Genomic DNA, 135,278 nt, shown 5'->3' on the forward strand with positions numbered 1-135,278 from the left:
AAAATATATGAGAAAACTTAAAGTAAATAATTAATAAAACAGTTCGAAATAAATAACATTATACATAAAAATAATGATAATAAATGCAAACAGTTTTGAAAGGTATGTACATATATATATATATATTTAAAAAGAAAGAAAATTTTGAACGATATGCATATATATATATATATATATATATATATATATATAGTAATTTACAATGAATATATATAAAGGAAACTTTAAAATAAGTTATATGTAACTGTTTAAAGTAAATAATATACATAAAAACTTAAAATTAATAAGGATAAAAAAAAATTTAATATAACAATAAATAAATGAAATGGACTAGGGATGATATTGAAAGCTAACAAGAATTTGGGGTTTTAATTGCAAAAACCATAAACGGGTCACAAGGGATTAGAAAGGCGCGCGTGCGAAGAATGGAGGACTAATCGGGCAATATACCCCAGTCTTAGAGTGCAACGTTTCAGCGCAAGGGACTGTACATGGTCAAAGGACCCGATTGAATTCGACACAGAATTTTTGGCCCAAATAATAAAAAATAAAAGGGTCAGATTGTGCTTCAATAGCGAAAGGGAGGGTCGAATCATAAATTACCCATTAGGGCAAAGAGGTGCAGTCACTCTCCTTCAAACTACACGCATTAGCTTACATAAATAACAAAAAAAACAAAAGAAATCCTTCCTTCATTTTTAGAAAGAAAACAGAGAGCCAAAGGTCTCTCCCTCTCAGCCTTTCCAAATCCAACCAACAAGGCCATTGCTAAGCACCGCCGTGACCACCTTGGACGGTGGCCGTCGCTGCGCGTAGGGGCTACTTTAAGCCCCACTTCAGATCTTGTTCGAAGGCCACGTTTTTTGGTTCGATGGCTGCGAAGAAAAGAAAAAAAAAAGAAACTTCCATCCCGCCCTTATGAGTCGATTTCAGCGACGGAGAGGCCTCCGACGACATGACCGACGGGCGTTCCAGGTATTTCTTTTTGCTTCTCTCTTTATTCTATATTATTTGTAAAAACGGGTTTTTGTAAAAGAAATGAACAAATGATTCAAAATAAAAATAAATGAAAAGAACAGAAAATAAAGAAACGAAAAGAGGAAAAACGATTGGATTTTTCAACCTTTTTTCAGTCTGTATTCTGTTTTTGATTTTACTTATGTGCGTTCGTAAAAAACGAAGAAGAAGATTACAAGGGAGAGATTTTCGGCTTTTATAGCCGATCTACACAACTTTTAATTTCTATTTCTTTGTCTTTTTGCTATTTGTTTCTTCTGTTGTTGCGTGCCTTTTGCATTCAATTTTGCAGTGTCGAGCATGCGAGGAAAGGCGCTAAGAGCGGTGGTAGCCAGGCATGGCAGAGGAGGCGAAACGGCGTTGGGGCTGGAGCCTGGGCATGCGGCGCATGGAGGCTTGGGGGCTAGGGTTTTGTACTGTTGAATGGGGTTAATTTTTGGGCTAGGGTTTCTTAGTTTGGGCCTGTTGGGTATTTTGGGCCACTGTTTATTTTGGACTGTGTGTTTTTTTTGCTGGTATTGGGCTTTAGTGTTTTGGGCCCCGGGCAAAATAGCTCTTACATTTCATGTTAAGAAGTTAGCTTAAGAGGATAAATTTGATAATTTTTTTGTAAGATCTTTTTAAGTTAAAGATATTTGGTTGTCTTCTTTTATTATAAAAAAGAAAAAGAAAACATAAACCGTCGGCAAGAAAAATGAAAATCAACATGAAACTCGTAAATGATACATAATGCTGTGAATAGTGAAATTAGGTCATATGGAGAGAAAAACACAGTGGCATCCGAAGTGGGTTAGAGTAAAAACAATTCAAAAAAGGGTATTAATGTTTGTAGGGTTATGATACCATGAATCCCGAGGAGATTCGATATTCTTTTAACATGATGTTTTTATCATTTCTCCCAAACAAGTACAAGTAGACGCATAGAGAGGTTGTTTCTTAATATTTTTGGGTCCTAGTTAATGTTTTAGGTTATTAAAAGTTGGAGAAATTTTTTTTAAAATCCCTTAAAAGTTGGTAAAAATTTGTTTTTAACCTTTAAAAGAAAACACTTTTTTGGACCCCTTAAAAGTTGGAAAACAATATTTTAAACTACTTTCAACATTAGAACATGGGTGGCCACCCTAGGGCAGAGACATATTTTAATCGGTTCTTCCATTGTTTTTTTCAGTTTTTAAAATTTTAAAACTGAATTAACTGAATATGATTTTAATGATTGCTTCCACTACATAGGTTGGATGAGTAGAAATACCAAAATGGTCCCAAATTGACATTAATTCCTATTTTGGATGGAAGCTTTTAAGATTAAAAATAAAAAGAAAGATAAACTAGTCTTCATCCAAATCTTCCCTTGTTTTCTTTTTGAAAATATCCGTTTCCATTTGGATTCACATTAATTACTATAGAAATAATAATGTAAAAGTAATTAAGTCGTCTAGAAAACTGGGTATTACCAACCAAATTAAAAGACTCGATGCACTTAAAGCATGCCGGTTTTAGTTTGCAGGACTTGTAAGTTTTCTTACAATATAAAACTGGGTCAGGTTTGTTTAGTTATGGACTAAGACGTGCATGGATTCTTCACTGACAAGTGTTAGTTAGAGACGTGGATCTCAATTTTCTGCTGTTATTTTGTGTCTTTTTTTTTTTTTTTATGAAAGCATTTACCATGTTTGTAATTTCGATAAACACGATGTAAGGATTGTAATTCAGAATAGACAATTCTGGACTGATTAACCCCAGATGGCTAAATTTCCAGACATTTGTATATCCTGAAAACATACAGAGCTGGCTCTCTGTTAGTCAAGGAAAAAAAATGGCATAATAAATTTACAACTACCTACTTGCAAGAAAAACTGTAAACAGTGAACACTATACAAATTGAACAATCAATCTACAGTGGGATTCAATATTTACAACAATCAAATTTGCTAATACAAAGGAACTGGAAAACGAGGTGATTTGGGTGTCTTCTGCACTTCTATTACAACCTTAGCTTCTCGTGGAGGTTCACATGGACATGGCAATGCTATGAACTTTGGAATCTCATCTCCAGGCATTAAAACAGGCAAGCTTTCGCTCTGGTTTCTCTTTAAATCCTGAAAAACAAGAAAACCCAAATCCATGTTTAATTGATTGTTGAAAGTCAAAAACTATGAAAGACCCTTTTTTATCTAACAAGGTTAATCGAGTACTTGAAAATTTGTCATGTTGTTGAGGGAAAAGTTTTACCATGCAGTTAGGCTTAGGTTTGGAGGGGGATGCTTCGATATCGTCATCGGGAACTGCGGCGGCGTCGGTGAAAGATCGACGGAGGGATCTAAATTTGCCCCAGTGGTAGCAGCAAGAGAAGAAGCCACTCAAGCTGAAAATGATGATTAAGAGGAGAGCAGTGCCGAGAGGGAAACCGAGGGAGGGTCGAGATGCATCCATGTGTGATGGTGGGGAAAGATCCTGACTGTCCATTATCGCATAGTACTTATTGTCCTTCCTGCGGCGGCGGTTGCGGCTGATGCTGGTGGTTGTGGCGTTTGTTTGTCCCTACTCTCTCTCGTATGAATGGAAGGGGCGGAATTAGGTAAGCTGACAGCTGAGTATGGACAATGAATATTTTTGGGATTTGGGTTTTGGAGAGGATATACAATATTTATAAAATGAAAGGGTTAAGGTGTACGTGGAAAGGTGCATGGAAAAATGTCCTAATTGTCCCGGCCATGGTACGGTATAGGATGGGGTCCAATTGTTGGAGTACAATCACAAACAATGAACCCATGGAAAAAATGCTACACCAGAAAAAAAGAGCAATTCACGGATAAAATTGATCATGTATGTTTGGTTTTTTCCTCTGGAGACATGCATGTATGTTGGAATGTTTAGGGTCTGTTTGATTGTCAGTATAATATTTTCCGTAAAATAATTTACTTGAAAATATTTTCTGGTGTTTGATTGAATCTGTGTAAAATATTTTCTGCTATTTGGCAGATTCCCTGAAAATATTTTCTGAAAAAGTTGTTTTTACATATATTAATATATATTAATAAATTTTTATATTTTAAATTATTTTTACATATATTGCAATGATTTATTTATAATAATACTCAATTATTAAGCTACAATATTAATCGTTATAAATTGAAAAAAACTAATATCAAATAAATTATTTGTAATTGTGTTAAAAAAGTATTGAATAATTAAAAAAATTAGTTACTGGAAAATCGATAAACAGAAGCAATTTTCTACCGGAAATGAAGGAAGGAATGAAGGATGCGATAGAGAGGAGAGCACGGAAAATGTCTTACGGAAATTGAAAGGGTAAGACATTTTCCCTAAAATGTAACCCATTTTCCCTTGTTTTGGAGTTCATTTTCCAAATGGAAAATGTTTTCCGCCAATCAAACGCTGGAAAAGTTGGAAATGATTTTCCGGAAAATCAATTCCGTCAATCAAATAGACCCTTAATTTAATGTTCAAGTACGTTTCAATAAAAAATACTAGTTTTAAAAAATAATTTGAATAAAAATAAACTAACAAACTTTGATTTTGGTTCATTTTAAATTTTATAGATTGTATCGTTTTTATATTAGTGTAATTTATATTTTATACTAGTAAACATAAATTTAATTTTTTTTACAATCAATTCTTATGGTTATTCATAAGTCAGCCTTAAGTTCAAATGTCCTAATCAATTTTGTCGTTTCAAATCCCGTAACATTCAAGTACAGTAAAATACATTTGTTGATCAGTTGTAGCTTGGAGCGTGGACACGTGCTCTCAAAATGCGGGACTCACCCTGTCCATAACTAATTACCATATTAACTAAATATGACAATTAAAATATTAATGATATGCAAATTTATAAAATAATCGTGAATAGCAAGTAGCAATTATTTTTACCAACACATTAATCATCATGGCAATGTGATTGATTAATCTAATCAACGAAGCCATTTCAATATATTTGCACAAACAAAATTGAAGAAACATATTATATTAAAACAATAACGTTTTCACATAATAATATTTAGCACAGCTAATTTTCAGAATAATTTTATTTTTATTTTATTTAAATAAAATATCCACATAAAAATATTAGTCATCAACTACACGAAAAAATACTAAAATAAATTACCTTAACCCGAATGTTTGCAATTGAAAATTTCTATTCTATCCAAATTAATAATTTATATATATAAACGTAAATAATCAATTAAAATATAAATTTCAAACATAAAAACAAAAACAAAAAAAAATTCAATCACACACACTTACCTCTCGGTTTCACAGGCTAATCTCTAAAGTACAAATACTATGAATTGGTTGCTTCGATGAGAAATCTTCCTTACGGTTCTATAATATTCTAGGAGACCCTAAATCTATTGATGGAGAAGTTAAGCATATAATATTGTAGATATTCCGTAGTTAATTTGCTTTTTATCTAAAAACCACATGTAAATAAAATATGAACATAATTAATTAATATATAAATTATAAACATAAAAATTTAAAAAAAAGTCAAAACTATAAACATACACTATTAGAAACAGATTCACAAACTATCCCAAAATATAAATATAAAGATATAAATATAACCTCAAACCCTAAAATCTAAACATTTAATAATAGAATATAAATATATAATATACAATTTATTATAAGTAAATTCCTTTTTTACCTTTGCTTTAGCTGAAGTATGTGTGGAGGAGGAAGGGGCCATTGTTTATATTGGTATGAAGAAAAGGTCTAATATATCTAAATCTTCTTCTTTTTCAAACTTTAAATCTATCATGCTTGATACATTAGTATCATTGATATGTATATTTATTCATTATATATATATATATATATATTATTTTAACATTCATATTATCCGTATTTTTATAGTATAATTTAAATCTCATTTGATAAGGTAACAACATCACTTAAAAATAATTTTTCATCGATAAGAGTACTTTTAAAGTTGATATCGCTTAATACGTTAATGACGCTTAAAAACACTATTTAAATATTTCATTCTTGTAAATAATTTATAACCGAACTATTTTCATAAATATTTTTAACTATCATAAACATATATAAAATTGATATTGAAGCAAGTTTGTGTAAAGATGGGAAAGTGGGAAAAATAGAACCAAAAATTAGTAGGAGACAAGTTGAGTTGCCCTTTATTGCTTTATTGCTTTTAAAGTGTGTAAGAAAAACAGCTTTAATCAGTTATAATACAATGGACGGCACCAAGTTATAATTTGTCTGTAAGCGCTGTGTTGTGATTTAAATTTGGTGTCAAAGCTTAGTTTAGTTTATCCATTGTTTTGTACTTCTGAATCTGCTCAACTATATTTTGTCTTGAAGGTATAGTTTAAGAATAGATTAGAGTTACAAGTGTTGAATTTTGTATAATATCATTGCTAAAATTTGGACTACTACCCCATGCTGTCTTTCATCTTTACACATATATATCTATTCAGATTTGAAAATATATAATGCTAAATTTAGTTCCCAATATTTATATTTATATATTTTATTAATCTTGACTTTTAACTTTTGTAAAAGAGTCAAATTTGATCATCAATCATTCAGATAAAAGTCAATTTTTAACAAATTTTTAACATGAAAATCTACATATACTTCATGCTAATTTTTATGAACTCTTTTATATACATTTTGATTTTTTATAATTTTAAATTATTTTTGACGTAGTATATAAGACAATTAATATCATATCAAGATCGAGTATACGTGAACTTCTACACCAACATTGTTAAAAATTAATGTTTTAATCAACATTTTCATTAAAAACAAGTTGACTCTTTTAAAAAGGTTAATGGCCAAATTAAATTCAAAAAAGAATAAGCGTCAAAGTAATAAAAATGTAAACATTAAGAACTAAATTTCACATTACATTGTTGGCAAATGAAAGTCATGTGAATCTATTTAGCACTTTCAATTAATTTCATAATCATAATTTTTATTTATGCATCCAAATATGTGTTAAAGTAAGAATGTTAGATGTAAGAATTTTTTTACAATATTAGATTGTGTGGTTGGGGGTTTGAACCCCGCTCACGAAAAAGAAACACATTTTATAGCCAATCATTTATCTCTTTGGAGAATATTTATGAGGAGAGGATTAATTACTATTGCCGATGATGACTAGCTTGATTTTGATAATAAAAAAATATTAGATTATGCGAGTGAAAATATTATATAAAAATGTAATTATTAAAGAATTATGAAAATAAGTAAACCAGATTTTGGTTAAAATGGTTATGTTAAAATTTTCAAATTTATAATGTTGTAGGCTTAAATTCTATTATAGTAATATTTTATATAAGAAGATATAAATATAAGAATATCATTGTAGTAATATTTGTTATTTTGTAAAAACAATATAATTTTAATTATTTGAATTGAATTAGTATATGATTAAAATATTATAAATAGTTGGGTATAATGATAAAATATATTACACTCTCAAAAGAAAGATGTAGGTTCGAATTTTAAAGATAATATTGTTGAAAGTGTAACCACAAACTCGCATAGAGGGAGGCAGGCATAGGCAAGTGGCTCTTGAAGTTGTTAAAGGGCAAAATTAGGAACCAAACAAGGAGCGGAAGCAATAAATAGACAGAAACTTGGAATTGAACGTAGTGTTGAAATAATAAAAAATTGAAGTAGGTAAGAAATATCCTGAGTCGATTCGCCCATCCTATGATAGCAACATGATTTAGGGAAGAAGAAATGCCGTCAACAATTCAAGTTTGAAACGTTTTGTCTTCACGAGGGGACCAGTTTTATTTATCATGGTTGAAACTGACTTGTTTCTCTAGTATAAAGCAAAATCACATCTCTTGCTACAGAAAATTTTGGAATGTTTAGTAGATAGAAATTAGAAAATTGTTTAACCTGGGGTTTGGTACAGATAACAGATAAAAGCCCATTTTCCTTGAGTTGATAAGCGATGATGAATCAGCCCCCAGGATCATGCACAAACATACAAAGATCCTTTCTATCCACACCAGCTTTTGCAAGCCTTGAAATGGCTTTGACACCCCAATTTTTCCTACCAAATATCAGCTTCACAATAGATTTGCAAATACAAGAATATTGCCATGGAACATCTACCAATATCATTGGTACAAAAAGCGCATACAGCTCTGTCCGATGAAACCAAGCTCCTCCTTGGTTGGAATTCGACCTCGAATGAGTTGCCATACAAACACTTCCATTTTTGGAGGGGCAAGGTCGACCCATATATATTCACATAGCTGACCTTAGGACATGATGGCAGTGCAATAAGATTTAGGGGAATCATTTCCACAGCTGGGAGCTTTCCATAATAACTGGTCGTTTTTTGAGGGACTCCACGTTACCATCTTGAAGAGATTCACAAAATTCCCTCCACTATCATTTTCCCAATCAAACAAACTCCTCCTTAACTCAATTTTCCATTTCCAATGGTCATTAGCAAACTGAATCGTTTCATTTATTTGAAAATAGAACCAAGTATGTCCCATGTGTTCACCATCCCATGTGGGCATGGATTTGAGTCATGCTAATCATGTTGTTGTTTAGGGCTTTACCTTACTAGTGTAGTTCACCAAAAAAAATATTGTAAAAGGTAAATGTATTGTAATTCTTTTATTAAAAAATAGAAAAAATGTTCTTTGTACATTAGATAAAGGAGTAAAATAATCTTATTAAAAATTATTTCAGTGTTTTATATATAAGACATAACAATAAATTTAGAACTAAATCTTTACATCTTTATTCGATTTTACTCTTACTATTTTATTTGTACCAAATTAATGTTTAATCATCCACCATCAAAGTGATATTATTTTATCTTATATTAGGTTAACAAATAATTAAAAATATAAATAAAAACATGATTTTAGAACTTATGAAGAATCTCTTCAAAATTAAAAAAAACACCTAATTTTTTAAAACAAATTATTATTTTTCAACCTTTCAATAAAAGATTGTAAAATTTTAAAGAAATACAATTCTTTTTCCTTTTAAATTCAAACAAGTTTAAAATAGATGAGATTGTTGGTGGGTGCACTATAAATAAATATTTTAGGTGGCATACATAACTGCAGAATACATACATTTATATAATTAGTGACATAATTATCAAAAATACCCTCAATATTTATAGGTTTTTAGGTTTTTAGGTTTGAGCTTTTTTGTTTTAGATTGATACCTTTAACATTACAATTTTTTTAGAAGTCAGTCTAATTTTAATAGAAAACATGAGTTAATCATCATCAAACCACATGTCAGCAAAATAACCTTTATGCCACATAAACACGATGTCATAGATCACATCATCTATTTAACAATTATTTTTCATTTTGATTCATCTTCTTCCTTCTGCTCTCTTTCTGTGTCCCCTTTAGTTGTTGACTTGTTGTTCCAGTAAAATCAAAGAAAAACACAAGTCACAACACATGTTTCTTTTAGTTTCAGTTTTTGTAGCCTTATGTTTCCAACCATGGCGGATTTACTGACAAGGAACTGTCGTACATAAAGCAACAAGGCTTTATTACAAATTCCTCAACCATGGGGTTAAGCTTAAATAAAATCTCAACCAAATCTCTCATCTCGTTCTTGAAAATCTCACCATTACTCCCATTTTCCAAATTGCTAAATCCATTAAGCCCTCCAGTCCTTTTCACCGTCTATTGTTGGTTCTTTTCATTAAACCCATTCTATGTCAGTATGTTGCTATCGCCATTGCTATTAGTGATTGCTACAGGATTTTCTTAATAAAAAATGTCTTCTTTAGTAGTCTTAGCACCATTTGATACCAGCAACTCAGTCCAATTTAAAGGCCATAATAAAAATGAGCTTAATTTCCCTCAAAGCCCAATTACTAGATCTAAATTTAAGCAACTAAGGATAAAACTCAACTTATTCATTCAGGCTTTATCACAAAAAAAAAAAAAAAAATCGAGAAGAAAAATTGAAGCTTCAAGAAGATGAATTTTAGAGCAATGATGAATTAGAATGGACTAATTTTGTGCGTGGGTCTAAACTTTCAATCTATGATAACAAGCCCATGTGAAAAATGTTAGCAAGCTTAGACACTTCACTTCAAGGACCCCAGTCGATCCCACAAGCCTAGACGTATCATATTAGGTTTGGGTTTTAGGCTTAATTTTTTATTAATATGAACTCAATATTGTATTTATCAGCTCTTATTATATTATTATTATTATATTCTAAATTTTTTATAATTATTTAGTATTTTAAGTTATTTAGGAGTTTTACGTTAACAATAAAGTTTTGTTTAAAACTACTTTTGTTTAGATTAAATTAGAGTTCTAGTATACTTAAGAGCTTTATTTAGATTTATTTAGCTAGCCTATATATAAGCATTTGCATTGTACACAAATCACACAATTCATTATTCAACTTCTCTTTTGAGTTAATAAATTCTCTTTGAGTTTTTCTTTCAAGAATTTCTATTGAGTTTTTCTTTAGAAGACTTTTAACAATCTTTTTAGATTGCGGGAATAATCTTTAAACTTTTTCTTGCCAATGTTTCTTTCTTGGAGGGAAAATTAAAGTCACTTGAAGAGGGTTGTGGATTCTTCGTATTTCCAATGCTTCTTAGGACTTCTACATACCATGTTCTATCTTCTTTAATTTCTTCCTTCTTATTATAATCGTAGATTTATTATTCTATTTTAATTATCTTATTTATTTATTTTAATTGTTTTATCTAACTTGGATTTGATTGTGTTTTAGGTTGTATAAAAAATCCAAGTTTCTTTCCGAACGTCTAGAGCCCTAAGTCAAATTTGCGACTATGACAAACTTTACGATCCGCTTCCGCATTCATCCGTCTCATTCTGTATCACCATTCGTGGAATCAGTCTTGGTCTTTGATTTATTTGGATGGTTTACCAAATTGAAGTCAAACGATTTTTGCCCTGACACTCTCGGCAACCGCCATGATCAAATCGAAACTCCCTCTAAAAAGAACTGTTTTCTTTTTCCATATTCCTTTGTAAACAAACAACAAAAACTATCTAATGATTTGGAAAACCAATACCTAGAAAAAAGGAGAAAAGAAATAAGTTGTATATATATAATTGTTATTGTTGTTGTTGTCCGGGGAGCAACATACCTCCCTTATCTAAATGGTTTCTGTGAAAGCCCAATTCCATCTGGCCCAAGACCCAATAATAAAACAAGACCAAATAATAAAGTCTAATTACAAACAACCCAAAATGAAAAAACAAACCCCTAATGGCCCTGTGGCCCACAACCTAAACTAAGTTTTCAAAAAAAAAAAAAAACAACAACAACAAAAAAACCCTAGCCGTCGTTCCTCTCTCGTCGCCCGAGGTCTGCCACCGCCAACTGCCCCCATCTTGTCATTGACTCCAAAGACGCCTGCAAATACAGAAGAGCAAGAACAGTAGAAAAAAATAAAAAATAATATTGTAATTTGGCTATAAAAAAGCCTGAAAATAGATTGTAAAAGGGGTTTTTTTTTTAAAAAAAAGAGAAAACAAACGAAAAGCAATAAAAAAAAGAACTGAAAAGAAAAAGTTCAAAGGTGACTTTCTTGTTTATTTTTTTATTTTTTTAACTCAATTATTTAAAAAAAGAAGCATAAAGTATAAAAAAAAGGGAAAACTCACCTGTCGGTTCATCTTCTGCCACCGTCGGAAACCATCGCCGCCGTTTCTTCGCGCTATTTTCCCCTTTCTTTGATTTTCAAAAACTATTGGGCTAGATTCGAGTTTTTTTATGAAAGAGGTTTTTTTAAAAAAAAAAGGTTAAAAGGCATTTTTCGGCCACCGGAGGCAACAGCCTCCATCGCTGGTGACCGGTGGCCACAGTGGCCCACGGCAGCACCGATGGCCAGATCTAGGGGGTTGAGAGAAAGAAACAAGGCTTTTAGGTTTTTTTTTAAATGAAAGGCAAAATGATTTTTTTGAAACTTTTTTAACTTAAATAGGCATGCTGAAATGACGTCGTTTCACTCAGGCCCCAAACACCCTAAAACGGCGTCGTTTTGACACGAAATCCAATCCAACCTGACCCAGCAGGATTCGCATGTTTTTTAAAGGGGGTCTAATTACCGCTTTGGCCCTTCCGCTTTTCTTTTTTTTCAATTTGGTCCTAATTCTTTTTTTCCTTTAAAACTTCACCATTTAATTTTGTTTTATTTTCAATTTAGTCCCCCGATTTGCCAAAGAAACGATGCGTTTAATAGGGTATGAGATATTTTCTCATTTAGTCCTTATTTCTTTTCGTGCAATTCATTTTGGTCCTTTATTATGTTTTATTTTTTTACAATTTAGGCCCTAAATTCCATTTAAATTTCAATTTAGTCCTTTTATATTTGTTCATTTATTTTATTATAATTTAGGCTCTAAATTTCATTTTAATTTCAATTTAATCCTTTATTCATTTAATTTCAACCTTTTATAGATTTTTATATGTATTGTTATGTATTGTTTTATTTATTTATTTATATATTTATTCATTTATTATTTCTTTACTTTTTTGTATTTAAAATTTGTATTGTCATTTATTCATTTATTTGCACATTTTATTATTATTTATTATCATTATTATTACTATATTGTTTATTTTTCCTTTATTATTTAATTAGTATTAAAATAGTAATTAAAAGGATTATTGCCATTGTTATTATTTGGTGAATTATTATTATTATTATAATTTTATTATTATATCATTCATTTATTTATTATTTTAATATTCTACCCACATAGCGACTTTATATGATTTCACTATCATTGTATTATACACTATGTTTAAACACATTTGTCCGTTTTTCATACGATGCCCGAATAAACTAAATATATGTACCATTTTAAGTGTTACATATTTTTTTTTACTTGATGCATAAAAAGGAAAATTTTAAAATTAAGGCAATGTTTCATATTTGGAGATTCGAAAAGTTGTGCCCTAACTTACGGGGTTCGACTTTCTCTTTGAACCTAGATAACCCAACATTCCTTTTAAAATTAAAACACATGAGATTTAAATAGTAATTAAAATAAAGAGCAAGCTTATTTTCGAGGAATCGAGATGTCGTGTCCTAACTTACGGGATGTGACCTTTTGTTACCTCGAGATAAGAGAGCCTTTTACATATGTTTTGATTTATTCAAGTGATTTTAATTTAAAATAGCATTATGCAAAGGGAGATCGTGTTTTAAATTCTCTTCAAATTTTTAATTTTCGATACTAAGACATCGAGTAATAAATTAGGTATCAAATTTGGGCGTAGCGAGGGCGTTAATCCTTCCTCGTGCGTAACCGAATCTCGAACCCATTTTCTGGATTTTGTAGACCAAAAATCATTGTTTTAGTAAATCAAGCCTTTTTATTAAAACAATTAAATTACAAAGTGATCTGATCACACCTCATAAAAAAAGATTAATGATGATAGAATTTTCAAAATATAACTCAATCTTAAAAAGGGGGGGGGGGGGTTCAACAGTTTCCATGGATGAAAGCCCAACCCAGCTCAAAGATCATCGCCACTTTATGAATTGAGAATTAAAAAAGAAAAAAGAAAAAGGAGACAGACTTTGCAAATTGATGGAGGAAATAGGTAAAACATAGGAAAATAAGTAATAATATTTTGTCTGCAGCTTTATATTAAAAGAAAGAAAGAAATAAGAAAGACATTTTTGACACGTGATCTACATGTGGTTAATTAACAGTCAATTGACATTTTTCATTAAAATTGAGTTAATTTTTAGAAAAATCATAATGTTTAGGATCTCAATCCCCCAAAAAAAGGTTAAGGGTTCAAATCCCAAAACTCATAAACTTTTGAGGGTATTTTCGATAATTATGTCATAATTATTAAAATGGTTTGTTGAGTTGGTGTTACCTTCAATTGGGTCACCAAGGCAGTTGTTAAAGTATAAAAATATTTTTTTTGTAATTAAAATAAGTTCTATTATTCGATGGTACTTTAATCTTTTCCATTTAAAAAATATGCATATCGTGATATTTAAATTCAAACCAATTGCATTAGTAAAACATTTAATTTATCACTCAATTAAAACTTTATTTTATATTTTTATACATTTTAATTTTAATTATGTACACTTTATTATTTCTATCAATTTTATATATTCACACTTACTATTTATTAAGTGTTTTATTGAGGTGGTGCCACCTCAACCGAGTCACCAATTCGGTTAAAAATTACGAAATATCCTTCGTAATTTAAATAAATGATACTATTTGAGGATATTTAGTCTTTTTATTTTAATAAAACCAATTAATATAGGTATTGATAGGATTTAAACTTGTGCCAATTAGATTAATAAAACATTAAATTACCACTCAACCAAAGCTTAATTTTGATATATTTTATACATTTTATTTTAACATGCATAAGTTATTATCTCCATTAATTGTTTGTTTTACTCACAAATTAGTCTATCTTTTAATTTTAATATCGTACATATTTCATGTGTTATTATGATTAATTAGTTTAAAACTATACGTTTCATTATTTATTGTATGCTACTTTTAAACACACATTTGTATTCTAAATTTATAGTTTCCACACGCATACATGTGTGATAGGATTTCTAGTATGAAATTTAAAGATGGACTTTCACTTTACATATTCACTCACAATTGCACCTCAACTATAAGATTTTTCTCGTGTCTTACTTATATGTGGAATTAGAAAATCCTAAACACATGCTCCTAATGAAAAAATCCAAGTATGAATTTTGGAGATAATTTGGGTAGCCATAAACTTCGGATATGAATAGTACAAAGGTAAATATTATTACATGTTAATTAGGTAAAATATGCTATTAATCCCGTACTTTGACAAATTTGAGGTTTAACCTATACTTAAAATGTTAGAAATTAAGTTCTCCAACTATTTTGATTTAAAATTTCAATACAATAATTAAAATCGTAAGTATTTTCTGTCAAAATTTATCGATTTAGCATGTTCATTAAGTCGCCTCATATGACATTTCATACGATTAACAAAAAATAAAAATGTTGGTTAACAATTTGAAAAAAAACTAAAATTGACGATAATGATTGAACTAGAATTTTAAATATAAAAGGTACGAAGAATGAATTTTAAAATTTTAAAATACAAAGACTAAATATCAAATTCTATAAAATATATGAAGTAATAGGTGAAGATTTTAAGATTGAAAAATCTGAAAAATAAAATAAAAGAGAAGAAAGATAAAAGACAATGTGAAGTGTGATAATTTTTACCTTATTTTAGAGTTGCCAAATAGTAAATAATTCCATCACCAAACTTAAAGCTGAAATGTTGATCTTTGATGACATAAAGTAAAAGCTGAATAAATAAACTCAATTTCTTAGTGGGCTTGACACTTAACAAGATAGCAGTCGACCTTCATGGGTTTGCCCGTTAGAAGTGTTGGCCAGCTCTGAATTTTCACGTCTCTTCAAATTTTCATTTTACTAATATTTACGTCTTTTCTTTTTTCTATGATGTTTGTATCATATGATTTTATTTTTACTAAAATTGATTGTAAGTGTTTTAATTTTTGGAAAATCCAAAAAAACCTCTAACTTTTAATTATTCTAAGGAGTCACAGGTAATGTGGATCCCTGCATAATCTTTTACATTTGTATATTCAACTTGTAAGTGAAAATTCACTAATCTCAATTATATTATGATAATTTTACTTTTCCTTTCTGATAATATTGGTCAACTTTACCCTTTAAGTGATTGGAGTTTGAAATCAACAAAATAAATTTTAGTAAAAATTATAAAATTTGTATGTAACAATGAGCGAATCCACAAAATTTGATTAGTAAAAATAAGTAAAATAAAAATAAAAGGGATTTTAAAATTGAAAAGTTAAATTAAAACTAAAACTATTGAAATAAAGACCATATATAAAATTTTAAAAATCAATAAAATAAGTAAAATAAAAATAAAAGGGATTTGAAAATTAAAATTTAAATTAGAACTAAAACTATTGAAAGAAATATCGTAAATAAAAATCTAACAAATCAATAAGATAAAAGTTAGTGAAAAGTTTAATCTCGACTTTGATTCATAGATTTAATCAATAATACAAAGATATATGTCAACATTGTTGTGAAACAAAGAATAAAGAGAAAATAAATAACAAGAAAATAGGAGAGCAAAAGAGAATACGCATTTTTATTAATCAATAGGAGTGTTTACGTATTTTTATTAATCAATAGGGTGTTCACAATGCTTCTCCAATATATATATATTTATAAATATATTTTATTAATCACTTGACATTACCAAAACAAATTATCTTAATTGCATAATCTGGAAATTGTGCTATTAATTTAATTACTTGTGCAAGTAATCTCGCAAACGCTAGGTTGCGAGTTGATAATAAATACACATATGACCATCTTCTAGATATATCTATCAAAATCATGAAATACTTAAATGGCCTACATATATCTCCTTGTATGTGTTTCAAAAATGCAGGTGATTCTAACCCAGTTTTAACTAATGATGGTCTAATAATTAATTTACCTTGAGAATTCTCTAAATTGAAGATTCTTTTGGTTTTTCAATGGATGGCCTAATTGGTCTTGCCAAATAGTAAATGAACTTGGATCTATAAACTTCTGGTTTATTGTAACATGTGTTTTAATTGTACTACCAAACCAGAAGACAAGACAAGTAATTTTTCCAAGATATATTTCTTTCAAAATATAACTGTAATGATTTGTAGATACTCCATGTTTTTCTCCCTTGTAGTCTCAAAATAATATTCATTTCGACGAATATCTTTACAGCTTAATAAATTTCTTCAAAACTCAAACAAAAATAGTGCATCATCTATAATAAACTTTATCCCTCGAGGTGATAATATTGTAGCTCTTTCGGAGCTTTCGATTAAATTAGCAATATCATAAATGATATTAACATTTGTGTCACTTGCATTTAATTGAGAAAATATTTCTTATATTTAAGTGTTGTATGCATTGTAGCAGGATCTGTGAGACATATTTTCATTCTTGATCTTGGGACCAACTAAAACTTGAGAAAATTAATTTTCTTCATTAAAAAAATACAGCATAAGTGATGTTTGGAAAAAAAACACTTTATTTAAAAGAAAATATTTAAAATTGAATAACATAAAAATATAACCTTTTTCCTAAAAAATCAAATATTGAAATGGAAAATAGTAATCAAATGTTCTTTTCATCCCCAACTTTTCCACCGTCATTTCCAAAAAAAAAAAATTTCACAGCCAAGTTTGAATTCACAAAGTCAAATTTGTTTCAACATTCTTTCCCTTCTTTTTGAAGAAGGCTTGTTATTAGGGGTGAGCATTCGATCGAATCGAATCGAAAATTTTCGAGTTAATCGAGTTTTCGAATCTCATTTTATCATCCTAACTTTATTTGAAGTTTTCTCGAATCGAGTCGAGTGAGATGGAATTCGAATCGAATCGAATCGAATATATTTGTTCGAGTTAAATTTTAAAAAATAATTTTAGGTCATTGTAACCATTGTCACCCATCATAATAAAATTTGTCCACCTTAATCAAATTTTTTATTAACTTTCATCACCTCATAATTTATTTATTAATTTTTTATATACTGGTTAGCTTATTTGTTTGCTTAGTTGTTTCAATTATCTTCGGATTCTTGTCACTATGTATTTTGGAATTAAAAATATATTAAATATAAAAATATGATTTTTAATAAAATTTATTTTAAAATAAAATTTGAAATTGATACCAATATAAAATTTTAACACGAATATTTTATGGCATAATTAAGAATTCAATTTTAATATAAATATTCAATATGACTAAACAATTCAATAATATAAATAATATAAAATGTGAAATTTAATTTAATAATATAAATAGTATATATAAATAAAATTATTACTATTTATGTTTAGTGATTTTTTGGATAATGTTGATTTTTATTTGAGAGTAAAGGGTGAGAAGTAAAAGTTTAGGGGGAAAATAAAAAGTTTTGGGGAATAAAAGTTTGAGGGAAAGTAAATAGGGGGAGTAAAATTTTGGAGGGAAAATATTAAAAAAAAATTGGAGGGGGAGGGTTTGGGGTAGATGGGAGGTGGGATGGGAAGAGAATAAAAGTTTTAGGGAAAAGTGGGAGGAGTAAAATTTTGGGGAAAATAAAAATTTTGAGGGTTTTGAGAGTAAAGTTTTGAAAAAAATGAATGGAAGAGTAAAATTTTGGTGGAAATGTATTTTGAGTAGATTGGGGTTGGGAGGAGGAGTAAAAGTTTTGGGGGAAAAGTGGGAAGGAGTAAAAGTTTTGAGGAAAAGTAAAAAGTTTGAGAGTTTAGGTAAAACTGTAAAATATTATAGTTTGATATTCGAATTATTCGAATTATTCGAGTTATTCGAATTCGAAAACTCAACTCGATTCGAACTCGAAATTCGAAAAAAAAATTCGAGTTGATTCGAATAACTCGATTAACTCGAATAACTCGATTCGTTTAACTCGAAATTCGAATTTTTTTTCGATTTTTTCGAGTCGAATCGAATTTTGCTCACCCCTACTTGGTATAGCTTTGTAAGATGTTCAAGTGTATTACAAGTACGCAACTAATATCCTTTCATATCATATCGATAGCACAAATTTTTTGTACTTTTCGAAAGATTGATTAGACCATCTTTCTCTTTCTTTTCAATGTTATTCTTCTTTTGTTGGTCAATATTACAACCATAATAGCGGTAATTATTACATCCTTGACCACATCCATAATTATGATCACAACTGCAACCACGACCATAATTTCTTTCACTTTTAGAATTACTGTGTACCGCCACATTTACTTTCGGGGATGGAGCAAAACTAGTGGGATGACTTTTGTGGTTTTTCATCAAGAGCTCGTTATTTTGCTTAACTACTAAAAGGCATGAGATTAATTCAAAGTATTTCTTAAAACTATTTTCAAAATATTGCTACTGTGGAAGCACATTAGAAGCACGAAAGGTTGAGAAAATTTTCTCTAATAAGTTTGCGTCTGTAATTATCTCTCCATACAATTTTAATTGAGAGTTTATTTTGAATAATGCAGAGTTATACTCACTTTCTGATTTGAAATCTAGCAATCTGATGTGCATTCAATCATAACGAGCTTTAGAAATTATTATCGTTTATTTATGGTCGTATCTTTCTTTCAAATTAGTCCACAATTCAAGTTGATCTTTTAAGGCCAAATATTCTACCTTTAACCCTTGATGAAGATTATGAAGGAGAAAAATCATAGCTTTAGCTTTGCCTTGATTAGATTCCTGATTGGCTTGCACAATTATATTTCTTAGACTTTTGGCATGTAGATAAATTTCTAGCGTAAAAAAATAGTTAGAATCTCTAAAGAAGTACGAAATAAAACTCTACTTTTAATGACTACTAGAGTCTTGAACTATATTAAATTTATCTTGATTTTGATAAACATTCACTTAATGGTAAGATATTTATAACAAACCAACATTAATAAATTAATTATAATTATCGAGGATAGAGATTTATGTGAGGTGATAAACATGGAGTGTTTAAGGAAGTAGCATTGGCGAAGAAAAGATGCAACTGTTTGAAGTATTTAGATACCCCAACTAGGTATTACATAAGTTAGATTGCTGCAAATTGGCTTACAACTTCAACACAATGAAGTAAATAAGATTGAAAACTGTTAAATTATTCAAAGGCAGTATTTTAGTTCATATCTGACTTCTATTACATCAGTCTCCAGGAAAAGGAGATTTTCAATTAGCTAATAAACTAATTTTGCTGCCATTTCCAATCATTCAAGTAGAATTCCTTTAATAAATATACAAGCAATACCATCAATCAAATAGGGTATGTGTGTGAATGAATTTGTCATTTTTCATATTTAATCATTTTTGGTGGTCCTTATATACAAAAACATATGAGAAAAAAAAAATGAGTTGGTGACGTAATGCCAAACATCTCTATCGTAATAATATTTTGGCCTCATTGAATTCGATTTCTAAACATTTTATACCCCTTTCCCTTATAAAAAAATATATGAGTTTGAGTATGCTGAAACGTATTTTTCTCTTATTCAAGAATAGGGGAGGGGGCTATTAGTAGTTCTAAGCATTATATAAAAAAAGAAGAAAGAAAAAGAAAAAAGAGTTATCATATTTGGTTATACGTTTTATAATATCAATGTTTTAATCACTAGATCGGGTGTCGATCATATTATCGATTTTTAATTCCATCATCGGTCTAATAATAATTAAATAATGAATTAAAACTTATTTAACCGGTTCAACCACTAACTTTTTTGTTTTGGCTTTTGATTTTTCACGAGTTTCAAGTGATATTGATTAGTCTAGTTCAAATCACACTACATGATATTATGTGCGCTTAAATGAAAAATTGGTAGTCAAATTATACGCTTCTTTGAATTAGGTACCCAAACTGTACTTTTTTTTTTTTCAAATTGATACCTAAATTTTTTGAGTTAAAAGTGGTATCAAAACTATATTTTCGTTACCCAAATCACCTGAACTTGAATGTTACATTGGTTAAAAATTCAATCTTAGAAAGTTTATTATATTTTCTCTTACTTGCTTAAGTATCCAAATAGATTATGACACACTTATGATGCGAGTGAAAATAAATTTATGTAATAAATATATTCATAAAAATTATATAAAAAATGAGGCTTTAGTTGAAATGATACACTAAAATGGTTGAAAACCATAGTGTTATAAGTTCAAATTGTACATTTTTTATTTTTATTTAAAAGATAAAAGATAAAATACTCTCAAAATAATATAATTATTTAATAAAATGATAATATTTAAATTACTATCCAATTAAATTAATATCTAATTAACTCATGATACTAACTTAATTAAAGGATTAACAACCATTATACTTCCACCTCACATTTGCTTGCGTGTATGCCCCTACCATATTTTATTATATATTATATATAAGATTAGATTGAAAACTTTTACAAGATTAAGGGTAGACTAATAATAAATATAAAAGAAATGTCATGTATTTATTTGTTCTCTCGAAGAAAGTCTAATCACGTTTGGCATGTGATTGTGGGTCTCTGTCTTCTTTGTTGTTAAGTGGCAATAAATAAATAAAAATGTCGGATTTGAAGCTACTTGGAAACTACGACATCATGATGTAACGAATATTATATCAAATAAGCCCCAATAACATTAAACAAAACCAATTAAATTTATTAAATTTTAGATAACAACCATCCATAATAATTAACATTTTATTATTTATTTAATGATATTTTAATTACAATAATAACTTTAAATACGATCTAATCACAATATGTTTAAACACTCATAAAATAATATAATAAATATAAAAACAATACGTTTAATACATATATTTCTTAGTAAAAAATATATATATATTTCATAGATGTTTACTGATTTTCATTGTGGTTGAAATTTTCTATAATGGGTGAAGTAAGGAATTTTTCTTAGAGGAAGTGGTGTAGGTTTGCAGGGATTTCGGTCCTCTTTAAAACAAAAAATTATCTATTTAGGTCATTTAAAAAATTAAAATTTAAAATTAGTAAAAGTAGAATTGTACTTTGGTATTCCCTAAAAAGAATTTATTGACTTCGCCTCTATTTAGAGGAGTCAAAACTAAAATATAAGTGTTTGAGAGGCCAAAATAAAAATTTATCATTATGCTATTTTTTTATAATTTTTAAAAGTACTCTAAAGCAATTGTACCAATTTTGGGATGTCAAGGATGCTTCTAGCCCCTCCAGCTTCCCACTGTATAAAATACCCATAAATAAAAATATTGAGTGAATAACAAAAAAATAAGGATTAAATTAAAATAATAATCTAATTGTGATTTGTTTTTCTTTTTCTTTTTGTTGAAATTGATGGTTAAAAAGGACAAAAGTTTTGTCGTAGTTGAAGTGGCATTAAAGAAATAATAAATGCCGAACTTCAAACATCCCAAAATTAATCATTTTTTGCTGTAAGAAAATGAAATTCAGCTGAAAGAGCCAAAGTGGGATACATGCAAAGTAAAAAGCTATGTGTGACGACTCACCTACAATATTTCTCTTTTTAATTAATTTGTAAATACATATTTATTGTTTTTAGTATGTTTTACAATAAATTTTCATAGAAAAACTTATTCCTAGTATTAAGAATGATATTTTTCAGGAATATTTCCTTTTATATCAACTTGATAGTTTTAAATGCAATATAAAAACTACGATATCTAAAAAGGTAAATAAATTATATATATTGAATTAAAATTAAAAATATAAATGATAGATATTCGAATAATTATCACCAACATTAATCATAATAATAAAAAATTGAATAAAATCCATAAATGATCCAACATGGATTATAATAAATAATAAAATCCATTAACCAAGATTTTATTAGGAGAATATTTTATGTTGAATTAGTATAAAATATAAATCCATCCCTGTTCTAGCTAACACCTAACAGAATATAAATCTTTCATTGCCATTTTGACCACACACACACACACACACACACTACAATCCAAATCCTAAAAACAAATTAGAAAGATGTTTTAAGTTTGGATAATCAAATAAACAAGTTTAGATTGTTTTAAAAGTAGCTATTAATTGATAAAATAACCTGAAATAAACCATCTTATGTTTTTAAATTTATTAAATTTCAGAAATGAATGCGGGGTGTGGAAGGTGGAACCAGTTTTGATCACCCCATATATTTTTGTCTTTTGATGTTAGGTCCCTATAATGTTGCATCTACTTTATGACCCAGACTTAACCTGTAGGGACATGTCTCTTCACTTGCTTACGCGTTCGTCAACCATACACAGAAATAGGCTTGTTCAAGTTTCAACATTAACTCAATTAATTCATATAAATCAAATATCAAATTACGATTATAAAAAGGAGATGAGACATTCAATTCGAAAGACAAAGTCAAAAGATACGAATTTTCACACTTGCGAGAACGCCATATACTTGGAAGCGCGTACGTAACCTTTATATGTATATATATTTATACACACCACATATCCAACACTTTCATTGTTTACGTTCAAGGTAATCTTTTATTTGTCAACTTCCATGCTGACTTTTTTTTCCCTATAGCCATATTTTCGGAAATTAAACTTCATATTCATCCATTTTATACTGTTTTAGCCTGGGTTTTTTTTTTCTCCTTTGTAATATGTTGTGATTTTCTATCATATTTTCAGTCAAATCAAATATAATTATGGGGTGCCAAGCTTTTTATTAATTGTGGTGCCTTAATTTCTAAGAATTTATTGTTTTCATGGCGCTCTTTGTAGGAGCTTCTTTGATGGAAATCACTGTTATGTATGTTTGATTTACACGAAATGGAGGATCCCACTTTTTTCACACAATATGAAACGACCAACCCTATTGAGTATCCATTTGATGATTTCAATTTCCAATCTGAAAGCTATTCATCCTATCCAAGAATCAATGGTTCATCCATTAATGAAGCTTCTCATCATCAGCTCGACGTCTTTGAAAAGCCGCCATTAAAGCAACTCAAGACCAACAATTGGAGTTCTTGCATCTCACCTCAAAAAGCTTCTTTTTCTTCTTCATCTTCCCATATAATCTCCTTCAACAACTCCAGTTCATCTCTGCTATATTATGGTGTAGACTGTGATTTGAAACCCAAAAATGAGGTTGGCATGTATTTACACTAGCTCAATTATAAAGTGTCGGACAAGAGTATCTACCCGACACAATTATGTAAAACTTTAGAAAATTATCTCAATACCAACGTTCATATATGAATCTATTACTAGTGTCGTGCCATTTTATTTTAATTTTCTAAGAAGCAAAATTATTGATGAACTAAATTTGGGGGCAGGTCTCAAAGATGGTGGGTTCATTGACTAGGGTTCCATTACTGGCACAAGAACATGTAATTGCTGAAAGAAAACGTCGTGAAAGGATCAGCCAGAGCTTCTTATCTCTTGCAGCACTAATTCCTGGCCTGAAAAAGGTACAAGTTCAAAAACTTTTCCCATGTAATCTATAATCTATATATTCAAAGATTACTGTTTTAATCGTTGTAGAGAACAAGTACTGTCGGTAGTTGTAGCTTTGAAATTTTCTTCAAAACTATTACAAATTCTGTTTTGTTATAATTACCGTAACTAAAAATTCCATGATTTCACTGGAAGAATTGTCATAAAATGGAGTTTCTTCGGAAAAAAGAGAGAGCGCGCGCGCTAAGAATAGGTTTTTAAAAGTAATTTTATGCGTTTGGAGGATTCTTAAAGAACTATTTCTGAAAATGTAATGGACACGGATTTTAGAAGCAAGAAAATTACCCTAAAAGTAGTTAATTTTATAGTTCATACAATCTAAATATTTCATGCAATAACTTGCGGAATTCATGAAAAGCAAGGTATAGTTTCAAAAGAAAGAAAAGCATTTGGGCTTATGTTGAGAGCTTATATATGTATATATGTGTGTGTGTGCATTGCAGAAAGACAAGAATTCAGTTCTTGGAGACGCTATCGAATACTTGAAGCAACTTCAAGAGAGAAAGGCAAGGCTGGAGGAACAAGTTGCTAAGAGAACAGTGGAATCAGTAAAATTTGTGAAGAAGACCACCCAATTTTACGCGCAAGATGATCAAACATCTTCCTATGATGAGAGCTTCGATACCCAATCTAAAAACCCATTCCCCGACATCGAAGCAAGAGTTTCAAACAAAGATGTGCTGATTAGAATCCACTGCGAGACCAACAAAGGGTGCATATCAAACATCATAAACGAAGTCGAAAAGCTTCATCTCTCCGTGCTTAATAGCAATGCCTTGCCCTTTGGACAAGCTACTCTTTATATAACCATTGTTGCTCAGGTAATCTTACAGCACTGCCGGAGTTTATAACTCTTCAAATTTAGCGTATATAAACTAGTGTAAAAATAGTATTAACAAGCCCTTCACTTAAGGCCATAATGTTTTCATGGTTATTGCAGATGGAAGATGAGTTTTCGATGACATTGAGGGATCTTGTGAAAACCCTACGAGAGGGTTTGCTCAGCTTCATGTGATAATTAACTTTGTAAAACCATGTGATCTTAGGGAAAATAAACTCTATAGAGATTTTTTCCCCTCTTCCTTTCATTTTTATTTTTGCATCTCGTGATTTTCTGTAGCTAATAATGGAATAATGGAATCTGGGTTTTCGATTTGCTGCTAAAGTTTTTTATTTACTTCTTTTCCATTGAAGTTAAAAAGATTAGTGAGAGAAAATGGTATAAAACTTTCTTTTTCCAATAATTTAGGATGAAAATATTGAAATGACATTAAATTATTAAAATGGATAGAAAAACATGATGTTTCAATTTAATATAATCCTTTCTCTAATTAGTGATCGAACAAAGTAAAAACGTAAAATCCAAAAAAATTACAAACAATATTCCTTTCTTAGGTTTAAATAAAATTTAAGGAGACAAATAAAACAATAAATTTTGTATTTAATATAATAATATTATAAATAAATATTACAAAATATCGTAATAAATACAATCTTACAGCCCTTGTGAAAACATAGATGGTAGGAACAATGCAAAAGGTATTCATTGTTTAGTAGACTTAAAATATGAAAAAAATTTAAAATTGGATAAATTTAAATTAATATATACCTTTCTCACATTTGAAAGAAATGATTTTTTGTATCAGGATAAAAATAACCATTCATTCTATTTTCTTGTCTCACTTTTATCTGTTGTCAAATATACTCAAAATCTATTTTCTCTCTATCCTTTCACTTTTTCATCCAACTGAGCATACTCACTATGTCATTTACAAATAAATCTTGTCAAGAATACCCTTCATAACAATTTGCATATAGAATTATCGACGGGTTTTAGTTTAGGTCACAAAATTAATTTTACTATAAATGCAATTTTAAATAAACATATTAAAATAAAATATAAGTTGGTAAAAGAAATTAAATTATAATGTGAAGTTAAAACCTTTTTTTTGGGATAAGTAAGGTTTGTATTTATGCAAAAGAAACGGTTAACTGCTACAATGAGACAACCACTTCTTTTATGCAATAGAACACAAAAGGAAAACAATGACATCTCAATACAAACCTACGAAAACTTTCAACATTTAGCTTCTAATTTTCAAGCAATTGCACATTTATAGGGTGTAGTGTAATGCTTTTCTTTTTTCCCAACTAACCTCAATCTGATGAACTCCTTAGTACCACTAATGGAGTATGGGACTAAGCAAAGCACCTGCCATTCCTCTCCCTTCACGTTAGCTAGATACTAGCACAACAATGGCAATAAGAGATTTCCCTATTGAATTTCACAAGTCCAACTGATTGTTGTCTTTGGAACATTCATAAGCCAAAGCATATGTTGCCATATAGCTTCACAGAAGCTGCATTGTTAGAAGAGATGGTCCCTACTATCAATCCAAATAACATGGATCAATTACATTATATTTACGTCGACGAATTAGATTGATTTTAGTGAGCTAAAATCAACTTAAGTTCACCCTTAGTAGCCTTCGTAATTTGCCTTAATCTATCATCCGTAGCTTGATCCTTTATTTCTACCCAAAAAATAAAAAAGCATGCATGCCAAAAAAAGTTTTGGGATTTATCTAGAAGGGTTTATAATCGAATGACATCGTGACTTTATTTTAAAATAAATTTTTAGGCCGAGCTTACTTGTTATTTAAAAATAAAAATTTATATTTTATAAATAAAACATTTTAAATTTATTAACATCTATATTTATTTATAATTTTAATTTACTAAATCAAACTATCTCCAAAAAAAATAAAAAAATAAATTAAATCAAACCGAACCGATTATCAGATGGTCTAAATTTATCATAGAATATTCAAGGTAAAGTATGGGCGGCTAACTTTATTTATCGAAAAGAAGTCCAAAGATTTTTAATTTTATGATTAGCCACAGTTTTAGAAGAATGAACATCAATTCCACTAAGCCATTAAAGCACCAAAAATTGACTAAAATTCGGGAGTTTTGATGTATAGTAAGACTTTAATTATTTCCATACTGAATATTTAAGAAAAACATATATCAAACTAATTAATAAAAATGAGAAAGGAACAAATATACTGAAAATATATTTATTTAATAATTGAATATAACGTTTTTAAGTAGTGTTTATAGTTGTTTTATTTAAGTAATTTATATAAAAGGAAAAAGAAGAACATCATTCTAATAATATTTATCAATTTTTCAAAAATCATTTTTAATAAGTTAATAACACAATATCAAACCCAACAAAAATTTCATTATAATATAACCTAAAAAAACAATTGAATTATCAAGAAAATCAATTGAGAAAGGAAACATATGGCAAAATTTGAACATCCAAGAATTTTCACTATTAGTGCATTGAAAATGAGTTGAAAAAATTGGAAAGAAATGATTTGTTAAAGAAAGTGAAGTTGAGTTAATTGCGCTTTAAATCTCCTTTGTTAGAAAATCCATACGTAATTAAGAATTAAGATGTGATCACATTGCTGTTTCAACCACTCTCTTTCCAACTTTTATGTAAATTAAGTTGGAGACTAAAATTGAACTAAGAAATACAAAGCAGAAACTTTCTTTTAACATTTTCCTTTCCATGTATGATTATAAAATACAAATTCTGATTAAAAAAGTTATGCTAATTTCAAAATGAAATTAATTATTATTTGAATAGACCTTTAAATATAAAATATAGGGGAAAAGTTGTGATAATTATAATTATTAATTAACAATTTTTATGCAAAAAAAGTGTTGTGTTAATTTTATTGATGTAAAATAGAGTTATTACTTGAATAAAATTTTAAGCATATTAGAGTTAATTGTGTTAATCGGCTATTGTTTTGAATAATATTACTCTACATAAAGTAAAATTATATTGTATTGTATGTTAAAAGTGCTTTAATTTTGATTTGAAAATTTTCTATCATAAAATTTGAATTGATAAGTTAATATATTTTAGTTGTATTCAATAATTTAAATAGAAAATATTTGACATTAATTATTTCAATTAAAATATAATATTAAATGCATAAAATCGTATGTAACATTGTAACATTATAAAAGTGGAATTTGAAAAACTTTTAAATTGAAAAAAGACATTATATTGTTAAGTGAAGATCAAATCTGGGGTTAAATTTCTGGATGAAATAACTTAGAAAGTAATTTTTCCAACTCCATTGAATGAGAACAGTACACAAGGAAAGCAAAAAATTAAAAATAACAAGACTCCTTTTATAACTAAATATTTTAATTAAATTAATATAATTTTATCTATAAATCTGATTTTATTTTAAATATTAAAATCGATTTTTCTTCTTTTATAATTCTTAGAAACTGAAAGCGTAAGATCATCATTATCATATTATATATAAGATAAATAAGTTTGTGAAAGAGATTTTGACCTTTAGAATTACATGATGGGCAAAATTTTTCTGCACTTTGGTCTTTTCTTATGTTTTCCACCCTCTATTTTTAAATTTTAGTTAAATTATTTTTTGTTGGATAGAAATGTTGCTTAAATTGTTAAAATTTTAACGACCTTACTTGACAGTCTACTAAAAAAACACATTAAGAATGAATCTAGACGAAATTGACATAGCCAACCAGGTACAACCGACCAATTTAAAAGGCAAATTATATAATTCTTAGGTAAAAAGACCTCTTCAGTCCTTTTTAATTTCGAAAGTGAGCAACTAAGGACAATTAATCATGAAGTTAATGTTTTTCATCAATTGTATATGATTTTGGTTGGTATAATTAAAAATTTAGTCCTTAAAGTTTACACATTCTATCAATTCGGTCATAATTTAACAAATTTATCTTGTAACATTTGTGTGAATGTTGAGGTTGAATTTGTTGATCTTTTTAAAATTAAGGCCAAAATGATAAAATCTATAAACATTGAAGGTTGAATTTGTTATTATACTAATCAAAATTGTATACAATTGACTAAAGACTTTAATTTCGTGATTAATTATTTTAGTTACTCACTTTTAAAATTGACAAAATCAAATCTTTGTACTTAATTCTTACTTGAGGTAATCTCAATATAAAAAAAGCACTATGCTATATATATAATTGTTAGAGAAGTTGCGTCTCTATCTCGTTAGTGAGCTTAACTCCGACCACCCCTTAAGAATACAAGGCAAGAATAGAATAGAATAGAATAGGAGCCAATAATAGAGTGCACATCAGAGACTACTCCCCTTTTACTTAATAGTAAGGCAGGATTTCCCAAACCCGTTCCTTAAGATATAGAGCAATCCTCACTCGACAGCTCAAAGCTGACCAGTACAAAACCATGTGATCCGTCCTCATTTACATACCCTACTGGTTTTGCCGTACCCTCACTACTCCTTGTTCTCTGGCTTATTTGTACCCAGCTACATACGGAACTGCCCTTGGCCAATCGTCACTCGCCAGCTCTGTCCTAGCTCAGAAAAATTGTTTGGCTGAACCCCATCTCTTGATTGATCTGATTAAACGCTTGATTTTTTTACGTGGTTGTTCTCTTAATATTATTTCCACAACTATAAATTTAGAGCCAACTAAGTATCACTGTTAAACTGTGTCAAGTGGGAGACACAAGAAATATTCCCCTGAGTACTTCGTGTGTACTTCTAAATCTTCATTAATTATAAAGGCCCGTCATAAAGTGGATTTATCCAAATTTTTGTAGTATGAAACATATAAATTTGGTCTTGTCGGTATAATGAGTAGATTCATAATTTCCTTTTTTATTTTTGGGTATGAAATGCGGGACAAAATCGATTCAAATAAGTACAAGGAGTGAGTGTTTCGACTGTTCTACCCTCCTTATCATCCTCTAACACTTTCAACAATGCTGCTGGAGGACTATAAAAACATCTGGAGCCCTCTTTCATGATCAGCTGCCAGTCGAGTCAAGATATCTGCTACCTGATTCCCTTTCCGATACACATGTTCCACCTTCACCTTCCACGGCCGATCCATCAAAGCACGAGTTGCTCTCCCAAGCCCAGTACATAACCTGTCAGCTTTCCCTCCTGTTAACGCTTAGACAGCAGGTAAGCAATCTGTTTCCAGAATAGCTTCGCGAACTCCTAATGACCAGGACAGCAACAAGCCATCATGTATGCCCCACATTTCAGCTTCCTCCACCGTCGTACATCCGATATTGCGAGAGCAGCCCGCCAACCAGTCCTCATGATAGTCACGAACCACAGCCCCTCCCCTGCATATCCATTTGTCATTTTGACAGCCCCGTCGGTGTTGATCTTCACCCAACCTTGTGGAGGTGGCAACCATTTGATCTCCCTAACTTCAACCCCTACCATTGAAGCATTCCCTGCTGCAGCCCTCAACTGAGCATTCCTCCATCCAATCATCCATCGTTGACTGGCTCTCCCTAGCTCTCCCATTTGTACTTGGTTCGCAACACTTTAGCCCACAATTGTTCTTTAAGGAGTAGGAGGTTGAACGCAATTCTCATTAGGAATGCTCTATTCTGCTTCTTCAATTTCCTTTTTTATATAGAAAAGATTTGACATTTTAAGATAGATAAGAGTTGAATTCCGACATGGATAATAATTTTGTAAATTTAAATACATTTATTCAAATAATTATTTTTTATTGAAATATTGATATGAAAGAACTAATATTTTTTTGAACAATAATTCAAACCTATCACTGGGCATACATACAGCTAATAAAATCTTTGCACTTGAAGTGGTTCCAGCCTTTATAACCCTTTGTTGAAGACAATGACAATGGACCTGGAATCCTAGATTCATTTAAAAAGTAGAAACTAAGAAGAGGCCCAGTGTGAGCGGTGTATAATCAGTGATGGCTCATAACTGCAAAACTATGGGGTTGGAATCCTAGACTTTAAGATGCATAATACTCGTTCTTCTCCACTGAATTCATGGATTTTCTGTTATTTACCTTAACAACTTTGAGATAAAACGTAAAAGAAAAAAAAAACGAAATTTTAATTAGAAACTATAAAGAAAAGGGCAAGTATAGAGGTAAACAAATCAAAGCGAAAGATGAAGCAACAAGTAGCGCTTGCAGCAGTGACCACGACGGCTGCAACAGTTATGGCGGTGGTAGCTCTTGTGAGACAATATAGGAAAGCTAAACAGGATCGACAATGGGGGAAATGTCAACGCATATTGCGTAAATTTTCCAGGGATTGCTCAACTCCCGTCCCCAAGTTATGGCAAGTTGCTAATGCCATGGTTTCCGATATGGGAGCCTCCCTTTCTTCGTCTGATGAAGCTACTAGTAGCCTCAACATGTTTGTTTCCTACGCCTCTCCTCTTCCCACCGGGTAAAATCTTACACCTCATTTGCTTCCTCTCTTCCCTTTTTTTTTCTTAATGTATGTGTGTTAATGTTGTTCGGGAGCTGTTGCAATGGTGGCAGGATTAATGAGAAGGGAATGTATTATGGGGTGAACCTGAGACAAACAAAGATTTTAGTGGTGTGTGGGAGGCTGCAAGGTAAAAACCAGCCTATATCTGATTTATACGTGGACGAAGTCCCTATTCCTTCCAGTGTCATGATTGGCACTTCCCAGGTACACTTTTTATCTTACATTAATCCAACTAGGATATAATCCCTTAAGAGGTCTCCTAATATATGAAAAATATAATCTGATTTGATATGCATGTGTTTTAGACATTTTGGAATACATTGAAGATGACATTAAACATAGTTTTCGTCGTATTACGATCTCAACTTTATTAACTATCACTGATCTTCAGGAATTATACGACTACATAGCAGCGGAGCTAGTAAAATTTGTGTCGGCACATCCCGAGAAAGATGATGAAGCCCCAGCAAATGCTAAGAAACTGGGGTTCACCGTCTCATCTGGAGATGATCAATCTACAGCCATATCAGGTTCCAACATTAAATTGAAGAATTTCGCTGCAGATACCACAGTTGAGTAGATCCCAACTCTCAACTTTGGATTCTGAACCTAACCTTTCATACCTGCCCTAATTTTTTATCACTGTGTCAATCAGGGGGTAAAAGATCTGATCACTGGAATGAATCGAGCTCTGGAGAAACATGGTCTGAAATTGCGAGTTCATGCGCTAGTAAGCATCTTCACTTGCTTGCATTACTCCATTAACATTGTTTATAAGAGACATTTTCGAGTTGATTCAGACTCAAGGATTGAGCAGGTCGATGATATCGTTGGAAATTTAGCTGGTGGCAGATACTATGATAAAGACTGCGTGGCTGCAATCACCTTAGGAGTGGGTACCAATGCTGCTTATGTCGATACTACTCAGTCGGCTCCTAGATGGCATGATTCTTTGCCAAAGAAAGGCGAGATAGTGAGTGACTTCCTACCTCTCTTTATATGCTTTGCTTTTTTGCTTGGTTTTTCCAACATAATATTTGTGGTTTGTTTCATAGGTTGTTTGCATGGAATGGGGAAACTTCAATACATGCCATCTTCCAATAACTCAGTATGATACTTCTTTGGATGCTGCAAGTTCGAACCCCGGCCATCGGGTAACACAAGCTTTATATTTAGAATAATAGTTTCTCAAATTGAAACCATAAGTCTTCTGTAATTGTTTCTAAACCCTTTCTTTTGTTCTAGATTTTCGAAAAGATGATTTCTGGAATGTATTTGGGAGAAATTGTAAGAAGAGTTTTAGTTAGGATGGCCCAAGAAGCAGCCCTCTTTGGTCAAAGCGTTCCTCCAAAACTTCTAATTCCTTACCTGCTAAGGTAAACAAGGATAAAAAGTTAAATGAACATGGCTATCACGAAAACTCCCCTAATAATCATTGTATGTGATGTAATTTTGGCTTCTTATTAGGTCACCTGATATGGCTGCAATGCATCAAGATACATCAGAAGATCGTGAAGTTGTGCATGAAAAACTCAAGGAAATATTTGGGGTAAACTTTCTTGCTTAAACTACACATACATACGTACATACATATAGATAAAGATTTTAAAACAAATTTGATTATCTCTGACAATTAATCAACCTCTCTCAGATCACGAATTTGACAACAATGGCGAGAGAACTTGTTGCAGAGGTATGTGATATAGTAACGGAACGGGGAGCTCGTCTGGCAGGGGCAGGCACAGTGGCGATTGTAAAGAAGCTTGGGAGAATAGCCAACAGAAGAAGTGTGATTATAATGGAAGGTGGACTATATGAGCACTATAGGATCTTCAGGAACTATCTCCATAGTGGTGTTTGGGAAATGCTCGGCAACGAGCTTTCCGATAACATTGTCGTTGAACATTCTCACGGCGGCGCCGGCACCGGTCCTCTTTTTCTCGCCGCTTCTCCCACCCCTGACTCTTGATTCATTATTTTTTTTAATGTTTTGGTTGCGTTACTCTATAATTTTTTTTAAGAAAAGATTGTTTTGGTCATTTGGTAGAGATTTAAAATACCATAAATTGCGTTTATGGTACGTAGTTATAGAGGTAGAAATGTTAAGCATGGGTTTCTAATGAAATAGATTAGCAGTGGCATGTCTGATTATATATGATTAGATTCAATTTGATTGTGATGATATAAGCTTGATTTTAAAGCAATCAGATATAAAAATGGTCCTGGTCCCTTGATAATATGTTGACAGAGAAAGGTCAGAATCCATGAAATTAGGGCAGTCGTGTGCCTCAGCCTTTTACTATATTTTAATTTAGTTAAGTTTTCTGGGTTTCTGACTTGTCTGTCTTCAACTTCGCAACAAAACATTCTCTTTTAAGCTTTGGAGTTTGGACTCTTTCTTATTTCTAGACTGTAGAACATGGGGGTGATGGTGCCCCATCTTCCCCACGTGACTCTTGCCTTTTATGCATTTTCTTGATTGAAGTTGTAGTAGTTTTTATAAAATTTGAATTTCTACCTTAATTTTCCAATTGGTTTATTATATAAAACTTATTGGAGTGAAAATTAGAAATTCTGCAGTCAAAGATTAAAAAATTGTGTTAAAATTTTAAATTAAATTATTATTATTTTATAAGCTAAAATGTAAACTTTGCACTTAATTAAAGTCGGTTAAATTTAATGTTTTAATTTGTTCCACTTAGCCATTAGATATCAAAGGGTAAAAATCTGTATTTAGTATTTTTTAAAAATGAAAAATAAGATTAATATGTAGTTTAGCTTTTAAATTAATATTTAAACTCATATTCGGTCATTTAAATTGTTTCTTTTGCGTTCACATCGTTATATAAAATTAAAAAACTTTAAAATATATAAATTAATTTAAAAAATATAATTTTTCACATAAAAATCAACCTCAGAAAAAAATTATACATTTATTATTAATTTATTTAAAAAATAAATGTTGCAAAGATGAACAAGATAGGGTCACTGCAGAAACAAAAAAGTTATGGAACAAACATGAATCATTAGATATGGTTATTTTCGCTTTAATTGACACTAATCCTAAATTTGATCCTTTCATGAAAGCATTAAGCAGAAAAATTTGTACCTGCAAACGTATGGTAGCAGGCCTTGTCAAGTCATGTCTAATCATAAAGGACGACGAGATAACATGCCAATGAAATATCCCATCAACTTTCGTTTTCTTATTCATTTTAAAAACACAATTTTATTTTAGGATTATTGTACAATTCTTTTAATTCTATAAGCCAATAAATCAATACATATCTTTACTTTGCTTTTTTCATTTAGAAAACACACAAACATGGTTCAAATATAGACATATTTTTTTAATTGAGCTTGTGTGCCATGAGAATTCACTGATTGAGGCTTATTATTCAGAATCCAATGCGGCCATTGAACTTGCTATTGCATCAGTGTTCTTCAGACCAGACACATATTTTGGCTTGTCGATAAGACCACTTTTGAGATTCCTGGGGTGCTGTTAAAGGTTGTTATAATATTTTCTTACACGCCAAGAAATATTCACTTCTTTATTATATATAATATATTGGTTGGAATCAACAACGATTCTTGATGAGACGACAGACGTTATGACGTATGGTGAAAACTGTTGGAAAGCCAAATCATTGTCTACTTTTTAAAGCATGCAAATATATATATATATATATACTCAGACGAGTTCGTGACGATTTGCCCAAGAAATCTTATCAATAAAGGTATATACAAACCTTGTTCTAATATACGGTCCAGGGAGCATCTAATATGTCAAATAACAGTGAAAAAAAAATGAGACAAGAAAACTAACTGAACCGATGAAATATGTAATTCTCTTATGCAGATTTACAAGGTTGAAAGATGGATAATTTATGTTCAGGGGTTGAAGATGAAGTTGCCACACTTGCATTTCCAACTTAAGGGTTTGTAATTAGAGCTGTCATCTCTTCTTGCATAAGCAACATCAGAGACTGAAGTTGAAGAAGGCTTGTTTTGAATTCTGAGTTGGGGATTTGTAGGCACTTGAATGGCTTCACAGTGACCGCATGTACTGCATCTTCTCTCACATCTTGGCGGCCTTGAACCTATCTGACCACTCAACACCATCGCCTTTTCTTCATTTACTACTCTCTATATTCAAATTAACAACACCAAGTCAGAACAAAACAAGTATATATAGTTTTGGTTTTCAAATTGTCTGCAAAGCTCACCTTATCAGATATGGGATTTGGTTTACCTGCAGTGAAAATAAGTGGGAATCAAAGGAAATTCACTTCAAAATCGTACCAAATATATGAAATGAAATGAAATAAACGAGTAATGAATTACCTTCAGCTTTGTATCTAGCTTGGGTCGTGGTTAAGATCAAGAGAAAACAAAGGAGAATATGGCAAGCTCTCTGGGGAACTATGAAACTGTGGCTGCAAACCATTTTGTTTTGATGAGAACAATAGAAAGGCTCTAAGCTACATAAAGTCAGTGCAAAACTTTACAGAACAGACCATGAGAGGGTGCAAAATGAGATCAAAGAGATTGCAGTAAGTTGATATATAAACAAAGAAGTGGGTGGTTTGAGTAAATGAATGGAGAGCAGAATATAAACAAAAAGTTGGTGTCTGATAAAATGATGGAGCATGGAAGGGCAAATAAGCTTTGCAGAATGAAAGAAAAAGAAAGAAAGGGAAAGAAGGCAGAATAGATTAGCCTCGTGTGTTGAGCCAACTCCCCGACCACCTAAAAGCTACAAGACGAACAAAGTTTTTCAAACAGTTGACAGTAAAAACAGAGAAAGGCTTTGAGAGAGGAAAGAAGAAGACAACTAGGAACCAAAACAACAAAGAGAGCTACCACCCAATTTACACAAAAGGACGTGAAATAACAGCTGTGGGAAATTGGAGTTTCGCTTCTTCAAATTTACATTTGTTTTGTGTGTTGGTGGTGAGTGCGGGCAGTTCCACCGTATCTTCTTTTTCTGTTCATTCACGGACAAAAGGACGGTCAACACAATTATCTAAATAATAATAGCAGTAAATATTGTAGTTTCTCACTTTCTCCTCTCTTATCTCTCTTACGTCTTTAATCATTACTTTATAATTAGTAATTTATATTTATGTTTTTTTAATAATCAATATGGTGGCCAAATGATTACTTTATAATAATTTTTTTGTTATACTAAAATTTAAAATATATATTCTCTTTCCTTTTTTTTAAGATATTATATTTTTTTAAAGAAAATAAGGAAAAAAATCAGAGAAAGAAAAAGTAGCAGGCTTACATAATACACTCAAACCGAACAATCCATTTTCAAAGGAATAAAATAAAGATAAATCAAAACAATGAACATCCCTAATACAATTTGGAGGCCTTTCCCAGACTGAGTAGTTAATAAATAATAAGGTCACCCTAGCAAGCTTATGAACCACCCTATTAGACTTCCTACTAATCCATTCTCTTATGTTTTATTATTATTATTAATTTACGTCATATAAGCATTGAGATATATTTTTATTTGGTTAAAATTTAGTCCTATACTTTAAGTGTTAAAATGAATTTTTTTTACCTTTTCAATTTAAAAATCCTAGTCAATTACAATGAAAGTGAAAAAAAATAGAGTGGGGGGGCATGAGTCAATGACAAAATTGGAGTGTGGTGCAATTAAAAGAACTTCAAATTCTCTGGTGTTGTTTCCCAAACACCATTTCTGTCTAATGCAAGGCTCAGTGCTAACAACACTTGAGTAGAGTTAACAAGGCAAAACCAAAAGCTTTGAAGAAACTAGGTAGACCGGAAACAACAAGAAACCTGCATGCCAAGCCCGCATAGCTAGATAGTCATCTGCCGCGGATCCATAGAGGCAATGGTTAAAGTTAGCTAGTAGCAAATATGAGCATCCAACGAATCAAGCCCATAACCACCAAACTAGAACTAGTGTGTTGATTCCAAGTTTCCAACTAACAATGCCATGCTCACAAGTGAGTATCATGGTTTGTCAAAAATAGTGGTCTTCTTGTGGGGTCACCATGTCGTAAGAGAGAATGGAGAGGAAAAATATCAAAGAAAGACTGAAACTGAGACTCGAGACAAAAGTAAGTGTGAGGAAAGAAGGGAGAAATATGATGAGATGATTGAATTCATATAAACGGAAGTCATTTATCCTCAATTAGCATGGTTGTTGTTGCAACATCTAAGAAGATGTGAGTTTAAATACGCTTAAACACATGTTATCTTTCGATTTAAGAGTTTAGATAAAATTTGTTAGTAATAATAGAAATTGTACAAAAAAATACAAGGTGAAATTTTTCCTTATCCATTAATATGTCGTGTCCAAGGTTGAAATTAGAAGGGTAGGCAAGGGCTATGCCTTCCTAAAATAAAAATTTGTTCCTTTTTAGTCCCTTGAATATTTATAAAGTTTTAAGTTAATTTAATGATAAAATTATATTTTGACTCTTTCAATTATGCTCTCTTCAAAATTAAAAAATTATAATTTAATCTTTTAAAATTATAAAATTTTATATTAATACACTGACAAAATTATATTTTTAACTGTTTTAAAATTTTATAATTTGAATTTCACCCTCCAAAACCATTTTTCATGTAAATATTTTAATTGGAGAATAAAATAAAGGAATAGGGACGAAGAAGGTATGAGGATGAAAAGAAATTGGTGGTGGATTTGTTGATAGAATTAAAAAAATTATCATAGTGTAAACCTAATTTAATACAAGTTCAACTGGTGGACTGGAGTGGGATGAATACTTGGATGTTTGCATCGAAGAATGTAAAGCGGACTTAGCCCGTGGACGTTGACATCATACCTTTCATCTAAATTGATCAAGTCAACAATATTTCGCAAAGTGGGCTTCCGCTCGTGCAATTGTTCTCAGCCTGGACCCTCGTCTATCCAATGGCATCCTTTATGAAAACTACGGTGAAACCACCATTAACTAATTAGCAACTTGTCCCTCGTCAATTTATATCCATGCAATTAGATTCTAGAGCAACTCTTATATTTGGTATGACGATTACTCTAACGTCTTTATGGACACCCACATCAAACTCATGGAATTTTTGCCTATTAGAAACCATAGTAATTTATTGAAGTCCTGGATAAGATGTAAATTTTATGATTAATCTATACTTGTAATAATTTTAAAGTAATATCCAAATTTGAGCTGAATTTTTAATTATGTGTAATCATTGTCAGAAAGATTGAAATTAAAGTAAGCGATAAGGAAAAGGGATAGATGAGAATCTTAATTAATAGCGCCTACTTGCCTCTAAGATAACCTCTTATTGTTGTTGCTTTGTCAAATCCAGCAGCTTCAATTACCGGCAAAATACACATACATTAAACCTTATGTCGAGCCAAGCTTTTGTTGCCACATAATTCAACCACTGTTCGCAAAATCATGTTATACTTGCACATCCATTGCATTATTATTGGGAAGCTTTCAACTCGTAAATGTTACTTTCTTAAAAGGAAAAATATAAGAATTAATAAGTGAATGTAATGACAAAGTACATTATTTTTAAAGAAGAGAATTAAAATTTGAATCTAAAAAATGATATTGTCGAGAGAAATACTCACGCATTATAACATGGACATAAAAATACTTTTAATTATAAAAAAAATTAAAATATGGAAAGTATGAGATATTGCAATAGCTCCCTTTATCCTAGATTGCTATTACACTCGTTTATGGCTGGGTATCCCATCAAGTCCAACAACCCCGACAAATATATGGTTAAGGATTTTGTTGAGATAAAATATGTCGAGAGTTGCTAAGCGGCACTCGATAGGGTCGATTACAATATGTTAATGAAGTTATTAAATACTTGTCTTATTTGGTTTGACAATTTAATGAGAAAATCGTTGGACTTGATTATATGCTTTTTAATTGACTCTTTTTTTTTTTGTCCATCCAAGGAAATCAATTATTGGCTTTTGGAGATTAGATTGCATTCAAGTGAATCAAATCAACCTTTGAAATGTACAAGATCAATTAAGGTTATGTTATTGTTTTGGAAGTCATATATTCAATTGATTGTTATTTGATTAGTGTGATTGTATTAGCTATTTTAAAGAATTATTTTGTATTCACTTAGATTTTGAGAGCTTATTAAGTGCATTCAAATCTATTAATTAAGGGTGCGAGCATCTTAATCTTTAGATATAAATGTGAGATCTATATACTAGGGAAGTTATTTTAATTTGGTTTACACTATGTTGGACAACAAATAAGGTATGTGGGGCATAACTTAGGTTTTCTATCAATATATTCCATAAAAACTAATATGTACAAAGAAGTAATCTATCAAAAACTTTTAGGGACTTTTGTTTTTCTAATTTTGTAAACGAAACCTATGTTTAAACTTATCTATGTGATTTTATTTTTCTGATATGTTATTGAGATAGGATATAGAGTTTTATAAATTTAGGCATTGAATTTATTTAACCAAAAGATAAATTTTAATTATAAAAAAGATTTCTAATTTAATTTTAAAAAAGATCTCTCTGCCCCATGAGAAGCTCTTTATGGGGCAGCAAAACGCGGTATTTTGTTTCAATTGCAAAATAGGAAGGATCCAAAACAATAAATTGTTTTAACCATAAAACCCTGTGACAGGTGCAACTGATTAGCGAGCAGATGATTGGGCACAATTAGGAGTCTTATAATCCTATAGATTATGACACCATGTTCTTTCTTAATTGCAATTTATGTGGAGGGAGAAAAAAGCTAGAAAATGAAACCTATGCAAATATTCTCCAGCCTGCTGGAAAATAAATAATCTGAAAATTTCACTCTTTCAAAACAATATTTATGATGTCGATTTAAAAATCAAGTGAATAATAATATTTATTATTATATTAGTCATTTTAAAATAAATTTGACATTCTAGCGGTAAATAGATTTTTTATTCATTTAACTTTTTTAAAAATTCATAAATTATTGACACGCGTTGGTACGGCATTGCTAATTAAGTTCCACCACCTTTCCAACTTGTAAGTCAAGGCAGAGGTCCCCAACTCTTTTCTACCTCCCTGCCAACGTTTGGTATTCTTGTAAGAATCACGACTTTGGCCTGACTGTCATGTCATTACCATTTACGAAAACCATAGGTTTTCCAAGGGAGAGTATCTTTTTCAGGTTTAAGGTATTTTCTTTTAAGATTTTATAAAAGAAATATTTCTGTAATAATAATTTTTATATTAATTTATAATAATAATAATTAATACAATCTATAAGACTACGGAAATCTTAAATACGAGTACCATATATATAAGTTAATTAGGTTTAGGAAAGAAAACATAAAGGATGAAAATGTTGAATGAAAATTTAGATGGGTGAGTTAAAGAGTTGGGTCAATCAGGGCCTAATGAGGGTTTGGCATTTGCTGGATGGAAAGCTAAGCAGGTTGATGGCACTTCCCATGCAGCAATCTACATAGAACCCACCTATACTATATATATACACACCACTACGGCTCTCATCTCATCTCTAAATCAAACATTATAATAATAACAATAATTCTCTTTCTGTTTCTCTGGTTTAAACATGGGTATGGGTTTAAGGAATGGATTTCTTTTGATTTTATCTTGTGTTGTTACACTTTCCCTCTCAGTTTTGGGGCGACCTGCCACTTTCCTTGAAGATTTTAGAATCACTTGGTCTGATTCTCATATTAGGCAAATCGATGGAGGGAGAGCCATCCAACTTGTTCTCGACCAAAATTCAGGTTTAACTTTGAATGCTTTTAATATAAATCTTAAACATGAACAACTAATTATATTTTTTGTTCCCCGCAATGATATGGTTGTATTAGGCTGTGGATTTGCTTCTAAAAGGCAGTATTTGTTCGGACGTGTCAGCATGAAAATCAAGCTCATCCCCGGCGACTCCGCCGGAACAGTCACCGCCTTTTATGTACGCTAACATATATAATCCTTCAATACTTCACTTACTCTATTTTCAATATTCAAATTGGTTTTCACTTTTAATTTGGAACATTGCAGATGAATTCTGATACAGATGCTGTGCGAGATGAGCTAGACTTCGAGTTCTTGGGAAACCGTACCGGGCAGCCATATACGGTTCAAACCAATATCTATGCCCATGGAAAGGGTGACAGGGAACAAAGGGTTAACCTTTGGTTCGATCCTGCTGCAGATTTCCATACTTACTCAATCATGTGGAACCATCATCAGATTGTGTATGTTTAACAGCTATCAGATCATTAATCTACTTTTCGTACGACGTTATTTAATCAATGATGCCTGTTCTTGCAGGTTCTATATTGATGAAGTGCCAATTAGGGTTTATAAGAACAATGAAGCTAGAAATATCCCATACCCAAAACTCCAGCCAATGGGAGTTTATTCAACGCTGTGGGAGGCTGATGATTGGGCAACAAGGGGAGGTTTAGAGAAAATTGATTGGACCAAAGCTCCGTTCTTAGCTTATTACAAGGACTTCGACATTGAAGGATGTCCGGTTCCAGGGCCAGTAAACTGTGCCACAAACAGTAGGAACTGGTGGGAGGGCACTGCTTATCAAGCCCTTAATGCCATGGAAGCTAAAAGATATAGGTGGGTTCGTATGAACCACGTGATATACGATTACTGCACCGACAAGTCCCGTTACCCCGTTACCCCACCGGAGTGCATGTCCATCATCTGAAAATCCAAACCCAAGTGACGTTTCGTGTCCTATTTTACGTACATATGTACCTCCCTTTATACAAATAATAGAGCCATGCAAAAATTGGGTTTTAATTGTAAAGGGAAAAATAAGTGTGCATTGCATATAATTGTGAAGTAAAAAGTCAATTCCTATTTGTCTGTATTTGGTGCATTCTGTTTTGTGCCAATAAAAGCTTTCTTCAAAAGATGTAATTTATTAATTTTTAACTTTTAGTTCTCAATTTTCAGCCTTCTTCATAACTCTTGCTGGCTTTTTGAAAAAAATGGTTGGTTTATGGGTCTTCATAAATCATAATGATGCAAACCAACAAAATAGATTTATTGGAAATGAAACGACAGATGAAGCCTGCAAAATATTCAAGAGTGTTTGAAAATACATTTGCTTTGAATTCATTAGTGAATGGTCCCCTCTTCTTTGGCCGCTATATTCATTTACCCGGTCCCCAATATTGCATCAAAACAGATCAATTTTATGTTATCCGGATTCAACACATTTTAAGCATATAGGGGTGAGCATTCGATCGAATCGAATCGAATCAAAAATATTCGAGTTAATCGAGTTTTCGAATCTCATTTTATCATCCTAACTTTATTTGAAGTTTTCTCAAATCGAGTCGTTTGAGATGGAATTCGAATCGAATATATTTGTTCGAGTTAAATTTTAAAAAATAATTTTGGGTCCTTGTAACCACTGTCACCCATCGTAATAAAATTTGTCCACCTTAATCAAAATTTTATTAACTTTCACCACCTCATAATTTATTTATTAATTTTTATATCTTTGGTTAGCTTTTTTGCTTGCTTAGTTGTTTCAATTATCTTGATTCTTGTCACTATGTATTTTGGAATTAAAAATATATTAAATGTAAAAATATGATTTTTAATAAAAGTTATTTTAAAAATAAAATGTGAAATTGATACCAATATAAAATTTTAACACGAATATTTTATGGCATAATTAATAATTCAATTTTAATATAAATATTCAATATGACTAAACAATTCAATAATATAAATAATATAAAATGTGAAATTTAATTTAATAATATAAATAGTAGATATAAATAAAATTATTACTATTTATGTTTAGTGATTTTTTGGATAATTTTGATTTTTTATTTGAGAGTAAAGGGTGAGAAGTAAAAGTTTAGGGGGAAAATAAAAAGTTTTGAGGAATAAAAGTTTGAGGGAAAGTAAATAGGGGGAGTAAAATTTTGGAGGGAAAATATTAAAAAAAAATTGGAGGGGGGAGGGTTTGGGGTAGATGAGAGGTGGGATGGGAAATGAATAAAAGTTTTAGGGGAAAGGTGGGAGGGAGTAAAAATTTTGGGGGAAAATAAAAGGTTTTGAGGGTTTTTTAGAGTAAAAATTTGAGAAAAAGTAAATGAGAGAGTACAATTTTGGTGGGAAATGAATTTTGGGTAGATTGTGGGGTTGGGAGGGGAGGAGAGTAAAAGTTTTGGGGGGAAAGTGGGAAAGAGTGAAAGTTTTGAGGGAAAAGTAAAAAGGTTTGGGAGTTTGGGGTAAAAATGTATAATATTATAGTTTGATGTTTGAATTATTCGAGTTTTTCGAATTCGAAAACTTAACTCGATTCGAACTCGAAATTTTTAAAAAAATTCGAGTTGATTCGAATAACTCGATTCGTTTAACTCGAAATTTAATTTTTTTTTCGATTTTTTCGAGTCGAATCGAGTTTTTCTCACCCCTATACATATACTAAAATTGTTTATACAATTTATTATTAACTTAGTTCTTTATAATAGTATATTGTTTAAAATTTTAAATAAAATTATTACTATTTCATATAAATAAACCTATTAATTATAATTTTTAAATGAAAATAATTTTAATTAAAATATTATCTCAATACCATATTTAAATTTCACACGAAAAAAATCTATTAATCATTTTTACTAAATGAAAATAATCTTTGATGAGTGAAATTAAAGATATCGATTCAATAAATTAATAAGCTCCCTAATTAAATATTCTACTATCAATTGGAACCTCATTAACTTATAAATTGATTACTTGAATTTAATCACTAATGATAAATTAATTAATTTAATTTAATTTGATAACTCATACTTATTAATTGAACTTGTTAAATTTCTGAACTTCATAATTAATCATGTGAAAGAATGTAAAATAAAATATGGATAAAAGCAATAATACATGCACCTGTTGTAACACCCCGATATCTGACCCGATTGCTAGGTCCGAGTTACAGGATGCCACATTCATTGTCGGAGCAATTACGATCAATTACATTCAATTTATACCATTAAATATAAATTTGCGAGTATTATGATTACATGATGTGATACACAATTATTTTTGGGTCTTATACGAGCTTACGAAAGTTCTAATGCTAACTCGAAGTTGAATTAGGACCAAATTATAAAGATTTCAAAGTATCGACTTGACGTCATGACTTTAGGGGTTCCTCGTCGCAACACATCTCGCTGACTAGGCTCATTGCGACATTAAGTAGAAGTCGTCGCGGTGTTGAAAGTACACTGTCTCGACATGTCTCATTGTTTCAAAAAAGGACCAACGTGGTACAAGTTTGGGATACCTCACTACACCAAAATAGGCTTTTAGCGGCGTTTTTAGTGGCGTTTGTATAAAAAACGCCGCTAAAAATCAAGCATTAGCGGCGCTTTTAAAATACCGCCACTAAAGATCGGGTATTAGCGGCGCTTTTTAGAAAACGCAGCTAAAAATGAGAATTAGCGGCGTTTTCCAAAAAGCGCCACTAAAGATCTGGTCTTTAGCGGCGTTTTTGGAAAAGCGCCACTAATGCTCTGGTCTTTAGCGGCGTTTTTGGAAAAGCGCCGCTAATGCTCTGGTCTTTAGCGGCGTTTTTGAGAAAGCGTCGTTAATGCTCTGGTCTTTAGCGGCGTTTTTGGAAAAGCGCCGCTAATGGTCTGGTATTTAGCGGCGTTTTTGGGAAAGCGCCGCTAATGCTCTATTCTTTAGCGGCGCTTTTGTGAAAACACCGCTAATGCTCTGGTCTTTAGCGGCGTTTTTGTAGAAGTGCCGCTATTACTCTGTCTTTAGCGGCGTTTTTGGGAAAGCGCCGCAAAATGTATTTTATCTTAATTGGTTTATTTCTAATTGAATATTTAAAATCTTAAAAAAATAGTGACACGTAGAAATAATTTGAAATAAAATACATGGAAAAATAAAAATACTATTATTTAAAATATTTTTAAAGTTTTTTGGGTGCATAATTACTGATTCTGTTTTAATGTATATATTAAAAAATTTCTTATATAATCGTAAAAGAGATAGTATTAATTTTAAAATATTAAATTAATTATCATTATAGTTTAGGGTTTTTTGTTTAGGGTATATGATTAATTTAAGATTTAAGGCCGGTTTAGGAGTTACTATTTTAAGGTTAATTTAGGGATCAATATGGATTTAGGGATTATGATTTAAGGGCTGAGATTTAAGATTTAGGGGTTTAGGTGTTAGATGTTAGGGGTTAATAGTTAGGGATTTAGGTTTTAGGGGTTTGATTGTTAGGGTTTGATGGTTTAGGGGTTTGTGATTTAGGGTTTAGGGAATAGGGATTAGGGGTTTAAGGTTTAGATTAATTAGTATTTTTTAATTTATATATTAAATAATTGTAAAAGAGATAATATTAATTTTATTATATTAACATTATGATTATAGTTAAGATTTAAGGCCAGTTTAGGATTTACTATTTTAAGGTTTGGGGATTATATATGGATTTAGGGATTATAGATTAGGGATTATGATTTAAGTGTTGGGATTTAAGGTTTAGGGGTTAGGAGTTAGGGGTTAGGGATTAAGAGTTAGGGATTTAGGGTTTTAAGGGTCAGGTTAAGGTTTAGGGTTTAGATTAATTATTTTTTAATTTATATATTAAATATATTCTTATATAATTGTAAAAGTGATAATAATAAATTTAATATATTGAAATTATGAGTATAGTTTATATTATTTAAGAGATATATAATAGATAGACTTTATGTATATTGAATGATTAATTTGGGGTTTAAGACTTATTTGAGATTTGTTAAATGATACAATTTTATACAATTAATTAATGCTTTTATATTTAAAATACTTAATCTAAACCATTTGATAGATTTGATATGGATATATAGGTAATTATTTAATTTGGATAAGACCAAATTATAAGAAAAAAAATACAAAAATAAAAATGAAATAAAAAAACTAAAATTTATAATATTATCTAATTCTTTTAAATATTACTTAAAATTTTAATTATTCTTTATGTAAAATTTATATGAAAGATACAATAATTGAATATAAAAAATATGAGAGCTTTAGCGGCGTTTTCAGCAAAAAGCGCCGTTACTATGTATTAAAATTTCTCAAAACGACACCGTTTCAATTGAAGAATTTAATTTTTTTAGTACCGGCGTTTTTATTAAAAACGCCGCAAAAAATGATTTCACTTGGCTCCCAAAATTCCCCCTGAAACCCCTAATTTCACTTTTAAAATTTCTCCGCCTAGTTGTCTTGCTCCTTCTCTCGTATAAATTTCACTCTTCCCTGTTTAATTTATTTCCATTTTGTTTTGAATAAATTTCAATTTCCTTTTTACATTCGCCGCTGCAAGTGCAAATCCAAGGGCTGCCATCTTTCAATTCCAAAAATTTTATTTTTTCTCCTCGTAGATCCTTCTCCAGTTCATTGTTCTTTTTTCATTTTTCATTTCATTTCAGATTTTTTTTTTAAAAAAAATTGTTTTTGAATACTATTTTGGTTCAGTGAGGAAAGTGCCGAGCTTTGTGGTAGTCAGATCTAATGGAACCATGAACTTAGATTTTCATTCTTGGAATTTTTGTGAGTGTTTCTGTATTAGGTTTTAAGAAGCCGAACTAATAGCCTTGCTTAACAGCAAGCACTACATACCAACGCCAGCTGAAGATGGAGACGGAGAACCAAAACCCTTTTCAACTTGATGTGATAAATCTCCTCGCTTTTAACCCTTTTCACAACTTTCCTTCCCTCCCCACTTCCAGGTTTGCCCCTTTTGTTCCTTCCCTCCCCATTTTAGGGAGGTCTTTTATTTCATCTTTAGTGCTGATATATTTTCTCCTTAGTCTGGACTATGTCTTCTTGTCTATTATACCTATTGAACACTTCTATTTTGAAGTAAAATTGTTATAAACAACATGGAGGTTTTATTAAGCAACGAGGGTTATTTCTTCCGTTGGCTTGGAGGGCATGAAATTTGTTTGAACTCTTTGAAGTGAATTGTGGTTGCATTTAGCTTTTTTTTTTTTAACAAGTATTTCTTTGATTTATGTTTTCCTGAAACTTTGGTACTCTTGTTCGAAGCTAGGATTATAATTTGTTCTTCTTGCTTAGTACTCTTGTTACTCTTTGTTAGTTCGTCACATGATATGTTCTTTTGTCTCGGTTTACTTACGATGGTAGATTAACAGATGATTCCAAGTCAGTCCTCAATATTCAACCCAATTGTTTCATTTTACGTAATTATTACATTTGAAATGTATCTTGATTTATTGTTGATTTATTGTGTTTTTTCCTTTTGATTTTGGTGACTTAATAATAAGGCTTCACAGGTTTAATATTGGTAGATCTTTACATTTATGACTAAAGTTAGATATGTTTCAAAGCTAGAAAGTAGAGTTGCGACAATGGATGAATCTATTGTAAGTTAGATATAGCTCTTATTGTGTTTATTGAAGAAAAGAATCGCTTAATTCCCATTATTGAGTTTAGAGCCATGGTATTAGTCTAAGTAGAATGCGAATTCGAATTGAATTATGCAATGGAAAAGCTTTACATATTGTATTATCTAATAATATCTTATTAGAAGAAAATTGGAAAATTCATGTATCTGAATCTAATATCGCAAGAGTTAAGATTTTAATTTGGTTCGTTAACTTGTTCTCCTTGTTGATGTCAAAATTTGTCTTCATGAGTTTTGAGCTTCCACATTTCATTGTTAATCGCTCACATTTTCTATTATTTACAGTTGTTGATAATAAGTCGTATCTCCATGTTTTTTTTAACTTCCTTATTGCAGACTCTACGTAAGAGGAACTATCTTGGGTTACAAGAGGTAATAAGAATTTAACTTTTTTTATTGCCTTTATTGTATTTTTGTTCTGTCGGTTTTAAGTTGTTCCTTTTTTGTGGAATTAGTGAATTTTCTTAAGGAACTTGAATGTTTAGTTATATGTATGAGAAATTTTAGCTGAGTTAATGTGCCAAAAATGGAGTTGAAGGTTTATTATTATTCATTTTTATTAAAAAAAAACTAAGTCTGGATATAGGAAGAATTGTAGACTTCTGGATTCAAATTTCGGGCTTTCTCGGTGCCACCTTGAAAGGATAATTACATGAATTATTTGAGCTAAGCATTGGGTTTTGGAGTTTTCATTTCAGATTTAATTGGTACGAAATTGAGTAAACGAAATTTATTTGCAGAAGTAAGGTTTTTATTGGCTATGCTCTATATTGATCCATAAATATCTTGGAGTTGCTATTATCAGTTGTCTTTAGTAAAATTCTTAGTTTCGGTTTGGGATGGTTTCCTGTGAGTTTTGGGTACCAAACACTTGAATGTACTAACTAAATACAGTGTCATGTTTGCTGTTTAGCATTCTCTTGTAAGCACGCTTTATGATTGTTCCTTTCATCTGTTAAGTAATGAAGGATTAAGAAATTCTTGGTGCGACACTTTGGAGGTCTTATCCTTTATGTTTGGATTTTGGACATGTTATGGTCTTTCTTTAGAATGTCCTGTGCTCCTCTCTTCACCTACATCAATTTCCCCATGTGTTACGTGTGTCAATGGAGTTTAGATACTTCTCAAAGAATAGCTTTTGTATTATCTCTCTGTATTTATTTTCTTTAACAATTACCTTAACTCTATCTTGCCACACAAAAGCGTCGCACATCGGGATCTGGAAGATAGTAAGACAGTGGAGCCCCTACCCACTTAGCTTCTTTTATTGCCACGCTTTTGTTTCCATCTATCATTGGAACTCTTTAAGTATTTCATGCTATTTCTCTCAAAGAATCTTCCTAAAACATATAGAAAAATATAACCTATTTTCCAATTCCATTCATATAATATAATATGCCTATCGAAACAAGCTAAGAAGAGTTTCTTAATTGGTTAAAGAGCGAATCGACTTGGTTAGGCATCTAGAGGAAACTTGTTGGGTGATTGTGTAGCTTGAATTATTGCAATCATCTACAGTCTTTGCAATATTTTGCATATATTGCAAAAATAATCATGAATTACTTGCAATTACCTATATTCTTCGTTGGATCAAAATTGTTTTGTTTATTTGCAAAGTTTTGCAGGGGGGATGCGAGTTTATATTTGTGAGCACAATACTTCTCCTCCGTAACTGTAAACTTCAACTTATCTTAGACTTTCAATATGTCTTGAGGAAACATATTCTTTACTTTTGTCTTGAATTGATAATGCACTTTTTAATGTATCGGTGTTTAATAGTGATTAAATTGCTATTATAATTTGATTTTAATGTTATATGTTATTGATTTTTGGTTTATACATAAATGCAAGAAAGTAAACATCCAATAGCTTTGTTTATAGCCTCTTATTTTATAATTTGTACATGCATGCAATTATTCGCTTGTTATCTTGTGGATTCCCAAGATAATAAGAAGAGTGCAAGAAAACTGCTTCGAGATTTGTTCTTATTCACAAGCTAGACAATTTTACTCTTCCATGTATATCCGAGAGCCAGACACATAAAGACAGACCAACAAAACATACTCATTAGGTCGCTCATGCTTAATAACAATAAGGGTGGTTCCAGTTCAAAGGATGTGAAAGCTGCAGCTGAGGGTCCTAGAAAGAGGCATTGATTTTGTATTATATTTAACTTACCTAGAAAGAGTTAATTGTCTTATCACTCTCTTTAATCCTCATTTCAGGATAGGGATCTGAGCATCCTTTTGTAGCTTCATTCATGGATCAGTACGAAATTGAGTAAAGGAAATTCATCATGCTATATTTTTCTTATTTCATCTTGAAGGCAGGCTTTGTAATTTATGATTTGAGATGAACAGTGCCCAGCATGAAGTTAGTCATAGGTTCTGCACGATCAATGAATGAAAAATATGCCAAGGCTGGAGCTGGAGAAAGCAATTGTAGCTATCAATGGTATTATCAGAATGTGTTATATTTCCTCAACAATGTCTAATTTGAGTTTATAGAAGCAATAAACTCATGTAGTAAACAGTGGATGTAGTAAACCCATTTCAGTCTAATTTCAGAGGGTTTTTGAATTTCCATTTTAGTCTATAAATTTTCAAGTTTATTCTTGTACATTTTGAACTTGTGCTTTTTTTTTGCAATCAATTAGTTGCACTATTTGAACTTGAAATTTTGAACTTGTAATTTAACATGATTTTCAATATTTTGACTAAAAAATAATTTATTATATGATTAAATACTATCTTTTGACTAAAAGTATATATTTAATACTAATTAATTTTGATATTAATAAGGTTGATTTTAATATTTAATATTTTTAAATGTTTTTAAAAGAATGGTACTTTTAGCGGCGTTTGTAATCAAAGCGTCGCTAAATGTCTTGAGCTATAGCGACATTTGTGCAAAAAGCGCCGCTAAAGGTCTTGAGCTATAGCGGCGTTTGTGAAAGATGCGTCGCTAAAGGTCCTGATCTATAGCGGCGTTTCTGTAAAAAGCGCCGCTAAAGGTCCTGATCTATAGCGGCGTTTTTGTAAAAAGCGCCGCTAAAGGTCCTGACCTATAGCGGCGTCTTTATAAAAAGCGCCGCTAAAGGTCCTGATCTATAGCGGCGTTTTTGGAAAAGCGCCGCTAAAGGTCCTGATCTATAGCGGCATTGACAATAGCGGCGTTTTTTGCGACACTTTCAAAAACGCCGCTAAAGGCATAAAAAAACGCCGCTAAAAACCTGTTTTGGTGTAGTGCCTCAAACAACACCTAAACTATAACACCCTTAACTCGAATTTGTCGCTAAAACAGGGTTACGGAGCATTATCGGTATTTACAAAATTAATTATCAGACATTTCATTTCATCTAGCCTTCATATTAGAAACCAATCAAAGTTATACATGCATATTCTCCTTTAAACGAGCCTTGGAGGCCCAAATTACGCATTAGAAACAAATAGGGACTAAGTCGAAAACTCAGAAAATTTTTCGAAAACATTTAAAATTTTTAACATTGCTGGGGTCATACGGCCGTGTGGCCAGCCCGTGTGAATCACACGGTTTGGAGACACGCCCATGTCTAAGGCCGTATGGGCATACGAAATAGGGACACACGGTCATGTCTCAGCCCGTGTCCGTGCCCGTGTGAGTATACTGACTTGGGTCATACGACCAAGTCACACGCTTATGTGAGCATTCTATTTTGTGCAAATTTAAGATACAGTGGACATACGCCCGTGTCTCTGCCCGTGTGGACGAAAATAGACCATTTTACAAGTCATATTTCTCACCCAATTTGTTACTAACCTATCCCTACCAATTCACAAGTCTACAAACTATAACATGGCATTCAAAACAAAGCTAAAATAAGTGGCTAATCTCAACAATTTACATATAGACCAACATTAAACAAAATACCTATACATGCCATTATGACTAAAATTAAAACATTCAAAAATACCGATAGAACCGATGGATAGTGTGATATATCTCTGACAAGCTGCCAACCTAATCGAGCTTCTGATGATCTAAAAAGTAAAGGAAAACAATTACGTAAGCAATGAATGCTTAGTAGGGTCGTATAAACTTTAATCATATCAATTCATTTTAAATAAGAAATTTATACATATCAAGAATTATCCAATATTGATACCCCAATATTCATAAAGTATATTCAACAACTTTAACTATTCCAAATTTCTAAATTTTCATTTGCATTTCTTTACTTTCCTTGCTCATTCCATATGCATAACTCACCAGTCATAAAATTAATCACATGATAAGCCATTTCATAAGAAATTGCATAACTTAAATCTTACTATTCTTTCATGAGCACATGTAATAACCCAATTTTCAGTAGTGTCAGAATAGTGATTTGAGATCACTAAATCTGATGAAAACGTTATAAAAATTTATTAATTAATAATTATAAGTTCAGCGTGATTTTAGAAATATTTTTGAATTAGCGAATTTTGTGATTTAAAAGAAATTACTAGGAAAATTGGGTCGAAAACGAGGTATCGAGACCTCGATATTATAAACTGAGGCGTAAATATTTTTATAAATATTTACGGAGTGTCATTAGGGTAGTATTAAAGTTTCGTTAAGAAATTTTAATGTTCCGATGGTTAATTGATTAAAAAGGACTAAATTGCAACAAGGGTAAAAGTTGAATTATAGATTAAAGAAAAGTTAAAATGACTAAATAGGTAAATATGCCAAGTCCCATAAATGAGGCGGCATATGCATGATAAAATCTGAGATTTTTTTGAAGTATATTATTATTTTATTATATTGTAAATTATATTATATTATATTATTATTATATTATTATATTTTAAATAAACAAAATTGTTGACAAATGTATGGTGTATATGATGACATGTGGAAAAATAAAATACATATATTAGTAATTATTACACATTTACTTATTATTTAAGTAAATAATTTTATATTATTATTTTATTGTTATTATATTAAACTAATGAAATAAAAGATAGAAAAGAGAATAGAAACAGAATAGCATGGACGAAACAGAGAAGGAAAGAAGGAAAGAAAGAATAGAAAGAAAGAAAAGAGAAAATTGAGGTTTTGAGGTTCTAAGCTCATTTGGTAAGTCAATTTAATCCATTTTCTCTCGCTTTGATGTTTTGGAATCCTAGAGATAAATACTACTTGATTTATGTTGATATTTTGAAAGTTAGTAGATTATTAGATGATGTTCATGTTGAATAAATTGAAGTGTTAGGGTTAAATTGATTTAATTTCAAGTTAGAAGTTAGTAAATGATTTAATTGTAAAATAAAGTGTAAGTTTTGAATAGTAGGGACTAAATTGAGAGAATTTCGAAATTAGGGATTTATGGTGAAATTGAAGAGTTAAAATGAGTTTATAGTGAGAATTAAGAGAGAATATGGAGTTAGATTAGGAAAAATAAAATTAGTATTGATAAGTGATTAAATTAGAGTTTATGTAAAGTTTAGGTATAAATGGAAATATTTTGATGAAATTGTGTATTAATGATTTTTAATTGTTTAATTACGTAGCTAATGTCGTGCAAGAGTCATTGTCCGAGAAAGGAAAGGAGAAGGTGGACAAGGAGTGATTCGAGAAAATTTCGGTTAGTATTACCATAATTCGAATTTAATTATTCATTGTTGAAATTTAAATTAATATACATTATAAGCAAATTTAAGGTGAGTATCATGATTGAATTGAATGAAATATATAGATATATACACACACGTATTGGTATTGAATTTATTGATAGTAATTGTTGAATTTTGAATAATATGTTTAGTAAATAAAAATAAGGTGAATATCGATATTGAATTAAATGAATTAAAAATATGAATTGAATAAAAGTGAATTAAATTATGATTATGTGTGAATATGTGAATTGAGTATAGATTGAAAAGTGGTTTGAATTGAATTGAAGGATGATTGTGCGTGAATATCGAAATATGTATTGGTATTGAATTGTATATTGATTAGAAAGTGGGAAGTGAATCTGAATTGAATTGTGATTGAATCGAAAGTGATTTTGAAATAGAAAAATGATTTGAATACCCTATTAACTAGTCGGGCTGAGTCGGATATAGTTGGCATGCCATAGGATTGGAAGTGTTCAGGATACTTGACCTTGAGTCGATGAGACACTGGGTGTCATCTTTTACTTGGATAGATTCGATGAGGTCTTGGTACCAACTTTCTTCGGCTCTGCCGATGAGACACTGGGTGTCACTTTATTGCTTCGAACTATCCGATGAGGCACTAGGTGCCATTCTGGTGTGTTTGGTTGGATCCGTGTATCCGCCAAAGTCCGAGTATTGTTAATAGGGTAAATAATTGGAATGAGAAAAAAAAATTGAATAAGTGTGATTGATTGAGGTATGGAAAGAAATGAGCAAGTGAAATTGTGAATTGATAGGTGAATTGGAAATCAAGATAAGAGGTTTGAAGATATGAACCCAAAGCTCATGATTTGATTAAGAGTAAATTTTTGTTATATGATATTAGTGAGTAAAAATTGCAATAGAATTGATACTAAATATAATGATAAATAGAATGAATTTCATATGAATTGAAATGAATTATTGGAATGAGATGTGAAAAATCCAATAAAATTTAGATAGTGAAATAAGGTATGAATACCATTAAATATAAGACTGAAATATTGCTTATTGTTATTAATGGTCAAGTTGATTTAAAGTATGGGATAATTAATGAATAATTGTAGACATAAATTTAATGTATATAATTTATCCATTAATGTTATAAATTTGAATTATGGTAATACCACTGAGTATTCCCATGCTCAGCGTACGGTTGTTTCCGTGCGCAGGTTAGTAGAAATCCAGTGTTCGGTCCAACATCCAGAGTAGTCCCGACCTCAGAGAAATTTAGCGATGTACCTTTCTTTTGATAACGTGGCATGTACCTAAGTAATGTTTATACCTAAGTGATGTATAGGGATTAGTCATTTTGAATGTTTTTATCTATGATATTGCTAAAGGAAGATGTGTGAGTATGTGATAATGTTTGGTAATATGTATATTTAGATGATAAATCATGCATGGAAATCATGAAAGAGTAAAAGTTTGCAAAGAAACAGATTTCAAGCAGCTACAGTGATGCGACTTTGAAAAATCACCTACGATAGTATATAATGAGTTAGAAGGTGAATGATATATGGAATTAAAGCTTGTTGTGTCTATTTTCATGGAAAAATAACGGTTTAACAAAAGGAGTTTTATATTTTAAGATATTTGAATTTTTGTGACACAGGGTCAGAACAGTTTTTGGTGTCCCCTGTTTTGAGTTTAGGAAATTATTAAAAATTGTACAAAAATATTTATGAGTTGTATTTTACATGCTTAGATTCCTTATTGAGTCTATTTTCTGTAGAAACAAGTAATAACTTCATATGAAAATCCTACAATGAGAAAATTTATTTTTAGTGGCAAGAGGTCATGACAGTCAAGTGGTGAAACAGGGGAGTCTTTAACTAATAAACTGTACTAATTAGCTGAAGAAAAAATTCTAAAAATAGGAAGATATATGAGTCTAGTTTCAGGGAAAATTTGCGGAATTAAATTTTGAGTCCCGTAACTCGATTTATAATTAATTTAGCAACTGTTACACGATTGGACAGATTTGCAGTAAATAGTGAAATTAATTTTCAAAACAAGTTTTTATACTCCGAATTAGTAAGATAAGCTAAGTAATGTCTCGTGCTCGACTCCGACAACGGTCTCGGGTAAGGGGTGTTATAGCACAAGTATATTTTCATTTGAGCACTTACCCTTTCAACGCATCAGATAAATAAACATATTACCATTTAACCAGTAACTTGGCCCTTGTCTAAGAATCAACAACAACAACATTTCTTAGCATACTTGAACATATTTCATATAAATTCAACATTTATAAATTTATTTTATCAACATATCAAACTTGAGTTTATTACTCATCACAATTTCAATCGACGAATACACTTATTTCAGATCAACACCAATAATAACCTTAAGTCTTCAAACATTAATTTCATATGTCACTTATCAGATCTTATCGAATCGGGGAACGACTTACGGATATGAGTACATCGTATTCAGAAACTCGAAGACTGCACAGAAGTACATAAGTGCTAAATAGAAACCCATAAGGGTTGAACGGAAGTTCGTAAGAGTTGAACAGAAACCCATAAGGGTTAAACTGAAGCTCAAAAGAGCTGAACGGAAACCCATAAGGGTTAAACTAAAACTCATGTGAGTTAACAGAAGCTTGTGAGAGCTAAACGGAAAGTAAATACGAAAGTTCGCAACAAATGTTGAACCTCGATTTGCTGTCAATTCATTCTTTGCATTCGCCGTCAATTCATCCGTTACCACAGAACGATTGTACTCAATCCCGCATTCCACTTTAACTAGATATTCTTTTCAATTCATAATTTAACAATATTTCATTTTTTTAACAATATGCTAAATACATAATAATTTAACAACATTCCAATTGTCAACAATATATTAAATACGTAACATCATTCGTCAATTCAATATAATTATTAAACTTTAACCATACAAACTTACCTGATTGAATTGTAATAATTGCGGAGTTCGTGAATTATTCCACTTTTTTCATTTTTCACAAGTATCTACGAAATCTTGATCTAAAATATAAAATTACTCATTCATTAGCATATATTTATGTTCCAATGTATTTCAAAATTTATACCCTTTAATTTTTTAAATTTACACAATTACCCCAAATTTTACAACTTTTACAATTTAGTCCCTTAACTAGTTAATCTATCAAATCAACTATTTTTCTCAATTAATAATTTATTCAAATATTATACGCTACCATAAAACCCTTAATAAAATAGAAATATAATACCAAACCCTAATATTTTAACTATTTTCACAATTTGATACTAACATTAATATTTAATAAAATCACTTTATAATATCATCATACAACAAAATTAAAGCTCTAAAACCACTTGATATTAATAATTTATTTCAATATATATTAATCTAGACAATAAAACAATTCATTTCATGCAATTTGGTCATTTTGACATTTTACAAAATTACCCTAAAATTTTACTTTTATTCAATTTAGTCCCTGAGCCTAAAACATGCAAATTAGTCATTTTAATGTAAACCCATGCTAGCTGAATATTCATATATTTTCCTCCTCTCCATTCTACATTCTTAATGTGTATAACATGCTTATATGTAATATTATCTATAATTCCACTATTTACTTATGTTCAGTATCAAAGTCATCCACTTGAGTCATAATCACTAAATTATTTATATCTTGAGCTACAGAATTATAAATTAAGATCCGCTTGATGTTTTGAAACTAGACTCAAATATATTTTTACCATAAAAATTTTAGAATTTAATATTTAGCCAATAAGTACAGTAAAATCTTCAATTTATCCCTATTCTTCTGTTTGACGGCTTCAACCTTTCTTTACAAAAAAATAATTATCTCTTAGTATAGGGTTTGGATGATGTTTCTGTTTGTTTCTCTTGAAAATAGACTCTTTAAGAATTTAAACATATAAATTTAAACCCCTAATTATTTTTTTACAATTTTTGATGATTGTCCAAAGTCAGAACAGGGGAACTCGAAATCAATCTGACATTGTCTCACAAAAATTCATATATCTCATAATATGAAATTCTTTTGCTTACACTTTTTCTTTCGCTTACACGGTTTCTTCTATGTAAAATTAGACTCAATAGGCTTCAATTTAATACTTTATTTAACCTCTAATTCAATTTCTACAATTTTTGGTAAATTTTCAAAGTCAAACTACTGCTATTGTCCAAAATTGTTTTAGTGTAAAATGTTGATAACTAAGTTTATAACACCTAATTTCCTTTCTCTACAATATTTCCCATCACTTCCTCTTATTTCCTTCACTAATATATCAAGAAAATAAAACATTATATAATAAAATTCTACTTTAACATCATTTTCATGCTTTTCAATAATATCAAACTTAAAATTATATTGAAATCTTGATGTTCTTACCTTATCACATTGATTTTAATCTTTAACTTTATTTTCTCTCTCCTCCAGCTTCTATTTCTTGAATCTAACTTGATATTCTAGCTCCCCATAGTCTCCTTATTATTTTCTCTCTTGGTAGCTATGTAAATTCTTTTAATTTCTAAGTGAAAATGGTGAATTTTTGGTAAAATGACCAAATTGTAAAGAAAATAAAATTTATTTTCTTTCTCTTCTTCTCACGTGGGTGCATGGAAAGATGAAGAGAATTCTTCATCTTTCTTTCCTTATATACTAAATAAAATAATAATAATAAATATAATTAAAATTAAGTCAAAATATTAATAAACTAATATTTATTTAATCTAAAATATCACCAACATCATAATTGCCTTCTAGAGTTCTCTCTATTTCTAATTGACCATTTTGCCCTTTATGATCTTTTAAAATTCTATCCTTGAGTCATCACTTTGCAATTTAGTCCATCATAATTCTTCACCTATTCAATTTGGTCCTAATTTATCCACTTTCCTTAGTTTATAGATCATTCCACCCTTAAAATATTTAGACTATTGGTCCTTCAACTTTTTTATATTTACACTTTAACCCCTCAAATTTTGAGTATTTACTCTTGGGCAACAAAACTTTTCTCACTTTTACGATTTAGTCCTTTCTTGAATTAATATATCATAATATACTTCCCAATGTTGACATAACTCAAAATTTCCCTTTTTATCACTTTATTTCCTTATTTTATTATATCAAAAATTCTCACTTTCTTACTGTAGTAATTTTCAGGGTATTACATAAAGATTTCAAATACAACCAATTCAATAACATACCAATTACATTCATGCCAAAATATGCTAAAATGGCACTTCAAGATAACACTAACAAACCAATTTCCAAAACCGATCATTTATGATACAAAATCAACTTAAACCGTAGGTACATGCCATATACTAATCAAAAGAGAACTTCACAACTTTGTTGGGACTACTTCTCATATTCTCGAAGATCACCTATATCTGTGTATGGAGAAAACAAACTGTATGTTGAACGATAAGGCTTAGAGTTTTGATTAACACAAACATTAATACCATGAAACAGTAGCGAAGGGATAGCCACACGTCATTGTTGGTCACAAATCACCGTAAATGAAACAGTAGCGTACAACAAGAAGTGGGCAGAAACCTACGTACATCGGATGCTGTTATAGTCTCCGACTTCTTTTAAATGAATCAGCTTCGAGTCCTGTTCGTGATGCCCTAAAAAGACACTGAATGACATGCAACTGACGCTTTCACGACCATAAATGAAGCGACCAAGTTGCCAATGTCAGTAATTAAAAAAAGGTGAAACCCCATGGTAAACATGGTATGATATGAGATGAAAAAGAACCCTGTCAACACCATTCAAGATCAGTTTCTGCTATGAATCATTTGTTCATAAACTAATAGCAGATTATAAGGCACATCAAAATGTAGAGACAATTTTGAACGTTACACAAAATCTGGGTTATGCATCAAATCTAAGTTGGCCCTTCAAATTATAGGCCCCATTCGATCAGAGTAGCGTTGCAGTACCGAAATTAAAAGTTAATAGAGCAGTGGTCACGTACTAGTTTATTATAGCTACGAAATATCAGTGATGAAATTTTAGCGATGGGAAGAACTCAAATCGAAAAGTAACGACCGATACACCTGTAGAACCGAAGAATATGAGGTGGGGACCGACCGGTGGATCCATAAGACATAAACAAGGATGAAAGTGACAAGCAGCTTGTTTGCAGGAAATTCCCCAGGCAATCAATTTTGAACTGATTACAACGCAAAGCGAAACAGTAAACAAGAGCTGCACATGCTTGTGGAAAGCCTTACTGCAACTGTGATTGTCACAAGAGTAATCAGCGGGCCTTGGCGATTGGATCTCTCACGACAAGCCATTCTAGATTTTCTGTAAAACCTAGGGTGTATCCCTCATCCTACACATATGATTATTTAAATTAAGCAATTTAATAATATATCAATTATTTACTTGTAACTTTAAATAAATAAATTTCAAATAAGTCTTAAATGACCGAAAGAACGATATAGCCGTTTTCATTAGTAATACGCCAAGAAGAAGCCCATCGGGAAATATGTGGCCTATTTTATCAAATATAATCATTTACTTTCATTTATTTTTAAAATTTTAAAGGATTTGTTAGTATTTAATTTCAGTATACCATTTTATCAAATATTCGAGATTAGTGTGAATGAAAAAATATGAAATAAATTTATAAAAGAATTAATATAAAATTAACTGCGATTTTGGTTGAAATGATAAAGTTAAAATTATAAAATTATGATGTTTTGGATTCAAATCCCATAATGTCTATTGTGTTTCTATTTTCTAGATTTATCAAAATATAAAAAGAACAAGAAAAGTAAATACCCAAAAAAATAGTTGTTTCTTTAAAAAGAAATAATTTTTTTAATTTTACAAATGAATTGAGACTTAATTGATAGATGACAATTGATACCAACTCAATGAAACATATCATATTTAAAATTCGTATTTAGAAATTAATTAATAATAAAGTAACTAATTAACATTACAAAATGAATAAATCAATAAGATTCTATAATCAAGTAGAGATATTGCAAAAAGAAACATCAAAACAAAAGCAGACAAATACATGAAGAATAAAATAATTACAATTAACCTACTTTAATTAGTTAATTAGCAAAAAGCTTATGGGTATGTTGTGTATAGCACGCGTGGGATTGATGAAATCATTAGCAGTTAAAAATTGCATCACCGGCATGCGACTAATGGGTGCCCATCATCCAAATCAAAATGCATTTTTGTTGTTAAATATGAACTTTTTAGTTTCTTACGCAAAATCCATCTTATTTAGTTCATCAATCATCATGGAGTTGCAATTTATTTCCATTAAAGTGTTTGATCAAATTAAACATTTTCTATTGATTTTAGTATCACGCCAAATCACGTTTTAGTTTAATAGTAAGGGTAAAAGAAAATGTGGAGTCGATTATTTTATACTCTTTTTCATAATTTTAAAGGAGAAAAATAATATTTTGGTTCACACTAGTTTCAGAATTTAGCAATTTTTTTCAATTTAATCTTTGAACTTGAATTTCCTTAAGATGACATGATACAGTATTTTAGGTGATGATGTCATCATGCCTTAGTGAAATCCAAGTTCAAGGATTGAATTGAGAGAATTTACTAAGTTCCAAAACTATTATGGACTAAAAAGATCATGGACCAAAATAAAACAAATTACGAAATTTAGAGGCTATATGTTTACTTTATCCCCATTTTAATTCAAAAGGAAAGATTTGCAGTAGTTAAATGAATATAGGAAACCAACAAACTCATTTGTGGGACAAAATGATTGATGTACGACAAACAGTAATCGAATAGTAAAGACATGTTAGGTTAATAAGCGTGTAACATCAAAACAAGAGACAACTCATGCAACCACATGTCAGATCGCTTTTACACATCAATTAAGACGATATATATTTGATATTTCGAGAAAAATACAATTACCAAAATGTAAAATAAAAATAGTAATTAAATAATTCTAGACTAATTTGATTTAATTTTAAAACAACAACAAAAAATTCATCATCTTCCCAGTTTTCAGTTTCCATTTTTATTTCCACAGACCATCTTCTTTGTAGGCAGAATCTATTCATATTTCAAAATGAAAAACATCAAGAAGAACTTGAAAAAGAAAAGAAAAGAAAAAAGTGAATCATTGAACATAAGTTGTTCCCGTTTCTCTACCTGTTATGCAAAGGATTTGATCCGGTTGGAATCCCTCTTTTGTCATCCAATGTGTTATCACAAGAAGTTTTGCAGAAAGAAACAGTGTGATGATCAGAGGAAGTGTAAAGGCCACGAGCAATGGCAAATACTCCAAAATTTGCAAGAATCAAAAGAATCACTACAAATGTAATTGCACCCATACCCGTTTACACCATTCAACAAACTACTTGAGTGACCTCACTTCTCAGCCGATCGATGTATTGCCTGCAAATGATCTTCAGTAACCATATTACCAAGCTGTCCTAGGAGCAGCGGGATATATGTCTTGATGAACAGCAGCTTGAAAGTCCCTCAAGGTGCGGGGATATAAGAAGCTTGAAATTGGTTGATGAATGAATGTTGTGAATCTACTTATTCAGTGTCTGGTTCGATTTGTCGACAAGTTTTGTGGACAGTATTAGCTGGTGTACTTGGTTGCCATTTAACCTTGAATTGAAAGCCAATGGACAGATTCTAAATAAGGATATATCTTCTTAGCCTTCTGCGATGGCTTTGTTCTTTGTCTGCTAGGGCTCTAAGCTTGCACCAATCTCTAGACCACTTGCTCCCTTCAACTGAAACACACGCCTGAATAATTAAATTTATCAACCTTTAACCTTTCTATATTATATTAGATGTGCTTTTTTCTTTTTCTCCTTTCATTTTTTATTATGTTACAATATGCCTTCCTTGATGGTTTCTCTCTTCTTCTTTTTTCCTCTTAGGAAATAGAGCTGCTAAACTATAACCTAAAATCCAATTTGCCCAATAATAAGAGAGCCTTAAATTGAAATATCCCAACTTTATCCAAGGGGGGCTACGGCCTCTACCTTCTCCCCATTGGATTTGTCCGTCGAATACAACTTTCTTTGTAACAGCCTGATTTTGGGTCTAGTGGAATAGTGGTTTCGAGACCACAAATCCGACGAGGAAAAGTGTAATGGCTTGAATTTTCAAAGGTGTCGAAACGGTGATTCGAGATCACTAAATTCGACAAATGAGTAGAAAATATTATTAATTTAGCGAATATAAGTTAAATGTGAAGTTAGGAAAAATTTTGAAATAGTGAATAGTGCACTAGAAACAAATATTAAAATAATTAGAATAAAAAAATGAGGTATTGAGACCTCAGAGATTTTAAACCGAGCCATAAATATTTTTATAAATATTTATGGAGTGTTAAAAAGTTAGTATTAAAGTTTCGTCAAGAAATTTTAAAGTTCCGATAATTAATTGAACAAAAAGGACTAATTTGTAACAAATGGAAAATTATAGAAAATGATTAAATAGCTTAGATGATAAAATGAAGAGGGCTTAAAAGGAAAATGGACCCAAGTTCTATTTGGGCTGGACGGTAAAGGTATGAAATCAGCAAGAAAGTAAGAAGGATTAAGGGCAAAATTGGAATATTGCAAAATTTGCTTAATAAAGTTAGGACCAAAGTGGAATTATCTAGATTTCTCTTCATTTTTTCTGCATTCTCATCAGCTAAAACACCATAGAAGGGTTTCTTCAAGCTGGTTCTTCATATTTTTACTGCAAGTAAGTTCAATTCTTGAATATTTCTTGAAATTTTTGTGTTTTTGTGACTTTTACAACTAGGCCCACTTGTTAAATTCATTGGTTTTTGATTCTATGTAAGAAGTTGAAAGTTGCTATGAATACATGCTGGAAGTATATGATGATTTAGCATGGCATTAGAGTTTTAAATTGTTCATATGCTGATTTTATTGAAAGAATTGAATAGAAAGTGAGTGTTTGGGACCTAATAGTAAAAGAGTTTGAAGTTAGGATTTTATGTGGAAATTCTGAATTTCAATAGTTGTGAAATAACTTATAATGTCTAGGTAAAGTAATAATTGAAAAAAATTAGCTTAATTGAGGGGTTAATTGAGCAAGGACTGAATTGTATGAACTGTGAAATTTGGGGCAAAATGGAAATAAATATTTTGCACTAAAACAGTTTTGGACAGCAGCAGTGGTTTAACTTTGAAAAATCACCAAAAATTGTAGGAATTTAATTGTAGGGTCAATAAAATTTGAAATTAAAGCTTATTGAGTCTAGTTTCTCATAGAAGAAACGGTGCAAGTAATGGATTTATAAATTATGAGATATAATGATTTCGGGTTCCCCTGTTCTGACTTTGGAAAATCATAAAAAATTTAATAAAAATAATTATGAGTTATAATTTATATGCTTAGAATTCTTAATGAGTCTATTTTCAAAGGAAACAAACGGAAACATCATCAGAATTCTGTACAATTAGATAATTCATTTTTAGTGAAGAGTGGTCGGAACTGTCAGACAGCAAAACAGGGAAAACTTTAAAGAATAAACTGTACTATTTGGCTAAACCAAAAATTTTGAAATTTTTATGGTAAGAAGATATGTGAGTCTAGTTTCAGGGAAAATCAACGAATCTTAATTTGGAGCTCTGTAGCTCCGGATAAAAATAATTTAGTGACCCTGACTCGGATAAACAGCTTTGAATATACATGTGAGTGAATAGTAAAATTATAGTTAATATTGTTTAAGTGTGTTATACACATTAAGGATGTGGAATGGAGAGGAGGAGGAGGAGGAAAATTGGGAAATATATGAATGATTTGTGTATAATTGGTCATGTGTTTGATTATAATTGATAAACGATGAAATATAAATGATGCTTATATTTGTGCATTATTGGTCATGGCTTAAGCTCATGTGTGAAAATAAAGTTTCATAGTATGTGTGTATGATATATGATTTGGCATGAAATAATGTCATGAATGGTTTATCATGTGGTTAGTTCCAAAAAGAGTTATGTTTAAATACACTAGCTTGCAACTATGGTTAAATGATATGTTTATATCTTGTGTGATGCGCATAGGAAACAAGTGTGGAAAGATAATGAAATAGTAAGTTCATATGGCTGAAATTTAATGGTTAAACGTTAATTTCATGAATTGTATGATGCATGATGAGATATATTTATTATTGAAATAAAAAATAAAATAAAAATAAAATATGTGAATCTTTGAAATGTATATGAACCGAAAAGTAATTAGTGATTTGAATTTGATTGGAAAATGAATATATATATATATATGAATTGAATGAAAGTGAATTAAAGTATGAATAAGTGTGAATACGTGAATTGAGTATCGACTGAAAAGTGGTTTAAATTGAATCGAAGTATGATTACATGTGAATATCTGGAATATGTATTGGTAGATTAGAAAGTGGAAAGTGAATTTGAATTGAAATGTGATTATTGAATAGAAATTGAAATGGTTTGAATTGAATTATTGAATTGAACTGGAATATTAAAATTGGTGAGTGATATGGATTTTATTGGAATTGAAATCGAGAAAGTAGAAATTGATATGTGAGACTAATACTGAACTAAATCATGGAATACTGAATACTGTTATGTGTACTGCATTGAACTGTGAAAATCCTGAAGTAATGAATTACTGCAATACTGTGAAACTTATTGAAATAAGGAATTATAATTGATATTGAACTAAGATGGAAATTATACTGAAAAGTGAATTAAATGCACTATTAACTAGTCGGGCTAGTCGGATATAGTTGGCATGCCATAGGATATGGAAGAGTACGGGGTATTTGCCGGCTTACTGATTAGGCACTTATGTGCCGACTCATCGTTATCGTTATCGATTCGATTCGGCACTTTGTGTGTCGAATCATTATCTTATTACCGATTCGGTACTTTGTGTGTCGAATCATCATATCGTTATCATTATCGATTCGACACTTTGTGTGTCGAATCTTATATCTTATCATATCATTATGATTCAGCACTTTGTGTGTTGAATCTCATTATCATCTATCGCTACTGCTCTCGATTCATCGCTTGGTGTGTTTGGTTGGAATCCGTGTATCCGCCAAGTCCGAGTCAAGTTAATAGGGCAAATGAAATAAAGTTCTTGATAAAACTAAATCGAATGATATGACATATGTGAAAGGGTAAGAATTATGGTTCAAGAAATGATAAGGATAAATTTTATGAAATAGATTTTGATAATATGAAGTAATGTAAAAATGAGAAGTGGAAATGAAATAATTTGAAATAGTGAAATGATACTTGAATTTAATTGAATACAAGTTATTGAGATATATTTGTTGATTTAATGTATGAATTGAGTATTTAAAGATTACAATTGTAAATTGAATATAAAAGAACGAATTGACAATGGAAACCGATGATGGATGAATTATTAAAATGTAATGGGAAATTGAAATGAATGTGAAATAGTCATTGAAAGACTAATGTTGTAAGGTTTTAGATATGAAATAGGATAAATTATTTAACTGAGATATATAAATGAAATATATGAAATAATGATTTTATGAAATGATTATTGATGAAATGCATGAAATATATTAGGTATGTTTTAAGTATTAGTTTTGTGTTCAATTATATTAGTAATTAGCCAAGAATTAATTTGGCACCAAATGTAATATTCCTATATCGGGTTCCTTAAGTCAAACATGATATAGGGGTGTTGTATGTTGTATTCGATTTTGGTTGAAGAATGAAGTTATTATTGAAAAAATAATTATAATTTGAAATTCTTTATTATAATATTTAAAATATCAAAATACTTGGCATGTTTTAATTATGTATTGTATTGAATAATGTTAAATGGTATTTAATAAATTTAAACAATAAATACTATGTAATGCATATATATGATTTCACAATGAAATAATTGAGCGATCAGTTTCGACAACAAAAACAAAAATAGATGGTTCTTCTTCCATTCGAAAGGAGACATTTTCTATGTCTAGACTAGCCCTAGCTAAACAATGTCTAAAACAAGTCTTGATATTGTCTCCTAATCGCCTACGATCATCAAGAATCAAATCAATGTACTCTGACTCCCCTTGTTCTAGTTGTTTGATAAGAGACCTTGCATCACCTTCGAAGTTGTAGGTAGATCTGATGGTTGAACGACAAGCATAAACCCCGATCATGGTTGGGTCTATAACAAAAGGGACTCAATTCGCTCCTACTGTTATAGTTTCCCCGAGATTCTTTCTTGCTATAAAGCCCACCACTCCAAAGCATAGAGCTCCACCAAAGTTCGTCGTTAATACTTAATAGTGGTGGTCTCGTAGAATCCAAGTCTTCCTAGTCAATTGAGGCAGCATCACTAGTAAAATTTGGGCTAAAGCAAACTTCCATATATTGATCAGAGGGGTACTGATCACCAATACAAATCTCTATCCCTTATGAAACTTTCGATTCCGATTATACTAGATACTCTTTTAACAAGCAAGACCCAAACTAAGTTTAACCTTATTTGCCTAGCTAGGAGGTCAACCAAGATCTTGTGTGCGACGACAGTAGTGGTCAAAACATGAAACCCAGAGCACTCTAAACACCCAAAGCATTCAAGCAATCCTTGCATGCATGTCAGGTTTTCTCCACCTCTAGTCTACATCGCCGACTATATGTTTGTTGATTATTAATTCGTTTTTTGTACAGATTTGCTAGCTGGGTAGTAGATCACAAGATTTTGATCGTCGTTGGGACGTGGCCCTTCCACCACTTCTTAAAAGGACTTTGTTGCTCATCTGAAATAAGCCTATACTCTATTTGTTGTGATAATAAAGTGTCCAAATCATAAACTTAAATCAAAACGAAGCCTAAGAGTGAAAGACTTAGGCTGGGTTTGGATAGACGATTGGATGCGATGCGGTGCGTTTAGCTTACTTTTTATCTCACGTTAGAGTATCACTACAGTATCTAATCTCACCGCCACCGCTGTTTTTACACTAACCGTAAGTAAACGCACGGCCCATCCAAACCCACGCTTAATCATGGTAGCCTTTCTTGAAACAAAAATAATCATATCAGACTTCCACTGCTCTCATCAAATAAATCACACACTGAATAAAATACTAGAAAATCCAATAATAAAAAAATCCAAACACTTTTTTTTTCTAACAAAAATTAAAAAGGTGATTGTCCAAGTAGGATCGGCCCATGGATCCAATATGGATCCAAGTGACAACAGCCTGTTATCCTTCCACTGCCAAGAGGGGGAAGTTTTCGCTGCTCTGTGAAACCAGCCTCACGCGGTGCCTTCCACTCTAGGAGCCACAAGACCCAAGCCTTCGCACAAGACACCTGGCTCAACTCCTGGCTTGGAACGGACAGGCCTGAGGAGAGCCACAATGGAACCGAATTCATGTGCCGAACCAATGTCCAATCACCTTAATACCTCCGCTAGGATTACAAGCAAGCGCTACCCAACTCAGCGAGCAAATGATCTCTTAACATATTATTTAAACAGCGGGCTCTTTAGATATAACTTCGATGTGGGATATTTTCTTCTTTCAGGAAAATCAAGTCGAGTGATGACTTTGGGGTGCTATCCGAAGTGTAAACTCACTGTTCTACTCAAAATTGATTATTGACAAAGATAAAATAGATATATCTGAATGAGAAACCAACGAATCATGTAATAGAAATGAAAGGAATTGATCTCGACAGAGCCCTCATTTAGCTATCATTATCATACAAAATTGAAATGCTTTTGTTCTTTTCTGTTTAACACCAGTTCCCTAGTTTGCTGGCTTTTGATCCGATACATTGACTTTAAATCTTAGTTCAGAATCAATTTCCTTTAACTATTATTTCCTTTAAAAGTGAACGGCTAATCAAAATTCAACATTATAAGTCTATTCCATAACCCCATAGCCATCCTCCATAACTGATATTGTAGAATATGTGGTAATAAAAAAGCCTCAAGTGATATTCCCCCATTACCATCTCTCCTAATTAATTTCACATTGATGGGCACAGCTTTAAGAAAGCCATCTGCTTTCAAGTTAGACCATCCCTTGGGAACATGACTAGGACTCTGATGAGAGTCGAATGTACTAAGAATGTGTCTGATCAAATTCTTATGTGAATAACTTCACATATATTTGAAGGATTATACCCTCGTTCTAAAGTTAAAAGCTACTCAAAGTCCAATTATTCAAAGCTCAAATCATATTGAACAAATATATCACATAGAGCTACTCAAAATGTTGTACATTTGTTTTCGAACATTTTAGCAGCAGTTTGTTGAACTGTTTTAGCCATCTCTCTCACCCTATATCTGCAACTGACACCACCATTGCACCACCGTTCATCAAATCCATACTCATCCTCCCAACCGAAGACTTGCTGCCGCACTCGATACAAGTCATTCCCTTTAACCGAACCATTAAGACATTGAAGAACAAGAAGATATGCTCATTCGCTGGCTGTGTCGACTTTGAATGGCAAAGCAAGATGGCCTTAGACTTTCGAGCGTTGATGACGTGAGGGAGACGAACCCTTTTGTCTGTGTATTGGTAAACAAATTCCTTGAGTTAATCATTTACCTTTTGCATACTTTTTGCATGGTCATAGGTTAGTTGTTTCATATCTTTGAGGAATTTCAATGCTTGGTTGCTGCATGGTTCATACTCTGCTCATGCAATTCATAGTGCTGTCATGTTATAATTTGTTATTTATGTAATATGTGAGAAATTACTTGGTTGCTACAGCTTTCATTTCATCATCTTTTTTATATATTTTGTGGCTCCTTTATCACTTTTACCTGGGAGTTTAGTTTATACATATACATGTTTGTATAATTCATGCGTACATGGCTATTAAAATCTAGTCTGATCTCACAATGTTGATTTAAAAGTGGTTCAGCATGTGTGCATTTAACCATGATTTTTTTTTTTCTTTTGGATTACAAAATTAACGAAAATGTTGTCAAAATTATTAGATACCATATCATCTACATTTTAAAAGTTAAAATACTCTTTTCGAAAACACGAGTGAATACAAATTTTATTTTATAATAAAAAGATCATATTTGACAAATTATCTAGTTCTAAAATTAAATTCACTCCATTACATAAATTTATATCAATGTCAATTTTTTACGAGATCATGTTTAAGTACTGAACTTAACGTGTAATTTTCTCAATCTAAAAACAACACATATTAGACAATATGTCAATTTTTGGGAGTTGTGAGGATGCTAATACATTTTTTACTTGTAGCCGACTCCCGAACCCAAACTCATTTTACTCTAATTTTTAACATGGATCCAAAATTTATCTTGATAAAAGAACTTCAAATTTTTTTTAAAAAGGTAATTTATTAAGTGGCTGATCGCACATCGTCAAAAAGACTGATAACAACTCTTATTTTCTTAATAAAATCCAACATTCTAATAATTTTTTCTATATTTTCTCAAATGTCGTCAAAATTATTTCAACATCTGTAATTTAACAGAAAATCGTGGCACATAAATAATAAAGTTTGTGTAAGAATTAAAATTAAAATTTGATATATACAAATACATTAAATTTCAATTTGATATATACAAAATCCTGATTTGAAACCGTCTATAAAGGCTTAAAAATGTGATTAGTTTTCATTATTTTATTTCATCTTAAACATTTTTGAAAAAATCATTATGTTTATATTAATCTTGTTTCAAAAATAGTAAATGGTCTTAGTTTCTGTATGTTCCGGTCATTGCAAGGCCAGTTGTTATTCATATATGGTTTCATTTCTTATGCCATTGGCTTCTAACTGATCATATATTTGTAATTTTATTATATTTGAATAATTATTTTAAAATGTAAATTTATTTATTATTAACATCAAATTTAAATATTATCACTGAGTTGGAATTTAATTTAAATTAATAAAATATCCAAATTTATTAAATATCTTAATTTAAAATTCAAAATAAAATATCTTTCAAGTAACACAGATAATAATTCAAATATTGGAATTCAAATTCATAGGTCCTGTTTGGTAATTGACTTATAACCGATTGTTGATTGTAATGGTTGGTTTGATTAACTGATTTTACTAACTGTTTATTTAAAAGTGTTTGATAAAACTTAGTTAATAGTGAAAGTGATATGTGTAAAATGATAAATAAGGACATAACACATTTTATTGTTAAGTATTTACTTGTTTATAATACTTTAGACTTTATTAGGTGAAATTATTGAAATAAAACACTATTACCAAGGAATTAAAACATCCATTATGAAATTTAATTAGTGACTATTTTAAAATTTAACTTCTTTATTTGCAAATATTAACCTTGTGAAAATTGAAAATATTAATGGTGTACCAATATAATTGTAAATTATATTCTTAGTGATAATTATGTCATGTTCTTAGTATGTAAATTAGTGATAATTATGTCACACTCTGAATAAATTTGTCAAGTGGAATATTTCAATAAATATAAAGTTGCATAAAAAATCATTTTAAACAAATAAATTAAAAATAAATTAAGAGTAGATAAATATTCAAGAAATAGATACATATCTTATTACGTTTGTGAGCATGTGACAAAGTGAGTAATTTTTTAGCAAGCATTGGCATATATGTCATTCCACATATCACATTTACAATCAGCTGGGATAAACCTGGGAAAAAAGTTGTTTATCCCAGCGTTTTTGTTTTGAAGATTTTAACTCAACAAGCTCTTACAAACCTCCATTCACTAAACACTACAAGTAGAAATTGATTACTCAATCCTCTATTTGTGCTCAAATTAACTTAAAAAAAAACTCAAAACCCTATTTGAGTTGATATTCTCAAATTATTCTGAATGCAGTACATATAATAACTAAAATATTATCTTATCTGCAAAATGAATAAACGGAACACAAATTAAATGTACACAAGTGTCTACTATGAAATGAAACATGAGAATGCCACAGTTTGGGTTTGAATAAACATGTTTGGCATTGACGATGGGGTTGGGTCATGGGTGTGAGCTGATTTACTTCTTTGACGGGTTTTGTGGAATATGGAAAATGAAAGAGGGAATCCAAGTTTGTGAGTCGTGTGGAAAATGAATCACCCCATCTTGTAAATTGGATTAAACATAAACTTAAAACCATATTAAACATCCTATCATTAGATCATTAAAACGTCACTTCATATATATCTGCCGACGAATTTACAATGTTTTAAAATGTTAGATGGAGGCATTGAAAAGCAATTGCTTTCATGTCTGAATGAAGGGCTACAAATCACATGTTATTGACATCATTGGGGTTGATTTCTGAATTTCAATATCTTAATTTTTTAGTGTAGGACAGCAACATGGACCGTCTCTTAACATCTTTTTTGACTTTATTGTCCGTATAACGTAGGATTTTGACTCAGTTTGTGTCATCCAATCATATACATGCTTCTACCTTACTCCAAGTTTCTTAGATCAGCTCTTTCCCTCTGTTTGAATGACCCAAGAGTCAAGGTCTATAGCTAGCTTAATCAATAATAATAATAATCCCCTACCCAAGTCATAATTAAAATCTTGCCTAAATCAAAACCAACTACCATGTCGGTTTTCGGTTGATCTCATATATCTATTGTAGCGTGTATATATTATGGCATATCTATGTAAGATTAAATGAGTTTTAGGAAAAATACTATTTATGATGGAAAATACAATAACCCTAAGATTTATTTATTAAATAAAATGACAACTTTATGTTTTGCTAGTTACTTATTTTTGTTATTTTCAAGCTTTATATTCAATCATTTTAATTAAAAATAATAAAATATTTAAATTATAAATTACATTAAATTTTAATATAATTACAAGCATAATGTAGTTCTCAATTAATGATAAAATGTTTATATTTTCTTTTTTAAGTTAGAAGCACAGTCACATTATAACCACAAAGAACAAATACGAATAACTATAATAAGAATTGTTCATTATAAAGTATAATCGACTAATAGCTAGAATATATTTAGACCTAGATTAAAAAAACACTATATATGACCTAATATAGTATGACAAATCAAAATAAATATGAATTGAGAATCCACACATGATTTATATAAAATGAGACTCAAACCTAGGATCTAAGTTCTTAGGACCGTAACATTGCCAATAAACTAAGGCCTTTTGGCTATAGATCTATTTTAAAAAATTGTTACCAATGATAACTATATTTTGCATAGAATAAATCCACTTTTGTATCTATTTGCATGACTAATATTTTAATTTCCAATAGTTGAATTTATTGATATAGTTTCAATTGTCATACATGTGAATTTTCAAACCGATCGATATCTCTATCATATCAATCTAAAATAATATATATGTTAATATTTATTGAACGGCTGAAAGTTTCTTACATAAAATAAATAGTTATAAAATTTTAATTTGCATCGAACTTGAGATGCACGATCTATATGAATAAAACATGAAGATTAGGTTGTTAAAAATTAATCATACAAAAAGATACGAAAGAGTGTAAAACTACTTTAATTTTATATCGGTATAAGTATATCCTCTCATTATATTTTTAATTGAGATATGAAAATCAAATCAACTAAATGAACAAATACAATTTTTTTAATAATTAGGTAAGTTAAATAAATCCAAACTGAGATTCTATTCTATGTAGGTTCTATGTAGGGGTGAGCGTTTGATCAAATCGAATGGAATGGAATGGAATCGTATTTTATTATCCTAACTCGATTTGAAATTTTCTTGAATCAAGTCAAGTGAGATGGAATTCGAATCGAATGGAATCGAATATATTTGTTCAAGTTAAATTTTAAAAATAACTTTGGTATTGTTTATTTTATGTATTTTTAAAAAAAATTTTCTTTAAAGTTATTAAACATGATCATACAAAGAAAATTGGAGTAAACAAGTGACCGAATAAAAACAACACAACATGAATCTAAGTAAACAACAACAATACAACAAGATTATAATAAAAAAAACATAACAAAAGTCATAAGTAACGATATTTCAAAAAAAAATTTAACCCTTTCATCTTCTTTGGCTTATTTATTAGAAACACATCAGAAAATGAAAATTTATAAAAGTGCATCTTTTGTACTAGCTTTTTTGGCTAATTTTTACTAGCTTTTCTGGCAGGTAAAATGATGCACCAGATCATAGAGGAAATGACCAAAGGGGCTCAAGTGGGGGCGTATTGTCAAATGCTAACTTTGCAATCTGAGATTAGCAGATAATAATTCCAGCGGTAACTAAACGTAGGAAGCAAGACCTACCATAGCTTTTTTAATCGCGGACAATGACAACAATGTAAACACAAATTGCATACTCTTTTAACATGCAACAACTATGTAGCTTATCAACACTGTCCACCTGAGCTATGGTGATGCAAAAGGGTGAGGGATGGCCAGATGGGAGGATGGAACTAATGGAGAAGAAGATGGGGGTTTAAGGATATTTTTGGGGACTATTTTGATTTGGGGTAAAGGGTGGGTGAGGCAGACGAGGGGGGGAACGAAAAATATTTGGGGTAAAATGTAAAATAGCAAAACTAATTAATAATATAAATTTAAAGTTTAAAATATTATAGTTTAATATTTAATTTATTCGAACTCGAAAATTCAATTCGACTCAAACTTGAAATTCGAAAAAAATTCAAGTTGATTTAATTAACTCGATTCGAGTAATTTAAAATTTAAACTTTTTCTATTTTTTAAATCATCGAATTTTGCTCATCCCTTATTCTATGCATTCAAAAGTTAAAGTGAAGCACAAAAGTTAGAGGATTCATTATTTTGGCATCCATATGAATAATTTAAATAATTTATCAAGCAAGTTACATATAAATAATTTAATTTTTAATAGCTGATGAAAGGTTGATTAGTTAAAGGAAAAAATTGCAAGCAAGGAGGAGGGATGTCATTGAATACAAATCAATTAAATATACATACACGTAGTTTGTATACAAAAACAAAAACAAATAATGCAAAGACCTGTTGGATGATGCCAAATCTAACTCTGGAGTTGCTAAAATAAATGCTTCATGGACCGACAAATTAGCCAACACAAGACAAATGTCTTCTGATTTCTCCCTTTTAAAACTATAATTATGTTGCCAAAAACTTTAACCATGAGATTATTGATTAATAATTACTATTTGAATTGCAAAAAGAAAGCAATGCCTTTTTATTTATTTAAAGGAGATATGTCAATTTCCCCACACCAAGACTTGCTCCTTCACCCACTTTTTTCTTTTTTTAATTTATATATTTAATAATCACTCTTGTTTGAAAGAGCCAAAAGGCGTGGAAATAACAAATAATAATAATAATCTTTAGCAAACGTCAAACGTATAATTATTTTCGTGTTTGAAAGTTCAATAGAGGGTTGAAGATTCGTATGTAATGATGATGGCAAAGGTTAAAAGAGTTTGGTGATGAAAGTGATGACGATGCTCAGGAAAGTCACCACTTTTCCGGGAAATTGCTCTCATAGTCTCATCATTTTATTGGTCCACGCCATAGTTTCAGGCCATCAATGGAACGACTAAAAGTAGTATTATTTTATAATATTTTAGGGTAGATATAATAGATCAAATCTTATTAAAATCTGAGTCACTTTTTTGGTTTTAAATAAGCAATATACCGAATATATTTATAGATTAAATTACTCTTAAAATAACAAAAAATTGTGTTAAATTTTCAATTAACATCCGTCCTAGATTTGATCCACAACAATCCTTACTCTTTATGAAAAATACGATTAATTTCTTAACTTGAATATAAGAAATTAATAATTCTGATCCTTTTGTTTTCTATTAAATATCAAACTCAATTTATCTAACTAAAATTTATGCTATTAACCATAAAATAATGATTTAATTAATTCAATTGATGAATAGGCCTTAAATGCCAAAAAAGTTCTTATAAAAATAATTTAAAAATTAATTAAGATGAGTGTTGCGAAATTAAATTGGAAATTGGATTCTGGATTATAGTCATTACTTATAGGAATGTTTAATGTAGATATAAGAGAATGTTGTTTCATACAGATAGCATGTAGGGGATTTAAGTCTTTGAAGATAAGCAATTAGAGGATGCAAATTCAGCCTTGGTTAGAAGAACCAAACAATTATTAAAATACGAAAGATTGTGATTTTTTAGATATGTTTCGAGAAGGAATAATCGAGTTGCTGATGGGATTGCCAAATTGACTTCTCATAATAAGAAAGGTGTCTAGATTTTTTAGGGGATTCTTAAGAAGATTTTACAAGACTTATATTTAGATAAAGCAAATGGGTTTTTTTACTTCTAATAGTTTGATGTAAGCACTTTGAGTTTATTATATTCATAAAAAAAACTAAAATTTTAATTGAAAACTGCAATCAATTAAACCCTAATCAAAAATAATAATCATTTCAGCACTTGAAATATAATTTTATTGAAGCAGTTGATGGGCCATTAAGTAACAATGAGATGGCTTATGTGGAAAAATAATGTTATACCGACTAACGTGACATTTGATGTAAAAATATGCTCTCGAGAATAACTTAATTAATTTTTAATTATTTACAATGATTTAATAGATTTTAGAAATTATACAAAATTATTAAAAAATAAAATATTATACAAATATATAAAAATGGTAAAAGAAATTACACTATTTAATTTTTAAAATTTTATAGAAAATTCAGTAGTTTTAAATTCTTATAATATTTAATATAATTTATTTCATTTGTTCTATAATTTTCTTTTTTATAATATTTTATAATTTTAATAAAAATTGCTACTTTTGTTTTTCCTCTCCTAATATTCTACGTCCATCCTTACTAATTTCTCAATTAAACCACCAAGCACTAAACTCATTACCACTTAAACCCATCACTTGATATCTCACAAGTTTGATTACCATCACACTTTAAACACTCATTTCCTAATTAGCAAAACCAAAGGCACTAAAATTTCAAAATAACAAATGTTTTTTTCTATGTTTTTCTATTTTGTATAACTTTTATGTTTTTAATAAATTTATTTATAATAAGTTTTAAAACTTTTAATAAATTTTATGATTTTTATGGCTTTAATAATTTTTATATTTTTTATAATTTTCAATAATTTCTAAGAGTTTTATAAAATTTACATATTTTACCTAATGTACTCATAATATTTAATTTATTATAATTTTATAATGTATATATTTTCCTATGATTTCTAAATTTTCATATTTTTAATTAGATATTAATAATATTTAATAATAACTTCATAATTTTAATAGTATTTTTATAATTTTGAGAGATAAATAAATAATTAATTAAGCTATCATAAAATAATTAAAAAGTAATTAAGTCTTTTATATAAGCATTTTCGCATTAAACACAAAATCAAACGAGACATCAATTTTTTCCTTATTAGCTATCATGTGAGTAATCACATTATATTTTAAAAGTTTAATTTATTTCTAATTTTTATTAAAATTTAATTAATTGCAATTTTGAATTAAAATTTAATTAATTTTTATCACTTTATAAGAGTTCATCTTTAGAAAAAAAGGAAGGGACGAGCAATTGGGACATCACGTGGGGTAAGACCTACCAGTTTCCTTAAATTCAATTTTCCTTTTCATTTATTTATTATTTGTTTTTTAATTTTGCAGGCATATTATCCATTTCTTGGGTTTTTTACAAAATTATTATAAAAAAAAACAACCAAAATATTATAACTTTTTTTTATTTACCAAAATATTATAAAAAAATTTTATTTACCAAAATATATAAAAAAAACAAAAAAAACTTGACACAGCCTGATCAGGCCAATCACATTGGCGGCACCAATGGTGCCAATGTGATTGGCGGCACCAATGATGCCAAAGGACTAAAATGTTAGTTAAGGGTAGTTTCAAGGACCTGACATGCAAATTTACCATTTTGAATTTTGAAAGTTAATTGCTGCTGCTGTGCGCACTAAAATTAAAATATGGCTAATTTCATTCTAAACCCTCCTTATTTATTATTTTCTTTTTATTCCTCTTCAACTCACTTTTTTATTTAATAACTGTATTTTAATTTATTAAATTTAATAGTTTATGTTTATAGATAAAATAGTTTATGTTTCCATTATTTTTTTTCCTTTTGATTTAATATTGGTTAAGGGAATATATTAAATTTATAAAATTAAAATAGTTTAATTTAATAACTCTATTTTAATGTAATAAACTATTCTCATTTAATAACTCTATTTTAATTTTATAAATTTAATATATTCCTTAACTAATATTAAATCAAAAGGAAAAAATAACGGAAACATAAACTATTTTATCTATTTATAAATTTAATATATTCTTAATAGACTTATAACATAAACATGTTAGACTATTTTAATTAAAATAGTCTCTTAAGATATTATGAAGCAACAAATTTTATATTTCAAGAAATTTTATATTTTAAATGAAAATAGAGTTATTAAATGAGAATAGTTTATTAAATTAAAATAGAGTTATTACTTAATTAGAATTCTAAGTATCTTAATTATCACTTAACTAATATTAGATTTAATTAAAAAATTAATAGAAATACTGGCATGCCTTATTGAAAACCGAAGTAATAATAAAACGATCACCCATAAATGTAACCCAAATAGAAAAATAAATTATAATTATATTATATACTCTTAATAACTCTATTTAGTAAATTTTAAATAAACTATTCTCATCAAATTATCAAAATAATACATAAAACGCTAATTAGTTTATACTTTTTAAATAGCATTATTTTAGGTAAAATATATTTACTTTAATAATAAAATAAAGGGCTTTTATGAGTAAAAATCATAGATTAAGAGCTTATTTAACTACAAAAATAAGTTGAGGGCTTGTTTATTAAATAAAAAAGTGAGTTGAAGGGGAATAAAAAGAAAATAATAAATAAGGAGGGCTTAGAAGGCAATTATTCATATTTCAATTTTAGTAAGCACGCCGCAATTAACTTTCAAAATTCAAAATGGTAAATTTGCATGTCAGGTCCTTAAAACTACCATTAACTAACATTTTAGTCCTTTGGCACCATTGGTGCCGCCAATCACATTGGCACCATTGGTGCCGCCAATGTGATTGACCTGATCAGGCTGTGTCAGGTTTTTTTTCTATTTTTTTATATATTTTGGTAAATAAAAAAATTTTATAATATTTTGGTAAATAAAAAAAGTTATAATATTTTGGTTATTTTTTATTTTTTTATAATAATTTTGTAAAAGAACCCCATTTCTTTCTTTCTTTTTTTCTTTTTAAAAATTTTATCACGTCTAGTTATTTGTCTAATTGAAAATTTGGTCCATCAAGTTTTTAATTTTGATAAAAAAACTTTATAATTGGAACTAATTATATAAACATAAATATAAAATATTTAATAAACAATAATTTGAATTCACAAATCAAATTAAATCATATCGAAACCAAAATGTATAAAACAAACTAGATTATATCACATCCATTCATGATATGAGTAAAAGAAATTTTTTAAAAATAATCATTAATTATTTCATGGGTAAATTGATAAAATATTTATGTGCATTTATTCATCAACATGGGGTTTGATCTCGGAAATTTGGTTTATTTTTATTTGTTTGTCTTTAAAAATGTATACAAAAATATAAAACGTTAGTACTTTAATATAATATTGTTTTTGAATAAAGTTTCTATGTATTGAATTTACTCACGACACCAATTTAATTAATCACGTTATATATAATTAGAAATCCTATCAGACACATGTCGAAACCATTTTTTTATAGGTTTAAAAAAAACGCGGGGCTCGACTTTTAAAATGAAAATTGGGGAGTCGCCACCGATCTTTTATTAAGGTGTGATCGGATCACCTTGAAAATAATTTTAGGTCTGCGAATTTTGAGAAAACAGGTTCGGGAGTCGGTTACGCACGAGGAAGGGTTAGCACCCTCGTGACGCCCAAAATTGGTACCGAATTGATTGTTTAATGTCTCGATGTCGAAAATTGGAAAATTTGAAGTTATTTAAAATACGATCCTTTATTATTTAAAAAAAAACTATATAAATCAAGTTGCTCCTCTAGTTTCAGAAAGAGAAAATGTCACACCCAATGAGTTAGGACACGATATTTTACCTCTTCCGAAATGAGCTTGTCTAAAAACTTAAGCAATAAAATTTAAAAAGGGTATTCAATTGTTTAAGTCATGTGAAAGAATTGCAACCCAATACGTTAGGGTACAATTTCTCAAAATATTAAACATTGATTATTGCATTTATAAGAAAAATCATCGTCTCGAGAAAACAACGTGTCATATCCAATGCATTAGGACACGACGTGTTGAATTCTCAATAATGAGCTTTTAGTTATGTTTTAAAAAAATAGTTTCGATTATTTAGATTCAACGAAGGAAATCGGAACCCAATACGTTAGGGCTCGATTCTCTCGAAGATCCTAAATAAAAATGGGCGTAATGGAATGATGATGATGTAAGCAAAATAATACAAGCGAGGCCTAGGAAGTAAAATAAATACAAAGACAAACTAATATAATACACAATTGCAAACATATAAGCAATAAAATTAAAACATTTATTCTAAATGATGATGAAAATATAAATAAAAATAAATAAATAAATGAATAAAATTACAAGAGTAATATATATATATGTATATATAGGTATATAAAAAATTGTAAGATAAAAAGCATGTAAGTATATATATATTCATGAAATTAAAATGTGTATTGATATATTGATATGTATAAATTATAGAAATATATATGAAAATATAAGTATGTACATATTTAAAACGATAGAACATAAAATGTATATTTAGGAATTGTTAAATATATGTATAGGTTATAAAAATGTATACGTGCATATATATTTTTTAAAATTATAAAGTATAGAAGACGTATGTATATACATATACGTATAAAAAATGCATATAGATTATAGAATATAAACATGTATAAGTATGTATATTAATTAAAAATGTATGTGTATTATAAAATGTATGCATGTATATGTATATGACAAAATCTGAAATTAAAATAATATGTATAAATAAGTAAATAATATTAAATAAAGTATTAATTAAAACTGATTTTTAAATATATATATAAAACTAAATAAAAAACAAAACTTGAAGTTAAAGAGGCCGAGGATCAGATTAAAATCGAGCTAAAAAATAAGGCTCAAAATTGCAAATAAGTAAAACAGGGTGCCAGACGACTGAAATGAAACGCGCCAAAAGTTCAAGGGACTGATCACGAGTATTTCCCATCCCCAAAACATGACGTTTTGTGCAGGACTAGACTGGAACAAGCGAGAAATTATGTGGCCAAAATTAAAATGAAACAAAAGCTGCATTGGATGAGTTGAAGAACTGGAGGGATCGAAGGCGCAAATTACCCATCGGACCCAAAACGCGCGGATCACAGCCTCCTCTGGGTCGGGTCATCGGGTATGGGCCAATAGGTCTTGAAACGACGCCGTTTGGAAACCATCAGACTGGCATCAAACGGCGACGTTTCTTCCTCTGCACAAAGATTAAAGAAAAATCTAAAAAACAGTAGCCTCCCTTCATTTTAAAACAAAGGTTAAAAGGGAAAACCCTAGGCTCTCTCATGTTTGGCCGCCTCCAAACCCCCAAAACTCCGTCTAACTCCGATTTGGGCGGAGGAAACGGAGCTCCGACGACGTACCCTTGCGAAGGTAAGGGTCTCCTTTCTCCCTTTTTTATTTATATATCTATATACCATAACAAAATAGAAGAACAGAGAAAAAAAACAAAGAAAAATTCGAAGGAAAAGAAGGAGTTACCTTCTCCGTTTTTATTTCTTTTTTTCAATTTTTTATATAATATGCGTGAGTTTTACAGATTCTCCAAAATGGCTTTATAGCCAAATCGAAAATAAAATTAAAACATACATCATTTTTTCTCCTATTTTTCTGCTATTCTGCTTTTTCTTTTTGCGTTCTGTCTCTGCTTTGTTGCTTTTGTTGCTGTGTGCGTCTGGTTGCAGGTATACGGGCACGCATGTACGGAGGCTCGCGTGGCACAGTGCAAGCGTGGTCCTTGGCGGTGGCTTGGCTCGGCGCGGCGCATGGACGGAGGCTCGTGCGTGAGGAGCGGCTTGGCTGCGGCAGCTTGCGGCGCGAGAATCCTCTAGGGTTCCTTGCATGCTGATTTTTTTCTTTGGGCTATCGGCTGCTAATTCGGGTTTGGGCTATTGGGTTTAGTGATTTGGGCCATGTATTTGGGACTGTAATTGGGCTTGAAAAGTGTATTAGGCTTTTGTAATTGGACTGACATTATTGGATTGGATTGCTTATTATTGGTTTTTAATATCTGTATCGGGCTCGGGCAAATTGGGCCTCTTACAACACATATGCGTGTGGAAACTACGAATTTAAAACACAAATGTGTATTAAAAAATAACATATAACAAATAATGAAATGTATGGTTTTAAACTAATAAATTATAATAACACATTAAATATGTACGATATTAAAATAAAAATAGATTAAATTATTAGTAAAACGAAATTTAAATACATAAATACATTAGATAAACAATATGAAATGCCTACAATTATTTATCATGGTTTTGTCAAAATTGCAAGTTAGTATCGAGTAAACTTGTAACACCAACTCAATTAATAACACTATTAATATATATATTTATATATATATATTTATATATATATATAAATATAAGAGATCCACTATTATATTGTAAAAACTAAAGTAGTTTTACACACTTCCTTAGCAATTTATATGATTAATATTTTAACAATTCAAGAGCTTGAATTTATCAATATAATTGTACTTGTCATGCATGTAAATTTTCAAACCGATCCAATATCTCTATCATATCGATATAAAATACTCTATAAATTAATATATATTCAACAATTGATTTTTTTACATAAAAAATAATTAGAAATTTTAAATTTGCTTTAATTTTGGCATGCATGATCTACATGAACAGGCCACGAAATCTAAGGTTGGATCGTTAAAAATATCAATCGTGTGTAAACCTACTTTAATTTTTACACCGTGTAAGTGGATCTCTCCCCATATATATATAATAGAGATAATAATTTGTGCATATTAAAATAAAATGTATAAAATACATCAAAATGAAGGTTTGGTTGAGTGGTAGATTTAAGGTTTTATTAATCCAATTTGTGCATATTTAAACCATATCATATGCATATTTTAATTATTTTTTGTTAAGATAAAAAAAACTAAAATACCCTCAAATAGTATAATTTATTTTAATTACGGAAGGACATTTCAGAATTTCCTAATCGAGTTGGTGACTCGGTTAAAGGTGATACCAACTCAAGAAAACACTTAATAGATATATAGATATACAACTAATGGGGATAATAACTTGTATATATATATATATATATATATATATATATATATATATATATATATATATATATATATATATATATATATATATATATAAGAAGCATTAAAATGAAATTTTGTTGAGTAATAAAATTAAGATTTTATTAAGTCATTTTGTGTGGGTTCAAATCCCTCCATAAGTATATTTTAATTGGTTTTTGTCAAAATGAAAAGACTAAAATATCTTCAAATAGTATAACTTATTTTAATTATGAAAGGACATGTTTATAATTTTGTAATTGAGTTAATGACCTGATTGAGAGTGACACTAACTCAATACTAGATTGTTATACAACAATGGTAATCCAACCCGAAAAAGAGATAAGATCCGGGTCACCTACCAGTGACCTGGCCAAGCCCCACCAAATGGATATGTGCTAGGTGTACAACGAAGGGAGCTCGCGATATTAGCTTGCACGGGCTGAGGGTAGTTCGTGGTCTCATCTCGTATATATCCAAGGAATTCACATGTAGGGGACAACAAGGCCTAATATGTAATGACTCGATAGTCACGGGTATCGGAAAGTGTATTTTTGGGTCTTTGTTTTTGGAAAACGTGTAACAGCCCGTTTTTAGGGTTAATCAGAACAGTGATTTCAGGACCACAAATCCGAGACCAAAAACTTATTTTTATATTATTTTATAAGTTTACAGTATGTGAATTTGTATTTGAGAAAATTTCGTAAAATAATTTAATCGTTTGAGTGCTCAATTTGCTAATAAGGACTAAATCAAGTAAAAAGTGAAAGTAGCGTTCTATTAGTTAAAAGCACTAATTGGCTATAGAATTAAAAAGGGGGAGTCCTTATGTTGTTATTAATCTATTGTTAATATTAGTGGACTTATATGGCCATTAATTAAGTGTTTTAAATGTTTTAATGTTAAGGTTAAAAAGGAACAACATTGTATGATCTTTCTCCTTCAATTCTTTCCACCGAAAATGAATAAAAGAAAAGCCATGAGAGAATAGTAGGTTCGGCCAAGCTTCATGATCTATTTGTAAGTCCGTTTTGCTCGGTTTTTAATAATTTCTACGTTTTTGAGATCGTTACATCGAATACTAGCTAGCTCGTACCTTCGATTTCTAAACTGCTTAAGTTTATGAATGTTGCTATTAATGATTATATGTGTATTTTGATGATTTAGGATAGATTATTAATGTTTGGTGTTGTTTAAACAAGTTTTATTAAGGAAATTTTGATAAAAATATCAAAATGGGATTAAATTGACAAAAGTGGAAATCATGTGGTTAAATGTGTGATTAAGTGAAAAATGGGCTGCTATTGATGTATGTGGAATTCGGTCAAGCTTGGATTTAATTGAAATTGTTGTGGTATTGGTTTTGTGGATTGAAAGTAAATAACGTTAATATTGGTTTGGTATATATATACATGTGTTTGTGTTTGAAGTTTTATTTTGGCATGCTAAATTTAGTGTTTAAGTGCTCATAAGCTAAGTAAAATGAATTAAATTAGATATGTTTATAATTTGGATTTGAATGATATTTTGATGATATAATTGTGGTACCAATGAGAGTACATTTGTTAGGCACCTAGGATGATTGTTTTGACATATTTTGGATGTATTTGATCGTGTTTTGAATTGGTTAAATGAATGGTTTTTGAGTTGTTTATTGTCTAAGCTTGCAGAGAATTGTAAACGTGATGTTTAAGATTCATTTTGAGTCCACACAGCCAGACACACGGGCATGTGACTAGACCGTGTGAGACACACGGCTAACACATGGGCGTGTGTCCTCTGCACCTAGGAAAATTTTTGAAATTTTGTGAAAAATTCCTGGAGTACCCAATTTAGTTCTGATTTGTTTCTAACACATATTTTGGGCCTCGAGGGCTCATAAAAGGGACAATATGATTAAATTATTATGTGTATGCTAGATGATTATATAATGTTCATATTTGATCTGAAAAGTTTGGTAATGCTCCGTAACCCTATCCCGGCGACGGATAAGAGTTAGGGGGTGTTACATAAGAGGCGACCTAGAATGATACACATGTTTAACATGCCCGAGGCCTGTTTAGAATGTCATCAGTTCTATGAATAGTGGGGTCAAGTCCATGAGAATAATACACATGTTTAACATGCTCGATGCCTGCTCAGAATGTCAGTCCTATAAATAGTGGGATCAAGTCTATGAGCATTGAAGTCAAATCATGAACAGTGATAATATTTATAAATACCTGAGTATTCCCTTTAATGAAATACATAGAAAACTACTCAACAATTAAAATAAATAAGATAATATAAAAATAAATAAAAATGGGGTCACGAAATTCCTTTTAATTTTCCCCACATCTACAAGTCATATGAGAAGACACATAAACGTGAGCTAACTTCATTCTTCCCCACACCCTTTACCCCTCTCACTTAATTACATCCCTCAACTGATTTAATTTTGATCATTTATCCCATTTTGAGACACCACCCACAGGATACATCATCAATCTGGGATGACCCATTCCTCTTTTATTTTTTTAATTTTAAAGATAAAAATAAAATTCCAAAGGACTAAAATTCTACGGCAATAAATATAGATTTTGATTATTTATTTATTAATATTTGGAATTGGTTATTTAAATAGTGTATTTTGTGACAAGTATGTAAGAAGAAGTTTCGAAGCAAGTGTAGACACATGGTTGATTTCCAACAACAAAGATTTCCAACTTTTTAGTGTTGGAAAAACAAGCTTCAAAGGAAAGTCAATGTAAATGCCTTTATTTTCTTTTGTATATAATAATAACTTGTTAGAAAATACGACTGAAATCAAATTATAATTTTACTATTATTTTATAATTTTAAAAGATTAACTTACTTTTTATTATTTTTAGAGAGACTAAAATATAATTTTATTTTTATTAATTTAAAATTAAAAATTTAATACAAATACTGGGACAATTAAAATAACCAACGTTAATACATATTAATAAAAAATCAAATTACATAACGAATTGACCAAAGGGATAGTAGCATGGAATAAAAATAATACATATAGATACTGTATCTTTCTAATGATCATTTACAAATATAAAATTAAAAAGAGAGGAGATTGATCAGTAATTCTACTGTTCTTTTCTTGTCTAGAAATTAATTAATTAATTACAGTTACACTACCTTTTAATCCACTGCAAACCCTTTTTTACCCAAAAATAGAGAGGATGTGGGTTTTTTTTCTGTTCTCTCCCATTATTTTGTTACTAAATTCTATATAAAACTTAATTGATTAACATGCTGCAGAAGGATTAGTGACGGGTTTATAGAAACGAGGCTTTGACGGCATCGAAAATGGATTCTTGGAATTCCCATCGCCGGCAACGCCGCCGATTCTTTCACAAGATGGGCACATGGTGAGAGTGGCCGCCGGCATGTTCATGCAAAAGGGTTGAGCCGCCGTTTTCAGTGATCTGAGTTCTTGTAACTCCTTTTGCAGTCTCCTGTTTTCATTTGTGAGTGTCTCACAACACCTCTTCAAAAACTCACAATCCACCTCAGTTTGCTTAAGCTTTGTCCTGCATGCTCAACAAAACACTTGGTTAGAAAATTCTAAAGTCAAAAACAAGCTGGGAAATTTTCCAGGTTATGGTTTTAGTTACCTGGCTCTCCTGTTTTGAAACCAGACTTCAACTTGCCTAGGTTTCAGGTTTAATTGCCTTGCTAAAGCTTGTTTTTGGTTCTGTTTTCATGATATGTAGCAGAAAAAGATTTAATTAACCAAAGCTGATATATAGTGATAAATATAAAAGAATAATTGGAGAGAGGCTTACAGGATTGAGGGTGCTATGTTGTTTGAAGCTTTCCTCGAGAAGAGCCGATTGTTGTTTGGTGAGTCTAAGTTTCTTTCTTGCATTGACGCCATCTTCGTCTTCATCGCTAACTCTACACGAATTCTTCTCTACCTCGACTTCTTCGCAGCTATGGTCTCTCTCCCTCTTCACCCTACCACTAGAAAATGATGAAACAGCACTAGGGGGAGAACCTGGACGGTACAAATCACCGGCGGCAGCGGTGGGGGGAGAGTCTTCATGGCGATGATGAAGATAACCACCACCTTTGTTGTTGACATCAACCTTTTTGGTAACAGTAACTCCGTAGCTATCACCGGAAAGACCCAGCGTAAGGAATGGTTCCAAACTTTTGACCGGCGCCACCTTGGCTGTTGACTTCCTGGGCGTTTGGTTGTCGGCCTTGAATGGAGTTTCCGGCGTCGATGAGAAGCCTAACCCTAGAACGAGTCCCGTATTACATGCATCATCAAGACCCATTAAGCTAAGCTTTTTTAGGTTTATATCAATGGAGTTTGACAAGTTTTTTTTTAATGGTTGTGAGAGATGGAAGGAAATGAAGAGAAATAGAGAGGAAAATGGAAAGGAAGAGTGGGATGTAAAAAGGGTCTTAAGAGGGGAAAGAGAAATAGTAAGATTTTTGTCGAGTGGTGGAGTAATTGAGTGGATAGGTGGAATCGCTATGATTTATCATTTTTAATAAATTAATTAATATAGGCCCTGAAATTTAATCAAATTTAATCATTATTAGTGTATAAATTGATTTAAAATTATATTATTTTTTATAAATATAAAAATCTAAACATTATGTGAAATTTTGGAAAATTATGAAAGTTATATATATAATATAAGTTGACTATTTGAACCTACCAGAGACCAGAATTATCTCCATTATATTAGTAACCAAAAAACACGGCGATTTCCTCTCTCTCTTTTAAAGCTATAGAAAAATAAAATCCCACAATTCACGTGGCAATACGAAACACATCAAGAGAATGATTCGTCACCACTTCACGTACCACTTTTTTAATTATTATTACTGCCACTTTTTAATTAATTAATTGCTTATTTTTTTGTACATTGTTTTCTCTACTTTGTATGTCTCATACTTATTACTAAATCCCATATGCGTTTGTTTAATTAATTAACTTTGTTCATGTGTGGGATCAATAAGGAGAAGATACAAAAGAGTGGTGAAGTTGATGAAGATCGATTCACCTTGCTTAGATAGAGAGCTGGAGATTATACAGAGTGGAGCTGATGGTGATGAAGATAGGTTGAGAATAAAGTGGTAGTATGTAGGCTAGAACGTTTGAGAGTTGATCCCCTTCATCGTTTGTGAGTTATTTATAGGTGAGGTCTCATGTGGATTAACGTGACGGATCCATTATCAGGTCATCATTGTGGGATGCATGGGGAGAATGTTCGTAATGAGATGCACTGTCATTCCCTTTGAATCGCAGTATCCTTCTATGTGGGGAGTAGTTGAGCCGATATAGGGATTGATGGCCTAAAGAATCACATTCTTAGCAGGAGATCAGATACTTGGGACAGCAAAAGATGGTACCCTTCCAGGAAGCAAGCGACTAGCTTCTTTGAGCAGCTACATCCTATCTCGTTAGATAATCAAATCGAAAGGCAAAGCTTGTTGATGGCCACCCAATCTCCAGCAAGTGAAGTGCACTTCTCATATGGCCGCTGCCACGTGTCTTAAGTTGGTAGATTATAATAAACGTCAAATGAACTTTCATTCATTCTGCGAATACAATTTTTTTTTCATATACATATATAATTATTCCCTCGATTATTTTTATTTAAAATTTAATTACAAAATGTATAATTATTAAGATAAAATTAATTAGAAAAGGTTTAAAGATCTGTTTTTTTTTTCTAAAAATATCTTCATTATTTCTTTTTGTTTTCAATCTTTCCTAAACAATATTAATTACTACTAATTTATATAAAATAAACATGGCCAAAATTTTTGCACCCATTCAAAGATTGCTTATGCTATAAAATTTTCTTTTCAAAGAAGCAAAATTGATGATATGATTTATAATAATAGTAGTATTATTTGGTAATTATTAAAGCCTGCCTTAATTTGAAATTATATATGATATCAAAGGGGGGACATCATTGGATATTAACAACTTCCCTTTATTACATACCACATGAACTGTCTCCCCCTCCATTCCTTGTTTAACTGTATAGACATGGGTATCATGTCAACATGCTTTACCAACTATTTTCCCTTGATCCATTCTTTTATTTATTTATTTATATATAAAGAGGCTGGTGGGTTAATATTTTTTCCCTTGCTCATTATGATTGTGGAGATTAGAAAAGGATTGCCCACTATCTCTTATAATTTCAAATGATAATATTACTTTTCAAACTTTAGCTTCAATCATCATGTGATTGTGGTAGCTAGTTTCTTTGTTTTCTTGTTTGTTTGCTAGGAAAATAAAAAAAAAGGGGGGGGGGGGGGAAGTAGGTACAAATTAACACCATGGGAGAGTTTCAAAGAGTTATAATTCATCATCAAGAATCCGGAACTTAGCTTAACTTGAAAGTTGATGTGGAGAGGTTTGGGGCCTACTGGTATCATCTGCCCATTCCCCTGCCCCCTAGATATATATGTTGTGTATATATGCACTTCCCAATAATGCTTTTGTGGGCTATATATACTGATTAACAAGTTTGGTTAACTCATTAAAACATTATTAAAACCCTAAAATAATACTGACAAAACACTTGCATATTGCATGAGATCATGCTTTTGTTTTAGGTTTGTTGATCCCACAATGATTCCTCGTTGATTAGTCTTTGATTAGTTTTGTGGTTTACTTAAGTTAGAATTACTCTTTTAGGTGTTTTTACATTTAAATTAATAAATAATGTATGGTATTTTTTTCATCATCCATTTTGAATTTGCATCAACATCGAGGAAAAATACAATGGAACCCAAAATGGTAGATTTATTAATTAATTCCTTAAATTTTATGATATTTCATGTTAGTATTTTAGCCATTGATAATTTATGATTCATCTTTAACCTTTCTAAAATAAAATTTTAACTTCATCCGCATCATATAAACTAAACCCCAAAAATTACTGAAAAAAACAATAATTAAGACATAAAAATGATAGGGAATGTTAGTTTCATTCAGGGACTCTATGGTCCCTAGGACAGTTATTTATCAGAAAAGTGAGATGCACCCTTGTTCCAGGAAACATAATGACTTCTTTTTCTCTATACTTTAGTATTTCTTTTTATTTTCTTATAACTTAACCATCATTGGATCAAATTTGAAACTTTGCATAAAAATTGTATTATTATTGCAAATCAATTGAAATTTGGAAAGGATATTCAGTTTAATTAAGCTTTTCTGTTTGCTGATCTTCAGATTTGGCTGAATTTGGTGGGTTTACGGCGATAGCACATATTTTTAGAGGAGAGCTAGCCAACGCCATTGAATGACAATAACAAATGCCAAACTTAAATGTGGCATCTTTCTTTTCCAATGAAAATAAAATTAAGGGTAAACTTCACTCAATTATTGGGTAACTTATTTTTTTAACCACTCAACTATGAAAAGTTACAAAATGATCATTTATTCATTCAATTTTTTTGGTCACCCATCGTTAAATGGTAAAGGAAAGATGATGTGATGACAACTTTTAAAATTGACATAATAGCAACTTTAACCCTCAACATTTAAATATTATGTTAATCTAATCTTGATTCTAAAAAAATTAACCCCTCAGTGTTTACATACTATTCAATTTGATTATTTTTCAATTTTTCTTTTCTTTGTGACACTTTCACCTAAAAAGCTAAAAAAATCTATCAACTAATTTGATCGAAATGTACCAAAATGAAAACACCCAAAAATCCAATATAATAATTTTCATCTTTTCTCATTTTTTAAGTTAACCCTCAATGTCACAAATAGAAGTAAAACTAAAAAAGACCAAATTACACAATGTATAAAAGTTGAGGGTTAAAGTTGTTACTATGTCAATTTTAAAAGCTGCATTGTTAGTAGTCTAACTACCAATGACAAAAAATTAAATAATTGGATGACTACTAGTGTAGTTCACCCTAAAATTAATTAGTAAACTAATACCATAATAATGAATATTTATTTGTCTTTAAATCCAAAAATTAAGCATTATCTTTAATCGACAACCTCTTGTAAGCGTGAGAGTTTAAATTCGATCTTAAGCAATACTATTCTCCTCCCATTGATAACAAAAAAACATCACCTTTTATAAGACATAAATATGATGGTTGGCAAGGTTAGGAAAAAGAATTTTCTCTAAGAAGAAAAAGGGGTAAAAATTACCAATGGGCAATTAATGTTGTTGTCGAATCTAACCAAATTGAATTTAAGTTATTTATTGTAGCAAAAGAAATATTAATGGGGGTTGTAACAGAGAATGATAGTGGCCGAAATTATTGCGTTATGCCATAATGTTAATATTATATAAATGTGCATTTTGCATCATAGCAAATAATGGGAATATAGAGTGAGTTCAATCCTGAGCCAAAAATGTCATTGTCTTCCGCATGAAGATGAACCATTGTGATTGCAAAAAGTTTAAACTCTCCAATCCTTGTAAATACAACCGAGGCAAATGACCATTCCTAATTAAGATGTGTGAAGCTTCCTTCATGTACCATCAGATCCCCCATAGGGTTAAATACGAATTTGATTCGTGAATCACAATAGTTGGTACGTAATGAATAATTAATTATCTTACCTAAATTTTCTTTCTTAATTTTTTGATGTGCCGTCATTTTTTTTAATTGATTTTATCCAAGTTAAAACAACAAGATCAAATCATGACATGACATGATTTTTCTTTTGCATGTGTCATGATTACATAATATTTTGGTCAACTAATAATGTAAATGATAAAGAAAACAGTTCTTAATAAACATAACTCTTGTAATTATGAAGTTTTAATGCGAGGAAAGTATAAATTTTAATAGATGAAATGTGCATTTAATCCTTTCTGGGTTGGTTAATTGGATTTTACCTAAACTTGGTAAAGAAATAAAGAGATAGATCCAAGAAAAATAATAATGTCAATTACATTAAAATTTAAGATTTGTCCAAGTACATTAATTAAGCACCAATTCGACTATTCTTTTCACACGATAATAATTCTACTTTAAATTCCAAATCCTGACAAAGTAATTATCATTTCAAATTTCGTTTACGGATGATTATGTAATAAGTAATGTTGTAAATGCTTTAACATGTGTCCATTAATTCTACAAACAATACTTTAACCCTACGTAATTAATCGAGTTATAAGAAGTTTGATTTGAATTTGATAAAGTTCTAGGTTTGAGTTATGTGTTCATATTGATTGAATTAAATTTGATTAAGTTTGTTTATAGAGTAAAATATGTGTTCTTATTTACACAAATCATAATCCATTTAATCTATTACCGCCATAAGAATGTCACCAATAATTCTAAAGCTTTTAAAGAAAGTTCAGAGTTTAATTATCAAGAGCTAATTTCGAATTGAGTCTTAGCTTGATTGGTATGGGTATTGTTGCTAATATGGGAAGACGTGAGTTTGAGTGCGCTAAAACACATTATTCTCCCATTTATGAATTAGGGAAGGGTTATGGATAGTTCTAGGTATTGTGTTAAAAAGAGCAAATATAATTAGAATCTATAATGAGATTATCAAGAGTTAATTTCTTAGCACATTCGTAATAGGAATAATATTTTACTATGTTGAAAATAAAGTTTTTTAACTTCATAAGTGGAGTTAAAATGTCATCACATATTCTTAATTAATATTTAAAAGGATTAAAAAATAAATCATTTTAACCCACTTGTGAAGTAGGGAACGTTCATATTATTCCAATAAAACCAAAGTACAGCACTTAGAACTAACCAAGCAAGTTAAGTACAGTTTGGGGAAAGATAAACAAATCTATGTGTACCTAACATGACAAAGAAAACAAATCAACAATGTGGAGCTGGCAGTCCATCCGAATGTGTACTAAAGAAGAAGGTGGCTTCCTATTACAGCCAAATAGACCCATCTTTTGGGTGGGCAGACAAGCAACCCAGTAAATGGCCATACCAGCTTCTCTTGGAATCAAATTCAGTCTAACATTTGGAATTCTAAAAAGCAGAGCATCATTTAATTCTCCGAAGTTTTCTTTCATGTCCCTTTTTGAACTCATCTGTGAGCCTAATAATTGGTGGTGGGCTGTGGGCTTCATAGGGAATTGGGTATAGGAGGCCATAAACTACTTGAGCCGGGCCTCAATGGGCAGATTCCCCTATTCACAAAACTACCATGAGATGGGAGTAACGAAATTCGGCATGCTGGGGAAAGAAAAAACAAACTGTAATCACTAGTTTTTGTTTATAGTGGTTGCCATAGGTGGGGTGGGGCAGATGAATGCCTTAAATTAACTAAAACGTCTGCTTTTTCCGCTTATAAATTAGTTTAATTGATTGTGGGGGCAAGGAGTAAGGACAAATCCTTTGATTTGCTTGTTAAGGAAAGCAACGTCAAAAGTTTAGGCCAAAAACCACAAGGATTCAGAGGCATATCTCCACCACTTTCTAGCTGCAAAAAAGGAAAGCTAAATGTTTGCAGAAAGGAATGCAAGTTTCCACTTTTCAAAACCTACCAGCAAATCCCTCGAAATAGGAATTATGTTACTTGTATATATAAGGTCATAATCTTTCAAATAGACTCTTCCCTTAGAACACACATGTTTTCTTTTCCGTTGTTTTTGAAATCAGAACATGGTGAGGAAGAGGAATATACATATAGGAAGATATTCATGTTTAGAAATGGTGATGTTGGTTGAAATCAAGGCAAGATGTTGAGCCAACTTTTGAAAAAGGGTTATTGCCTATTGGACAACCAAACATCAAAGCATACTTTTTCCTGACATTATGTATATAATTAATTACACATCCTCTCTGTTTCTCCATATGCAAACGCATGGGCTGAACAAATTTGTTTAATCTTTACCCTTCTCGCAAAATCTAAAAAATATCAATGTAAACACAAGGTAGGTTTTTTGTTATTATTCAACGCAAATTAAACTTGGATTATAATAATCAAATTTAGAATTGAGCTTAACAGCATTTTTTTTCATACTCTAAGTTTGAAATCAGATATAAATAACCAGTTCGGAACCCAGTATAGGAAATTAATTGAGCCTACTTCTTAATTATTTAATCAAATAAACATTCAATGCTTTTTTTTTGGTTGCTAAGTTTTAATTTGTAGTATTTTATTAAATAAATTATTGTTTTTATTATTAATATATGTAATACGCTCTTCGAAACATTGAAAAATAGTTGAATTTAGTGTAATGTTCAATGAAACAAAATAAGGGCAATAATAAATTACTAGAAATTCTATCACACGCATGAAACTATGAAATTAGAACGTAGATGTATGTTTAAAAGTAATATACAATAAATGATGAAACATATGATTTGAAATTAATTAATCATAATAATACATGAAATATGTACAATATTTAAATTTAAAAATAGGTTAAATTGTGAGTAAAGCGAAATTTTATTATATATAAATACATCATATTAACATTAAATGCATATAATAGATATATTTATTAAAGTTTCATAATTAATGAAAAAAACATTTTAGTTCAAATGGTAAATGAAAAGGTTTTATATATATAATATCCTTAGTTCAAATTTCATTATGGACAACTTTTTAGTGATTTATAAAAATATAAACGAAAACACACATAATCATATAGCTTTCCTTGCAACTAAAATGATTTTTTGCCAATTCCCTAACTGAGTTGAGTTGGGACCCGGTTGATGGGTAACACCAACTCAATAAAAGGATTCCTTAATTGAGTTAGGAATTTGGTTGATAGGGGACACCACCTCAATAAAAGACTTAATAAATAAGTTTAGCTACAGATAAGTTTATCAAACTATAATGATAAACTTACTATTTTAACCTTAAAATAATTAAAAATAGATTAAGTTCAAATAAAATTTAAAATGCATTATCTATACTATTAATAAAGCCCCTGATTAGTTGGTGTAACGAGTTAATTGAGCACCAAATCGGTTAGAAAAGTTACGAAAATGTCATTCTATAATCAAAATAAGTTACATTATTCGAGGGTATTTTAGTCTTTTACTTAAAAATAAAAACTAAAAATATGCATATGGTAAGATTTGAATCCACATCAATTATTGGATTGATAAATTCTTAAATTTATCACTTAACAAAGCTTCATTTTGATATATTGTGTACATTCTTATTTTAACATATACAATCTATTATCTGAATCAGTTGTATATATTAATAATGTTGCTAGCTGATTTGGTATCACAAGTCAGCTCGACACTAACTCTTGATTGATGTCAACACCATGATAAAAATTGCAGTAATGTTAATACAATGTATTTATGTGTTTAATTTTTGTTTTACTTATAGCTTAATCTATATATATTTTTATTTTAATCTCGTACATATTTCATGTACTATTATGATTAATTAGTTTCAAATCATACGTTTCATTGTTTATTATTGTATGTTATTTTTAAACACATATTTATATTCTAAATTTGTGATTTCTACACGCATATGTGTAGGAGGATAGGATTTCTAGTTATTTATATAAAAGCTAAACTATTATATAGTTTTTAAACTAGTTTATATTTGTTGAATAAGTCCTTTATGCTTTTATTATACCTAAGTAAGCCGCTATCTTTTAATATATATACTTAAATTAGCCCTTCTTTTAAAAGAAATGTTAATGTATCTTAAGAGTTTATTAATTAGGTGTAAATTAAATGTTAGGAGCTTATTTGGATACAAGGTAAAGGTTAAGGGCTTTTTGGTTACAAAATAGAGTTTTGAGTGTACAAAACTTTAGGAGTTTCTCTAAATAAAATGACAAAATTCAAGGACCTATTTAGTATTTTATCTTTAGAAAAGACTAAAATCGATTAATAGAGATTTACAATTTCACCATTATAATAGAGTCTTTAATTGAGTATGATGTTTAATAGTCAAGTAGTCAAAGAATTTAAATAAAAGTCAAACCCATTTATAATAATGAAAATAGATTATGGGCATTTAGGTCTTTCTAATCTTAAAAACTAATATCTCATTTAAAATCTTTTGTTTTAATTTATTTTCTTATAAAATATTTTTTTGAACAATCTATCTGCTCTCTTCGACACAATGCTTAAAATTATCCATAGTCCCTCTTAACCCATAAATAGGAGGACAATGCATTTCAGTGCACTTGAACCGACATCATCTTATATTAACAACAATACACATGTCAATCGAGTTAAGACTCAATCGGCCATCAATTTTTTTTAAAATAAATACATTTCACTTTTTTTTAATACAATTCTTAAAACTACTTATAATTCCTTATCAACTCTTAAATAGAAAAATAAATATGTTTTAACTCATTTAAACTTATGTTTTCTTACATTAACAATACTACCGATAATAATTGAGATTTTTTCTTTTTTTCAGTATTTGTGTTGGTGACGCGTTTTCATGAACAAAACTTTTCGTATAACAATTTAAAATAATGACAAATACAATACGAAGAAAAATCTGTAATTGCTCAATGATTAAAAAAAAAGTAAATTTAAATTCCAAAATCATTAATACCAGTCTACATCTGGAGCTCCCATTGATGGGACCCAAATTCAAGATTCTATTTTTTGTTTTAAGAAAAAGAAAACAAAACTTATTTCAGGGAATGGGAAGTGGGCTAGGTTTGATGAGGCACGAAAGGGGATGGCAGTGAGCAGTCAGCCATGTTCAGCTGGGGCCTTCTTGTATTCATGAACCACAGCAGCACCCAAGGGGGTGCATACCAGGTTGCTTCCTCCCTTCACTCTGCCTTCTTCTAATATATGAGGTTTAATTAATCATTCCTATATATATTTCTCCTACCATAATAATATTTAAAGTGTTTAAAATTATACAATTCATATAATTTTTTTGTTGAAATATGTCATATATGATATTGCCAGACTTGATTTTTCTCATAATTTTGCATATTTATCTTGCATTAATTATATGTATTATATTGTGGGATTGTGCAGTGCAGGTGGTTTCTATGTTCCCTTTGGGAATTTGCATGTGCTGGTTTGTCTTTGATCATGTGAAACCCACATGATTCCCATACCCAGTAATCAAATTTGGTCACGTCAACATATTGTGCAAAATAAATTGGAAACTTGAATCATGCTCGTGTTAAATTTTCTACAATATGTTACAATCATATTTCAAGTGTTATATTTATATAAATTATTTTTAACACGTTAAGAATTTTATGTCATTTAAGATTCTGATATATTTATATCTTCCTATGATATTATGTTGTATTAAATTGTATCATAAAATTACTTGTATTAACATCTTTGGTTAAAATTACATTGTTTATTTTATTGAGGATATAAATATATCACATCATTTTTCTTCCATTAATTAATTATTTCATGTCAATGTCTCTATAATCTTTGTTATGTATTAGTATATAAGGGGCAGGAAATTAAGGTCTAATTTTTATGTTGGTGTTTAGAAATTGTTGAGACAAACCTTTTCTTAATCAATCGTTTTCATGTCTATTTTTCCATTCTTTATTTATTTATTTTTAAATTTTGGTATCAAATAGTCATATTATACGACTTTGATTATTTTAAAGTCAAGTGGGACAAACCCAAATTAAAAGAAACTTTCATATGAATGTTTGAAATTAGAATTAACAATAACCCATTTCTACCCTTAAATATGAGAATAAGTACGCTTCAGTATGTTTGAACCCACGTCCTTTTACATTAACAATAATATCGATGCCAACCGAACTAAAACTCAACCGGCTTCATTCATAATATTTAAAACCAAAATTTTATTTAAAGAATATTGAAATTCTTACTGTTTAATGCAATTCACGTAAATAATTATTCAGTTAAGTTACTAACTGTTCACTTTACTTTAGCTGCAAAATTGTTAACTCAATGCATGGTAAAGAATTCATTTTATTGTGAATTAGAATTTAATGGCTTTAAGCGTTATTGTCAAAGTAATTAAGAAGTCGTGAGTTCGAATATATTGAATCACGTTATTCTCTTATTTTATGGGTATAATGAGATTGTTAAAAATATAAATATTTAACAAGAACATAAGGTATTATATTATTTATACAAAAAGAATAAAGAAAAAAATTGAAAGCAAATCTTAGAGACCATATTATTCATCACGTTAAAGGATGTAGACAGTTGCGACCGGTATTGCACCTATAAGGACAAGCAACCATCATTTTTTAAAATAAAAAAAGACTATATATGAATAAATTTATTGGTCTTTTTTGCTCAAAATTAAAAAGAAAGAGAGAGTAAATATAACCGAAAAGATTTGCATAATGCAAATAATTATTTTGGTTTAGTTTTGAGTTTAGATTCTAGAGATTTAGGGTGGGTTTGGATGGACGGTGCGTTTATCTACGGTTAGTGTAAAAATAGCGGTGGCGGTGAGATTAGATACTGTAGCGATACTGTAGCGTGAGACAAAAAGTAAACTAAACGCACCGCACCCAATCGCCCATCCAAACCCACCCTTAAGTTCCCACATGTCACGTGCTAAACATTTATTAATTTGATGTTTATTCTACTTCATCATCTCATTTTTATCATTGTTATTATTACGATGCATTATTAATTGCCTGTAAGAAAACTGCAATTTTTTTTATTTATTTTAAGTTCATAGAATACTTGGAATTAGGATAAAAATATCATGAAAACTTGTAAATTCATCCTATAACAATTTGTTTTGTTTAAGCTCGCGATTTTGCAATAGTTTAAAGAAAAATTTTAAAAAATAAATAGATAATTTTTTAATGAAAATAGAATTTACTTTTGATCTAATATATAAATTTTAATTTATCAAAAATAATCAGATTATAAAACCTCGTTAATGATGTTGAAACAAAGGAAAAACTCCACTTATATAAAAAAAAAAGCGAACAATTAAATTAATAATATAAACAAGGATGGAAGCCATGACTAAACAAGCGTTTCTTAAAAATTAAAGCAGCTAGATATCTAATAATCAAACCCTAACTAGTAGAATTAGCACCTAAATCAATAAATCATAAGCTTAACGCTCCCATATTCGTGAATTAATTTCCTATAATATGCAAAACAATAATTAGAGGACTTTTCTTTTCCATTTAGGGATGTACCTTATAAACATATTTATAAGTTTTAATAGTTAAATAATTAAATAAATTTTAGAGGGCCGTCATCTTTTCACCATATAATATCACTTTAGAAATCTACATTCTAACGTTAATTCGATACAATTCTGGTTGTTGAAAACTAAGCCATATTTGAGTGATTATTTATTCTTATAATCAATCTTTAGTTATATATTAATGAATAACGAATAAGAAACTACCACATCATTTGGAATGAACGTTTAGATAATGTCATCTTTTAAAATATTAACGTAAGCCTACTTTCTTTCTTTCTTTTCTTTTCCCTCAAGTCCTCGACAACATAATCACCCAACTATTCATCGACATGCTTTTGTTTGCCTTGTTAAAATTCCTGATGACTAAAAAGCATGAAAACAGTCTTTAAGTTGACTGGAAAACCGTGTTTCATTCTCAAGCTTATTAAGCACTCAAAAACCCTAGAAACTTCAAACCCTATTCCACCTTTTTAACATTTCTTGCAAGTAACTCTTCTTTCCATTTAGCTTGCGTAGTAGGTGAAGACTTTGAAACAAAACAAAAACAGTTGCAAGCTTTATGTGTATATCTATACAATCTTTGTTTTAGTTGAAGAGAATAGAAAGGTTAGAGTAACTGTACGTAGGAATATTCCACGGATAAATTTGTTTCAACCTCTCATATATATACACCAAAGAATGTATTTTGGGGAACCCCAACTCTCGTGCATTTGCTAAGGTCGGTTGCGCCACAATGAATGGAGGAGTGGCAAGCACAAACGCAGCTGATGATCAATACAATCACCCTTGAAAGGGTATTTTTGTAGAATCCTTATACTTTTATAGTGTTATCGGGTAGGTTTGAAATACGGATTCTAGCGTTTTTTGAAAAAGAATAAATACAAGTGATTAACAAATAAATTATACACGTGAAAGGTAATAAAAAGATTGATGGAGACAACGGTTTATATTGTAAATTCAAGAAGATTTTCATGCCAAGTGCTAACTTAAATTTTACAAGTAATGAAACTAAACACACTTCAAAACCACATACGGATTGAGTGCAGTTTCTTCTTTGTCTACAATTAAAGAAATAATTACTTTGGACAAATTTATTCGATGGAAGAAAAAAATCTCTGAAAAAGTTAAAAATGATACTGGTATCATTTTGGCCAGACTTATCGTTCATCTTGCTCCCGATCATGGAATGATTGAAACGATAGCCGGAAAACCCATTTGGTGCGGAACTTCTTCCTTGAGTTCTTCAACTCTTGGTGGCTTTGGTTGTTAATGGCGACGGAATCAACAAAGGATTTCAAGCGTTGCATGGCGAGTTTAAGTGTATCTTCGGAGATATTAGCGAAGCAAACTCGGAACCACCCTGGTTCACTGCAATGACATGAAGAACCAGGAGAAATGTTCAGCTTAACATCGTAAACTATTCTCTTCCAAAGCTCCATTTCGGCTTCAAATGTGTTGGAGCTCAAAAGGTGTCTCATGTCGACCCAACAGAACAGCCCTGCATTGCTTTCTAAGCAACCGATGCCGGCTTTTTCTAGACCGGAAACTAGCTTGCTTTGTTGCTTTTGAAGCCGCTTCTGGTTTTTGGCCATGTATTCTTTCGTGAACTTCTTGTCGGATAACATGGCAGAGAGAAGGTACTGTGTTTGAGAAGAAACTAGACCGAAGCTGGACATTTTTGTGGCGGCGGCCACAACAATGGGATCGTTGGAGTAAATTGCACCAACTCGAAAACCAGGGAGACCTAGATCCTTCGAAAGACTGTAAACGATATGAACTCTTTCCCAGACAGGAGTTTGTTCGAGGCTTCGATCTTTTAAAACCTCCATGATACTAACGAAGCCTGGGGAGCTAAAAACAGTTCCAGAGTAAATTTCATCGCTGATTAAATGAATTTCTTTGTCCGTGATGAAGTTAATGAGAAGATCCAATTCGTCTCTTCTCATGGTTGTGCCCAATGGATTCGAGGGGTTGGTGACTAACACCCCTTTCACCCTCAGGTTCTTTCTTTGAGCTTGTTGATAAGCTTCTTCAAGGGCAGGTGCAGTGATTTGGAAGCGATTAGAACTGGTACATTGGATGGGTACAATTTCAACCCCAGTTCGCCATTTCAGGTCTCTATCGAATCTGTAAGAGAAAAGATGAACAAATTAATTATGTTTTAACATTTAGAGCAATACGTACGAAAGATGAACAGTTTTGAACATACCCTGGATAATACGGCGTCGGAAGGAGGAAAGCGTCGCCTTGTTCAGCGAGACAAAACATGAGAGTTTCATTAGCGGAAGTTGCACCGGCGGTAAGAACAATGTGATTTGGGTCAAAAGTTACTTTGTTCCCTCTGATTTCAGCCATGAAATCAACCAATGCCTGTGGAATAAAGTTATGAAAAGATTTAATATAAGTTAAGACATTGCAGAGTGGACCCATCGAGACTTATCTTTAAGGTCATAAAATAACCAAGTTTTTTTAGCTTACTTTTTTGAATGCAGGGAGGCCATGATAATCTTGGAAAAGAGCAAGCTCTTTGAATATGGATTGCCCATCTCTCTTAAAACCAGCTGCATCTGAGTTCTTAGCCAACCATGACTCAGGCAGATCAAACGATAGCTGAAAAAAAAAACACAAGTACATTTGAGACATTCCATTTCTACCATAGTACAAAGATCTTTAATTATAGAAAACAATGTACTCTGTATTTTTCTGGGTTTTTTTTTTAAATTTACCTGATTCTCTGCAAGACCCATTTGAATAATTCCCTGAGGATTGTTGACTTCATGGTATGGGTTTTTCTCGTATTCTTGCCATCCTAGGAAGTAAGAAGAATCTTGTCCGTGAGAATTGCACGTGACTATTCTCGACAACAGCCCCATAATCAATTTCCTTTTAAGCCTCTGATATAAGTTATGTGTACTTAGTAGCCTTTGCCTTTGGCCAAAAGTGTGAAAGCAATGCTTTGATCAAAACTAGCCAGGAAAAACAAAACATAAAACTAAAATGATAGTTTGCTGTTTGTTTGAACAAGTGTTGGGAAACAGAAAACTTTGATTGTTGTTGGTAATGGCTATGTCTTTCGGAATTGAGAGATATATATAAGGCAGAGAAAATTTTGAAAAAATAAATTTATAAGCATAATACAGAACTTCAAACAATGCATTTGACCATAGAGACATAGGGGTTAGAATTTTTGAAAATTAAAAATAAAAAAAATTATTAGCATGATAGACAACTTCAAACCAATGCCTTTGACCATGGAGACAAAGGGGTTTGAATTTAGGGTTGGTTTATATATCCTTTTTCATATATATATATATCATCTTTTTAATTAAGAGAGAATATATTTTGTTTGGAAACACTTACCGTGTAGGAGACATATCCATCTTCTATACTCAAATTTTAGTAATCAACTGGGGTAATCATAGCATTCTATTTTTCATTTTTGTTCAAGATATTTTTTTTTTTTCATTTTTGGTTTATAATGTTATGTTTAATGAAAACAAAGCACAATTGGAGACCTAAAAGCCATACCGACAGCAAATCTAATTACAAAACAGCACCAGTGACCCACGAAGTCCATGCTGAGAGTGTGCAAATATGGTCCATATGTTCCCTTTCCTGACGTAACTCATCCAACCCTTGTCGGCCACTCTCTCCTTTAACCAGTTTAAATTCCCATGTTTCTTTGTTTTCCCCTGATTCTACAAAAATCAAAGCAGAATCTCCCCTTTTGAAGTTATATTCAAAACCCATAATAAGCATAGGATCTAATGAGACAAATTGAGAAAAAAAATTTTAAGTATACATACATGCAAACATTTAGTGAATTTATAATAATTGTCTAATAACTACAAGTGAAAGAGATAATGTTGGACATTTCGATTTTTGACCATAGAAATTACAAAGGAATTTGGGTTAAACTTGCATTATAAATAAGTGCACGACTGAGATTAGAGAAATAGTAAAAAGAAAGAGAAAGAAGATGATGGTGAAATGAAAGAAAGAGTACATTACATGTCTGTCCAATTACTAAAAACCTTTGATGCTGCTGGGTAATAAAGCAAACAAAATAAACTAAGGATGAGTGGGCAGTTGAAAGGCTCGAGATAGATAAATATTAACCCAAGCAATTATTACTTCACCAACGTTTAACTAATAGTTTCCGCCCTTTGTTTCAGTAGCTACCTGATTTCTTTGTAAATGTTTTTGTTTGTCATGATATCACATGGGGAAGGTGACCCCCCAGACAAAGCTGGTAATAACCTTTAATTTGAAGCCATTAAAAATGTGTTTGTTTAATTCTTTTTTTTAATTTGGGACAAAATGGGTTTGGTGAAAGGAATTAACTGGTAAGAGTTTAGGTAGGTGAGATGGGTTGTCGTGATGTGGCGCTCCGCTCGCAGGTTTTAAACTTTCGTTTCGGTCATCATCCAACTATTCTCAACTTTATAAATTTTTAATTTTGTATTCATTTTGTAAATTGATAATGAAAATAATGATACGACATTTTTCTAACTGGTATAATAATACATTTAGTTATTAATATTTATATATTCAAATGAAATTAATGATATGATGTTTTTTAACTGGTATAAAATATATTTTTCTATTAATTTGATTCTAATTCTAAATATTTAATAAATTTAACCTTTAAAACACTTTAAAAGGTTTTTGAGAATTGCACTATACGGGGATTTTAGTTTCTGAGTCATTTAAATTTCTACTTTTATTGTATTTAATGGTTACCTAATTTAATCCATAGCTCAAAGATAGGTTGTTTGTTGTTGGAAAATTTTAAAAAATAAATAGAATTTTTAGTTTTAATTGATTCTATTTTATCTGCTAAATCATCCATAAAGAAAAATTGCAACTTTGATGTTAATTATTCTGGATTTTTAGTTCTTTGGAATTGGATATTCAGTGATGATCTGATTGTTTGGTTTCTAAGAAATAATATATTTGCACGTGTTATTTATTACATGTGATATTTGCACAAATAGAGAGGTTTTTGGGGAGTTATAAATTTATAGACGTAGAATGCCTCTGTTTTAAAATTTTAAAGCTTAGGTTAGGAAGTTTGAGAATCAAATTGCTAGAACATGATGTAAATGTAAATGGTTAAATTAATTGAATTATTTTGAATTAAGATCAAATTGATAGAATATGCAAGTATCGAGAATTGAATGTGTTATTATACCCGTTAGAAAAAAGTCATGTCATTATTTCCGTTATCAATTTAACAACGGTTGACCAAAATAGGAACAAGTACAAAATTTACTTGAAAATTTTTAATATCAAGTGAGCAAAATAAAAGTATGAAGATAGTTGAATAACTATTTTTTATTAAATTAAATAACTTACATTTATATTTAATTTTTTATTTGTGTTTATAAAAATTATGTATTTATATTTTTTTATTTTTATAAAGAGAAAAAAAAAGTGAGGGACAGCTCATAATCACGTAGTCTTTTGAGTTTATTGGAGAAGGTGGTTGGTTTACTTGAAGAAACAGCCTTGAACGCAAACTCTTGGACTAAAACGGGGACCATTTCATTACGTGTAAAGCCCTTTCTCTCTCATTTTTTTTTAAATATATATATATATACACACTTAACACAACATTAACAAATTAAGTGAAGTAAATAATATTATTTTATATTTATTATTTAAAACAATATCATTTGATATATCAAACTCTATATGAATATTTATGGGCAAAATACAATTAAAAGCCATTTTTTTCAATATTTATCGAAATGGGCTTGGTAAATAATTATTTACTGGAATGGGCCCTTTTCCCCGAAAACGCGTCCACGTCAGCGCAATGTCAGGGTATGTGACAGGAAAACACGTCCTCAAGGGCGCGCTTTGTCCACGTGGACAGAAAGCGCGCTAACGTGGACACGTTTTGTTGTCACGTCAACACTTGTCACGTCAGCGCGTCCCAAGGGACGCGTTTTCCCCGCGCGTGAACAGTGCCAACGGTCATTTTTTTTACCGTTGGCCCCCCAACGGTAAATATATATATAAACCCTCCACCCCTTCATTTTTTTTTCACAAATTAATCCTTTCTCAATTTCCTCTCAAATTGCTCTCAATTTCCTTCCAAATTTCTCTCAAATCCATATTTAATCTCAATTTGCTCTCAACTTCCTCTTAAATTTCTCTTAAATCCCTATTTTTAATTATTTTTAAAAAAATTTAATTTTTTTAAAATGTTTTTTAAATCGTAAAAATTTATACGAATTTAGCAATGGCTGGAAAACTGATTCGTCTTTATAACAAGCACATATCCGTCGAACAAATGAAAATGGTAAGTGTTAAATTTATTTTTTATTTATGCATTTTTAAATAATTATTAACTTATTATTTGTTATAAAAGTCTGTACATCAGATATTGAAATGCTATATCCGGAATATGCATGGTCCTTCATTACCGTTGGTAGAGAATTACCTGCGAGAAGCGGGTTTTTGGCACGTGGCGACAGTAGGCCGGAGATGCAAGTTGGACCCGAAACTTATCAGTGCGTTGGTTGAGAGGTGAAGACTCGAGACGCACACATTCCATCTTCCATGTGGAGAGTGCACTATCACTTTGGAAGATGTCAATCTGCAATTGGGATTGCCAGTGGACGAGTACCCAGTCACCGAGTCTGTTCAATCTGGCGATTGGGGAGCGGTGTGCTACGAGCTTTTGGGCGCTATGGGCTGGTTACAAGACACATTCCCGAATTCGAATGATGATTCAACCGAAGTAGAAAGAATCCGATATGCTCGGGCATATATTCTTCAGATAATTGGAGGTTATTTGATACCAGACTTGTCACCGAACCTCGTACATCTAAGATGGCTGCTGAAACTCGCTGATTTTAGAGCAGCTGGTGAATTGAGTTGGGGGTCTGCCGTGTTGGCAACATTATATCGGAAGATGTGCGGGGCGACGCGACCCAGTAAAGCGAAAATCAGAGGTTGCCTGTCACTACTGCAGTCATGGGCACGGTTTCGCATTCCATTTTTACGTCCTTGAGTAGACCACCCATATACATTCTCATTCATAACGAGGTAAATTTTATATTAGATTTTATAATTATTACGTAGATTTTTAAAATAATAGTATGCTAAAAATTTATTTAATTAGGTGGAAAAATCCGGCAAGTTATGCTTGATTACCTACCTGTCTTGAAGATATACGGCTTCTATTAGACCAACAGTCGGAAGCACATGTAAGTATTAAATAAAATTGATATTTCCATCATGAGCTAGTCGATTGGTATTTAGTATTTAGTATTATATATTATGTATATAACTAATATTTCCATCATGTTCATATAGTTTCAATGGACACCATACGAGGATCTGGCAATTCGAGCAGTAATTCCGTATGAATACCTCCAAAATCCAAACGCTTTACACGTGAAAGTCGCGTCGATCAACTATACGACCGTGGAGATGCACCAGTTAGACAAAGTGTTACGGCAATTTGGATGTAGATAACCGATTCCCGTGGCATCTGAGGTGTTTGATGATCAGCACAAAATCGACCTACGACAATTGCATACGGATTGGCCGAGATTCTGGTCCTACTACATCCAAATGTGGGAAGATCGGTATGATTATATACCTACTCGGGAACCGATCATCGTTCCGGAGTTAGCGTGCGTGCCGGAATACATGCCATGGTTTAGGATCCGTGGCAAGTCGTATTTATTATTGACAGAAGAGATGCAACAGCAATTACATGTCCAAATAGAATGACGTGGGCCTTTAAATCCAAGACCAATGGACGACGATGTAGGCCCATCAACGAGGCCCAGACATTCACCCAGCCCATCATCAGTGGCCATTCAATCACCAGTCCCAGCGAGAGCACCGAAACAGTCACCCGACCCAGCTGTTCAACCGACGACATAGCCTTTTCAGATGATGCCAAGTGCGTATCCTAGCCCTTTTATGTACCCTAACCCTTATATGTTTCCTTTTCCCAGTCTTATGGCAGGTTGGAGTCCATGGCACGGTTCATCTCCATTTTCTGTTGCGCCGAGTGGACCGTCGATGTATAGGCCAGCATCGCACGAGGGATCACAAGAGGGACCGTCGGGGAGCTCTTCTTTTTACCAATCCCCATCACCATATGGGTTTTAAACAGCTTCGCCGTTAGAGATGCAGACACCTCCACAATCACTATTCTATCAAGGTGGCTCATCGTCCCAACACCGACAACCGATACCTGCGAGGAGAACTAGAATCTCACGAGCAACCACAACCCCACGGAAGTGGACAAAGGAGGAATCCAATACAGAATCGATGGCCGCCATGTGGCACTGAATCCGGTGGGCACGGAGATTGATTTTTATTTTAATATATTTGTACAAACATTTTGGATATTTTGATTTTATTTGATGTAATAAAATAGAAATTTATTTGAGTTATTACTTAAAAACCCTAAATTAATTTATTCAAAATTTATTAATTTCTAATTTATAATTAAAATTATAATTTAATTGACAAACCCTAACAAAAACCCTAACCATAACCCTAACCCTTACTTTAAAATCCTAACCCTTAACTTAAAAACACGAAAACCCTAACAAAACCCTAACCCTAACCCTTAACTTAAAAACCCTAATCATAACTCTAACCCTTAACTTAAAAACCCTTAACTTAAAAACACCAAAACCCTAACAAAAACCCTAGCCCTAACCCTAACCATTAACTTGAAACCCTAACCATAACCCTAACCCTTAACTTAAAACCCTAACCCTAACCCTTAACTTAAAAAACCCTAACCCTAACCCTTAACTTAAAAACCCTTAACTTAAAACACCAAAACCCTAACAAAAACACTAGCCCTAACCCTAACCCTAACCCTAACCCTAACTGTTAACTTAAAAACCCTAACCAAAACCCTTACCTCTAACTTAAAAACCCTAACCCTAACCCTTAACTTAAAAATACCAAAACCCTAACAAAAACCCTAGCCCTAACCCTAACCCTTAACTTAAAAACTCTAACCCTAACCCTTAACTTAAAAACCCTTAACTTAAAAACACCAAAACCCTAACAAAAACCCTAGCCCTAACCCTAACCCTTAACTTAAAACCCTAACCATAACCCTAACCCTTAACTTAAAAACCCTAACCCTAACCCTTAACTTAAAAACCCTTAACTTAAAAATACTAAAACCTTAATGCTAATAAAAATCCTAACCCTAACCCTAATCGATATAATTTGATAATTTTACTAACAATTAATACAATTAACAATTAATAATTTGACTAAAAAAATGTTAGATTTTACAAAATGTTTTGACTGGTACTAACAATTAATAATTTGATATAATTTGATAATTTTACTAACAATTAATACAATTAACAATTAATAATTTTACTAACAAAATGTTAGATTTTACAAAATGTTTTGATTGGTACAAAAAAAATATAATTTGATATAATTTTAATAACAATTAGTTTTAATTTTAATAAAAATATAATTTTAATAACCCGGGCTCGGGTTCTATATTTTTTCCCCGGGCCGGGCCTGGACAAAATCTCAGGTCCAATTAGTTTTGATTGGATCATAACTTTTTTTAAAAAATTAAGATTAGACTCAAGTTCGAACCAAAACACTTAAATAATCTATTTTACTTTTTTAAATAATATATTTATATTAATATTTATATATTTTATAATTAAACTTAAATAAAAAATAAAAAATTTATTTAATTTAAATTTTGGACCAGGCACAATTCTACAAGGGTAAGCCTAATATCAATAAGTGCTAAATGTTTTTTAAGGTAAACAAGTGAATCAAATTACATTGAGTTATGATATTGTGCACTCAAGCTCGATGAATATTCGTTTGCAATCAATCATTAGATATAATCACGAGTTAAATATTTTAATTCAATAATTAAATAAATTCAAGTAATTAACAAGCTCACATGTAATGAGATTCAAATATGTGCATTCAAAATTTTAATTCCTTAATCTTATCAACATTGTCAAATAAGAGATTTAGAAGTAAATATATAGATATATAAATTATTATGAACTGCTTCATGCATATATAAGACTATTATTTTAATATTTTATTTGGTGGAAAAAACCTAGTTAAACTAAGAAATCAAAAAGAAGAAAAACTAATATACCTATTGACTTAACGTAATACTTCTCCTAAAGATTGTTTAAACTTCAGACACCTCATTTGGTTCTTTAGAAGGATCCCACACATTGGTAGCAATGAATTGTCTTGCTCAGCAAATTGATACTTTAACGGTTTCCATTATGCTCCATGATAAACCTTGAAAGATGAATAAATTTTTATTCTTCCATAAACGACATGTTACCAAACCATAGAGGGTCGGCCAAGGAGCCCTAACCCTTGCCGACCAACCATAATTTCGTAAATTCATTCCAACCTAGTCTAGGATATTCTTTGAAAAGAATTGGGATTGACAGTTTATAGATGCCAAATTTAACCATACTTCTTTAGCTGTCAGGTAATGTCTGAATTATTTTGATAATTTGCAATTTTATTTTTTCTTCATAAAAACAAAATAAAAGTAGATAGAATGAAAACCGAGGGAAGGTGGGTTGGGCAATGAAATCACTTTATATCAACAGTACTCCATAGAGTGGACTTTGTACTCAAATGGAGGGATTGTTGCTATTGAAGTCGAAATCAGGGATCCGAAAGAAAGAAAAAAAAATGGTTTAATTAGATATGCGATAGGGGTTGAGCCATTAATGTCGTATGCGTATCCGAGTAAACTATTGAACTTTAATTAAATTCCCTTTCACTGCTAATTAAATGTGAAACGAAATGTCAAAATCTTAAGGAAAGTGACCAGTTATGGCACCAAAATTGACTAAAGGAATTGATAAAGACAAATAGTTGTTTTCAAAAGAATATGGCAGACGCAGTGATAATTTCATAATTCCGATCCTGGTCCCGATGATTCAATGAAATTATGAGAATCGATTTTTTTTTTTTGGAAATATGGAAAAAAACTGAATATAATAAGGTCCCTCGATCCTTCTTTGAGTGAAACAAATGGGACCTGCAGGAAATGGCTTAAGATTGATATGATTGATGGCCTTTCATAAGCATTTGGATTGAAGGATTATGCATGGGCATGGAACGACAAGCAAAGACATGATGAGAAATCCCAGAAATTATTAATGTAATGAAATTAATTATACATGTATTGTGGATTTATGTTTCTAAGAAATGATGTTTGGAGGGTAAGAAAATTATTGGTTTGCTATTGATTATCCCGACCTTAGACATTTCGCTTCATCTTCTCATTTGTACCTTTGCTTAGCATTTCTTAGAATTCCTTTACTTTGATTTATGTTTGGATTTTCATGACTTGAAATGAGCGTTTGGGTTAGAATTATCTAAGAGATTCATGGGGAAAATAATTGAAGAAAGGCACGTGGTTTGTTGTACGAGAAGGGTTATTAGGGCATGTGAAACCCTACAAGAAGTCAGGTCCAGCAGGGAGGCTAGGTAGGGAGGAGGGAAAATTTTTTTGAATCGAAATTAAATTATATATTTTTATAATATTAAAAGTATAATTTTATTATTTTAATAGTTTATATTTTTATAATTTTTAAATGATTAAATCAAATTTTTATTATTTTTGAAGAGTTAAAGTATAAATTTATCATTATTAATTTAAAATTTTATAATCTATAAAGAAACCTAAATGAAGAAATTTTCATTTTAGAAGTACTTCCCTAGTTTCGTCGCTAAGACCAAGTCCGATGACACAATTCACATTAATACATCATGTATACTGTCAATTTTGATCCATTCGACTTTACGATTTTTTCCATAAAATATTTTTTTTTCTCTAAATCAACAACGATTTCCAAAACTTATATTCGAAAATCAACTCTAATAATAGCGGATGTAGCTAGGGATTCATGATTCTAACCAATAACCATAACCCACGACCAGAACTCTTCTCTACATGAAGAATGTAGGGTTGCAGCAGGGGGACCATTTGGGCTCGACCCCATATAGCTAGCCCTTCCATTATTGACAAGTAACATGACGGAGGAGACAAAACCAGGGCCCAATCCTCCATTTTTGCTAACCTTTTATTGAATAACGTAGGCCCCTCTCCAACCTTGCATGAATGATCCCTTTGTCCCTCCTATGTGACATCGATGCTTGACGTAGGTAATATCCATCTCTATACTCTAAGGTGCAGATGTCAACCAAAATTGTCGATCCCCGCTTTAGATTCAAATCGCACCTTCAAAAATATTTCAAACCCGATCCTATTCATCTCTATGCTAACCAAATAAATGTTTCATAATAAAAGATTTGATTCATAAATTAGTATTAAATTGAATCTGATATTGGTAGATCAATTTCTTCATTAAAATTATATATGATTAATGCACTAAATATAAACACTCTAGTACATACCAAATTATACGTAAATTACAACATGCAAATGGATGGTTACTCACAAAATGCATAGATCTAAAAGAAAACGAAGAATTAATGGCATGGAGACATTAAACTATGTAAATTTTAAAGTAGGTTTTCTTATCTATAACTAAAGGGAATTTTTCAATTTTTCCTGGATTGATTCTGAGTAGGCATGTACGTGGAGGAATTCTTGGTCAATGATAAATTCAACTTCGTTTTCCATGTAAATTAGATAAATTCAATTTTCGTTTTATTGAACCATAAAAAGGATATCATCCAAAGTCGTCTCATAAAATTTTTAGTGTTTAAGTGATGTGATATTTATGTTCAATTTTATTATGTGTAATTATTTTGATTTTAAATTTATTGGTAAATTTTATTTTACAAATATTTTTTATATGGAAAATTATTTCACCTCAGGAAATGGTGAAGATTGAAGACACTAAGCACCAAAAAAGAACCATCCAGAAATTGCTGAAATAAATCGAAGGAGGCAAAGACTAATTGAAGAGGATAATCTTTAATTTGGAAAGTTAGCATGGAAAATTGTATGTGCCAAACTCTGACCAGTAACCAGTTAGGCATCCGAGAAGATTAAGTATAGAATAAATCTTCTGATTAAAACTTGGACAACCAAACTAAGAAATTGACCTTGCGACAGAGATATCCTTCAACAATAACTAGGAAGCAACATACTTCTTTATTCACATAATGGAATACAAACCTAGCTAGCTAACATATAAAATACATTTTGGTATTAGCATGCAGTTTTGAATTTCTTGACATTCAAATATTATTTTCATATTTCGTAATAAAATACGCTTCAATTACATAATACATATAAATACGTTAACACTAAGAGATGTCTATTGGTAAACACCGAATAAATATAGAAATATTTTTAAATATATAATCAAAATTATGTATGTATCAACATGACCTGCCAACCGGTATTGGTTAGTACCAAAACCTGAGTAAATCGATGCTGATATCGTTTCATTTATCCTAAAATACAGTATCAACTGGTACGATACCCAATACTTTGTTTCATGAAATATTTTTTTCTCGGTGTATTTGCATGAGAAAATAAAGAGCATGGACCCATTAAAATCCAAGTCTCAATCATGGCGACTGTTCCTTTCAAGAGGCTTCAATTTTTGACAAGTTATAATATCCGAGTAGGCCGAGATGTTACTAGTATGATCGCATGGTATACCTAAAAGGCCAGGTCAGGGTTTGCCTCTATTACGCGGTCGGTGGAGGCTCGTCGCCAGCCTAGCTTGAACGTGATTCATGGCCTACGCTTCAATGTGCCATGCTTGATGGGCCTCACTCGGAGACCATAAATGTTGCTCTACTTCCATTTTTTTTTAAACTTCACAACCTAAGTTAGGTTTACTGTAATAATAGAATAAATAAATAAAATATGTGATAATATTTTAAGTGAAAAAAAATCAAAATCAAGTATAAAAACGAACATCACATTTTTTTTTAAAATATAATAATTAAGTATGTAAAACAAATTTAATTTTATAATAATATGAGTGGATCTATGATTAAAAACAAAATAAAAGTAATTAAGTTTGAGATGAAGATTTGGGAGTGAGAACTAAGAAATAGGGGTATTAATAGGAGGGATTAAGCAATATCATATCAGAGAGGCAATTTCGATTTTTAGTTTTTACCCTTTTTTGGGCGGTAATGATATAACCTCAAATTTAACCTTTAAATTTACATGTTATTCTTTTTTTTTTTTAAGTTAAATTTAACTTCAATACCATCAACCTTTTAAAAAGAGTTGAATTGTAACCATTAAGTGTAGCGTAGTGATTGCTCATCTCATCTTTTAACCATGAGGTTGGGAGTTCGTTCCCCGTCCATGGGAATGGAGCACATTTCATAGCCAGATGTTTACCTCTTTAGGGAGCACATGCGGGAAAGGGATTAGTCATCCCTACTAACAGTAGATAGAAAAAGTTGAATTGTTGTTGAAAATATTAACTAAAATATTCATTTTTCAACATGGCAGGTAATGTTTTTATCTTTAAATATTTTTAATTTGAATTTTTTATTTTAAAATTTTTTTATTAAAATAATATATAAGAATATCAACCTGAAGTACACCTGGATTGCCACGCGAACATCATTAAAAATTTAATATTTTAATCAACATTTCCTTTAAGAAAAATGATTTCATTAAGTTAATTACCAATTTTTACTAAAAAAAAAGACATTGAGTAGTATTAATTTTCGCATTATATCTTTTCAAATTACAAATATTAAACAAAATTTGATTCTCAAATATGTTAAATGTGTGATCTTTACAAATCAAAGCCTGTTAACAATCTTGGAATTAAACGACCCAAGCCTCGCAAACCCAAATTGGCCATTCCCATATCGTAGCACCTGGTTTTGGGCCATCACCTATTCTTATTATGTTCTACTTATTTTTCGTTCTTCCTCCTTTTGAATAAGTGTGAAATTTATATACGATTGTTTTTGTAATTACATCATATTTAGATATTATACTTTTCATGTTAGTGTCTAATACTATGTGGCCCCTTCTGCTTAAATGAGGTTGGGAGGAAATGTAGATGTAGCCCATGTGTAATGTGGTAGTGGGTGAAGCAGGTAGCATTAATTTCGTATGGAGGCAGTCAATCATGGTCCATGCCTTCCCAAACGAAATTGCAGGCTCTAAATAACTCTTTTAGGGCTGTACAATTTTTCCCCCTTGTCGTCATAGCTTAAATGGGCTATTGCAGAAGCCGTCATCTATCTTAATTAAAGATGGTGAGTATGTTTGCACCTACACTTATCTAGTATTTTTTTAATTTAATTTTAATCATAAAATATAGAGCTACCACCACCGCCACTGCTGCTAGTGTACTAGCTTGGTTGGTTTCACTTTTATAAGAGAAAATTAGGAAAGTTCAATGAAGAAAATTGACATGGAAAATTTACAGAATTCAATGAAAAAAAAAAAGGTATAGAGGTCGCCATGATTGCATATTTATATGTGTATTCATCCGCCATGGCCATCATTCGGTGCCTAACAGCTTTCAAGTTTCGAAACCAAGAATGGTTTGGGGTTTACAGCACACACAATGATCACTCATAATTATTCTATAGTTAATATCTAAAAGCAAAACTTCTTGGAAGTAAATACAATTTAAGATGGTCTTTTATCATGACTTACTTTTAAATTTTAGGGTAAATTACACAACTAATCATTTAAATATGAATAAATTTTTATTTTGATCACTTAATTAAAAAATCTATAAATTGATCACTAATGTATTTAAAGTTGTTTTTTAATTACCGACTGTAAAGTGGCTAATAATGGCTCTTTTAGTTGATATAATAATGATTTTAATCTTTAGTTTTATATTTTCTATCAATTTAACCCTGATTCTATATAAAAATTCATGTTATTGCCAAGTTATCTTCAACATTTCTATAAAATCATGAAAACAGATAATAATAAAAAATAGATCAATTTAAAACTCTTAACATAAAATTCATATGATATAAAACTTAAATATGGTTAAAATTAATGTTCATATAAAAAACTCAAGATTCTATCATTGTAAAGGTTAAGATTATTCAATATCAAGACATAAAACGACAATTATCATTTAATAAGATCCAATAACAAATTAAAAATAAAACAAAATTAAAATAGTAATATCTTCAAGTCAAGTTCCAATCTGTTGAAGAACTTCTTTCAAAACTAATATACTGAGACTTGTGAAATTGACTATGATATCATTTTTTAGCTAAATAAAATACAAAATATACCATAAAATTTCCTTTTTCAAACTCAATTCAAAATTTCAATTCATTTAAATTATTTTTAAAACCCAAATGGTAAAAAAGAAATTATATATTCTAAATCTTTTATCTTTTTCTTTCCGTATAATGAAAAACAATTCCCCATATCATTCTCTCTTGCTCTATTTATTTTTATCTAATTTTTTAATTTTCTATGTATTTTAGAAAATTTTATGTAGAACTTTCTAGTTTATTAAAGAGAGTTTTAATTTTTTTATCATTTTATATAGAATCATGATCTAATTGACAAAAAATAGTATAAAAGTTGATGATTAAAATTATTATCATACTGAACTAAAAAGTGTCACTTTATTAACTTAAGAGTTGGGGCGACAAAGAATATACAATTTCAAAAATATTAGTGGTAAATAAAAACTTACTTATAATTGAGTGACTAATGTTGATTTAGCCTGAGTTTTATATCAGAAAGTAATATGTGTATGAAAGAAATTAGACAGTTCCAGGTTCTAAGGAAAGTTCCTAGGTGTAAGGAGATAAGATCAACATGGATATTTACTTTTTAGCAGTAAAATTTACGTGCTAGATTAAAAGGAGATTCGAACAAATAAAGTTGAAAAAAAGTCGATGAATGGATGGACTTTTGGGGTTCATATCATGTGGAAAGTAATTTTTGTACTACTCTTTCAAGCCATAGCTTTAATGATAAAAAGTGAAAGCAATTCCATGTACAGTTTTAAGCAATTAAATAATTGCAATAAATATATGTTCTTGAAGGCAGGGATCAAACCAAAAAAATTAAATTAAATTTTAATTATATAGTTTAATAATTTTTAAAAAATTAAATTAAAATTTTATCGGAGATCAAAATGTAATTTTTAAAGATTTGGTTGCCAAAACTTCAAGTCATGATTTCATGCTTATTGTCTAGTTTGGCTGACAAATGTAGGGGTGGGCATCAATTTAAGGAGTTCTTTTATATGTGATCACGCATTTCTTATTAAACCAACTTTTAAGAAAGTAAAATAGCATTGAAAACAAATAGTGGGGAGAAAAAAATAAGTACAGTTCTCCACTTTTCTTTTCCTTTTTCATAAAAAAATTTATCTTAATCATTCCTATAGTTTTTGATTTATTTTATTTTATTGATATATCATACACGTAGATTGTAATGTCAGCAATTAATTAGTTTTTAAAATGTAAAAAATATTGTAATTATTAATATAAAAGTTGAACGTTGATAATGATAATGTATCGTAAAGAAAAAGAAAAAAAATAGAACACACAGAATTTTACGTGTAAACTCTTTCGGGAAAAAATCACGGACAAATGAGAAGAAAATTCACTTGTGCGACCCTAGTCCAATATTTTGCTTATTGAGGATCTATAATAGGATGCAACCTTCTCCCTTATAGATCCCTCATATCTTGCCACTTGTATTTTATTTTTAACAGGAATTTGGGTTACACAACTTTAATAATGAAATTTTTAATTTTAAAAATAATTAATTTTTAATATAATATAAAATGATTAAAAGAAAAATAAAATAAAATCTATTCTTTTTATTTTATTTATAAAGTTAGACACCTCGATGATGTCCTAGCTTTATTTAAAGTAGGGCATGCTTTTTTTCCCTTATAGTCCAGTGATTCGATATAGATTTCTAATATGTACCTAACCCAACATATATACATTAACAATTGGGGTATTTATATTTTGAATTATATTTTATAATGTGTTTACAATATCATATAATTGAGACATAAAATGGAATGTAGACATATCAAGTGTTTCAATAGCTCACTCAACCTCTTATTTAGAAAGGATCCATGCTGCCTGCTGCATGCTCCATGCTCCATCCCACCTTATCTTATTCGGATCCTTTTCCTACTATTATCACTACAATATTTAAGGTTCCACTCCAAGACACATTATTAAATCACTAAAAAATATTATTTAATTAATATTGAAAATCTCAGCTTGAATTTTATCTTCAACATGCAAATAATATAATTTGTACTCAAGTTTATTTTCTAATTACAAAGAAACATTCTAAAAAATAAACTTAAAATGTTGATTGAATTTTAGTTCGATTGATATCGATTTTATTGTCAATGTAAAAAGACATGAGTTCGAATACACTAAAGCGAAGAAGCCGGACTGTAAATAGTATTAGACATTATTAAAAAAAATCAAACTTAAAATAATATATCCAGACTAGAGTTTCTTGCATATGTCTATATTCCATCTGCATTGAGTACTTTAAGAGGGGGGAATGACCAAAGCATCCTCTTTTGTTTTAAAAGATTGGATTACGTCCATGATCACAGCTTGTGGCCCCCGTTTATGTTATCACCAACATAATAAAAACCAAATTCAAACATTGATATCATTCTTTATACTATGAATTTATTCCCTATAATTTAATTTATTTTTATACTTAATTATTTTTAATTTATGTATTTTATAAGTTGGTCGATTTTAGTTCTTATATTCTTTTAATAACTAATTTTTAATGACGTATGTGAATTACATGTTGAATTTTTTTATAAATGAAAAATAAATAATATTATATATAACATATTTAATATAAGCAAGATAAAATAAACAATATTTTATAAATAAAAAGTTAAAAATAATATAAAAATTTAGAACTATATTAGGTAAATTATAATATTAAATTAAAATAAATATTCATGATAAGTACACAAGATATTTACATTAAATTTATTAAATATGATTGATATTTATACATATCTATCTAGTGCTCTCTAATGCCATTGTTTGAAATATTTATACTACCAACGGATGCTCTTATAACTGTAACACTAATTAAGTGATAATTAAAAGATAAAATTAAGCTCTATTTATATTTAAGTTATAATTTTATTTTATTATGTTAGTAAATGTGAAAATAAAATAATTGAATTTTTAAAATTGTTATGAAAAATTTTATTAATAAGTGGATGTTCATCAAATCAAGATAAATTTGATATACATTAGGACTCTAATGTTTATTAGAATTAAACTTTTATATTATTTATACTTCTTATATCTATAAATATAAACTTTGGAAAAAAAACATTGTAAACATCCCTTTTGATCTTTTACTCTCTTGTTTCTCTTGCTTTTACTCCTCTATTATTTTATTTCATAACAAAATAATATTTTAACCATAATTATCAATTATTTTGACTTATTGGTAGTGAGTATTCTTAGACTTTTATTCAAGTTAATAAATTTTCACGACTTATTTTTAAATAGAGTTATAACTAAAAATTCTAAATTAAATTATAAAGATTTTTACATGTCAATTTAGTAATACAATAGAAAATAAAGGACATTCTCGTCGGTTCAAAAATTTTCCTAACTCATGCTTTTATATATATATATATATATATATATATATATATATATAGATTATAGATTATATATATATGTAAAACAATAAGCTAATATGATATTACACATGCGGAAATTCAATAAGCCATCAACATGTGACATTCAATGAGTTGAAATATAGTTTTTTTTTTTGAAATATAGTTTATTTAGATACAAATAAAATGATAAAATTATTTGACTATTTTTTTAAATTTTAGCGTTTACAAGTCATTAATATAAATGATTATATATTAAAGTTTCCATTTTGTGTGCACTTAGTAAAAAAGGGTTGATAGCTTCGTTTTGTTTTGTACCTGAAAAGAAGATATTCTGTCTGTAATAGATTGGAGTTCTTCAGGTGGAGTCAATATTTAAGTTAAGTGAGTGGGGTGAGTTTATGTTTTGTCTTAATGTTATATTTTATTGAAGTTTAGTTGAATTCCAATTATATGGTTTGAATTTTATTTAAATTAATGAATTGAGTTTTAATTTCATTGCATCAAGTGTTCTTTATAGCATAATATTCTCTCCTTTGAATGGGGTAATTTAAGAATTATATAAAACATTTACTTAATATCACTTTATTAATCGACTTATAATGTATATTTTATATATTAAAATAAGATATATTATATTTATTGCATATTATAAATATTTAAATAATATATATTAAGTTAATTAAATCGATTCAATTATGAATCTTAATAACTAATAAAAGACCGATAAAATCATTTTAAAAGAGTCCTTATTAAATCAAATTAACTGAATCAGTGTAAAATCAGTAAAATAACGGTGACAATAACTGGAAGGACTACTCTACCCTCCAATAATCTGTGATTATTACTTACGTCCTAGCTAGAGTGCATTTATTCAAGGCATGGCTGACGATACTTAGTTGGCACAAGAAATTGTTAGTAGGAAGAAGTTATTCCCTCAAAGTAGATCTCCAGTTAGCTAGATTTTGTACTAAATATTGCTGATGCTATGGGTCTACTAGAACAATTTGTGGGACTGGCTGCATTACGTTCTCTATCTATTTGAATGGAGACTTGGTGGGGTTCTTTAGGGGAGCTAAGCCTAAGGGTCTTAGGCAAGAGGATCACCTGCCGGCCTACCTCTTTCTCATTTCAATGAATGTCTTGCAATTGAGCATATGGGATATTTATATTTTACCCAAAATGTCAAAAAATAAAGCCCACTCATCTTTCATTTGCTGATAAACTTTTGATTTTCTCCACGGCCACTATGGATTCAGTGGTAGGGCATCTTGGACCAGTTTTTTCATATTTCTAAACTTCAATTACGATTACTAGCTGGATTGCGAAGCAACTCAGTTATGCAACTTATACCATCTGTGATTCTTCATATCCAAATTTGTTGTTCATTTTACCAAAAGCAGTACTTCAGAAATAATGTGTACGTGTTATATATTTTTGGAAAGACGAGAATGATGCTACCATAGGAACCAGGGTTAGTTGGTTCCCTAAATATGAAGGATATTCTTGCGGCTAAGGGTTCATTGAGGATTGCCTGGTTGTAGGCACACAAAAATATATATATATGTGTGTGTGTGTGTGTGTGTCTTGAAAGACAAATCATTATGGCAGGCTTCAGCAAGTGGAGATAAAAGCTGATCAAGTAGAAGAGCTGCAGCACATTCATCTACTTAATCATTGGGGGACGGCCATTTTTCTTTTTATATCTTTGAGACATTTTTAGATTTATATAAAGGTAAATGAATTTCATTGATTTGCTTTACGCACTAGCCACTAAGAATGGCCCAAAATAATATAGACATAAAGTAAAACGTAAAGTGGGAAAGCTTAAAACTTTGACGACTTTTAAATACTAACAAGTAACAACAAGGAAAAACCAACAAAAATCTCTTATATATATATATATATATATATATATATATATATATACTGAAACCAAACACTGCACTAACTCTAGCTTCTTACACTAAAATACTCTGGTTTCTCAAAACAAAACCATTTCTGTTTCCATCATCCCCTCAGTTCGCGAAAGTATTAATATATCCTAAAAGTAATTAAACCCACCATTATCATCCGATTATATATATTACGTATGTATGAATGCATGTTTAAGTGATTAATGGTGGGGTTTGATCGGACATGACAGTAACGACGTTATTGCATGGCCATGCAGATGAAAACTGCTGCAGTTGCTTCAATAGCAAAATTTGATGTATGTCCGATAATTTTCGTCGGAGAATACTATGTTCAGACTGGAGGCGGTCGTTGTCTGTTGCTACACGGTGAGAGTGGCACAAAACGAGCCTCAACTGGTTGGTCAGTTCTCTGTTCTCGAGTCTAAGCCGGTTCACCTGGCTCCTTAAGTTTTCTAAATGCTTCTGTTTACGCATCCGTGACCTCCTGGCTGATTCACGGTTCGATATCATGCGTCTCCTCTTTCGCTCGTCGATGACGGAGGAATCCGGTTGGTTTGGTTCATCCGAACCTGAGTTCGAATTTGTATGGCCCTGGAGTGGTTCATCTGAAACGGATCCCAATATTGCGGGTTCTATTGTTTGGGAAATGGAGAGAAGTTCCGAGCAATCCCACGGCGTGAAGCCGCTTTCCAAAGCCAGATATTGATCGTTGTCGAACATCAAACCGGAGGAAAAAACGGTCGGAACAGTGGACAACATGACTTTACTAGTGCTAATAAAAATGAAAAAAAAAAGAAAGTAAAAGGAAATAAATCAAAAGCTTGTAAAAGTATATGGGAAAGGAAGGAAGGAGGAGAAAAGGGAGGAAATGCAGCGTAGGAGGCTCATATTTATGGATGAATCCTGAGAACTGTTGTGGGCTCCATGTTACTTCATGAAAATTCAAATCAAGGGTATTTTTGTAAGTATGACCCTTTACATGCGTGTATAAACTGAATAGGTGTAAAAATAACTTCTCCTATAAATCGAATTTACGTATTCCTTTTTTATATTTTTATGAGGGAAAAACCAAAAGAGAAAAGTGATATGAGACAATGCTACTTTGGAAAGGTCGATTTTTTGCTTAGTCAGCAAGAAACAAAATAGTGTGGGATCCATTCTAGGCACGTGGCGGATTGTGAGAGGAGGAGAGTGAAAAGAGCCAATAGTTTGGGAGGATGCTGACGTGGAGCCAAGCATAGGTGGAAAAAAAAAAAAACTGGATGGCAAATATGAAATATTAGGTCGTCGTCGGCACTAAACCGGTCTCTTATTAGTTCTATAAGAATTCGTACATTTACCAAACTGACGCGCGCCTTTTAGAGTTTGATAAAAATATAACTATATCTTCTTTTTCGGTACATAAAATATAACTAATTTAAACCTTACTTCTTAAATTAGTTTTTTTTTTATTAACAATTAGATTATCAAACATCCACACTATGGCTAAAAACTATAACGTATATCTATTTAAGAAATTTAAATGCAATTTTAATTGAAATAGTTTTATATTCATAACTATTTATGTTTAAATTTTATTATGTATTCTTATTCTTTTAAATTTATTTAATATAAAAGATAAGTAGTATATTTAAATTATTTGTATTTATGTAAATATTTTGTTATATAAATTTAAAACATGGGTGTTTCTAAACTTGTTCATATGTAAATGCACGATTAAGTTGATGTTACTTATCAGTTAACTAATTATTAAAGAACCTTCTTTTATAATACAATAAATATTCTACTAGGGGCATCGGGAGGTGAGGCAGACAGGAGTGAAATTATATTTTAACTCTTATCAAATTTTATGACTTAAGATGTACTTGGTTAGGAGGAAAAGTGAATGGATGAGAAGAAGGAAAGGAAAAGTAAATTTTGAGTGTGTTTGGTTGGGAAGCAAAGTAAGAAAAATGATCATTTTTGCATAAAAATCAAATTTTCAAATTGGGATGATGAGAGGAAAGAAAATGATAGAGATGTGCATGTTAGTTCAAGATTATGTATTTTTCAAATATTTTATTTTCTTACCTATACCAAGTAATGGATGAGAAGAGAAAGTAACTTTCTTTATATTTTCTGTCTCTCCTATCAAACATACCTATAAAATAAAAAATATGTTTTCTATCACCTTAGTTTTCGCGCCTTCATTCTTCCAATTTCTTTCTACCTTACCAAGTAAAAATTTAATCTTGACCTCCTCCAAAATTTTAATGTTTTAACTTTAACATTTTAACTAAAATTTCATTTCATTTTAACATTTATTTTTTATAAATATATTTGTTACCTAATTTTTACATCCACATCATAATTGAGTGTGCCATCATCTAATTTATATTATATTATTTTATATGATGTATATTTTTCCTTCTTTAATATTCGTTTTATATTAATATCAATTACAAATACTTTGCTTTTTATATTTGTTTTTAAAAACAGATCGATGATCGAATTGATTAGGCCACGTTTGATCGGTCCAACTGATTTGATTAAAAAGAATCTAATCCAATTGATCCATACAGATTCTAGATCCAATCGATTTAATACTATTTTTTGAACCGATACTTTAATAAATTCTCAGTTATACCAATTCAATTAAAAATCATTGGCTTTTTCAATTAAATTTTATTATTTGATTTTTGGGTTAAAAGTAAGTTTCAACAAAGCTAAGTCTACGTCACTTACAATTAATGATTTAAGATTAAAAAATAACAAAAGTTTCGACATTTGATTTTAACTTTTATAATATCTTTTCGAAATTAAATAAATGAATGTTTGCGTTTAGACAAATTAATATATATTATTGAGACATCTAAGAGGTAGATATAAGTCATTTTCGTTACGTAGACTATTATTGGAACTTTTATTCAACATAAATTCATTTGAAAAATTAACAAATAATAATTTTTTATAAAAAACAATATGTTATGAGAACTATGTAAGTAATTTAATTTATTTTAAAAATAAAATAAATAACCACTTTTTAAGATTTAAGTTTTAACACATAATATTTTAAAATTATAATTTACGTAAACAAATTTTATTACCTTCCATTTTTGGTGCTAATTCTTGCATAAGTACTTACTCTCAATCATTTATGCTCAGACTTTGTTTGTTACTCACAATTGTTTCGAGTCAACAAATTTTTTTTACATTTTATATTACTTTCTTTATATTAATTATTAATTTTCAACAACATTATTATTTAAATATTTTTATATTATTTTATTTCTTTCACTCACACGATAGATATACAAATAATACTAGCAAATATATATATTGAAGTACACAATATACATTTGTTTTACATGTGTCTAACCTGCAACTAAAAATTATAAAGTGTAAAACAATAAATATGATTTAAAGCACTCTTACATTAAAAGTAATTCAACCTTCTTTGTTATTATTATTATCATTAATCATTAAAGTATGAGTAAATTTTCGTTTTGATAATTTATTTAAAATAAGTTACAATTTGATTACTAAATTATTCAAAAGTTTTCATTTAAGTCACTGAACAATTTAAATGTTTTTATTTAAGTCATTCGACTATTAAGTTTTTCTTTTAAAGTTCTACTAGCAAGCTCTAAGCAATGATTCAACAATCGGTACGGTGGAGCAATACACATCGACAAGTAGAAGAACATACCTTAGTTCCAAGTCAATCTGGCGATTAATGTCGGTGATCAGAGAAAAAAGTTGTTTGAATTTTGGTTCACAGATTCATGACGTGTAAAATTGTTTCATTAAAAAAATTGAATTGTAGAAAAGAAGGGGAAAGAGAGCTTTCGATTGGCATAGACAGTGTAAACAGAAAAAGTCATATAGCATGTAGGTACATCATTGGATGAACTACATTGCTGATATTGACCCCAAAAAAGAAATAGTAGATACAACTAGTTCATGAACAACTAAACATCCCACTGCATAAAAATTGGATAGGTTCGATCTATGGTCATTGACTCCTCCTATAAAGATCTTATTAAATTCATCGAATTGTTCCAAAGAATCAAATGGCCAGTTATTAATCGGCTCTCTGTAAAATACTCATTTGGATGCAATTCTTAAGAGCAATGCCAACTGTTTTGGGCACTGGTGATGAACAAAGCAAGAAAAATAATCAACACTCAATATGTTTATACAGTTCGATTTCTTTACATTTGTGGGTCTTGCTCGGAGAGATGATCCACTATTTTAGCAACTCATTCAACAAGTGATTACAATCTCTAAGTGACTACAAAAGTAAACATTTCTGCATGCACTGCAACAATTAGACAATTCTCCTCTAAGTTTTCCCGCTTAAAACTTGGGACAAAAACCAAGTAACACACTTAATTTTTTCCTCAATATGTACTCACTAAAAACATTCCTTATCAATGACATGAGTGACGTTGCTACAGACTCAGAATCAAGTCTCCTTAATTTATAAGAAATCAAGGGTTGCTAATATATTCTATCAATTACAATCTTCTTCCCAATAAACTAGTAAGATAACTAGCTCTCAAAATATTTCAATAAATCGAGGATAAGTCCAAGTTTACCCAATCCGGTTCAATCTTTTTGATATGTTGCTTTCATTGATCCTATCCTAACTAATCTTCAAGATATGTTGCTATAAACAATTTGAATATCATAGACTAGTTCACACACGGCCATATTATAAGCAAAGATAAAGGCCTAATTGTTTTGTTAATAAAATTTGCAACACAAAATATGAGTTTAACAATGCCAAACATTGATGGGCACTACTCCTTGGCACTGCTAAAAAAATCACCTGAACACATTTTAAGTTTTTCTATTTTATATCTTATTTTATTGTAAACCTACTGTGTTCTTAAGTCAATTAAATTTGAGATTAATCCCTATTGGATCGAAAGTGTTTAAAGGTAAAATACTCCAAAGAAGTGTGCTTCTTAGCATTCAAACTTGTGTTATCATCCTTATGAAGATTAAAAGCCGTTACCACCTCAATCAATGTTTTGATTTCTTTTTGTATTATTTTTCATATGTATGACTTTAGTTGATGACATAAAATTAATTGTTTCCTTTGTTGGTGTGTGGGAAAAAAAATAAATTTATAAGAAATTAACGAAGGCTTCAAGGCTTATATCAATGTCACTTTCTTTAAGGTTCTATCCGTCCCTCCCTATATTATGGTGTGCAAAAGAGTTACTAGAACTTCGAGTATACAATGAAGCCCAATGACTGCCTATGTTTTGCATTGACAGAAATACTCCACCAAGCATTGAGCGGAGCATAACAAGGATATTAATTTCTATGTAATTCTTTATAAAACAATCCAGGAATATAAAAGATGGTGGGAGATAAAAAAAAATTCTCTTCTTTTTAGTTTGTCATGTAAATAAAACTTTAGTCCTATTTATAAGAGGCCTCATATCTTTCCATAGGGACATAACTACCCAAATGGATAATTATATCTTTAGCAATAGACATAATTATTCAATAGATAATCTACTTAAATCTATTTATTAATAACCAAGTAATATAACTTTTCATTTACAACTGTTAAAATATTTTATATATTTTATTCCCGCACATCAATATCCTTAATTAATAGTATTGGGAAATCTAAAGCTAACTAGAAAATTCACCATTGAGGTTGAAAGAAACCGAACCAAAACTCCTTATCCTTGATATAAAATATAATAGCAAGCATGAGGCCGACATTAAGAGCTTTTGATCTAATCACACAACATGGGCGAAAGGACATCAACGCTTTTGCCTTTCCTAAACTTAGCTAAAGACACCAACAGTAACTTATTTTTAAACATCTTCCCCGTCTCTCCATCCATGTTATTGGAACCTTTCAAATAAATTTTCTAAGTTTTGCAAGAATATTCTTTCGGTTCCTAGAGTTTTCTTACACAGCTGCCGACTTAAGTAATTAGTTTCCATTGGACGAGGAAAATTAAAGCAGTTTTGGCTGAGATAAAGAGCTTTTTTGCATTTAAAAGCACAGTTGTTGAAATCAAAATGTTGTATGGGTGAGTTAGGTTAGAAATTGATTGGTATAATATTGATTTGAGAAAAAGGAAAAAAAATCATTTTTCTGTAAATTAATATGAATTAGAATAAAAAAATTTGATTGAATTGATGATTGAATCGGTTGAACTAAATTTTATAATTTTATAATAACTTTTATTTTAATTTTTTTAAAATTCTTTTTTACGTAAAACATAGATTAAGGATCTTGATTAAAAAAAGATATGTTAAGATGATGTATGAGCCTATTTCATGACAGAAAGATTCAATAATTGAGATATATTTGGAAAGAAAAGGATGAAAATGAATAATAATGGATTCATATAGAAAAAGGGGCGAACTGCCGAAGGGTAACTTTTGCTTTAGCTTTAGCTTTTTTTATTATGGTCGATTTTAATGGCGGGGGCCGACGGAAGAAGACAGACATTGACCATATCCATCACATGCGAAAATTATAAACATATATTACAGGGCCAATGAACCAGCGGAAACTTTATGAACTTACTTCTCATAAATATATTAATAAAAATCAAAGGTTAGATCAGTAGATTATTGGACCACTTTTTCACTGTGGAAAAACCTTAGCGGTCAGGCATGGTGCACAGTTCTTGTAGCTGCGCCCGCCTCCTATCTCCCTGTTTCTAGACTTGTCCAATTCGAAGCCCTACTTTTCTATATATGCATTTTCTTACGACATAAGTTTTATGTTTAAATAGATGACTGCTTCTTTTGAATAAATTATTATGACTGCTCCTTTTGAATTGATTGTTATATAGTAGGTCTAATTTTAATTTATCCTCCAATATTAACCTTTTAACTCCGCCATACTGATTATAATGTCATTTTTGTTACATACACAAAATGATTATTTTTAAAAATATCATACTAGCAAATTTATCAAAAGATTTTAGTGGTAAATTCAAAATAAAGAAACTAAAATTTTAAAAATAAGAACAGAAAGGTTGCAACATATTATAAAAAAATTATTAAACCGAAAAAGCAAAATAAATAAATAAATAAATGAAGGAAACCCTAATTCAAGCACCATACTTTTGTCGTTTGAATGAATGTGTTTTTCATAATTTGCTTAAATACGAAAAGGGTCGATCTATTAAAAAGAATCGACTTTATTTTCTTTTGCTTTATTTTAATTTATTTTTCATATTTTGCTTTATCTTAACTTCTATTCTTAGGATCTTATCAAAAAAAAAAATCTATTCTTAGGAGATTGGTGCATGGTAGTTGTTACCGCACCACTACCAGTCATACCAGGTGGAATATTAACAGATTGGTGCATGCTATTTTTTAACGATGGTCAAGAAGAATCAGCTTATACTGTAATCTTATTTGCTTTGATAATAATTATGAAATATTAAGTTATTGACATATAAAAGAATTGCATCTCTAGTTTCTTCAACCAAAAATAAAATGCATATCTTGTGCGAGTCATAACTCATAAACAACTCTAACCAGCAGTAACTAGTAAGCAAGTGTCGGCAACAAAGTCTCAACCAACTTGGTTACTTGTCCCTCGAAAGCGTCTTATATATATTTTAAGTAAATTCTTTTTCCACTAATTGATCCATATATGTTATTAAAGAAAAGGAAGACAAATACAGACCAATCCATATGAAAGCAACATCCAGGGTATCAAAATTACATCCCAAACCATCACGAAACCAAACACAATTAGACCAGAAGGAAACATCCTTCCTGCTGTTTCACAGTCAAAACGGACAGAAAGAAAGCAGCACAGGTAATGCAAGAAACAAGACAACATCTCTGAACAAAAGCAACCCCATTTCACCAACTATTCAGCCTTCCCATTAGCTTCCTGAATGAGACCTCACCAATTACAGTTTTAAGTTTACTAATCTTAGCTATTAACGGCCACAATGGAGGCAGATTCTACAATCAACCTGCACTCCTTAATCCACCTTGATTCAGAGAAGAAAGCAATAACGTGGCCGTTGTAATTCCTAAGTACCCCTCCATATTCTGCAGGTCCCGACTTACTCAATGCCCAACCCTCGACACTATACTTCACCCAACCTTCAAGCAGAGGGGTCCAAACTTTAACTTTCTTAATACCAAAATTTTTGATTCATCATCCTCACAGTATCGTGGGAATTCACACTCGTAGGAAAATTCTTCCATACAATGGAGGTTTTAGACTTATCACTAATTTAAGAGGATGACACATGGATGTAAGTAATAGTAAATAATATATAAACAAAAATAGGATATTTGTTTTAATGGATTATTATTTAATACATGTAGAATGTATAGAATAATTATCCATTTTATAATCATACATTTTGTTTTTAAATTTCACTGACAGAATTTAAAAATGATCATATTTCTCTATTATTTATACAAAATAATAATTATTCTTATTCAAAATTTGTTTATATAAATTTTAGAAGTAATTTTGAGATTGAAATTTTAGAAGGCGACTTACATATATACGAGTTAAAATGAGGCTTTAATTGGGTTAAAAAGAATAACTGATAGCATTAGAATACTGTTTGTGGAATTAGTTCAATATGAATTATCCCATGTATCTGAAAATTAAAGTGAATATGAAATAAATTCGGTACTAGAACAAAAGAAGGTGGCTTTAATCTTAGATACATTCTGTTCTAAGGTGAAGCAAGAATGAGAAAGAGAAATAACTTCCAAATTGGCCTTTTTAACTATGTATATCGTCGGAGGAACAATGTTTTGGTCCAAGCTGGACTAAGTCCTAGGACTGAGAATAGGAAAAGAGCACCAATTATAATTATAAGAAGATGGTGACAAGCTGAATCCAAGTGAATTTGAGGTAATCATGGCATCATCAGAGAAATTTTCCTTCTGGGGTTTCGCATGATCTAATCCAGAAACGAGATGAAATTGCGCAGAATTGACTTCCGCTGCCCCACACATGAATGGCGGTGGTGCAACCTGAAGAGGCGGAGGTGGCGCCACTCTTTGAAGACGGTGATGTTGTTGAGGTTGAGAAATGCTGCAGGGAGGGACTGCACCAGTGAGCTTTTGAACCAAGTCCCGAAAGTTTATGGGGTCGACCTTGTAAACTTTGGGTGGTGTTGGTAGCAATGGTGAAGTTGGTTTCTTCCAAGGCTTTGTCAATGGCTTACGCACTGAATGAATTGACGCATGGAAAGACTGTGGACCCTTTAACCCTCTTGCTAAAGAAGAAGAAGAAGAAGACGACGATGATGAATAATTAGCTTCCATAGCTACACCCGTCGGTAATAAAAATCTTTGGCTAAGTGCTAAGCTTTTCTCAATAAATCACCGAAGGGGATGAAATTATAGAATGGACGGAGAGAGATATATAAATATGTAAACGGCGCAAAGAAGAGGAATAGGGACAAGAAAATAATTCAGGAGGTGGAGGGTGGGATGAATCTGGTGATAGTGTTCCCATCGTCAGCGCTTAGCAGCCCAGCCCGGTCAAAGTGCCTGAATTTTGACCCTTTTTTCTTTTTTTTTTTGGTGGATGACCAATTTTTTTATTCATTAAAAAATAATTATCTGTTTCTTTCTTTCTACTGGCCTCGTTCGTGCGTTCGAAGATGCTTCTTTAGAAGGTTTGAAAAGCTGTTAAAAAAAAACTATATTAATTAGATTGTCTTAGTGATGCAATATAATTTATTTAATGTTAATGAACTAAATGATAGTCCTAACAAATAATAATAATTAGATGAGAATACATCATCTGAAATGGATGGAGGCAATTAAATATATTTTAATAATTTATTAACTTCTTGTTCACCGAATAAAACTACACCTTATCAATAATCAAATATTTTTCCAAAAGGGTAAAGTATTTAAACCTTTATATTTGATATCTTATGATTTGAAAAAAATATACTTATTCCATTGAGTTTTGTTGGTACAAGAACTAGAGAGGAAAAAGTGGTAGTGCTAAACAGCAAAGAGTCGGAGAAGTATAAAAGGGAAATGAGGTTATTGAGTAAAAAAGGCTGAGAATAAGAGAGTAAGCGCTCAAGGTAGCTTAATGGGGAGGATATTTGTTTTTCCTTCATCCGGGAAGGTATTTATAGGAGATACCCTTATTTAGTAGTGATGACATGGTAGGTGGTTATCATCATGGAGTACGTGAGAGACGTGCATCGTGGAATCCATTATGTTTTGCATTTTGAGGGAGCATGAGGTTGTTATACTCAAGTGGGCCTCAATGGTCCCTGAAGAGAGTGTTCAACTGAAAAGCAAGTGGCCAGACTATACCAGCCCGATTTAAAGTGGTTTCAAAAAATGTAGTTTTGAAACCCCATTTTTATAAACTAGGTTCGTAAATATTAAATATGAATATTTACAGGATTTTTATAAAATAATATTAAATTTCAGTCCTCAAATTTTACTTATTACTTGTTTAATTTAAGTATAAAGATTAAATTGTAAAAGTTTATCACTATAGGTTTTTAATTGGCCAAAGATTTAGGGACTTAAATTGCAATTAACCAAAAATCTAAAATGCAAATTAAACCATCTTGGAACATGTTTTAATGGCTGATGGTGTCTTAAGCTAATTAAAATATGATTAAGTTGATTAAACTTAGCTAATTAAGTTTAAATTAAGGTATAAATACCATAATAAGTGGATGGAAAGAGAAGAAAGCTTTCATCTTCTCCTTCCATGACCAAATGTCCAAAACAAAGAAAATATAAAATCATCCAAAGGTTTCAAGACTTTCGACCATCAAATATTTGTAGGTAATTCCAAGTCTTTTTCTTGTAATTTTTATGTTTTTGATGTCATGGGAGCTTGATTTAGCTAGCCCATGTACCAATTTACAAAACTTTAAAGTTTTGAAAGTTAATATTGTTGATTTCTTGAAGAAATTTGTGTTAACTTGATAACTTTTAAGCTTAGGTGTGAAAAAAGACTAGATTGTAATGTTTAGTTGTTAGTTTTGATCATAAGGACTAAAGTGAATAAATTATGGAATTGGTGTGAAATTTCAGTAATAAAAGAAAGTGGAGAGTCCCTAAGGGATGTAATTGAAGTCCATTTTTAAACCGAAGCTTAAAATTGAAAGTTATAGCTATAACGATTTTAGGGACTAAATTGAATAAAAGAAAAACTTTAGGGGTGTCATAAAAATAAAATTTTATAGGTTCATTCATATCATGGTATAACATGAAAATGTTTTTTTATTAATGAATTGTCTAAAATAATTGTTTAGATCGAGAATTGGATCAAACTGGAGATAATCGAGGAAAAGTGAAAATTATTAATTAGTCCTTGAGGGTTCAATTTGTTTGTTGTCTTGGCCAGGTAAGTTCATATGAAACTTACTACTTTGTTTTATGTTATGTTGATTGTGTTTTATTTTATTTATGCATTAGATTGAAATGAATTGAAATGAATTGGTGAATTTGGCTCTAATGGTTCGAAATGGATTGAATTGTAAATTTATGAGAATATTGGTTATATGAAAATAGAACAAGATGTAAATGAGATTGTTGACTGAATATATGTTTCATATAAGAAATGAAATTGTGTACAAGAATTGAAAATGTCATTTATATGGAAATGATGCCCGAGTGAACTTAGTAAAATGTTAGGATAGGCATGGCATGCCATTACGGTTATACATGTGACCAATTAGGGATTTACATGATCTTACGAGATCTAGAATTTGTTACAAATTCTCAGATTATACGTATCATTGGTTTAGCCTAGATAGGTAACCTCGATACGATGTCAACTTGTGTGAGTAATTCCGTTAAAATGTCAACTTGTGTGAGCAACCCTGAAATATTGTCAGCTTGTGTGAGCATTACATTCTTGTGTATCCAAGTTCGTTTTACTATAGTTCCATCGAGCGATGTTTAATTGATTGAAAATGGATTTAAATCATGAATTGAAATGAAATGGTATTGATGATATTTGACATATAGATGCTTATGTGATTATGTTTTAAATGTTGACAGTATTACGATTCGTGTACGTAACTGACATATTTGATTTGTGATGATCTTGCATGTATAGATATGTATTCAAGTGCCAATGAAAGCTAAGTTGGTAGCTAATAAAATAAATGTTTATGCTTAAATGGTCGAGGTATGCTTTAGTTTTCATATGAGCTTATTAAGCATTCTATATGCTTACCCTGTTTATTTCACTTTTCCTTGTAGATCGTCACCTTGAGAAACACGTCAAGCCAAATTGACTTGAAGCTCACACTATCCTATCACTGAATCGGTAGCTTTTTTGTCATTTTGAGTCTTGAACTGTGGCATCTATATATGTATATGTATATATATAAGGTGTCTTGATGTTACCTATTGTATATAAGTGTTTTTGGTAACTTGTAATGACATGGTGTTTTGATTCACATACAGTGATGGATATGTAGGTGTGCTTTTATGAAAAATGATGTGATGATTTACATCTATATGTTAGACTATGGAATGGTATGAAATGAGGAATAAATGGTAGCTTGTTTGATGGTGAGTGAGATGGAATTGTAATTGAACATTATTAACTTAAAGTATGCTCGTAAATGTGACCTAAAGTTGATAGTTGATAGTTATGTTTAATGCCTATGAGTTATGAATATGTTTATGTGTTCTTAAATGGTCATAATGAAATTAAAATGGCATATTTCAAGATGGTTTAGCATAGGTAAGGTTTGATGATTTCATGACTTGATTGTTGTTTGTAATGACGTTGAATTGTTTAGATTTAAATGGTGTATAAGTAGTGATAGACTTGTTAAGGACTTGAACATAAATGCTTGAACTATTTGGCCTGTCTTTGGTATTGTTTTGATTCAAAAAAAAATCGTATTTGGTGCAAATGTTGTAATTTTTTATTGAACTTGAAATAGGTACCAAAAGGATTCATTTTAACAAAAATAGGGGTTACGTCGCGACATAGGATTTTGGACATCGCAATGTTGCCATTACAGTGAGTGACGTTGTGACGAGCAAGGGCTTGTTGTTGCGAAGTGACATGTTGAGATGGCCACGTCATGATGAGAACTAGAGGAAGTCGCGATGTCGATCCATACATTTTAAAAACTTTGCAAGTTGGTCGTATTTCGAGTTTGGGTTGACAAAAGAGCTTTCGTAAGCTCGAATAAGACTGGTAAATGATTTATTAATGTAATTTGATCATGTTTGATGTTTGACTACACATGTGAATGATTATTTTACTATAAGTTTTGACTATGGTTGCTCTAGCAACGAATGTAGCATCCTGTAACTCAGACCCGACAATCGGGTCAGGCAAAGGGTGTTACACAAACCATGGAGACGGGAAGCCTAATGAATAGGGACGTTCTCTCTATTAATAGGTAGTCTCATTAATGGACGTTCTCTATTCGAGAAGTTGAGCAGTGGAGGGCAATCCGACTAACAGGAAATTATCAATTAATTAATTTCTTTTGATTATATAATCTTGAATCTTCCATGCTAAGTTAAAAGTAGATAACAATCCTTGCAATTAATTAATTTTATCTTCCATTCTAGACAAAACTCATAATTTTTCATCACTTCTTTACCCAAACGAAGAACAAGCAATTAATTTTATTAATTGCGAGTAGTTTTTTTTTCCTTTACTTTTAGCTTAGAAGGAAGTTTGAAGATTATGTGATCAAAACAAATTTTCGTTAAAGATAATCGAAACATAAAATGAAATTTTAAAGTTTAAAAGGAGATTAAATTAATTGATTTTAATATTATAGTAACAAATCGTTGACATTATCAATGGATAAAAACTTTCAACAATTTATTCAATTTATTTTGATGTTTTGAAATTTAAAATTTTAATATTTAAAAAAAGAAAATTTTAATATTTTGGCAATAGGATAACAAGTACAATTTGACAATTTTTGTGTATTATTTTAGTTTCTATCACTTTTGTTACTTTAATAATTGATTTTCTTTATTCCAATCAATGCTTTTAAAAAATATATTTTGGGCGGCCAAAATGAAAGCAACGTAAAAGTTGGGCAACCAAAATTAAAATGTAAACATGATGTGGAGTGTACAGTTAACCACCGCTAGAGATATAATGCTTGGGTGACTAAAATGAAAACACCCTAAAAGTTCTATGGTCAAATTGCAAGGATTTCATTTTGGGTGACCAAAATGAAAGTGCCCTAAAAGTTGGGTGATCAACTAGGTAGTTTATCCCAAATTTAACTATTACCGTTTGGTCAAGGCTAAAATATCAAAATTTGAAAAATATAGAGACTAAAATTGATCAATTCAAAAAGTAAAAGGACTAAGACTAATCAAATTAAAGTACATGAACTAAATCTACAACTTACGGAAAGCGGAAGGTCTAATAGCAAAATTTGACATTTTTTAAAATCATTGCAATTTTCAACTTTCAAAATTTAATCGATTTATTATTTTTGAACGAAAAGTTAAATAAACTGTTAAATTTTTTATGATGTTAGCATGATATCTCAGGAGATAGTTTATGTGTGCTTTATAAAATACATAAATAAATAAATGTTTTCAAATTTTTAAAAAGTTCTTATGAAGTAAAAAAATCTACATTAACAATAAAATACGCATGAATTATCAAGTAAATTATCACATCAGTGCTATTAAAATTTTAATATTTTAGATAGTAATTTCATTAAAATATGAAAATTAAGAGAAAAAAAATTTTTAAAAAAAAGTGAGAAAATAGATAAATGA

General features: G+C 30.4%; 9 protein-coding genes and 1 long non-coding RNA gene across 10 annotated transcripts; 3 read left to right on the plus strand and 7 right to left on the minus strand.

Annotated features, from left to right (window-relative positions):
• Positions 1–2,858: 2,858 nt before the first annotated feature.
• On the minus strand, positions 2,859–3,642 carry LOC105802252 (hypothetical protein). The gene is made up of 2 exons (XM_012633784.2): positions 3,247–3,642; positions 2,859–3,113 (listed from the first exon to the last, which is right to left on the minus strand). The coding sequence occupies exons 1-2, from the start codon at positions 3,478–3,480 to the stop codon at positions 2,946–2,948; spliced, it is 402 nt and encodes a 133-aa protein (XP_012489238.1). The 5' UTR covers positions 3,481–3,642; the 3' UTR covers positions 2,859–2,945.
• Positions 3,643–23,204: 19,562 nt separating this feature from the next.
• On the plus strand, positions 23,205–25,243 carry LOC105801432 (transcription factor NAI1). Its single transcript, XM_012632735.2, has 4 exons — positions 23,205–23,709; positions 23,898–24,032; positions 24,522–24,899; positions 25,019–25,243. The coding sequence occupies exons 1-4, from the start codon at positions 23,371–23,373 to the stop codon at positions 25,091–25,093; spliced, it is 927 nt and encodes a 308-aa protein (XP_012488189.1). The 5' UTR covers positions 23,205–23,370; the 3' UTR covers positions 25,094–25,243.
• Positions 25,244–31,063: 5,820 nt separating this feature from the next.
• LOC105802248 (probable hexokinase-like 2 protein) lies at positions 31,064–33,554 on the plus strand. The gene is made up of 9 exons (XM_012633778.2): positions 31,064–31,375; positions 31,471–31,624; positions 31,812–31,991; positions 32,076–32,150; positions 32,238–32,393; positions 32,476–32,574; positions 32,666–32,796; positions 32,888–32,969; positions 33,072–33,554. Exons 1-9 carry the CDS (start codon positions 31,092–31,094, stop codon positions 33,387–33,389), a joined length of 1,479 nt encoding a protein of 492 aa, XP_012489232.1. The 5' UTR covers positions 31,064–31,091; the 3' UTR covers positions 33,390–33,554.
• Positions 33,555–35,127: 1,573 nt separating this feature from the next.
• On the minus strand, positions 35,128–36,332 carry LOC105802250 (EPIDERMAL PATTERNING FACTOR-like protein 2). Its single transcript, XM_012633781.2, has 3 exons — positions 35,768–36,332; positions 35,650–35,675; positions 35,128–35,569 (listed from the first exon to the last, which is right to left on the minus strand). Exons 1-3 carry the CDS (start codon positions 35,868–35,870, stop codon positions 35,315–35,317), a joined length of 384 nt encoding a protein of 127 aa, XP_012489235.1. The 5' UTR covers positions 35,871–36,332; the 3' UTR covers positions 35,128–35,314.
• Positions 36,333–40,863: 4,531 nt separating this feature from the next.
• On the plus strand, positions 40,864–42,364 carry LOC105802249 (probable xyloglucan endotransglucosylase/hydrolase protein 7). The gene is made up of 4 exons (XM_012633779.2): positions 40,864–41,179; positions 41,267–41,367; positions 41,457–41,653; positions 41,730–42,364. The coding sequence occupies exons 1-4, from the start codon at positions 40,999–41,001 to the stop codon at positions 42,118–42,120; spliced, it is 870 nt and encodes a 289-aa protein (XP_012489233.1). The 5' UTR covers positions 40,864–40,998; the 3' UTR covers positions 42,121–42,364.
• Positions 42,365–61,393: 19,029 nt separating this feature from the next.
• LOC128034972 (uncharacterized) lies at positions 61,394–62,293 on the minus strand. The gene is made up of 2 exons (XR_008191354.1): positions 61,874–62,293; positions 61,394–61,725 (listed from the first exon to the last, which is right to left on the minus strand). It is a non-coding gene; the product is annotated as an uncharacterized LOC128034972 (long non-coding RNA).
• Positions 62,294–85,866: 23,573 nt separating this feature from the next.
• Positions 85,867–87,366, minus strand: LOC105802247 (homeobox-leucine zipper protein HAT22). Its single transcript, XM_012633777.2, has 3 exons — positions 86,727–87,366; positions 86,556–86,635; positions 85,867–86,471 (listed from the first exon to the last, which is right to left on the minus strand). The coding sequence occupies exons 1-3, from the start codon at positions 87,222–87,224 to the stop codon at positions 86,186–86,188; spliced, it is 864 nt and encodes a 287-aa protein (XP_012489231.1). The 5' UTR covers positions 87,225–87,366; the 3' UTR covers positions 85,867–86,185.
• A 12,583-nt stretch (positions 87,367–99,949) lies between these two features.
• LOC105802246 (1-aminocyclopropane-1-carboxylate synthase 3) lies at positions 99,950–102,070 on the minus strand. The gene is made up of 4 exons (XM_012633776.2): positions 101,743–102,070; positions 101,495–101,626; positions 101,226–101,386; positions 99,950–101,143 (listed from the first exon to the last, which is right to left on the minus strand). Exons 1-4 carry the CDS (start codon positions 101,887–101,889, stop codon positions 100,174–100,176), a joined length of 1,410 nt encoding a protein of 469 aa, XP_012489230.1. The 5' UTR covers positions 101,890–102,070; the 3' UTR covers positions 99,950–100,173.
• An 18,392-nt stretch (positions 102,071–120,462) lies between these two features.
• Positions 120,463–121,392, minus strand: LOC105802245 (basic leucine zipper 4). Its single transcript, XM_012633775.2, has one exon. The coding sequence runs from the start codon at positions 121,302–121,304 to the stop codon at positions 120,738–120,740; it is 567 nt and encodes a 188-aa protein (XP_012489229.1). The 5' UTR covers positions 121,305–121,392; the 3' UTR covers positions 120,463–120,737.
• Positions 121,393–129,148: 7,756 nt separating this feature from the next.
• Positions 129,149–130,002, minus strand: LOC105802244 (VQ motif-containing protein 9). The gene has a single exon (XM_012633774.2). The coding sequence runs from the start codon at positions 129,825–129,827 to the stop codon at positions 129,327–129,329; it is 501 nt and encodes a 166-aa protein (XP_012489228.1). The 5' UTR covers positions 129,828–130,002; the 3' UTR covers positions 129,149–129,326.
• Between the last annotated feature and the right edge of the window lie 5,276 nt (positions 130,003–135,278).

This window comes from Gossypium raimondii, chromosome 11 (assembly GCF_025698545.1).
Source record: "Gossypium raimondii isolate GPD5lz chromosome 11, ASM2569854v1, whole genome shotgun sequence".
Classification (NCBI taxonomy): domain Eukaryota; kingdom Viridiplantae; phylum Streptophyta; class Magnoliopsida; order Malvales; family Malvaceae; genus Gossypium; species Gossypium raimondii.

Bases quoted from the DNA above. Each gene is read 5' to 3' on its own strand.
- LOC105802249 (XM_012633779.2), top strand. From the start codon at position 40,999: ATGGGTATGGGTTTAAGGAATGGATTTCTTTTGATTTTATCTTGTGTT. The intron at 41,368-41,456 runs GTACGCTAACAT...GGAACATTGCAG, and splicing joins GAACAGTCACCGCCTTTTAT to ATGAATTCTGATACAGATGC. The intron at 41,654-41,729 runs GTATGTTTAACA...CTGTTCTTGCAG, and splicing joins TGGAACCATCATCAGATTGT to GTTCTATATTGATGAAGTGC.
- LOC105802245 (XM_012633775.2), bottom strand. From the start codon at position 121,304: ATGTTGTCCACTGTTCCGACCGTTTTTTCCTCCGGTTTGATGTTCGAC.
- LOC105802246 (XM_012633776.2), bottom strand. From the start codon at position 101,889: ATGGGGCTGTTGTCGAGAATAGTCACGTGCAATTCTCACGGACAAGAT. The intron at 101,387-101,494 runs GTAAGCTAAAAA...TTTATTCCACAG, and splicing joins GCCTCCCTGCATTCAAAAAA to GCATTGGTTGATTTCATGGC. The intron at 101,144-101,225 runs GTATGTTCAAAA...TTTCTCTTACAG, and splicing joins CCGACGCCGTATTATCCAGG to ATTCGATAGAGACCTGAAAT.
- LOC105802252 (XM_012633784.2), bottom strand. From the start codon at position 3,480: ATGGACAGTCAGGATCTTTCCCCACCATCACACATGGATGCATCTCGA. The intron at 3,114-3,246 runs GTAAAACTTTTC...CTTGTTTTTCAG, and splicing joins AACCTAAGCCTAACTGCATG to GATTTAAAGAGAAACCAGAG.
- LOC105801432 (XM_012632735.2), top strand. From the start codon at position 23,371: ATGTTTGATTTACACGAAATGGAGGATCCCACTTTTTTCACACAATAT. The intron at 23,710-23,897 runs GTTGGCATGTAT...ATTTGGGGGCAG, and splicing joins ATTTGAAACCCAAAAATGAG to GTCTCAAAGATGGTGGGTTC. The intron at 24,033-24,521 runs GTACAAGTTCAA...TGTGCATTGCAG, and splicing joins TAATTCCTGGCCTGAAAAAG to AAAGACAAGAATTCAGTTCT.
- LOC105802244 (XM_012633774.2), bottom strand. From the start codon at position 129,827: ATGGAAGCTAATTATTCATCATCGTCGTCTTCTTCTTCTTCTTCTTTA.
- LOC105802247 (XM_012633777.2), bottom strand. From the start codon at position 87,224: ATGGGTCTTGATGATGCATGTAATACGGGACTCGTTCTAGGGTTAGGC. The intron at 86,636-86,726 runs GTAAGCCTCTCT...TCATGAAAACAG, and splicing joins AACATAGCACCCTCAATCCT to AACCAAAAACAAGCTTTAGC. The intron at 86,472-86,555 runs GTAACTAAAACC...TTGAGCATGCAG, and splicing joins TTTCAAAACAGGAGAGCCAG to GACAAAGCTTAAGCAAACTG.
- LOC105802250 (XM_012633781.2), bottom strand. From the start codon at position 35,870: ATGGTTTGCAGCCACAGTTTCATAGTTCCCCAGAGAGCTTGCCATATT. The intron at 35,676-35,767 runs GTAATTCATTAC...TTTTCACTGCAG, and splicing joins AGCTAGATACAAAGCTGAAG to GTAAACCAAATCCCATATCT. The intron at 35,570-35,649 runs GTGAGCTTTGCA...ATTTGAATATAG, and splicing joins CAAATCCCATATCTGATAAG to AGAGTAGTAAATGAAGAAAA.
- LOC105802248 (XM_012633778.2), top strand. From the start codon at position 31,092: ATGAAGCAACAAGTAGCGCTTGCAGCAGTGACCACGACGGCTGCAACA. The intron at 31,625-31,811 runs GTACACTTTTTA...ACTGATCTTCAG, and splicing joins TCATGATTGGCACTTCCCAG to GAATTATACGACTACATAGC. The intron at 31,992-32,075 runs GTTGAGTAGATC...TGTGTCAATCAG, and splicing joins ATTTCGCTGCAGATACCACA to GGGGTAAAAGATCTGATCAC.